At 45.0% G+C, this 110384-nt stretch overlaps 3 protein-coding genes across 3 annotated transcripts; all 3 read left to right on the top strand.

The window, feature by feature from the left end:
* Positions 1-3656: 3656 nt before the first annotated feature.
* Positions 3657-31967, top strand: CHRND (cholinergic receptor nicotinic delta subunit). Its single transcript, XM_030216067.1, is given in 12 exon segments — positions 3657-3760; positions 4773-4860; positions 4863-4930; positions 9994-10103; positions 13597-13797; positions 15649-15698; positions 15700-15761; positions 20615-20729; positions 25288-25498; positions 29609-29727; positions 30349-30571; positions 31716-31967. Coding segments are annotated over 11 exon segments (1242 nt in total). The 5' UTR covers positions 3657-3725; the 3' UTR covers positions 30532-30571; positions 31716-31967.
* Positions 31968-41674: 9707 nt separating this feature from the next.
* CHRNG (cholinergic receptor nicotinic gamma subunit) lies at positions 41675-89670 on the top strand. The gene is made up of 12 exons (XM_030216066.1): positions 41675-41751; positions 55906-56066; positions 56519-56563; positions 60770-60879; positions 62163-62318; positions 62576-62673; positions 66601-66801; positions 72111-72225; positions 76186-76300; positions 79838-80048; positions 81928-82061; positions 88843-89670. The coding sequence occupies exons 1-12, from the start codon at positions 41712-41714 to the stop codon at positions 89005-89007; spliced, it is 1551 nt and encodes a 516-aa protein (XP_030071926.1). The 5' UTR covers positions 41675-41711; the 3' UTR covers positions 89008-89670.
* Positions 89671-97560: 7890 nt separating this feature from the next.
* LOC115478388 (phospholipid scramblase family member 5-like) lies at positions 97561-110094 on the top strand. The gene is made up of 6 exons (XM_030215686.1): positions 97561-98050; positions 99681-99755; positions 102056-102248; positions 105957-106068; positions 107671-107770; positions 109821-110094. The coding sequence occupies exons 1-6, from the start codon at positions 97561-97563 to the stop codon at positions 109916-109918; spliced, it is 1068 nt and encodes a 355-aa protein (XP_030071546.1). The 3' UTR covers positions 109919-110094.
* The last annotated feature ends 290 nt before the right edge of the window (positions 110095-110384 follow it).

The raw sequence follows: 110384 nt of genomic DNA, 5'->3' as shown, positions 1-110384 counted from the left end.
ATCACTGAGGGACCCACCCACAATAACCAGGCCCCCCTGCAACCGGTCGCAGAATCTATGACAAGGCAGAATTGCTCTTTGTGTAGAGCCTGAGCGTTCATTAAAACCTGGTGTCCGTGGGTCAATTTTAGCAGACAATGGAAAAGGTGCCGGTACTCAGTACCCCCAAGTACCGCTCAAAAAAGCCCTGGATACAAGAAATATGTGTTCACTTATACCTGTGTAAACACAAAATTCTGCCTACATGCTGTTCTGTAAATACATGCGATATTTTACCAGTGGGTCTATACAGGGCGGGGTCTGGTGGAACATGGACAGGACTCACACTTAAACATGTAACGTCTAGGCTAGTTTGAGTTACATACAGATTTCTGCCGGATCAGTAAGCACACTTTTACCGTCTCTCTGGCTGGCGTATTCTCATGTCTAACTTAGGGTGTATATTTTGCCTCTTACGGCAGTCCTCTGGCAACCTGCGTCCCTTTATAGAAAAGGATCCTGCTAGTGCCCCCCCTTACAGAAATGCCCCCTAGCAGTCAATAATTCTAGAGATCAGGTCAACACTTACGTGATACGAACCGAAATTGAAAAAGCACAATTAAGTTCTGAAATTAAAGTACATTAAAATCCCAAATTTAAGTGTTTAAGCCCTTAGTGCCCTCGATGAGAAAGTTATTTGGAGATTAATTCAGCCTCTTGGCTCTTTACTGACTTTAGAGACACTCTTGTACCCCAAAGGTAGTCTTAAACGTAGGAGTTTTTACACAATTTTTTCCCTTTTATTTATGCGTTCATTTAAAGAATTTATCATGTGTTTATATCTTCAGCGGTTCCCATAGATATACTAAAAACATAAATAACTTATAAACATATCAATTTTAACATGCACAAATCATCTGCGCCCTTCTACTTCATTCTCCTCTTCCACGTAATGAACAATAATTTCTTAAACTGGGGGACATTCATGCGTCTGCCGCTACTGCTGATCATTTCTATAGTGCTACGAGATGTATGTACACATTATATGCAGGTACTTTTTCTGTCCCAGGTGGAATCACAATCTGCTTGATTGGATTCACACCCCATCATCTGGTTGAGGACTCAGGCCCAGATGCATTAAAGACATTGGTAATTCCCGTTCCCTACCGATTCCATAGCGAATCGGTAGGGAACGGGAATGCATCAACGATAGGGAATGCAAATGAGCTACTCGTTGTAGCTCACTTGCATTCTCTAGTCCTTCGGTACCTGAGTCGGAGAATCGGACGTCCCTTTAGATTAGGCTCCTCTTCCTGGTCTCTTCAGCCAATCAAAGCGGGCTTAGCTGGCTGTTGTCAGCGAAACGCGCTCTGATTGGCTGAAGAGACCAGGAAGAGGAGCCTAATCTAAAGGGACGTCCCGATTCTCCGGCAACCAGGAAAACATAAAAGTTTTGCTGTGGAGGCGGCGAAGACAAAATAGAATGGGGGGAAAAAACACCAGCGCCGGCAGAGCTAAAAAAAAATGCGAAAAAAAGACGTCTCTCAGAAGCACAGGGAGAGTACGTCCTTAAAGGACGCCCCTCACATGCGCTCCCTGCTTTTTTTTTTTTTTTTACCTTTTTTGGGGGCCCTTTTCCTTTCCGATTCCCTCACAGGAGCCCTAACAAGAGGTCAGACATCTCGTTAGGGTTCCTACAGTAAGGGAATCGGAAAAACGGTAGTGCATCTCATTATAATGGGCTGCAACGGTACTGCAGCTCATTATAACTTTTCAAACATTTGCATTCCGTTTTCGTTGCCTGCTACCGTGGCAGGGAAAATGCCCTTAGTGCATGCCCGGGGTGAACTACTTGCGTTTTAAATTGGCTGGAACCAGTTTAAAACGCAAGTTGTGGGCTCGTTAGGTTTTGTGCATCTGGGCCTCAGTTGTATGTGGCTTTCTTAAGATTAATCAGATCTACATATGCATATCACGCATGCATGATAGGTAGTGAGCAGATAGAATAGCGTAAACAGGGTTGGTGTATGCACAAAGCCCACGGGTAAGACAGCAGAGCTGTAGTCGGGTAGGGGGGTATACATGATCTGGTTGTGATTATCGGGGATGCCTTACAAAACATATTTAAGTCACATCTATCAACGGGAATTTCTTATATAAAAATGTTTCAGTTTTTTTCTGAAAGCTTTTGTAGGTGGTGTTGACCCTATGGCTCTGGTAATGCATTCCACCACTTGGCCACATTCTGTGAAAAGCCTGTGGTATGGGCTGATCTGTAGACCACATCGCTTTTTCTACCCGTTTGGCCACCTTAAGGTCATAAGATATAAGAACATAAGAGTAGCCATACTGGGTCAGACCAATGGTCCATCTAGTCCAGTATACTGTTCTCCAACAGTGGCCAATCTAGACCACAAGTACCTGGCAGAATCCCAAATCGTGGCAACACTCCGTACTACAAATCCCGGGGCAAGCAGTTGCTTCACATGTCTGTCGCAATAGCAAAGTATGGACTTTTCCTCAGGAATTTGTCCAAACCTTTTTCAAACCCAGACAGACATGGGGAAGCTACTGCTTGCTCTGGGGTTGGTAGCATGGAATCTTTGGGATTCCGGAATCTTGCTGTCCCTTGGGATTCTGCATGGATTGTTGCTACTATTTGAGTTTCTGGCAGGTACTTGTGAACTGGATTGGCCATTGTTGGGAACAGGATACTGGGCTAGATGGACCATTGTTCTCACACAGTATGTCTACTCTTACGTTCTTATATAATTTATAGAATGCTAACTAGGAGCAGTTACACACATGCCAATTAGCACCAATTATAACCAATAATTGGTTGCTGATTCCAGTTAGCAGCTTATAATTAAGTTATGTGCACAATTTTATAGAATGAGGGCTGATTGTGCATTCTAAATATTTACATGTGTGACACATGCATTAACATTAGTGCCTACGTTTTATTAGTGCCGTTCACAATGTCCCTTGGTGCCAGCTGTCCCTTGTGTGGTATTTCTAAAACACAAGAGTTGCCATACAGGGACAGACCAAAGGTCCATGAAGCCCAGAATTCTGTTTCCAACAATGGCCAACGCAGGTCACAAGTACCTGGCAAGATCCCAGAACATTAAAACACATTTTATGCTGCTTATCCTAGAAATAAGAAGTGGATTTTCCCAAGTCCATCTTAATAATGGCTTATGGACTTTTCTATTAGGAAATTATCCAAACCTTTTTTAAACCCTGCTAATATAACTGCTTTTACCACATTCTCTGGCAGTGAATTCCAGAGTTTAATTATATGCTGAGTGAAGAAATATTTTTTCCTGATCAGATGCATTTCAGAACAGTGACTCTACCCCACAGCAAGGCAGCGGTACCCCCTTTTTTTAAAAATTCCAGACAAGGGAAATTATTACATTGCCATTAACAGGTTTACTCCTCCTGCTTTGACAGTGGTTGTTACATCACCAGTAGGGTTGGGTGGTAGAGAGCTAAACACCACGAACGACCATCCTCGCCTAAGGGTTCCAGCCCTTGGATCCAAGTCAAATGGCCAAAAAGTGACCCTGTGGAATGATCAAAACATAAGAATGAATATTGCACCTGTATAAACATGACATAGCCTGGGATAGGGCTAATGCTTTTCTCTGGGTTATTGCTTTGTTTAGGGTTGGAACGACATCAGACTGGCATGGAATAAATCCGAGTTCGGTAACATTTCCATCGTCCGCCTTCCACCTGACATGGTCTGGCAACCCAAGATCATCCTGGAGAACAAGTAAGATCTCTTTCTCATCCTTGCCACTGGCTTTGCCTTTACCCCTGAGACCTGCCTGTCTGAGATCCCTTGAACCACAAACCTATCATCCCATTGCAGGACGTTCTGGATCCTGGTATCCCACATACCCTAAGTCTAGTTCGATGGTTTTGCTGTTCTATTTCTGCCATAAAAACTCTGGTCAATATTTAGCCAGCAGTGCCCAGTGTTTTGTTTATTTTGTAACGCTGGCTGTGGCTGGCTAAATTAGACCCAGATTTTCAATGCTGGCCTCTATCTGGTTACCAGCACTGAAAACCCGGTTCTGGCAGCCCCTGGGAGTTACCTGAGCCCTGGCAATACTCAGAGGTGGGGCCTGATGGAGAGTTCGGTCCTAAGTTAACCAATTAGTGATCCGGGTATCACCACTGAAGATCGGCAGAGCTTGGATAATTCCTGGTTCTGTCCCGGACTAATCAGATTTTTACCAGCAATTATACAGTTTTGTGCCATTGCAAATCCAGGTTAGACCCGGAGCGGGAGCCATCCAGGTGGGCGCTGGTCCTATCCAGATAACACCTGAATATCGAGGCCTTACTCTTTATAGCCCTCTTTTGCCTTCATGGAATGTCAAAGCAAAACTAGGCCTTGTAATGTCGGGCTGTGCTGATAAAACTGAAAAAAAAATGTCAACATTATTTTGCTGAATCCTTCTGTCTTGGGAAGGTGCTTTTGGACACATTTTTCAGTCCTTAGAATGTCTCAAGTTCCCTCAGAAACAATAGTATGTGGCATTCTTGGTAATTAGAAAAAGGGTCATGGATTTGATATTTGCTTATGCTTTATTAGACTTCATATACTGCCTTTCAAACACAATCAAAGCAAAGTAGTTTACATATATTATGTGCAGATACTTTTTCTGTCTTTAGTGGGCTCACAATCTGTTTGTACCTGGGTAGCGGAGGGTTAAGTGACTTGCTGCATTGGGTTAATAGCATAAGTAAGATTTTCTGTCTCTCTCTCTCCTGCACAGTAACGATAAAACCTTTGTAGCGGCCTATTACAGCAATGTGCTGCTGCACGATAATGGCTATGTGTACTGGCTTCCCCCTGCCATAATTCCGCACTGCCCTGCCCAATCAACGTCAAGTTCTTCCCTTTCGACTGGCAGAACTGCTCCCTGAAGTTCAGGTAAAGGGTCCTGCAGCAAAACGTCAAGCATCGTAGTGCCAACCCATTCAACAGCTGATTCAGGCTTCACAACCTCTGGGGGTGACATTGAGGGGCATAATCGAACGGGGACACCTATCTCCGGGGATGGCCCCGGGAAGGGGCGGAGCCAACCGTATTATCGAACAAGATGGGTGTCCATCTTTTGTTTCGATAATATGGTCGGGGCCGGCCAAATCTCCTCATTTAGGTCAGCCTTATAGATGGTCGACCTAAATGTTGAGATGGCTGGACTTAGAGATGGCTGGCCTCGGTTTTCGCCAATAATGGAAACCGAGGCCGGCCATCTCAAAACCGGCCAAATCCAAGCCATTTGGTCGTGGGAGGAGCCAGCATTTGTAGTGCACTGGTCCCCCTCACATGCCAGGACACCAACTGGGCACCTAGGGGGCACTGCAGTGGACTTCATTAATTGCTCCCAGGTACATAGCTCCCTTTCCTTGGGTGCTGAGCCCCCCAAATCCCCCCCCCAAACCCACTCCCCACAACTGTACACCACTACCATAGCTCTTATGGGTGAAGGGGGGCACCTACATGTGGGTACACTGGGTTTGTGGTGGGCTTTGGAGGCCCATCCACTTTGGGGTCAGGACCACCCGAAATCAGTGCTCCGTAGGTGTGGTTGGCAGGGATCCACAACCCCTGCCAGCTGAGGATCTCCTCCTGGCAGAAAAGAACACGTACACCCCTGTCCGGCCAGCAGTGTACCTTGCACGTACTCAGTTTGCGCCCAGAGGCAGGCCGTTGTCAGTGGTTCCGGAACACTACCGCCAGCTGCGCTGGGTGTAAGGGTTCTTGCTGCCAGGAGATCTTTGGCTGGCGGGACATCTGGATCCCCAGCAGCTCAGGTGTTTCTTTTGGTTTGATTGAGGGTGGGGGGAAGAGCACCAGAGGGGGCCAAGAAGAGCAGGGAAGAGTTGAGTTTTCAGGTCCACCCTCTTGGGCTCAGGTGGGGCAGGGGGGACTGCTGCCCAGGTGGGAGGGGGGAGTCAGCAAAACGCTGATCACTGCCGGCTGAAGATTGAGCTCTTAGTAACATGGTATTTGTCGGCAGATGAAGACCTGCATGGTCAGTGCTTCTTGGAACTGAGGGGCAGATGCATGAAAGTCCCCGGAAACATCCGTCTTAGTTGAAATCTCCAGTAAAAGAACAGAGTTGAAAATAACAAGCGATTCCCAAGGGGAATCACATGCAAATGAGCTGTTTACAAAAACACCGAGCAGCTCGGTGGGGGTGGGGGTGGGGAGCCAATCGGTAAGCTGCGCATATGCAGAACAGCGTGTGCTACCCACGGCTTTCATGCATGCATACAAGCTGTGGGTATAAAAGCCATGGGTAGATTTTTTTTTTTTCAAACTTTTTTGATGCAAAGCCGCCACAGCTGGGGCCAGAGGGAAAGGGGGTGATTTTTAATTTATAAGCATTTATCCAGCACGAAGTTAGTCGAAGGTGGCTCCCAAGACATGCTATCCCACCGCCTACATGAAGCCTGCTACGGCTGCTCCAGTCCAGACCTCCTGTAAAATTTCCCCCACAGGCCGTCCTGTGCACTGCTCGGTAAACAGCTGTGCATCACGTGGAATGCACATTGAATGCTGATCAGCATGCGATTTCATTGGCTGCCACTGCGAACGGCAAAACTCCCGCTGAGCTCCCTTGTGCATTGCCCGCTGAATACCAAGTTCGCTGAACCAGCTGGAACTGGTTTAAAAAAAGCATGTTGCTAGCCCGGTAAGTTTTGTGCATCTCCCCCCATGAGTCCTTTGCTCTTGGAGACCCCCATATGGCCCATGATTCATTTTCCCCTGGAGTCACCATTTTGGAGATTTGAAAACTTTCTGACTTTGGTGACTCAGTGGCTGTGGTGGACTAAAGATATAATTTAGTCCTTGTGATTTTAGGTTTTATGAAATGAACACTAATACAATTAAAAATAGGTGTTTATTTGAGGAACACTGGGAAAACAGCACTTCCCTCAGAGCTCTTTGCTCTTCCCTGGGTTTGTCTAGTAACCTGAACTCAGATTTTGGGTTTCTTCTCTGCTGAAAGTTAAGTGACACAAATTTACATATTTGATTCCACCTGAAAATGAACAAAGCAACAGCACCTGTGGCATAGAAACACTGATAACCACTAAGGAACCCTTTTACTAAGCCATCTAAGCGTCTACATGTGGCCAACGCCACCAAAATGGAGTTACCGCCAAGCTATCGCATGGCTCATGTGATAATTTCATTTTCGGCGTGCATCCAATACGCGCATCTGAAAAATAATTGTTATTTTCTGGTGCACATCCGCTACACGCGCAGGTCATCACCGCCCGGTTACCACGTGAGACTTTACTGCTAGGTCAATGGCTGGTGGTAAGGTCACAGACCCAAAATGGACATGTGCCAATTTTGATTTTGCCGCACATCCACTTTCATCAAAAGTTTTTTAAAAAGCCATTTTTTTTGCAGATGAGCTGAAAAATGGATCTGAACGCGCCCAAAATGAGCACCTACACTATCGCAGGCCATTTTTCAGCACACCTTAGTAAAAGGACCCTTTTCCCAGTATTTGCCAGGTGCCCTTGGCCTGGATTGGCCGCTGTCGTGGACAGGATGCTGGGCTCGATGGACCCTTGGCCTTTTCCCAGTGTGGCATACTTATGTACTTATGTCCTCTACTTGGCTCACTTTTATTACATAGAGCAGTGATTTAACCTATTGTGATGTCATAGTGGCTCATTCCACCAATAAGAGCCAACCTCATTAGTGATGTCACAATGGCTTGATTGTATAGAATGTTTGTACGTTTGGGAAGCTCGCCAGGTGCCCTTGGCCTGGATAGGCCGCTGTCGTGGACAGGATGCTGGGCTCGATGGACCCTTGGTCTTTTCCCAGTGTGGCATTACTTATGTACTTATGTCCTCTACTTGGCTCACTTTTATTACATAGAGCAGTGATTTAACCTATTGTGATGTCATAGTGGCTCATTCCACCAATAAGAGTCAACCTCATTAGTGATGTCACAATGGCTTGATTGTATAGAATGTTTGTACGTTTGGGAAGCTCGCCAGGTGCCCTTGGCCTGGATTGGCCGCTGTCGTGGACAGGATGCTGGGCTCGATGGACCCTTGGTCTTTTCCCAGTATGGCATTACTTATGTACTTATGACCCCTATGACACACTCAGAAATCCTCAAATTAGCTGGAAAATATAGTACCATATTTTTGTGTACATAACCCATGGGTTATATACATGATTTTACATTTAGTACAGGGTAGGCGTGGTGCATACAAAAGGTGTGGGTAATACAAATATTTATATTCCCAGACAATAAACTGTGAGATGCGAATTCAGTAATAAACTGTTTATGATTTTATTTAACCAATAGCAAAAAGACAGCATAAGTAATGCCACTCTGGGAAAAGTCCAAGGGTCCATCGAGCCCAGCATCCTGTCCACGACAGCGGCCTATCCAGGCCAAGGGCACCTGGCGAGCTTCCCAAACGTACAAAATGCCATACATGTCATTCCCGGAATTGTGAATTTTTCCCAAATCCATTCAGTAGCGGTCTATGGACTTGTTCTTTAGGAAACCGTCTAACCCCTTTTTAAACTCTGCCAAGCTAACCGCCTTTACCACGTTCTCCGACAACGAATTCCAGAGTTTAATTATGCGTTGGGTGAAGAAAACTTTTCTCCGATTTGTTTTAAATTTACTACACTGTAGTTTCATCGCATGCCCCCTAGTCCTAGTATTTTTGGAAAGCGTGAACAGACGCTTCACATCCACCTGTTCCACTCCACTCATTATTTTATATACCTCTATCATGTCTCCCCTCAGCCGTCTCTTCTCCAGCTGAAAAGCCCTAGCCTCCTTAGTCTTTCTTCATAGGGAAGTCGTCCATCCCCGCTATCATTTTAGTCGCCCTTCGCTGCACCTTTTCCAATTCTACTATATTTTTCTTGAGATGCGGCAACCAGAATTGAACAAATCAATTTTCACCCAACCGTTTTCACAAGTCCTGCTTCACTGATTCATTTTTTGGGACTAATCTTCCTCCGGCTTCTTTGTTTTCATTTTCTTTTGCATACTCTAACTTAAAGTCAGACGTATATGACCTTCCTTTTCGGCATAGTTAAGGTGGGCCTTATGCAGAACTGAATTGTTGCCTTATAAAGCCAATCCCGCTTCAACTGACATTGCAAGACCTTGCTTTCTGCAAAGCGTTCATACCTACATATATAACCCATGGGCTATATAAGGGTGTGGGGTATACACAAACTTATATACGGACTGGTCAATTTAACCACAGGCTGTCACTGTCCCAAGACCACAGATATTGCGGTGCTTCTCCATAACTATGAGGCAGTACACAGAGCACCAAGCTGCCAACCACATGGTTCAGTCACTAGGTTTCAGTGTAGATAGCAACTGTTAAGAGAGCTGTATGGTTCAGTCATTAGGTTCTACAATAGAATCTACAGCAAAGAAAATGAAAGATACATCTCAATCGCTATAAGAATCATCCCAGAAAGGATAAGGGAGTTGCCTGGTGGGGAAGGCATGTGGACCATAATTCATAGAATGATTTCCAACTTCTCTGCATGTGGATATATATGTGTGTGTGGAGGGAGGGGGGTAGTTTGAAAGGAGCTTTACCTGACTGCTATATTTCACTGGATCGCTTTTTTCTATGCCTGCAGCAACTACAGCCTGCCTCTCCTGTAAAAAATGCATTGGGCCATTTTTTGAGGGTCTTTATTTCTTTGGATTCCCCAGTCCAATCTGGCCCGCTTTTGAATGTGGTGTCTTTTCTCTGGATTTTCCCCCAGCCTAAATTTGATCCAATTCTGGAGAGTTACTTTACGCCCCAGATAGATGGGCAGACATTGTCAAACCCCTAGGTATAATTTGTTTCCAACAATCCACTGAGTTGAAAAAGAAAATAGGAAGTGAGATGGGGGTTTGTGTTTTTTTTATTGTGAAGATAACAAATTTTCTCTTATGGTTTGTGGTTGTTCTGTGAGTCCAGTTGTCTGGATTATAATGCAAAGGAGATCGCAATTCATTTGAAGACGGATGGACCTGAGGGCAAAGAGTACCCTGTGGAATGGATAATCATTGATCCTGCAGGCTTTACTGGTACGTCCTACTTCCTGCTTGATCTGCCTCCCCCCCTTTCTTGCCTGATCTCCTTTCCCTGCTTTTCTGATACATATCTACTCCCTTTTCCTCACTCCTCTCTCTGTCCTTTCTGTTTCTTTTCCTTTCCTCTGGGACTTTCAGCTTATGATGGTCTCCTATTCGGGAAGCTTTATTGGCATGAAAAAATCTGCTTGTGTTGCCAAAGTAATGCATAATGAAAAAGTGGTAAAAATAAGAGACGAGAAATACAGAATGAAATTACAGTCTATATGACGGAAAATAAAAAGCACAATTCCAGGGGTTTGATGCTGGACCAGCTGAAAAAAGGCTTTTTTTTTTTTAACTATGGGGTAAATACAGCTGGGTGCAGTCAGTGTTTTTTGTTTGGCTGCCACTGGCTTTATGATTGGATGTTCAATGTCAGGCCATGTCCAGACACCGGCACTGAATATCCGGTTCTATGAGGCCGCCTATCACTTATCCAGTTAAGAGCAATATTCAGCAGTTAACCCCATAGGACTGTGTTTTATGCTCTCTGATTTGTTTGGTCAGCTCATGTAGTTAGGTGCTGACTCATAAGTACATAAGTAATGCCACACTGGGAAAGACCAAGGGTCCATCGAGCCCAGCATCCTGTCCACGACAGCGGCCAATCCAGGCCAAGGGCACCTGGCGAGCTTCCCAAACGTACAGACATTCTATACATGTTATTCCTGGAATTGTGCATTTTTCCCCAAGTCCATTTAGTAGCGGTTTATGGACTTGTCCTTTAGGAAACCATCCAACCCCTTTTTAAACTCTGCTAAGCTAACCGCCTTCACCACGTTCTCCGGCAACGAATTCCAGAGTTTAATTACGCGTTGGGTGAAGAAAAATTTTCTCCGATTTGTTTTAAATTTACTACACTGTAGTTTCATCGCATGCCCCCTAGTCCTAGTATTTTTGGAAAGCGTGAACAGACGCTTCACATCCACCTGTTCCACTCTACTCATTATTTTATATACCTCTATCTTGTCTCCTCTCAGCCGTCTATTCTCCAAGCTGAAAAGCCCTAGCCTCCTTAGTCTTTCTTCATAGGGAAGTCGTCCCATCCCTGCTATCATTTTAGTCGCCCTTCACTGCACCTTTTCCAATTCCATTATATCTTTCTTGAGATGCGGCGACCAGAATTGAACACAATACTCAAGGTGCGGTCGCACCATGGAGCGATACAACGGCATTATAACATCCTCACACCTGTTTTCCATACGTTTCCTAATAATACCCAACATTCTATTCGCTTTCTTCCGCCCCTGGAACTCATGTAGTTAAGTGATGACTCTGCCCCTGGAACTCTTGTAGTTAAGTGCTGACTCCGCCCCTGGAACTCATGTAGTTAAATGCTGACTCCGCCCCTGGAACTCTTGTAGTTAAGTGCTGACTCCACCCCTGGAACTTTTGTAGTTGTAATGACTCCGCCCCTGAAACTCATGTAGTTAAGTGCTGACTCCGCTCCTGGAACTCATGTAGTTAAGTGCTGACTCCGCCCCTGGAACTCATGTAGTTAAGTGCTGACTCCGCCCCTGGAACTCTTGTAGTTAAGTGCTGACTCCACCCCTGGAACTTTTGTAGTTGTAATGACTCCGCCCCTGAAACTCATGTAGTTAAGTGCTGACTCCGCCTTTGGAACTCATGTAATTATACTCCTCCCCTGGACCGCCCGCAAAATAGTTGGTTTTGGTTTGAGCAGTCCTCGCTGATATTCAGCAGCACTGTCTGGTTCAGCACCACTGAATTTTGGCAAATAGTCCTGCAGAAGCAATTTAGCCAGGCAGTAGCTCTCCTGCTTAATTTGCCCTTATTGACCTTTTCAGAGTGTATAAGGCACAATACAATATAATATTCAATAATATTAAAAAAAAATGCATAATCAAAACAAAAATATAATACAAAATCCAGTCAACATATAGGGACCCTTTTACTAAGCTGCGGTAAAAGGTGGCCTGCGCTAGTGTGGGCGCGTGAAATTGGCGAGCACTGGGCAAATTTTTCACTGCGGTGGATAAAAAGGCCTTTTTAAAAGAAATGGGGCAGGAAATGACCGTGTGCTAATATTAAAGTAGTGCCTGGCTATTTATTGCCTGAGCCCTTTTACCATTTACTTGGTGCTAAGGGCTCTCCCGGAAATCAGGCAGCGCGCGGTAATGTGGACCACACTGCCGGGAACGCCCCGCCCCCACTCCCCATTGTAGAAAATAGAAACAGTGCACGCCAACGTCGGAATTACCACTTAGCGCCCATGCTACCCCAGCAGTAGAATCGATTTGGCATTCGCTACCCACGCAACATACACCCCCAATCCTGTGGATTGCAAGATTTTACCTGTTCTTTGCTCCAGTGGATCATAAGTACATAAGTATTGCCACACTGGGAAAAGACCAAAGGTCCATCGAGCCCAGCATCCTGTTTCCAACAGTGGCCAATCCAGGTCACAAATACCCGGCAAGATCTCAAAAATGTACAAAACATTTTATACTGCTTATTCCAGAAATAGGATAGGATCACACTTTAGGCCTCTGCATTAAGGGAGATATTTATTAATATGTGTTATGGCCCTAACAAGTGTTATTTGCCATTCACCTGTGTTAAAGAACATGCGTTGTATTATCGTAAGGCACGTTAAAATAAGTAATGAGATGCAAGGCAAGTCAATGCATGCAGAACACCTTATTACAATATATGTCCTTATATGACAGCTTGACCCTAGCAGTAGTACCATAAGACCACTGCTAGGGGGCACCAGTGCCATTTTGATTCCAGCATCAGTAAGAGGCAGGAGCAACTGAGAATTACTCCTCCCCCGAAGGTACTAGACACCAGGTATTACTAAATATAGGCTGTCAGGCCTATAGGAGAGTGGGGGTTGCTTCGGTGGATGGAGTGGTGTTTGGGGTGGGGGGGTATAGGGAAGAGGGACTTGTATTCAGGGGGATGTTGGTAAGGGAAGGTCTTCAGGGCAGGGGGGCATCAGGAGAGGGGATATATTCAGAGGGGGTATTGGGAGACAGGTCTTTGGAGAAGACGGCGTTAGGTAGGGATGCTTGCATTGGGGGGGGGGTATAAGGAAGGGATGGTTTTTGGGGTGGGAGAAATGGATTGGGGAGGCATCGAGAGGGGGGGAATAGACTGGGGGGGCATTGGGAGGGGTCATTATGCCCAGAAACTCAATGTCGGGCCATGTCCAGGCTCTGGCATTGAGTTTCTGGTTTTACAGAACCATCCAAACCATAACAGGTTAAGTGCACTATTCAGCATTTAATCAGTTACGGTGAACCGCATAAAGATAGAACTAATTTTCGGTCCTATTTACGTGTTTACCCTGGCCGGTTAAATTAACTTTCACTGCCTTGGGAGCCAGCTGTGTGGGTGCCAATGGCAATATCGAGCAAGCTCTTTCCCTGTGTTTTGAAACATCAGTGCCTCCGTTCACTTCATTTTTATTTCTCTGCAGAAAATGGAGAATGGGAAATTATTCACAAGCCTGCCCGAAAGAATGTTGACAAAAGCGTGTGCCTTGAGAGCACCAAGTACCAGGACATTACATTCTATCTGATCATCAAACGCAAACCTCTCTTCTACATCATCAACATTATCATCCCATGTGTTCTCATCTCTTTTATGGTCAACCTGGTCTTTTATTTGCCAGCGAACAGTAAGTATTGCAAGCAGAGCTCATGAATTAGCCCTGTTGCATGCTACCATGCAAATTTCCCAAGCCTGCCTTTGGTTAGGGTTACCATATGTCCGGATTTACCCGGACATGTCCTCTTTTTGAGGACACGGCCAGGCAACCGGGTGGGTTTTGCCAGCTTGCCCGTTTGTCTGGATTTGCGGACAAACGGGCAGGCTGGTGGGCGGGGGGGGGCCTAGGGGTGTCCTATCCTTCCTTCCCCTTACCATACTGTACTGCCCTGCTGGTCTAGTGACCTCGTCGGGGCAGGAAATAGCCCCGTCTTTCCTGCCCGGAGTGGCTGCAGACTGTCTTTCTGCCTCCGGTCCCAGTACCGATTCAAAATGTCCGACGAGAGTTCAGTCGGCAGCCTCGCGAGACTTCTGCAGAAGTCTTGCAAGGTCACTTTCGGCAGCCATTTTGAAGCGACGCCCAGAGCAAGACTTCCCTGTCCCAAAGACCACCAGGGCAGTACAGTAAGGTAAGGGGAGGGGAGGATAAGACACCCTTAGGGGGTGTGACAGGGGGGGTGGGGTGGGGGTGTGAAAGGGGCGGGATGGTATGTGACAGTGCCGGGGTGGGGTAGGGTAGGGGTGTGGCAGGGTATATGTCCTCTTTTTGGGGGGAGCAAATACGGCAACCCTACTCTAGGGGTGGGAAGGAAGAAGGTGGTATTGATACTGTCGTCCGCAATCTGGTAGAATCATTGGTACTCAGTCATCTGAACTATTGTAACTCACTCTACGCTGGCTGTAAAGAGCAAATACTTAAAAAACTCCAGACAGCCCAAAATACGGCAGCCAGACTAATATTCGGCACACCAAAATACGAAAGCGCGAAACCCCTGAGGGAAAAACTACATTGGCTCCCACTAAAGGAACGTATCACGTTCAAACTTTGCACCCTAGTCCATAGAATCATTCATGGTAACGCCCCAGCCTACATGTCAGACCTGATAGATCTACCACCCAGGAATGCAAAAAGATCCTCTCACACATTCCTTCATCCTCCCAAGTGCAAGGGTCTGAAATACAAATCAATGCGTGCATCTACCTTTTCCTATACGAGCACGCAGCTCTGGAACGCGCTGCCACGTAACCTGAAAACGGTCTATGAATTGACCAATTTCCGCAAACTACTGAAAACCTATCTCTTGGACAAGATATATCACAAAGATCAACATGTGTAACTGTATAATCTTAAAACTTCCAGACTGTCTACTAATGTCTTATAATGTCTTTCTGCTTTAACGCCTTCGTGTATTTCACCACCATGTAACACAAAACCCTCTGTAAACCAAATGTATATTCTCTTCTACTTCCAGTATCCATGACGAAATGTAAGCCACATTGAGCCTGCAAAGAGGTGGGATAATGTGGGATACAAATGCCATAAATAGATACACTTCAGGCCAGAACCTGGAAATTATGTGGGTGCTGGCTGATATCTCATATTCAGTGGCACCTCCTGCATAGCAAAGTGACAAAAATTAGGACCACCGTTTAGGCAGTCCTAAGCTCTTCCTCGACTCCGGCCCAAGCCAATATTCAGTCAAGTACTGCAGAGCGTGAGTTAAGCAGACAGGAGCATCTCCTGGGCTCCTATTCTGGCCGGAGCCCTGGATGCTTCTGATGATTAAAATTTGGGCTTGACGTTCCAGGGCTGCACACAGTTCACAAGGAGACCCCCCGAATCAAAGAGCTCAACCCACCCCACAGGAACAGGACTTTCTTAAGTGGCGCCATTCGAGGGAGAGAAACTGGTGTGTGGCGATCTTCTCAGCTGGCCTTGTGGCGGGACTTTACTGACAATGTTCACGCTTTTCATTCTCAGGCGGAGAGAAGATGACGCTCTCCATATCAGTCTTACTGGCACAGGCTGTTTTTTCTGCTGCTCATTTCTCAGCGTCTGCCGCGAACTGCCCTTGCTGTCTCTCTGATTGGAAGGTAAGCGCTCTGAGCCGGGAAAACCAAGACTTTGCTGGAAAAGTGGAAAGGGACTTTCCAGGCTCTGCTTACATATGTTACCTTTGTCATATCCAATTAGCTGCACTTCTGGGCTATTTTTATGTCATGTCATGTTTGTACACGTGAATTATTTCAGTAAGCCTTCCGAATGTTAGTATTACTCCTTTGGTGATTGTATACTGTCAAATATGGCCTTTCTGATCTAGGCTGGCATATACCCTGTGCCTTGAGAAATGTGCAGAATTAGGAGCTGCTAATGGAGAGCTCGCCTTTCTTCTAACTAATTTGCAAGCTGCAAAATACACATTTATATATTTATTAGGATTTACTTACCACCTTTTTGAAGGAATTCACTCAAGGCGGTGTACAGTAAGAATAATTCAGACATGAGCAATAGACAATTACAGCAACAAAAAATATTCAAATAACAATACAACTACTTACAATGTCAACATAATACAGGGTTAAATTTAAAACTCTATGTCTGATCTTCAAGGCCCTGAAAGGAAATGGCCCCGAGTATCTGAAGAATAGGCTGATCCTCCACACAACGCCAAGGACGCTAAGGTCCTCCCAAGGACTGTCACTAACTACACCCTCTCCAAAAGACAATTCCGCATTTTTAGGTATAACTTGTCTGGAATGTTTTTACGTTTGGGGAGCGTGCCAGGTGCCCTTGACCTGGATTGGCCACTGTCGGTGACAGGATGCTGGGCTGGATGGACCTTTGGTCTTTCCCAGTATGGCACTACTTATGTACTTATGTACTTATATGTACATTACACGATGTGATACCCGCAAACGAGCCTTCTCCGGAGTAGCCCCCACACTCTGGAAAGCATTGCCTGAAAGGCTCCGCTTAACACAAGACTATCTCTACTTCAGGAAGCAGGTGAAAGCTTGGCTCTTCAACCAAGCCTTTAACAGAAGAAGTAACTAACTCCTTAGTCTCACCTGCTTCCTGAAGTACAGATAGCAATGGCCTGCAGTGCAGAAATGTGTTTTCATTTAAAGTGAAGAAGCAAATCTCCACAAAATGTTTTAGGGACCCTTTTTCAAAGACGCGGTAGGATCTATGCACGTGCAGCACACGCCATAACGAGACTACCACCAGGCTAGCACGCTCCCTGGCAATAATTTTGGATTTGGCGTGTGCCCATACCATCATGACAAATTATTTTATTTCCTTACTGTGCGCAGCATTTACGGCGTTAATCAGCAGTTGGTGCGTGCCGACCAGCCACCACGTGTGCAGAGCATGAGCCTTACCGCTAAATCAGTGGGTGGCATTAAGGGCTCAGTCCCAGAAGCGGAACCAGGTTGACAGCGCGGGGGGAGCGAGAGCACACTTCCGCCGAAGCACATTTTCAGCTCGGTCCGTAAATAGGCAAGTACTGGTTTCAGTTTTACCGCAGGCCCTTTTCCCGGCCCATTGACAAAAAAGCCCTCTTTCTCAGACGTAGTAAAAACTGGCCCAGTATGCGCCAAAAACACGCGCCCACACTTCCGCAAAGCAAATACAATTTCGTTCCTCTTTCATTATTTACAGAAAATAATCACCACCAGTAGCAGAGGGCATCTATCTTGTCCTCCTCTACCAGCCCCTGCCGAGATTGGGTGGCAGAGCCGGTGGCGGGAGGCGAGGATAGTGCTGGGCAGACTTATACGATCTGTGCCAGAGCCAGTGGTTGGAGGCGGGGCTGGTGGTTGGGAGGCGAGGATAGAGCTGGGCAGACTTATAAGGTCTGTGCCAGAGCCGGTGGTGGGAGGGGGGAATCGTGGTTGGGAGGCGGGGATAGTGCTGGGCAGACTTACATGGTCTGTGCCCTGAAAAGGACAGGTACAAATCAAGGTAAGGTATACACAAAAAGTAGCACATATGAGTTTATCTTGTTGGGCAGACTGGATGGACCATGCAGGTCTTTTTCTGCCGTCATTTACTATGTTACTATGTTACTTCTGGGCTCTGTGCATTCCAGCCCAGCCCCTGGGCCTCCCCCACCCCTCTATCTTAATCTTTTGCAGTGATAGGCAGGAACTGTCAGTTCTGGGTCATCCTGCTCTGTTAGGGTTATTTTCAAAAGAGCAGCAGCTAACCCAAGGCTGCCATGGCTGGAAAACAGAGCATCAGTGCAATAAGAGAACTTCTATTCCCTTACTTGCCTTTGGGTTTATTGCAGATTACAAAAGATTTTTAAAAGAGAAAAAGCCATCCCCCAATTACAGAGATTAATAAAATCACAATTACCCACTTAAGCCAAACTCAATGTATTTTCTAAAAAGAAAAGATTTCAAAAGTTTCCTAAGATAAGAAGGTTCAGTTCTCGGTACAAAAAGTAGATAATTCCAACATTTAACAGCTTGATAGGAAAAAGAAGCAGCAAAAAAATATATACAGATGGAAAAAGAAGTAAGAAATGATTCTGGGACCGCTGTTAGGTATTCATATTTTAGGAAGATAACATAAGTACATAAGTACATAAGTAATGCCACACTGGGAAAAGACCAAGGGTCCATCGAGCCCAGCATCCTGTCCACGACAGCGGCCAATCCAGGCCAAGGGCACCTGGCGAGCTTCCCAAACGTACAAACATTCTATACATGTTATTCCTGGAATTTTGGATTTTTCCAAGTCTGTTTAGTAGCGGTTTATGGACTTGTCCTTTAGGAAACCATCCAACCCCTTTTTAAACTCTGCTAAGCTAACCGCCTTCACCACTTTCTCCGGCAACGAATTCCAGAGTTTAATTACACGTTGGGTGAAGAAAAATTTTCTCCGATTTGTTTTAAATTTACTACACTGTAGTTTCATTGCATTCCCCCTAGTCCTAGTATTTTTGGAAAGCGTGAACAGACGCTTCACATCCACCTGTTCCACTCCACTCATTATTTTATATACCTCTATCATGTCTCCCCTCAGCCATCTCTTCTCCAAGCTGTATAGCCCTAGCCTCCTTAGTCTTTCTTCATAGGGAAGTCGTCCCATCCCCGCTATCATTTTAGTCGCCCTTCGCTGCACCTTTTCCAATTCTACTATATCTTTCTTGAGATGCGGCGACCAGAATTGAACACAATACTCAAGGTGCGGTCGCACCATGGAGCGATACAACGGCATTATAACATCCTCACACCTGTTTTCCATACCTTTCCTAATAATACCCAGCATTCTATTCGCTTTCTTAGCCGCAGCAGCACACTGAGCAGAAGGTTTCAGTGTGTTATCGACGACGACACCCAGATCCCTTTCTAGGTCCGTAACTCCTAACGTGGAACCTTGCATGACGTAGCTATAATTCGGGTTCTTTTTTCCCACATGCATCACCTTGCACTTGCTCACATTAACATCATCTGCCATTTAGCCGCCCAGTCTCCCAGTCTCGTAAGGTCCTCTTGTAATTTTTCACAACCCTGTCGCGATTTAACGACTTTGAATAACTTTGTGTCATCAGCAAATTTAATTACCTCGCTAGTTACTCCCATCTCTAAATCATTTATAAATATATTAAAAAGCAGCGGTCCTAGCACAGACCCCTGAGGAACCACACTAACTACCCTTCTCCATTGTGAATACTGCCCATTTAACCCCACTCTCTGTTTCCTATCCTTCAACCAGTTTTTAATCCACAATAGGACTTTTCCTCCTATCCCATAGAACCATACCATGAATTATTCACAATTTAAAAGCAGAGCTGCCAAGAGGGGCCGATCCACTCAGCGGGAGCTTTGGGGTCCGCACTCAGACCACCCCAGCTCCGCCCCTCCCCACCATTGCTCCACCCAAATCCACCCACAGCTCCGCCCATTTCTCTGCCCCAGCACAGCTGATTCGAGGACAGCAGCAGGAAATGCCTTCATAAAACATCATCGCCTCCATGAGGCGTGGGATCAGCGGTAGCAGGAGACTACTACTACTATTTAGCATTTCTATAGCGCTACAAGGCGTACGCAGCGCTGCACAAACATAGAAGAAAGACAGTCCCTGCTCAAAGAGCTTACAATCTAATAGACAAAAAATAAATAAAGTAAGCAAATCAAATCAATTAATGTGATCGGGAAGGAAGAGAGGAGGGTAGGTGGAGACGAGTGGTTACGAGTCAAAAGCAATGTTAAAGAGGTGGGCTTTCAGTCTAGATTTATAGGTGGCCAAGGATGGGGCAAGACGTAGGGGCTCAGGAAGTTTATTCCAGGCGTAGGGTGCAGCGAGACAGAAGGCGCGAAGTCTGGAGTTGGCAGTAGTGGAGAAGGAAACAGATAAGAAGGATTTATCCATGGAGCGGAGTGCACGGGAAGGGGTGTAGGGAAGGACGAGTGTGGAGAGATACTGGGGAGCAGCAGAGTGAGTACATTTATAGCTTAGTAGAAGAAGTTTGAACAGGATGCGAAAACGGATAGGGAGCCAGTGAAGGGTCTTGAGGAGAGGGGTAGTATGAGTAAAGCGACCCTGGCGGAAGACGAGACGGGCAGCAGAGTTTTGAACCGATTGGAGAGGGGAGAGGTGACTAAGTGGGAGGCCAGCAAGAAGCAGATTGCAGTAGTCTAAACGAGAGGTGACAAGGGTGTGGATGAGGGTTTTGGTAGAGTGCTCGGAAAGAAAGGGGTGGATTTTACGGATGTTGTAAAGGAAGAAACGACAGGTCTTGGCAATCTGCTGGATATGAGCAGAGAAGGAGAAATCCTGATTTCTTGGCAGGAAATGACCTGCTGGAGTGGGAGACTTAGCAGGGTTTGTAAATGTGCAAAATGCACAGATTGGAAAGAGCTTTGTAGCCCAGACACCAGTTAAGGATGTGTAGAGAGCCTCACGGCTACGCACTGTTCTCTTCCCTTTGCAGGTACTTAATGTTTATCATGGTGCTGGTGACCGTGGTGGTTGTGAGCTGTGTCATCGTGTTGAACATTCACTTCCGGACCCCCAGCACTCACAGGATGCCAAGGTGGCTCAAAGAGGTAGGTTCAAGTAGACATGCTGGAGAAATACTGCTGATGCCTCTGTAACAGAAGACTTCGTTCTGCATCTCTGGCTGGGGGGGGGGTGCAAGCATTGCTTCTCTGTGGCATACCTACCGTAACTGCGACCTGGGCAGGGGCGTAGCTACGTGGGGCCACATGGGCATGGACCCCCTTAGATTTGGCCCTGGCCCCTCCCTGCCGCCAACCCCTTCGACCCCACTCCCTGCCAAAATCCTCTTCTCCGGCACGGCCGCGTGATCTGCAAGGGCAGGCTTCTGTTTCTGTGAGTTTGACGTCCTGCACGTTGGTGGTGGCGGCGGGAAGAGGGGGTCGAAAGGGTTGGCGCTGGGGGGGTGGGTCAAAGGTGGTGGCGGCTGCGGGGAGGTAAAAAAATGGTGAGGGAGGTCAGTGGCACTGGGGGGTGGGGGGGCTAAAATGTGCCCCCTCACCTCGGACTCTGGACCCCCCTCCCGCCGAAGTCTGGCTACGCCCCTGGACCCGGGGCGGAGCGCCCCCTTCCTCCAAGCAAGGGGGTGCACTCAGCAGTCTCATGGCTGTCGGCTCTGCCGGTCCCCGTTCCTAGAACAGGAAGTTGATGTCAGAGGGGGCAGTGGACTGGCAGAGCCGACAGCCATGCGATCCCCCCCACCACCACCACCCTGCCCTTAGTATGCTAGAACTGCTTCTAACTGGCCACTACTGTACTCCGTATGGACTCCTGACCCCAGCCTCAAGCTGGGACTTCTGTAGCTCGGATGCACTGAAGGATCACAAACGTCTGGCTTAGTAGTGAGCAGTGTAACTGTGTCCTGGCAGAAAATGGTTGTTTTCTGTTGTTTCCCTTGTCATTTCTGGGAGTGTTCATTTTCTTCATTTTTTGTGTCATCATGGGAGCAGTATTGTTGAGAGTGGGCACTCTTTGCAAAGGAGGCAGACTCTTTGAAAGTAGTGGGCATTCCTCCCCGATACTGTGTGCATGATGTGAGACGCTTTGCTGGTTTCCAAAACAGTATTCCCTCTTCCCAAAAGTTTCCACCAAAAATTGTTGTGATATGAGGGTCACAATAGAATGTGGAACTGGATGTTATCAGTTAAATAAGTATCGCTGAACATTGACCCCTTGGTGTTAAACATATGGGTGGAGTGGAGGAGTGGCCTAGTGGTTAGGGTGGTGGACTTTGGTCCTGAGGAACTGAGTTGGATTCCCACTTCAGGCACAGGCAGCTCCTTGTGACTCTGTCACTTAACCCTCCATTGCCCCATGTAAGCCGCATTGAGCCTGCCATGAGTGGGAAAGCGCAGGGTACAAATGTAACAAAAATAAAATAGATACTATTGGAGATTCTACATGGAACGTTACTACTACTGGAGATTCTACATGGAATGTTGCTATTCCACTAGCAACATTCCATGTAGAAGGCTGCGCAGGCTTCTGTTTCTGTGAGTCTGACGTCCTGCACGTACGTGCAGGACGTCAGACTCACAGAAGAGGAAGCCTGCGCGGCCACATTGGTGATCTGCAAGGGCCGACTTCTACATGGAATGTTGCTAGTGGAATAGCAACATTCCATGTAGAATCTCAAATAGTAGCAACAGTGGCGGAATGGCCTAGTGGTTAGGGTGGTGGACTTTGGTCCTGAGGAACTGAGTTGGATTCCCACTTCAGGCACAGGCAGCTCCTTGTGACTCTGGGCAAGTCACTTAACCCTCCATTGCCCCATGTAAGCCGCATTGAGCCTGCCATGAGTGGGAAAGCGCAGGGTACAAATGTAACAAAAATAAAATAGATACTATTGGAGATTCTACATGGAACGTTACTACTACTGGAGATTCTACATGGAATGTTGCTATTCCACTAGCAACATTCCATGTAGAAGGCTGCGCAGGCTTCTGTTTCTGTGAGTCTGACGTCCTGCACGTACGTGCAGGACGTCAGACTCACAGAAGAGGAAGCCTGCGCGGCCACATTGGTGATCTGCAAGGGCCGACTTCTACATGGAATGTTGCTAGTGGAATAGCAACATTCCATGTAGAATCTCAAATAGTAGCAACAGTGGCGGAATGGCCTAGTGGTTAGGGTGGTGGACTTTGGTCCTGAGGAACTGAGTTGGATTCCCACTTCAGGCACAGGCAGCTCCTTGTGACTCTGGGCAAGTCACTTAACCCTCCATTGCCCCATGTAAGCCGCATTGAGCCTGCCATGAGTGGGGAAAGCGCAGGGTACAAATGTAACAAAAATAAAATAGATACTATTGGAGATTCTACATGGAACGTTACTACTACTGGAGATTCTACATGGAATGTTGCTATTCCACTAGCAACATTCCATGTAGAAGGCTGCGCAGGCTTCTGCTTCTGTGAGTCTGACATCCTGCATGTACGTGCAGGACGTCAGACTCACAGAATCAGAAGCCTGCGCGGCCACATTGGTGATCTGCAAGGGCCGACATTCCATGTAGAATCTCAAATAGTAGCAACAGTGGAGGAGTGGCCTAGTGGTTAGGGTGGTGGACTTTGGTCCTGAGGAACTGAGTTCGATTCCCACGTCAGGGAGGGACAGGCAGCTCCTTGTGACTCTGGGCAAGTCACTTAACCCTCCATTGCCCCATGTAAGCCGCATTGAGCCTGCCATGAGTGGGAAAGCACAGGGTACAAATGTAACAAAAATAAAATAGATACTATTGGAGATTCTACATGGAATGTTGCTACTATTGGAGATTCTACATGGAATGTTGCTATTCCACTAGCAACATTCCATGTAGAAGGCTGCGCAGGCTTCTGTTTCTGTGAGTGTGACGTATGTGCAGGACGTCAGACTCACAGAAGCAGAAGCCTGCGCGGCCACATTGGTGATCTGCAAGGGCCGACTTCTACATGGAATGTTGCTAGTGGAATAGCAACATTCCATGTAGAATCTGAAATAGTAGCAACAGTGGAGGAGTGGCCTAGTGGTTAGGGTGGTGGACTTTGGTCCTGAGGAACTGAGGAACCGAGTTTGATTCCTGGCACAGGCAGCTCCTTGTGACTCTGGGCAAGTCACTTAACCCTCCATTGCCCCATGTAAGCTGCATTGAGCCTGCCATGAGTGGGAAAGCGCAGGGTACAAATGTAATAAAAATAAAATGTCACACACCCACTTCCAGCATTCTTTGCCATTGCTTCCTCTTTTTTATGCGCATACACAGTAATTTGAGGACATAGAAGCTAAGGATACATTACATTACACTTTGTATTATATCCCGCTAACACCATCAAGTTCAGGGCTGGTCTTATCAATTGCAGGGCCCTGTGCAGACCAGTTCAGTGGGTCCCTTCTGCCGGCACCCATGCCCATGCCCCTCCCCCCATGCCTGCCACCATAAGCCATAATTTATCAGAGTTTAAAAGGAGGTTTAGAGCTCTTGGAACCCTACTTCACCCCGTACCTTGATGTGCATCCACCACGTTTCAATAGAGAACAGCAGACAGCGGCAGCGATTTTCATATCCCATCAGCTGTATCCCACCTTTGCAGAAGCAGGAAGTGACATCAAAAGGGGGCAGGATGCAGCAGTGAGGAGGCTCTGGACTCAGCAGCTGACAGGATATGAAAATCGTTGCCGCTGCTCAGTGGCGTTCCTGGCCGGGATGGCACCCGGGGCGGAGTGCCGATGCGCCCCCCCCCCCCCCCCCCCCGGGTGCAGCACCCCCCCCCCGCTAGATGACACCTCCCCCCCTCCAGTGAAATGACACCCCCCCTGGGTGCACGCCGCTTGGGGGGGGTGCCACAGCGTGTGCCTGCTCCTCCGAGTTCGCTAAACTTCGTTCGTTCGCTGCAGCTCCCTGTGCCCCGGAACAGGAAGTAACCTGTTCCAGGGCAGAGGGAGCTGCAGCAAACGAACAAACTTTAGCAAACTCAGAGGAGCAGGCGCGCACTGCAGCACCCCCCCCCCCCCCCAGCGGCGTGCACCCGGGGTGGACCGCCCCCACCGCTCCCCCCCCCCTTTTGTACACCACTGCCACTGCCTGATGCTGTCTACTGAAATGCAGATGCACATTAAGGTACGGAGCAGGGAGGTGTTCCGAGACAGGAGGACAGACGTGCCAGAGATGCAGGGCCCTGTGCGACCGCCCCTATCGCTCATGCCTAAGACCGGCCCTGATCAAGTTGTAAGCGGGTTACATATGTCAAGAGAACCAGAGCATTTCCCTGGGATATCAAAGTAAACTCAGAAAAGAAACCGTAATTAAGAAACAAATTTTCTGATTAGAACAGTTTTTCTATTTTTCCGAAAAGAGAGGTATGATTGGGAAAATGAAAATTGCTTAGCAGTATCCCTCCACAAACGTGCTGCTTGGACAGTCAAAGGTCTATCAAAACCGAGAGCTGTTCAGTGTCTAAATCATAAGTGCATAGGGCCTTTCATCTGTTCCTGTTGGAAAGAAATGTTTGCTATGCCCTCCAGGTCACTGTTTCCCATAAAGGCTTTTCTCATCACTTTTTGTTTACTCTATTAATTTCGGTCAGTGTCCCTCATAAACAATTTTTTTTTTCTCTCTCATCCCCATGTTCCCAGCTGTTCTTGTGCAAGTTGCCTCGAATTCTACACATGTCGCAGCCCGCGGAGAGTGAGCCGGAGCCCTGGAACAACTTCTTACTACGCCGTAGCAGTTCCGTCGGTTACATTGTCAAGGCTGAGGAATATTTCTCGGTGAAATCACGCAGCGAGCTCATGTTTGAAAAGCAGTCGGAGCGCCATGGGCTGGCCAGCAGAGTCACACCAGCACGTAAGGGAATGAGCCGCAGTCTAAATCACCGAAAACTAAAATGCTGTCTGAATCCATTGAATTTATTCCCTCACTGGATGAAAATTTCCTTCTGGCACAAAATGTTTATTTAGTGTGTTTACCTTAAAATATATATATATATGGGATTGAAATTTAGCCCGTGGCAGTAAGTCATCTGGTTAAGGGATGACTAGTTAGCAGTGATAGTCAGCAGCACTAACCAGTTAAGTACTGCTGAAGATCAGGTTTCTGGCTCGCTCATTGGGGTTTAACCAGGCTGGAGAGAGAGAGGGGGGGACTCTGGACCAAGGAAGAAGGGAGAATAAGAAGAGGCATTGGACCATGGAGGGGGGAAGTCAAGACTGGGGGTTGCAGGAGGAAGGAAAGAGAGAGAAGAGAAAGTGGATATGGAGGAAAGAAGAGATGTTGGGCATGGAGAGAGCATAGATGCAAAGAGGTGATGCTAGATTCATTGGGAAGGGCAACAACAGAAAGGGTGATGCTGAACAGAGTAAGAAAGGAACACAGATAGTGAACCTCACAATCAAGAACACAAAATGGACAATCACACCATGGTCAGATCATTACAAAGCAAACACTTCCCTCCTCTGGAAAACAAAAGAGAAACAACAAAAACAGGAAAAAAGAACCTACAGTACAAGAGGCAAAATAGACCCTTTAACATTCTGGCAACAAATATATACCACCGAATGGACAACAACCACAGAATCACCCCAATTCTTACAAAAATGCAGAACAGTTCTAGACAATATAGCTCCGCTCCAAACCAGAACTTCGCATAGGATTAACTCAATCCCATGGTTCAACGAAGAACTGAAAGAACTAAAAACACAGGTCAGAAGACTAGAAAGAGCATGGAGCAAAAAAAAAGATGAACACACACTTAAAGAGTGGAAACAGTTACAAAGAAAATACAAATACAGCATCAGACATACCAAAAGAACGTACTACAAAACCATAATAGGACCAGACTACAAGGATACACACAAACTCTTTTCACTCGTAAACAATCTCCTAAACACCACACGAGTCACCTCGAACAGCACAGACACCCCATCGGCAGCCAACCTAGTGAAGTATTTCAATGAAAAAATTACAAAGCTCCGACGCATGATACCAAGTAACACCATTGAATATTCAAGTATCCTTGAATTCCTAGACCCAATACCCGGGGAATACCCAGCTGACCGATCATGGACCAACTTTGACCCAATTTCAGTAGATGAACTCACACACTGGCTTAAAAAATACGCCAAATCTCAGTGCAAACTTGACATTTGCCCCACCAGCCTAATAAAAGCTGCACCCAAACAATTTAAAATAGACCTCACGAACCAAGTAAACTATAGACTCCTACATGGTCTCTTCTCCACGGAAAATGGAAACATACTACTCACGCCGCTGCCAAAAGATGCCAAGAAAAGCACAATGGACTTAACCAACTACCAACCAGTCGCCTCTATCCCACTCACTACAAAATTGATGGAAGGCATAGTGACGAAGCAGCTCACGGACTACCTGACCAATCACTCAATTCTACATGAATCACAGTCAGGATTCCAATCAAATCATAGCACCGAAACTGTACTAGTGTCTGCAATGAACTCCTTTAAAAAAAACAATTGCAATTGGCAAGAACATACTCATATTACAATTCGACATGTCCAGTGCCTTCGACATGGTGGATCATGAAATACTATTACACATTCTAGAATACTTCGGAATCGGAGGCCCAGTTCTCAAATGGTTCAAAGGATTCCTCACCACTAGATCCTACCAAGTTATAACGAATACTGCCAGATCACCGCCCTGGACACCGGAATGTGGAGTCCCTCAAGGATCCCCCCTTTCACCTACAATCTTCAACCTAATGATGATACCACTAGCCAAACTCTTGGCCAATCAAAACTTTAACCCTTACATATATGCCGATGATGTCACAATCTACATCCCGTTCAAGAAGGACTTAAACGAAATAACCAACGAGATCAACCAGAGCTTCCAGATCATGCACTCATGGGCAGACTCATTCCGGCTAAAGCTCAATGCTGAAAAAACACAATGCCTAGTTCTCACCTCCCAATACAATGCAAACAATTACTCCACTATAACCACACCTTACTGCACACTGCCTATATCAGAAAACCTGAAAATTCTTGGAGTCGCCATTGATCGAAACCTCACACTCAATACCCACGTGAAGAACACAACGAAAAAATGTTCCAATCGATGTGGAAACTCAAAAGAATTAAACCTTATTTCCCAAGAAATATCTTTCGCACCCTAGTGCAGTCACTAGTAATAAGCCACTTGGACTATTGCAACACCTTGTACGCAGGCTGTAAAGAACAGACCATTAAAAAACTCCAAACAACCCAAAACACGGCAGCCAGGCTCATCTTTGGAAAACCTAAATATGAAAGCGCGAAGCCCCTAAGAGAGAAACTGCATTGGCTTCCGCTCAAGGAACGAATTGAATTCAAGATTTGCACAACCGTGCACAAAATCATTCACGCAGATGCCCCACTCTATATGCTAACCCTAGTGGACCTACCACCCAGAAACGCCAAAAGATCGGCTCGCAAATTCCTAAACCTGAATTTCCCCAGCTGCAAAGGAGTGAAGTACAAACAAGCTTATGCTACGACCTTTGCATACAAAAGCACACAGTTTTGGAATGCGCTACCCAAAACCCTGAAAACCATGAACAATCTAACCAGCTTCCGCAAAGCTCTGAAAACACACCTCTTTAACAAAGCTTACAATAACCACCCTCAATGATACAATTCTTCCCCCAAATCACCCAAACACATCTAAAACATTTCTCACACAACCTACCCAACATCAGCCCATCTATCACCTCTCTTACCTCAGCTTATGATCAACTGTATTTAAATCACGTATTGACTTTATCATAACCTTACTCTGTAAGCCACATTGAGCCTGCAAAAAGGTGGGATAATGTGGGATACAAATGCAATAAATAAAAATAAAATAAAATAAACATGGGGGGATGATAAGGACAGGGACATAGTTGGAAGACACTGGACAGGATGGATAGGGATGCAGAGGAAAGATGGATAATGGACATAGAGAAAGAACAGGAGACCCCGGAAAGAGTTGAGAAAAAAACAGAGAAAAGCAGGAGACAATGGGACCAAACCAATGCTCAGACAACAAAGGTAGAAAAAATATATTTTTTTTCTGTTTCTGAATTTATTAATTGTAACCCGTCAGCTTTGGGAAATTGCATTGCAATTCCCAGTACTGTGATAGGTTTGCTTTTTGCAGGGTTTGTTTACCAGACCTCTTAAAGGGTGTCTTCTTCTCCCTCTCCCCCTCCCCCTCCCCTGCTCTCACTTTGGCAGAGGTAGTGTTATAGGGGGGCCCGTCTCAGTTTTTCTTCCTGGGGACCATTCAGTCCTAGCTACGTCACTGATCTAGGGGGTATTTTTTTTACTTTTTAACAGGGTGCCTAGGTTGAGAGGGCACCAAGGCCCCTCTTTTGGGCACCCACGCGTCTATATAAAATATGATCAAAGCAGCAGGAATCATACCTGATTTAGGTCACAGGTATTTAGACCTGCTCAGGAGCAGGTGTAAATGTTAGCAGGTATCACTGAGGTAGCATAATATGGGAAGGCAGTCCTGACATGACCTCTGGCCTTTAGGGGGCCACAGAGGGACAAGTGGACAGGCCTTCAGCTGGCTGTGGTCAGTTTTCTACTTATCTGTTCAAACGCCGCCCTAGAACAGGCCTAGATATGGGTGGGGGAAAGTGTGCACGTATATGTATTGTGTTCTTTTATGTATGTAGCCCAATGGGGTAACTTTATAAAACCACTTCACACATGGAAAAAGATTAGGAAATTACCTCCCAAATCAGAAAAGTAGGAGGGACCACAAATTTTGTCTGACTAGCAGATGGACAGATATGATGGCAATACGATTTATTCCCTCTTGAACCCAGAGCTTTTTCCTGGAAGTGAGAACTTTCCGACACGAAGACTGTGTTCAAATTACTCCAAGATCCTACTTTTGCCCGACCAATGAAAAAAAACCAAATGCCCCTTTTATTTCCCTCAACAGAAACAAACCCCCAGGACGCTGATGATATCCAGGAACAGCTGTACAATGAGATTAAGCCTGCTATAGACGGAACCAATTTCATCGTTAAGCACATGAGGGACAAAAACGACTACAATGAGGTTGGTATGGGGCTAGAAATTTCTTCCCAGAGGTGTTGGGAAGTGTAGGGAGAAATGGTGCAGACCTGAGCCTTTCCAGTGGCCCCCTATAGCTACGCCACTGGAATGCACTAAGCTTAATAAAAGAATCCCTACGTTTGTGGCTAGTGCTTTCTGATGGAAAGAGTTGGGTTTGGCTACCCTGAAATCCCAATGATCTCGTGAAAGTAACAGATCCAATCAGTGGTGTAGCCACAGGTGGGCCTGGGTGGGCTGGGGGCCCACCCAACAGTAGCACACGTTTAGCGGTAGCTGGTGGGATCCCAAGCTCGGCCAGCTGAAGACTGCGAATGTTCCGTGTTCAGCGCATGCCTGCTGCAGACTGCCAAGGTGGAAAGAAGCGTTTTCCCACCATTTGAGATATTTTTTGGGTGGTGGTTGGGGGGGAGGGGGGGGGAACAACTGGTGCCCACCCACTTCTTCCCTAGGCCCACCCAAAATCTGTCGTCTGGCTACGCCCCTGGATCCAATTCACTGTAGATTACATTTCCACCAGTATAAAGATCATAGTCTCACTCCTGTCTCATTTCCACCCCTTTCTTTAATCGTTTTCTCTTCTCTCTTTCTCTCTCTTGCTCCCAGGAGAAGGATAACTGGAATCGAGTGGCCAGAACGGTTGATCGCCTCTGTTTGTTTTTGGTGACCCCTGTGATGGTTCTGGGAACTATGTGGATCTTCCTCCAGGGCAGCTACAACCACCCACCTCCCTTGCCATTCGCTGGGGACCCTTTCAGCTACAAGGAGGAGGACAAGCGCTACATTTAGGGGCTTCTGTGGATTCTTAGTCTAAGGACTTCCCCCCGGTGTTGCAGGAATTGATGCATGAATTACCCCTATTGTTAGCAGAATCTGTGGTACTTCAGGAGTCAAGCAGCACACACCAGAATGAGGGAGAAATCTTCTTTATTTGCCAGCAAACAGAGTAGGACATCAGTTCTAGCTCTCTTCTCTCTCTCTCAGCTCTCTGGATGTTATGGCTTCTGTCTCAGCTGCTTCTCTTCTTCTGTCTGTTCCTTCTGACGTAAACTGCTTCTACTCCCACTTAAATACAGTGCTATCCCCCTCTCTAGCCCCGTTACTTTCCAGATGGTAAAGAATAGATTGGTTACCTTGCCTCAGCCAATCATTACTTTAAAAATATCAGTTACATAGGTTTGATATTTCTCAAACTGACCTATGACCTGGGGCCCCTCAAGCTAGACAATATGGCACCAGTCTCTTACATTTTATTATGATTAATTTCTCAGCTATAGCTTAAACTGAATTCATTTAGGGACTAAGGGACATTCTCATATTCCTAATCAACTTCATACTAACTACTAACTGAACTCTGGCATTCATTAAGGGGTCAAGGGCCAGTCTTACTTAATGGCATACAGCTATAGTTTGTTATTACTTTCAGGACCATTCCTACATTTACCTATAATTAATCAAGACTTTTCTTGACCCTTTTCACCCACCAGCTCCATACATTAAACCAGCCAGGACTGCAGAAAACTCAAACCATATGCTGACCTTTTCACTGCAGCCCTACTCAGAACGTAAGGCAAAGAGTTGAACAAACATTAGATTTAAAAAGGTATTCTACATATTAACTACCCAGAATAAACATATTCTAAAATAAGACATATTCTAAAATACACAGAATCAGTATTCCTTATAACAAAATCTACATATCAAGAACTTCTAAAATTATTTAACCAGCTTTAAACTACAGTATGTCTGGCTCATGCTTTGTTCATTCATAATAGTATACAGATGTGCCAGCATTTAGCAATCCATCACTCACAAAGGGTGAAAGAAGTTGCTCTCTCTGACCTTTCTAAGTAATTAAATCCAGCTGGCATTCCTTCACTTGCAGGGTGAAAAAGTTGAATTCAAGCACCAAGCTTTTAAACCCTAAACAGAATTAACACTTAATATAATTATGCCCATGCTGTCTCACCGGTTCTTCTCGTTTGATTTCTATGCAAAGCCCTTCCGTGGGTTATTTTAGTAGAATCAGGTCATTAACTTTGGGGTCCTTTTACTAAGCTGCTGTAAAAGGGGGCCTGCGCTGGCGTCAGCCTCTGTTTTTGATGCCCCCCTGAGGCCCCCCCCTTTCACCGCAGCAAGTAAAAGGCTGCCCTTTTTTCTGGAAAAGAAATGGCTGTGCGGTAAGTGAACCAATCGCAGCGCGGCCATTTCAGGGGGAGAGCACGTTACCGCCAAGCCACTGAGGTGGCGGTAAGGACTCCCGGCGGTAACCGATTACCGCCGGGTAAATATTTTTGTAGCGCCAGAAATGGCGCGCACTGGGGGGTGGGAACTAGCACCAAGCTCCTGCGGTAGATCTGGATTGTGATGCGCCAACCGTTTATTTAAAGGGCCCCTCTGTCTTTCCGTAAAGTTGTTCTTACGTTAACTTCTGTTAATCTGCCTAAACAGCAGCAAATGTAGTAGGGTTCTGTTTAAACTGGACTGTTTCTTAGCTTATAATGTTTTGTATTTTTATAACAAGTAAGTTCTGTGACTCAGTGGTAACCTCACGCCTGGAATCGACTTCCCGAGCCTGTACGTCTAGCCCCGTCTTTGGCCATTTTCAAGTCCAGGCTAAAAGCCCACCTCTTTGACACTGCTTTTGACTCCTAACCACTACTTACTTGCCCTGTACCCCACCTCTTTAGTTCCCTTACCTCTTAATTGTTCTGTCTGTTTACCTGTCTTACTTAGATTGTGAGCTCTTTGAGCAGGGGGCTGTCTTTTGTGTATGGTGTACAGCTCTGCGTATGCCTTGTAGCACTATAGAAGTGATAAGTAGTAGTAGTAACCTAACAGGGAAGGGGCTGGAGCAAGGTCGGAGGGGTAGGAACAAAAGAGGTTGAGTGAATTTTAGAGAAAATTCTGAGGAAATGGATTTTAAACTCAAAAATGTCTAGAGAAGGCTGAAAGTATTTTAATCAGAAACTGCTTTTCACAGTCACAGTTTGGTACCTCCTTACAATCCACCTTGCTCTTACTAAACACTGTTTTGGAAAATGAATCTGTCATTGACTGCAACCGTGTTCATTTCTTCCATCCAAGGATGATGGTGATTGTTACAACGGGATTCACACGGACAGGGTAAAGGAATGGAATAAGATAGTGTTTGCATGTGGGACTGAGTGATTACAACAGAGCTTTGCTAAACTCGTCCTGCACCACCTGGGGGGTCACTTGTTTTTTTGTTGCCGTGGCTGCAGAAAGATCGGTGAGCATTGGACTAGAACAAAGAAACAATGCAGCCTTTGTGGACCTTTCATTAGATGTGTATCATGGTTAAGACATCTGTCAAGAACAGGGGTGTAACCATGGGTAGGCCCGGGTGGGCCTGGGACCACCCAGCAGCAGTGCACCCCTGGGACCTGACAGCTCCGGGGTTGGGGTGGCAGACTGAGCCTCCAATGCTAACTCTTCTCTATGGCAGCAGCAGAGATTCCCACATACTGCCTCTTGCTAACTCAGAAACCTCTCCCTGCCACGTCCTGCCCCCCGTCGCAATTTTCTGTTTGTGCCTGGGTGGGACGTGGCAAAGGGGCAGCTTCCAGATTAATGGCAGGCAGCGTGTGGAAATCGCTGCCGCGGACCCATAGAAGAGAGGGAGAGATGCTGCAGGTAGTGGAAGGGGGAGAGGGGCGAGAGATGCTGCATGGGAGGGAGGGGGAGAGAGAGGTGAGAGATGCTGCACGAGGGAGAGGGGTGAGGGAGGGAGAATTGCTGGACATGGGGTGGAAGGGAGGAAGGGTGAGATGCGGCAAAGGGGTAGAGAGGGGTAATATAGGAAGAAATCTTGTATTTGGGGGTGAAAGGGAAGGAGAGATGCTGAATGGAGGGGAAGAGGGGGTGAGAGAGAGGAAAATGTTGCACATAGGGGTGAAGGGAGACTGGGCGTCCAAATGGCAGATGACGTTTAATGTGAACAAGTGCAAAGTGATGCATGTGAGAAAGGGGAACCCGAATTATAGCTACGTCATGCAAGGTTCCACGTTAGGAGTCATGGACCAAGAAAGGGATCTAGGGGTCGTCATCTAGGTGGAAACTCAAACGAGTAAAACCTTTCTTCCCAAGGGAAATATTCCGCAGCCTGGTACAATCAATGGTGTTAAGTCACCTAGACTACTGCAATGCAATCTATGCCGGACACAAAGAACAAATTATTAAGAAACTCCAAACTGCCCAAAACACCGCAGCCAGACTCGTATTTGGAAAAACGAGGTACGAAAGCGCCAAATCCTTACGAGAAAAACTACATTGGCTCCCAATCAAAGAACGAATTGCGTTCAAAATCTGCGCCCTGGTTCATAAAATTATTCACGGCGAGGCCCCGGTCTACATGGCAGACCTCATAGACTTACCAACCAGAAACACAAAAAGGTCAGCACGCACATACCTAAACCTCCACTACCCAAGCCGCAAAGGACTTAAATATAAATTAACATATGCATCCAGCTTCTCCTACATAAGCACGCAACTATGGAATGCACTACCAAACGTCTTGAAAACAAAGCACGACCTAACAAACTTCCGGAAATCATTAAAAACCAATTTGTTCAAAAAGGCATACCATAACGATCCAACCTAAACACCTGAACCCTGCAACACAACGAAACTTATACCAGAACTGGACAAAACCTAATCTCTTTCTCCTTGACCAGCTAATTTACTCTGTCACTTATGAACTTTAACGCAATACCACTCTGTATTTCTCATACCGGAATTGGCGATCACCATCACGGTACTATGTAAGCCACATTGAGCCTGCAAATAGGTGGGAAAATGTGAGATACAAATGCAATAAATAAATAAATAAATGATATGTTGAAACCTTCCACTCAGTGTGCTGCTGCGGCTAAGAAAGCAAATAGAATGTTAGTTATTATTAGGAAAGGAATGGAAAACAAAAATGAGGATGTTATAATGCCTTTGTATCGCTCCATGGTGCGACCGCACCTCGAATATTGTGTTCAATTCTGGTCGCCGCATCTCAAAAAAGATATAGTGGAATTAGAAAAGGTGCAGAGAAGAGCGACGAGAATGATAAAGGGGATGGGATGACTTCCCTATGAGGAAAGGCTAAAGCGGCTAGGGCTCTTCAGCTTGGAGAAAAGGCGGCTGAGGGGAGATATGATAGAGGTCTATAAAATAATGAGTGGAGTTGAACGGGTAGATGTGAAGCGTCTGTTCACACTTTCAAAAAATACTAGGATTAGGGGGCATGCGATGAAGCTACAATGTAGTAAATTTAAAACGAATCGGAGAAAATCTTTCTTCACTCAATGTGTAATTCAACTCTGGAATTCGTTGCCAGAGAATGTGGTAAAGGAGAATGTTTAAAAACGTTTTGACGGCTTCCTAAAGGAAAAGTCCATAGACCATTATTAAATGGACTTGGGGAAAATCCACTATTTCTGGGATAAGCAGTATGTTTGGGAAGCTTGCCAGGTGCCCTTGGCCTGGATTGGCCACTGTCGTGGACAGCATGCTGGGCTCGATGGATCCTTGGTCTTTTCCCAGTGTGGCATTACTTATGTACTTATGTAGAATGTTTTGTACTTTTTTGGGATCTTGCCAGGTATTTGTAACCTGGATTGGCCACTGTTGGAGGAAACAGAATGCTGGGCTTCATGGACCTTTGGTCTTTCCCGGTATGGCAATACGTATGTACTTATGTAAGGGGCGGGAGAGATGGTGCATGGGGGAGAGAGGGAGAAATGCTGGACATGACAGTGGAGGGGAGGAAGGGAGAGATTCTGCATGGGGGTGGGAAGAGAGAATTGGACCTGGAAGGCTAAAGAGAGTGGAGGAGTGGTCTAGTGGTTAGGGTGGTGGACTTTGGTCCTGGGGAACTGAGTTCGATTCCCACTTCAGGCACAGGCAGCTCCTTGTGACTCTGGGCAAGTCACTTAACCCTCCATTGCCCCATGTAAGCTGCATTGAGCCTGCCATGAGTGGGAAAGCGTGGGGTACAAATGTAACAAAAAAAAATGTAACATTTTTGTGTTTTTCTGCCTTAAAATCCAACATCTTCAGTAATTGAAAATACAAGATCACCAATGTGGTTCAAACCCACTAACCCTCTGTTCCCAGGTCAAACCAGACCTACCACCCCTCATAGACTGCCAGACAAACGTTACTATGTGACCAGCTGTGTTTCCACTGGGACGCACCAGTGTTCTTATTGCAGGAGACTGGTCTCCAAATGGCTATGTCTTGCACATGCAGTGACAGGAATGAACCTCATTCATAAACCAGACTATGACGGGTGGAGTCTCAGTCTCTCGAATGTATTGCAAATGCTCCTCTTAACACTTATATAGTACCAGAGTGGGTACAGGCCCACCCATTCTTGGCTCATGCCTACCCTACCTGGTGGTCTATAAGACCCTCAAAAGGCTTCAGTAGCAGCCACCTCGTTTCCGTCTCCCTGTCCTCTGTCCCCGGATCTGGCATCTGCCCCTCCCTGTCCACTACCCAGCAACTGTCTGAGTTGGCTCCTCTCTGGTGGAATGCGTCGGTTCTGAGGTAGAGCGGGGAAGGGGTATTTAGAGAGAGGGAGAGAGATGCAGGGCAAAGGGGGTGGGGGAGTTTTGGAAGGGTCTGGCTACGCCATTGCTTTCTACTCCATTCTCATGGTGTTTGATGACATCACCAAGAACCTGCTCTTCATGTGTTGCATCGAGGGTCGATTGGCCCTGACACTTCTGCAAGCAATGCAGCTCTTGTGTTGGTCTCCTTTTCCACAAGGTACTGGTTCCTTGCATCAAACCTTTTGTTTTTGGGACTGGGAATGTCCCAGACGCTCACAGTGTCTTCATTTCCTTCAGTTCTCTCAGGGTTGCGGATTCCGCCTTCTTTTCTTATGCAACGACCATATGAGGTAAATAATCAGCTGGAAGCAGTCAGTGATATTTAGCCACCGCAGGCTTTATGTCCGGATTATTCAGTGCTGGGCCATGTCTGGACACTGGCATTGAATATCTGGGCGTGTGCAGACGGCTGGCAATAATCAGTCCTTAACCAGATACTCCCCAGACCACCAAGAACTTATGACCTACGCGCGCCAAATGCCACGTGCCCGAAAATAAATATTTTTCAGATGCCCGTATCAGACGCACGCCAAAAATGAAATTAGCACAAGAGCCACGCGGTAGTCGGGCGATAGCTCCATTTTGGCGTTCATTGGGCATGCATAGACGCTTACGCAGCTTAGTAAAGGACCCCTTAGCTTTTAATTCTCATCGTGCCCACAGCACGTCTCATACAGTCATGGTATTGTAACCCTTTCTCATTTCCTTTTTCTATTTTTATAGGATATTTATTGTATCATTTTGACAAGGTTTGTTTTAGTAACTCACGGTACATCCCATCAGCCTTCTCGGACATTTGTACATTTATATATAAGCAAACAAGGTGATGTTCCTTTTTATTATGATGGCACCCTTACACAATTTTTCTACCCCCTGCACGGTTACTTGCATTTTCATATACTGCCCGCTCGGGTCATATAGTCGGGCTTTATACTGCTACATTTACATTTTTTGTGGCACTGGTTTAAATTTCCTAGGTTGGTTTTCTGACCATGTTGATACTCTATTTATATAATGTTATTGCCTTGGACTCATATGAGCACTTGGAGGGGCATAATCGAACGGCGGCAGCCATCTATATGGCCGGCGCCGCAAAGAGTGGTCCCGAATCATATTATCAAAACAAGATGGCCGGCCATCTTTCATTTCAATAATACAGCTGGGGTCGGCCAAATGCCAGAGATGGCCGGGTTTAAGATGGCTGGCATTGGTTTTCGCCGATAATGGTAACCGATGCCGGCCATCTCAAACCCGGCCAAATCATGAGAGGAGCCAGCATTTGTAGTGCACTGGTCTCCCTCACATGCCAGGACACCAACTGGGCACCCTAGGGGGCACTGCAGTGGACTTCACTGCACCCACTAAAAACTGCTCCAGGGTCCTGCATGCTGCTGTCATGGAGCTGGGTATGACATTTCAGGCTGGCATACAGGCTGGCAAAAAAATGATTTTTAAATTTTTTTTGAGTGGGAGGGGGTTGGTGACCACTGGGGGAGTAAGGGGAGGTGATCCCTGATTCCCTCCGGTGGTCATCTGCTCAGTTGGGGCACTTTTTTGAGGCTTGGTCCTAAAAATAAATGGACCAAGTGAAGCCGGCAAAGTGCTCGTCAGAGCCGGCCTTCTTTTTTCCATTATCGGCCGAAGCCGGCCATCTCATAACCACGTCCCCGTCCCGCCTTCCATACCCTGCGAAAACGCCCCCTTTAACTTTGGCCGGCTCTGCGACAGAAAGCAGTTGAAGCCGGCCAAAATCGGCTTTCGATTATACTGATTTGGCCGGGTTCAGGAGATGGCTGGCCATCTCCCGATTTGTGTCGGAAGATGGCCGGCCATCTCCTTCGAAAATAAGCAGGTTGGTGATATATATCTTTAGACCATCTATTTTTGTGTTTTCATTCTTGCCCATTTTCCTCCAGTATTTGTCACCTTATATCTTATATATTTTATCACCTTTCACTCTTTATCTTTTTATTCACAGATTACTGTGTCTTCTCACTTTGGTTACCATTCACCGTTTTTATTTTTCACTGTTATTTTCCCACCAACGCATTTTTTCCATATCACCGTTCACATACTCACATTTTCTTTTGCCAAAAAATAGTCTCCTCTATTCTATATGTTGACATTTATATACGTTTTTATACATTATGTTGTTTTATTTGTGCCTGTATCATTATTATTTTTGTATCAGTATTTATTTATGCTGTGTTTTTATAATTTCTATGTTTTTAGACCACTGAGGAAGGCATTGTGCCGAAACATGGCCTGTGTTGGGTCTTTTGGGTCAGCTTACTTTGGCAAATAAACTTTTGGATGGTCTTACTTTTCGTTTGCCTTAATCATTTGAAACTTTCTTCAATTTCATCCTTGCTTTAACTATTTGGGTTTCTGCCAGGTGACCTGCATTAGCCACTGTTGGAAACAGAATACTGGGCTATATGGACCCAGTATGGCTATTGTTAAATTCCTATGAGATCTGCAGTAATCCAACTTGTTCAATTTTCCCAATAGGGCTTACTACAATATTTACAGAGCTGCCTTTTCCTAGGAAGGTCTTTGCTGCTGCTGTTATGGGATGGTAGAACATACAAAGCAACCTACATATCCAGCTTCTCCTATATAAGCACACAACTATGGAACTCACTGCCAAAAGCTGTGAAAACAACCTACAAACACCTAAAGAGGAAATCACTAGAAACCTACCTATTCAAAGAGGCATACCCCACCGACCCAACATAGATACCTACACTCTGCAAAACAGCAAAACCAAAATTGAAATGGACACTATCCAGCTTATTTTCGAAGGTGATCGCCGGCCATTTCCCGACATAAATCGGGAGATGGCCAGCGATTTCAGAAAAAGCGGCGAAATCGGTATAATGGAAAGCTGCTTTTTTGACAGCATCGCCGCTTTCCCGTCGCTTCGCCGGCGAAAGTTCAAGGGGGCGTGTCGGTACATTAGCGAAGGCGGGACATGGGCGGGCATGGGCGTGGCTACCAGATGGCTGGCTTTCGCCGATAATGGAAAAAAAAAGCGGCGTTAAGCGGTATTTCGCGATGTGGCTCTCGGGTGAGTGTGACACCTTTTCTGTTAGGTGCCCTGCAGAGTCACATTACCAATGCATTGTGTTGGGTGTAGGGTACTGGGCTGTACTCCCATGGTGCTTTTCCCCACTGCCAACCAGGTCAGAGTGTGCCCTGTTTTGTTTCCTGTTGTAGTCCATGCGGTAGTGGCCATTTTTGTAAGCCAGTTTTAGTTCCCTTTCCTGTGTTACCCACGTTAGAGAACGTAGTTCTTACCTTGAATGGTGCTGAAAGAGGGCATTGTGCACCATTGTGCCAGCTCTGACCTACTGCTAATCTTAGTACAAGGGGACTCTTTGCCAGTAGGGCACAACCTCTGATCTGCAGTTAACTGTGAGTAAACGTGCTTATTTCAAGAAAGGACGTTTTCAGAGAGATTAATCTTCAGGTGTGAACTGGTGTGCCAAAGTTATACAGCAGCAATAAGTCCTAGAGGCTGTATGCAGGTCCCTGGAGCAATTTTAGTGGGTGCAGTACATTTGTGGGTAGTGGGTTTGGGGGGCTCAGCTCCCAATGTAAGGGAGCTATGCACTAGGGAGCTTTTCTGAAGTCCACCGCAGTGACCCCTAGGGTGGCTGGTTGGTGTCCTGGCATGTCAGGGGGGCCAGTGCACTAAAAATGCTGGCTCCTCCCACGGCCAAATGCCTTGGATTTGACCAGGGTTTGAGATGGCTGACATAACTTTCCATTATTGCTAAAAAACGAAGCCGGCCATCTCAAAACCCGGCCAAATCCAAGTCATTTGGCTGGCTAGAACCGTATTGTCGAAACAAAAGATGGCCGGCCATCTTTTTTGAAAATACGGGTCTGGCCAGCTGTTTGCAGCGGTGCCAAAATACATCACTGGCCATGTATTTCGCCGGCGCCATTCGATTATGCCCCTCTATATAACCTTTCTTCTCCTCTACCTTCATTGTACCTGACACACGTATACCTTATTCGACCACAATATCACCTTGTATTTGTTTCCCTTCCGGACTTGGCAAATGCCTTTACGGTACTATGTAAGCCACATTGAGCCTGCAAATAGATGGGAAAATGTGGGACACAAATGCAACAAATAAAATAAATAAAAATATATATATAAGTCCTGAGTGACTTTGGTAAAGTTTTGTATTCATTCATAATATATCTGGGGGGCAGACTCAAGAAAAATGTCAGGAAGTATTTTTTTCACGGAGAGAGTAGTGGATGCTTGGAATGCCCTCCCGCGGGAGGTGGTGGAAATGAAAACGGTAACAGAATTCAAACATAAAGGAATCCTATTCAGAAGGAATGGATCCTAAGGAGCTTAGCCGAGATTGGGTGGCAGAGCCAGCCGGTGGTGGGAGGCGAGGATAGTGCTGGGCAGACTTGTACGGTCTGTGCCAGAGCCAGTGGTGGGAGGAGGGGCTGGTGGTTGGGAGGCGGGGATAGTGCTGGGCAGACTTATACGGTCTGTGCCAGAGCCGGTGGTTGGGAGGAGGGGCTGGTGGTTGGGAGGCGGGGATAGTGCTGGGCAGACTTATACGGTCTGTGCCCTGAAGAGCACAGGTACAAATCAAAGTAGGGTATACACAAAAAGTAGCACATATGAGTTTGTCTTGTTGGGCAGACTGGATGGACCATGCAGGTCTTTTTCTGCCGTCATTTACTATGTTACTATGTTATCTGCTACGCAAGAGGGGTTACGTTGCTGTTACTGAAATGACACCAGAATCAGACTTTTTGTACGGTGGATTCTATGGGGAAATGCTGGTGGAGGTATGTAATTGATTAATTTCTCTCCCCTCCTCCACACGCAGCAGTTCTCTTGCTGGGAAGGAGGAGGGGGTGGAGGCATTGTTGACATTAAAGAGGAAGCACAGCAAAGGGGGGGGGCAGCTGTCACCATCAGCTGCAAATAGAACCCAGGACCTGTGGCACTGCATAGTTTGTCTTTCTTCGTAATTCCAGCCCAGGTTGTGTAAAACTCGAAACAAGTTGCTGCAACCAACATACAGAAGGCTGCGAACAAAGAGGAGCAGGTTAGAGAAAAGAGTATGGGCAGTGGGAAATCCCACCCTCTAGCAGTTCCTCTGTGTTTCAGCAGGTCAGGGTTAGTCTTATTATAGTGTAAGTGAGCTCTGTTCTTGTTTGTTCACAAGCAGCTGGCAGAGTCTGAACAGCTTGGACATTAGCCTATCCCAAAATAACAATGTGGCAGGCAGGGAGTGGAAAAAGACACAGGGGCACAGCATTCCGCTGTGGGAGCATTCTCTAATCCGCTTCTCCACCATGGGAACTCAGACTCTGCTGTGCCTTCTCATGATCACAGGTAAAGTGATCACCCACACCCCTCTTCTCCTCTGTAAGGGCAACTGCTGCAGTGATTTCTTAGTTATCCCCAGGTATCTCACAGTGTTCCTTCAAAATATCAGCTCCCTGCTTCTTGGCTCGGGGGGGTCTCTTTTGGTTTTCCTTAGGGGCTGAAACTTGGAAGGCGGCCTCGGAGTTATAAAAATGAATGAGGAAGAGGCCCAGGCCTGGAACAAGGGAGCCATGGAGGTGGTGGGGGTCCGGCACTGTAAAGTGATTAAACATGCTGGGGGAAGCTACAGGATCAGGGCTGAGAGGCAGGGTAAGAGACAGGGGGTGGCGGGGGGGGGGGGGGTTAGTTTAAGTAGAGGAATTTACCAAACTGCTACACTGCTGAGGAGAAAGGCAACTGGGCAATGAGGGAAATATTCAGTGGAAGGGGCAGCGAATAATTTTTTAATAGATGGAATTATCCATTTAAAGTCAGTCGTATGTACATTCAGCAGTGGGAAACGTCAAAGTGCCAGCACTGAAAGCACGTGTATCATTTTAAATAGATAACTTTCTCTTTAGAGTTTTACGTCTTACTGATATGCTCACACCTGAGGGTATAAGATATTTACCTAGTTGGTGAATATCACCACACAATTAATTAGTTATCAAGAACATTCCCTCTTAAAAGAATGACCGTTTCTTAGTCCCCCTTTCCAGCTGTTTGTGCTGTATTCATCCTCTATTTATCTCACCCTTGCATGAAGATCTGCTGTTCACATTTTCATATTGTGCTATTCGTGCTTTCCATATATCAGTGTGCTGCCTGATTGCGGCTCTGATGAAGATCTGGGCTTCAGTTTTCCGTGCTGTATTCATGCCTCTTATTCCTGGATGAGGTTCTGATGAAGTTCTGCTCTTCAGCTGTCTGTGCTGTATTCATTTATTTATTTTATTTATTAGGATTTATATCCGGTCAAACATCAAAATCCAGCAGTAACCAAGCAGTCCAAGACTTGCCCTAAGTCTTTGTATTTGTTCACACCGGAGCTTGCAAAGGCCTCTCCGGTACTATGTAAGCCACATTGAGCCTACAAGTAGGTGGGAAAATGTGGGATACAAATGTTACAAATAAATAAGAAGAATTATCAAACGCTGTCTGGAACAAAACAGTTTTTAAAGCCTTTTTAAATCTGTCCATTTTTCGTAAGGCTCAAAGCTGAGTAGACAAAGAATTCCACAGTCTTGGACCTGCAATATAAAAAATCAAGTTCCTATACTTATCAAGAAAAACAATCTTAAAAGAAGGAACATTGAGCATATTAGAAGAAACATTGCAAGGACTGAGAAGGCTGATGGAAATTCAAACTTGCTGAAATCAATGGAGAAAATGTATTACTTATCACTTTGAAATCCTCTGTTCAGTGTTCTGCTGTTGCAGCTAAGAAAGCAAATAGAATGTTAGGTATTATTAGGAAAGGAATGGAAAACAAAAATGAGGATGTTATAATGCCTTTGTATCGCTCCATGGTGTACCCGCATCTCGAATACTGTGTGCAATTCTGGTCACCACATCTCAAAAAAGATATAGTGGAATTAGAAAAGGTGCAGAGAAGGATGACGAAAATGATAAAGTGTACGGGGCGACTTCCCTATGAGGAAAGGCTAAAGCGACTAGGGCTCTTCAGCTTGGAGAAAAGGCGACTGAGGGGAGATATGATAGAGGTCTATAAAATAATGAGTGGAGTTGAACGGGTAGATGGGAAGCGTCTGTTTACACTTTCCAAAAATACTAGGACTAGGGGGCATGCGATGAAGCTACAATGTAGTAAATTTAAAATGAATTGGAGAAAACTTTTCTTCACTCAACGGAGTATCTCAAGAATCACCATTATCCCCAATACTCTTCAACATAATAATGATCCCACTGGCTAAGTCCTTATCCAATCAAGGCCTTAACCCGTTCATCTATGCAGACGATGTCACAATTTACATCCCCTTCAAACACAATCTGACAGAAATCACCAATGAAATCAAGCTCGGTCTGAACACCACGGACTCATGGGCAAATTCATTTCAACTGAACACTGAAAAAACACACTGCCTCATCCTCTCATCCCAACATAATAAGTACAAACCCACAACCATAAACACCCCAGACCACATCCTCCCTATCTCAGATAGCCTAAAAATACTCAGCGTTACAATCGACCGCAATCTTACACTTGAGAGCCAAGTAAACTCCACTACAAAGAAAATGTTCCACTCAATGTGGAAACTTAAACGCGTAAAACCTTTCTTCCCAAGGGAAATATTTTGTAACCTAATACAATCAATGGTACTAAGCCATGCAGACTACTTTAACAGAATTTATGTGGGATGTAAAGAACAACTCACAAAGAAACTCCAGACTGCCTAAAACACAGCAGCCAGGCTGATATTCGGTAAAGCATGATTTGAAAGTGCCAAACCCCCATCCAGCTTCTCCTATATAAGCACACAACTATGGAACGCACTGCCAAAAGCTGTGAAAACAATCTACGACCATCTAAACTTCAGGAAATCACTAAAAACCAACCTGTTAAAAAAAGGCATACCCTACCGACCCAACACAAATGCCTAAACTCTGCAACACAGCAAAACCAAAGATCGTATTGGACACCACATAACCTTCCCTATCTTCGACACCTATTGTGCCTGAAAAACACGTACCTTATTCGACCACAACATCACCTTGTATTTGTTCCTCTACCGGACCTGGCGAATGCCTTTACGGTACTATGTAAGCCACATTGAGCCTGCAAATAGGTGGAAAAATGTAGGATACAAATGTAATAAATAAAATAAAATAATTCAACTCTGGAATTCGTTGCCAGAGAATGTGGTAAAGGTGGTTAGCTTAGCGAAGTTCAAAAAAGGTTTGGACGGATTCCTAAAGGAAAAGTCCATAGACCATTATTAAATGGACTTGGGGAAAATCCACTATTTCTGGGATTCCCACTGCAGCTCCTTGTGACTCTGGGCAAGTCACTTAACCCTCCATTGCCCCTGGTACAAAATAAGTACCTGAATATATGTAAACATACTCCATTAGTAACTCTGCTGTTTAGTCATCCTAATTGTTGTTAGCGTTGTATCCTTATTCTTCTGTAAAATTCATGTATTGTACTTCTCTCCTTTTATAATTCATGTAAGCCACATTGTGCCTGCATTTGTGGGAAAATGTGGGGTAGAAAAGAACCATAAATAAATAAACCACTTTGAATGTAGTTGCAAAAACCTCAGAAAGGCGGTATATCAAGTCCCATTTCCCTTTCCCTTTGTACTTTTTTGAGATCTTGCCAGGTATTTGTGACCTGGATTGGCCACTGTTGGAAACAGGATGCTGGGCTTGATGGACCTTTGGTCTGTCCCAGTAAGGCAACACTTAGGTACTTATGTACTTGGGATTCTGCATGGAATCTTGTTATTCTTTGGGGTTCTACATGGAATGTTGCTACACTTTGAAATTCTGCATGGAATCTTGTTATTCTTTAGAATTCTAGAATCTTGCTACTCCTTTGGGTTCTACATGGAATGTTGCTACTCTTTGGGTTTCTGCCAGGTACTTGTGACTTGGATTGGCCACTGTTGGAAACAGGATTCTGGGCTCGATGGACCTTTGGTCTGTCCCAGTATGGCAACACTTATGTACTTATGTACCTGGGATTCTGCATGGAATCTTGTTATTCTTTAGAATTCTAGAATCTTGCTATTCCTTTGGGGTTCCACATGGAATGTTGCTACTATCTGGATTTCTGCCAGGTATTTGTGACCCAGATTGACCACTGTTGGAAACAGGATGCTGGGCTTGATGGACCTTTGGTCTGTCCCATTAAGGCAACACTTAGGTACTTATGTACTTGGGATTCTGCATGGAATCTTGTTATTCTTTGGGGTTCTACATGGAATGTTGCTACACTTTGAAATTCTGCATGGAATCTTGTTATTCTTTAGAATTCTAGAATCTTGCTACTCCTTGGGGTTCTACATGGAATGTTGCTACTATTTGGGTTTCTGCCAGGTATTTGTGACCCAGATTGGCCACTGTTGGAAACAGGATTCTGGGCTCGATGGACCTTTGGTCTGTCCCAGTATGGCAACACTTATGTACTTATGTACCTGGGATTCTGCATGGAATCTTGTTATTCTTTAGAATTCTAGAATCTTGCTATTCCTTTGGGGTTCCACATGGAATGTTGCTACTATCTGGATTTCTGCCAGGTATTTGTGACCCAGATTGACCACTGTTGGAAACAGGATGCTGGGCTTGATGGACCTTTGGTCTGTCCCATTAAGGCAACACTTAGGTACTTATGTACTTGGGATTCTGCATGGAATCTTGTTATTCTTTGGGGTTCTACATGGAATGTTGCTACACTTTGAAATTCTGCATGGAATCTTGTTATTCTTTAGAATTCTAGAATCTTGCTACTCCTTGGGGTTCTACATGGAATGTTGCTACTATTTGGGTTTCTGCCAGGTATTTGTGACCCAGATTGGCCACTGTTGGAAACAGGATTCTGGGCTTGATGAACCTTTGGTCTGTCCCAGTGTGGCAATACTTATGTACTAGTAGTAAGATCTTACATTGTACTCTATACACAATAAGCAGCCAAGGTAAAAAAAAACAACAACAAAAAAAACCGAAGGGCAGGAGTGACATGTTCAAAATGGCTCATTCCTAAAAGCATTTTGTGCAATCTGAAACGATTGTAGAGCATATTTTGGTTACCCTAGAAACAGAGCATTACAGTAATCAAAGTGAGGCATTACTATGCTTTGAACCACTAAATGAAAGTTCTCAATGGATAAATAATCCTTCAGCCTTCTCAGAAGTCTTAATTTAAATACATTACTAACCACATGAAAAGCGGTCTTGTCTTTAAGAGTTTCAGCTTCTGTGGTTAAAGCTGAAAAAGGTTTTAGTGACTTGGCTCAGCATTGAAAATCTGACAATTCAGCCAGCAGCAGATATAAAAACACTGACCACCAGGACACCACCAGCGGAATATCAGCCAGTATGTTGGTGATGGGAACCTGCCAAACCACTTCTTGCAAACATTCTCTCTCTCTCTCTCTCTCTCTCTCTCTCTCTCTCTCTCTCTCTCTCCCTCCCTCCCTCTCTCTCTCTCTCTTTTTCACTCTCCATGTCTCTCTTCTGTCTCCTTGTATCTCTCTTTCTTTCTCTCTCTCTCTCTCTCTCTCTCTCTCTTTTTCACTCTCCATGTCTCTCTTCTGTCTCCTTGTATCTCTCTTTCTTTCTCTCTCTCTCTCTCTCTCTCTCTTTCTCTCTCTATGCTATCTCTCTTCTGTCTCTCTGTGTGTGTGTGTCTGTCTGTCTGTCTATCTCTGTCTCTCTCGTCCCTGGTACCTTTCAGATATTTCAGATTTGCCAATAGGTTCTCAGTTCCGGGTAAGGGTTCGCAGCACAGTTTACATTTCCTGCAGTTACACTTGTGTTTCTTCTCCAGTTAATCCTCACATTTCTGATACAGTATCTTAGATAAACATTCCACTTCTTTTCTCAGTGCCACCTGTGCGTCTCTGTCTAAACAGTCTGTAAACGACAACGGGGTCTAAATTTAGGACATCTCTGTTGTACACAAGCATTATTCACACATGTTGCTGTCAAACAAAGTCAACACCATAATGCACAATTAGGAACATAAGAGTATGCTTTTTGGCAAAAACGACAGATGATACACTTGCCGAAAAACAGTTATACACAGAAATAATCATAGTGTAGCAAGAATGAAACACTTTTAGGGTACATAAGTACATAAGTAATGCCACACTGGGAAAAGACCAAGGGTCCATCGAGCCCAGCATCCTGTCCACGACAGCGGCCAATCCAGGCCAAGGGCACCTGGCGAGCTTCCCAAACGTACAAACATTCTATACATGTTATTCCTGGAATTGTGGATGTTTCCCAAGTCCATTTAGTAGCGGTTTATGGACTTGTCCTTTAGGAAACCGTTCAACCCCTTTTAAAACTCTGCTAAGCTAACCGCCTTCACCACTTTCTCCGGCAACGAATTCCAGAGTTTAATTATGCGTTGGGTAAAGAAAAAGTTTCTCCGATTTGTTTTAAATTTACTACACTGTAGTTTCATCGCATGCCCCCTAGTCCTAGTATTTTTGGAAAGCGTGAACAGACGCTTCACATCCACCTGTTCCACTCCACTCATTATTTTATATACCTCTATCATGTCTCCCCTCAGCCGTCTCTTCTCCAAGCTGTATAGCCCTAGCCTCCTTAGTCTTTCTTCATAGGGAAGTCGTCCCATCCCCGCTATCATTTTAGTCGCCCTTCGCTGCACCTTTTCCAATTCTACTATATCTTTCTTGAGATGCGGCGACCAGAATTGAACACTACTCAAGGTGCGGTCGCACCATGGAGCGATACAACGGCATTATAACATCCTCACACCTGTTTTCCATACCTTTCCTAATAATACCCAACATTCTATTCGCTTTCTTAGCCGCAGCAGCACACTGAGCAGAAGGTTTCAGTGTGTTATCGACGACGACACCCAGATCCCTTTCTTGGTCCGTAACTCCTAACGTGGAACCTTGCATGACGTAGCTATAATTCGGGTTCTTTTTTCCCACATGCATCACCTTGCACTTGCTCACATTAAACATCATCTGCCATTTAGCCGCCCAGTCTCCCAGTCTCGTAAGGTCCTCTTGTAATTTTTCACAATCCTGTCGCGAGTTAACGACTTTGAATAACTTTGTGTCATCAGCAAATTTAATTACCTCGCTAGTTACTCCCATCTCTAAATCATTTATAAATATATTGAAAAGCAGCGGTCCTAGCACAGACCCCTGAGGAACCCCACTAACTACCCTTCTCCATTGTGAATACTGCCCATTTAACCCCACTCTCTGTTTCCTATCCTTCAACCAGTTTTTAATCCACAATAGGACATTTCCTCCTATCCCATGACCCTCCAATTTCCTCTGTAGCCTTTCATGAGGTACCTTGTCAAACGCCTTTTGAAAATCCAGATACACGATATCAACCGGCTCCCCTTTGTCCACATGTTTGTTCACTCCTTCAAAGAATTGAAGTAAATTGGTCAGGCAAGATTTCCCCACACAACAGACCAGTCTATTACTTTAAAGCATGGCCCTGTCTAAATGTTATTCAGGTCAAGCACTCAAGCAGGCTTACTGCCAGTGGGAGCTGACCAAAGGGCCATGCCAAAGGCCCCTTTGTGTGGCTCTTAGTATGAATTCTAGGCAAGTGTGGAACTATTTATTTCATTGGGATTGTAATTATTTGAAGTCAAAGCTATGGTTGTACTGCTATGCAAATGGGTTTATGAATTTCTTTATTTTCTAGTATTTGTGGTCATTTATTCCGATTGTTTGTGCTATGACTCTTTTTCCCCTCGGGCGGCTCATATACCAGTTGTTTCTGAATGCATTAGGTACACATTTTGTAACTCTATGTACAAGTTTAAAGACAGAGGACCCTCTATATCACATCATGAACGGCTCATGCCCTCATGGGGTCCAAAGGCAGGAATCAGGCACATCATCATTGCATACATTTATGTTAGTAAAAGTACAATCTGTACGAAACAAGGTTCTTGTAATAGATAATATGATTAATGATTATGCTCCTGACATTCATTGCTAACTGTATTGGTTAAACAGTTATGTAGGCATGATAGTGACTGACAGAAAATGATAATTGTATTAATCAGTTGCGTAGATGTGATTATGATATTTTGTTATCATTCTTGGGTGGGGAAAGGGGAGTGGGATTTTTATATTTACAAGAAAACCCCTTGGATTTACTACAATACAATTTGGATGTTTAGATAATTCTAATTAATTAGGAATAAATTTTTCTCTGTTTGCTTGGCGTATATGCTCCCATCAGCAGGGTATATTGATTTATCTTCTCTTTGAAACTATTTATTTATTTATTTATTTATTTGCTGGATTTGTATCCCACATTTTCCCACCTATTTGCAGGCTCAATGTGGCTTACATTGTTCCGTCATGGCGATCGCCATTCCAGAGTGAGAGATACAAGTGGTATTACATAAAGATCATAAGTGACGATAGTAGATTAATCAAACAAGTATAAAGAGATCACAATTCGGGATAAGAGAAAGTAGTATTGCGTTAAAGTTCATATGATGGGTCGTTGCGGTATGCCTTGTTGAAGAGGCAGGTCTTCAGTGATTTCCGAAAGTTGGTTAGGTCGCCCATTCTTTTCACGGCGAGTGATAATGCATTCCATAGCTGCGTGCTTATGTAGGAGAAGCTGGATGCATGTGTTAATTTGTATTTTAATCCTTTGCAGCTGGGGAAATGGAGATTCAGGAATGTGCGTGCTGATCTTTTAGTGTTCCTGGGTGGTAAGTCTATGAGGTCTGACATGTAGACTGGGGCATCTCCGCAAATGATTTTATGAACCAGGGTGCAGACTTTGAACGTAATACGTTCTTTAAGTGGAATCAATTATGATTGATAAGCTGGAAATAACCAGAATGATTGTACTGGGCGATTTTAACTCGCCTTTCTCTCAGCAGGGCAGAGGCAGGGTTGCTGCATATTTCCTAGTAGCCATGCCGATCCTAGGATTTGAACAAGTACTGAGTGAAAAGGGCAATTGTGCTAAATGTAGTTTTTGTTCCAAATGGTTGGAATGGTCGCTAGCACCTGATCCATGGTCAGATCACTACTTGCTAGCTTTTCCATGCCTGGTGTGGTGAGACAATTGAAAATCCGCCATGGAGGAACGCAAAATGATGCTATTTTGGACAGGAATCTCTTTGCCTCGATCTATTGCCAGATGATAATCTGGATGCCCTGGTTGAGGGATGGAATAGAGCTGTGGAAGAAGCTGCACGGAAACCTTTAGGCATGGGGAAATACAGTTCCATGGTATAATCCTGAGATTAGACAGGAAAAGAGGGCACTGCAGAATTTAGAGAGGAAGGAAGATAACCGGTATCGATATCCTGGTTGAACTGTAACTGATTATTGGATGTTGGTTGATAGAAGAGGAAAAAACTGTATATCACACAGACTTAAATTTACATAAACCCTCCAAGAGAATTAGTTGATACAGTAAAGCTCTGGTTCAAGAGTCTAGAGAATGTTCTATGGCCCTGAAGTATGTAATCCCCCAGGGGTACTCCTATGTGCTGAGGACCCTCTGGTGGCTCCTATCAAGCATCACAGGCCCACAGCCAGAGATCACTGGTGCTTTACCTCTGAGAAAGGCCTTTAATCCTAGTCTCAATGTTTGGGCTCCTCTTTCGACTCAGGGTGACTGTTCCTCATTTATCATTTCTTAGAATCCTTCTCTGATGTATCCTTGGGTCACCTTTCTGGTACACTTGATACGCACCCTAACACCATCCTTGGGAATATAACCCTGGTTTCTCAGCTTTGCCAGATATGTAAATTAGATACACCAGATGCAAATCCACTTTATTAGCACCCTGCTCCAGTCTTTTGGGGAACAACTTCTTTCCAGCAACAGTTCCTTCGGCTTTCCTCAACTGAGCCCACTTATTTGGGAGACTTGGGTCTCAGTTTAAAACAGCCTCCTCCCCTGGACAAGACTTTCATCACTCACTGTAACTTTACAGTCCTGTCCTCCACCCCACGGCTGTTAGTCAACTTCAAATAATACTCAGTTCCATTACTACCATATCCATAGCCAGGTAAGTACCTTCTTGGTTTTTAGAAGGATCTTTCTTTCTCAGCTTCCAGGGAATCTCCTTCAGTAGGACTCTCCCTTCTGGCTTCAGGCTTCTCTCCAGGGCCGTGCCTAGGGTCTCCGGCGCCCCCCCTGCAGTTGGCCTCTCCGGCGCCCCCCCCCCCCGAAAACGAGCGCTACACTACCCGCGCTCTTCTCCCCAGATCCTTTTTTTTTGTTTGTTTAAATTTATCTCTCCGGCGCGTGGCAGCGTAGGCAGCGTTAGTGAGAAGGAGGCAGCGCTCCCCCGCCCCGATGTGTCTTCCCTTCGCTGTGTCCCGCCTTCTTCTGACGTCAGAAATGATGTCAGAAGAAGGCGGAACCGAGCGAAGGGAAGACACGTCGGGGCGGCTGGGGGAGCGCCGCCTCCTTCTCACTAACGCTGCCTACGCTGCCGCGCGCCGGAGAGGTAAATTTAAACAAAAAAAAAAAGGATCTGGGGAGAAGAGGGCGAGGTAAGCATGGTGCGGCGGGGCGCCCCCCAGAGGATGGCGCCCTCCTGCCATGCTTACCGCGTCGGCACGGCCCTGCCTCTCTCCCCTAGCTCCTCTGGAGGTGCTATTTATGTAGGGCTGCTAATAGCCCACCACACCCTTTCTGGGCCCCTCCTCCTCATTCTGGAAGAGTCCAGAGCCTTCTGTGTGCCTTTTCTCTTAAAGGGGAATCCTCTGCTACGGGTCCTCACTGGTACCCATGTTCAGGCCTTGGCTGGAGCTCCCTCTAGTGGAGAGTAGCATTTTCGTTACCATCAGGGAGAAGTCTTCAGCTGGCAGAGCTTGGGATCCCCACCAGCTGCCACTAAACACATGCTACTGTTGGGTGGGCCTGAACCCAGGGCCCACTCAGGCTCACCTGTGGCTACGCCACTGCATTACAGTAGAGTCTCGATTATCCGATGTAAACGGGACCATTGTGGGATAATGCAGAAAACAATGTTTACTTTAAAAATGTTTACTAATGTAACCCTGTAGGGATAGAATATGTTTTAAACTAAAAATGCCTGGTCAACAGGATCAAGTCCGGTTAGTCTGGGTCAGGACGCAGGACCGGCAGTGACATTGCCGTGGCTGAAAGTAGCAAGAAGGTTCAGTGGTCCTTCCTGTTACCACGGCAACTTTCAGCAGGGGAGCGTCACTGCCGGTTCTGCCTCCTGAAGGAGAACATTGTAGAGCAGGCAATTTCAGCGCAAGCAGTGATGTGGGTCTGTTGGATATGCCGGATGGTCGGATTACCGAAGGTCAGATAATCGAGACTATACTGTATTCCACCTTTATTTGTAGATAGGAGTCAATCGGTGCGAGTCAATGTGTTTTCAAATGTCCATTGGAGCAGTAATGGATAGGGTTACCATATGGCTCCAGAAAAGGAGGACAGATTGAGCCAGTCTGGGTTTTACTTCCATTGTTTTCAATGGAAGCAAAACCTGGACTGGATCAATGTGTCCTCCTTTTTCTAGAGCCATATGGTAACCCTAGTAATGGACATTTTCTCTTTGAGGAAGAGTCTCAAGATATATCTGCTTGCACAGGCTTATAGGTAATATATGTATTACTACATATTCCTTCCTCTCCTTGACCCCAGTGAACCTGAATATACCAACCTTACCCACCCTATTATCAAATTATATTTGTTTCCCCTACCGGACTTGGCGATCGCCTTTACGGTACTATGTAAGCCACATTGAGCCTACAAATAGGTGGGAAAATGTGGGAATCGGTGCTGGGACCGATTCTGTTCAATATATTTGTGAGTGACATTGCCGAAGGGTTAGAAGGTAAAGTTTGCCTTTTTGCGGACGATACTAAGATTTGTAACAGCGTGGACACCGGGGAGGGAGTGGAAAACATGAAAAAGGATCTGCGGAAACTAGAAGAATGGTCTAAGGTTTGGCAATTAAAATTCAATGCGAAGAAATGCAAAGTGATGCACTTAGGGAATAGAAATCCACGGGAGAAGTATGTGTTAGGCGGGGAGAGTCTGATAGTTACGGATGGGGAGAGGGATCTTGGGGTGATAGTATCTGAGGATCTGAAGGCGACGAAACAGTGTGACAAGGCGGTGGCCGTAGCTAGAAGGTTGCTAGGCTGTATAGAGAGAGGTGTGACCAGCAGAAGAAAAGAGGTGTTGATGCCCCTGTATAAGTCGTTGGTGAGGCCCCACCTGGAGTATTGTGTTCAGTTTTGGAGGCCATATCTTGTTAAGGATGTAAAAAGAATTGAAGCGGTGCAAAGAAAAGCTACGAGAATGGTATGGGATTTGCGTTCCAAGACGAATGAGGAGAGACTTGCGGACCTGAACATGTATACCCTGGAGGAAAGGAGAAACAGGGGTGATATGATACAGACGTTCAAATATTTGAAAGGTATTAATCCGCAAACGAACCTTTTCTGGAGATGGGAGGGCAGTAGAACGAGAGGACATGATATGAGAGTGAAGGGGGGCAGACTCAAGAAAAATGTCAGGAAGTATTTTTTCACAGAGAGAGTGATAGATACTTGGAATGCCCTCCCGCAGGAGGTGGTGGAGATGAAAACGGTAGCGGAATTCAAGCATGCGTGGGATAAACATAAAGGAATCCTGTGCAGAAGGAATGGATCCTCAGAAGCTTAGCTGAGATTGGGAGGCGGGGTTGGTGTTTGGGTGGTGGGGCTAGTTCTGGGCAAGACTTCTATGGTCTGTGTCCTGAAAATGGCAGATACAAATCAAGGTAAGGTATACACAAGAAGTAGCACATATGAGTTTATCTTGTTGGGCAGACTAGATGGACCATGCAGGTCTTTTTCTGCTGTCATCTACTATGTTACTATAAATAAATAATGGGCTGGAAACTGATAATTATGGCTAGAAAACTCTGCTGTAGAACTGGTCAAAGGTTTACACTTACCTCTGTCATATTTACGTAGGTGTTTCTGTGATGACAACAGACCGTAGCTATTATGAGCTCTTCAAATTAATAAAATGTTTATGTGTTGTACAATAAACATACATGAGAGGGAGGATTTTGGTGTGTCTTAGCTTAGGTCTCTTGTTCTTTATTGATGGGGAATGGAGGTGGGGGGGGGGGGGGGGGGGTGGAAATTTAAGGTTTGGATCTTGTTTATGTTTTACAGACAGATTGAGAGACCTTTAATCCTCTGCTCTGGAATAGCAAGGTGAAGTTAATTGTTAAAAAAACAAAAACAAAAATACAGATGAATACTTCTTAATGTACATTATGGTTGTATAATGTTAAGTTGTTGATTTGGCTTGGTGACATTTGTATACTACCTATTTTGTCAACAATAAAGACAATTTTCACTAAACATACATGAGACAAACAGTATAAGGGAGCTCACTTTGGCCTGCAATGACCAGGCAAGTCGTGAGTTCACTAGATAAAAGTTGCCCATGCACTGAACTCCTTATATGAGGAAAGGCTAAAGAGGTTCGGGCTCATCAGCCTGGAGAAGAGACGGCTGAGGGATATGATTGAGGTCTACAAAAATCCTGAGTGGAGTGGAATCGGTAAACGTTAACTCACTATTTACTCTTTCAGAAAGTACAAAGACTCCGCCCCTAAGTCTGTACCTGAGACAATGGAAGATTAAGTGACTTTTCTCTTATTATTATTTAGTAAGATTTGTTATACCACCTTTCAACAGGTATCAAGGCGGTGTCCAAATAGGATTTGCATTTATTACTTGGGTTATTAAATGCCATACATGAGTAAAGTTGCAAGAATTTTGCCTTCTAAACATTCTATATAAGGAAAAGCAGGATGAGGAGTGGGTGCCCGAGAGGCAGAAAGTGCTTGGTCTTAGGGAAATGTGAGCTTGTAAAAGGCAGAATGACTCTGTACATGAAATGTGCTACATTCCACTCACTAACCACCAAACAAAGAACTTAGGGCCCTTCTACAAAGCAACAGTAGGGTTACTGTGCACGTAAAACACGCCAAATCTGCACTAACGCCCGGTTAGCGTGTTCACCCGGCAGGAATGTCGGTCGGAACGCGCTGTTTCCTGCGATAGAAAATATTTTTCTATTTTATACTGCGGGGGGTGTTCCCAGCGGTAATCGGCAGGGTAACCACATTGGCTCATGATGCATGAGTACCACATAAGGCCCTTACTGCTAGGTCAGTGGGTGACAGTAAGGGTTCAGGCAGTAAAGAGCCACGTCCTACTTTTAATTCTAGCTCACGGCCGTTTACTGCCCCCATTGAAAAAATGGCGCCAAAAATGCACCCGCATTACTGCAGGTCATTTTATTTTACCGCGGCTTAGTAAAAGGACCCCTTAGAGTGTATTCTACGCAGTAAATTACAGAAAAGCCTGAGCTGACGTCCCACTCCTCCATTTGGGTTAAAGAATAAACTTTCCGATACTCTGGCCCTAAACAAATTCTCCTTTCCACTATGTTTGACAGGTACCTGTCTCCGCTGTACACTTGCCCTGGCTCAGAATCAGGAAGCGAAGCTGCTGAGTCATCTGATGGAGAATTACAATAGAGAACTGAGGCCTGCGGAAAAAGAGGGGGATATTATTGACGTCAGAATAAAACTGATTCTTACCAACCTCATTTATCTGGTAGGTAAATTAGAACTGATCCGCCAACTCCCCGTGAAGCTCTGAATGTAAGGACGGAACCTGTATGTGTCAGCACTGGCACTTAACTTAGGGTCTCAGTTACTAAGCCAACGCTAGCGATTCCTGGCACGGCAAGTGAGAGGAAGTCCATTCAGTTCCTATGAGCATGAAATATAATTGCGTCCGATAGAGACAGTACATACAGATAGATCTCATCCTAAAAATCCAACCAGGTTGCAGACCTCGATGGTTGAATTTTGGGACACTGACCTGTGGCTTTCTCAAACAATAATGCCGTCCATCACTGCCTTCAGGGAGGGTCCATCAACCTCATCCGACAGTACGATGTCAAACTAGAAAGCTGGATTAGTAACACTCAAAGCAAAACATGCATTACGAATACTTCTGTGTAATGATTTTCTATATCTCTTTTTTAACCTGTATCTGCCCAGAACGAGAGAGATGAAGCCCTGAAAACGAATGTTTGGATAGATATGGTAAGGAGATTGCGTTCTATGCTTGGGGGAAGGGAGGAGGGAGGGATGGTGCTGAAGGTTACAGAGATTTATGATTTTTCTTGGGGTAATATCTCCAAATGGGTTAATTTTGTGCATGACGAAGAAAAGGACATCAATAATTCTAAAGAAAATTTCATTCCAGCAAAAGGAAAGTTCATAAAAATATTAAACGAGGTGAATAAATAAATTAAACACTACAAAAAAGTAGAAAAAAAGGTACATTTATAAAAATTACAGAATCAATGCTCTACCAACAAAGGATAACTATAATCCTCATAGACCAGGGGTTCTCAACCCAGTCAGTCAGGTTATTTGTATTTGTTCTCACCGGAGTCTGCAAATGCCTCTCTGGTACTATGTAAGCCACATTGAGCCTATAAATAGGTGGGGAAATGTGGGATACAAATGTAATAAATAAAAATAAATAAATAAATAAAAGGATATCCACAATGTATATGCATGAGATACATTTGAAAGCACTACCTCCATTGTATGGAAATCTATCTTATGCATATTCATTGTGGATCTCCTGAAAATCTGACTGGCTGGGTGTGTCCCCAGGACTGGATTGAGAATCCCTGTCGTAGACCAATAAAACACTTCTACAAGGATAATCCTTCCAAACAGGAGACAAAACTGTGAGATTCTGAAGTACGTCATCATAGCAAACATTGATGCCCAAGGGAAAATCAACGCCTGGACTGCCAACCCCAAAAGTTACAATCCAGACTCAGAAGGAAGACATATACTGACAGTAATCTTCAACACCTTCCACCACTGAGAGAATTGTCCATTAACCTTTTTTTTTTTTTTCTTTTAAGCAGTTCTCACTCCACAATAGAACATTGTCTCCTATCTCATGGCTCTCATGAGGGAGGAAAGACAGTACCAGAGAGGGAAAGAGAGAGGAAGAGACTTTGCACATGAAAGTAAGGGAGGGGGGGGGGGGGGAAGAAATGCTGTCCATGAAGGGAAGGGAAGAGAGGGGGGAAACCTGCATATGAAGGGAAGGAAGGGACATGGAAAACTAGATAGCTTTGAGGCAGAGAAATTAAAGAAACCTGAGTGTGAAAGATCAGTGCCAAACACAGAAGTAGGGCAAGAAGTGAAGAAGAAAAGAGGTGAAAAAAGGGGGCTCTGGAAACAGAGTTACGAGCACAGACAGAGGGAAACAGAGCCAGAGACTGGGAACAAGATGATTAGAATAATAAAATCACCAGACATCAAACATAGGAAAAATGATTTTATTTTCAGTTTAGTGATTGAATTATGTCAGTGATGAGAATTCTTATCTGTCAGCTTTATTTTGCACTGTATAGGAGGACATGCATTCAGTGGCGTAGCAAGGGCGGGGCGGTGGGGGCGGTCCACCCCGGGTGTCAACGGGTGGGGGGGTGCATCCGTCCACCCCCCCTGGTGCAGCGCCTCCCCCCCGACACGGTCCCCACCTGCCTACGAGCTCCATCTATCTGCAGCGCTGCTGTAAAGAAGAAATCGCTTCGTCGGCCCTTCCCTCACTCACTGTGTCCCGCCCCCTGGTGTAACTTCCTATTTCCTCAAGGGCGGGACACAGTGAGTGAGGGAAGGGCCGACGAAGCGATTTCTTCTTTACAGCAGCGCTGCGGATGGATGGAGCTCGTAGGCAGGTGGGGACCGTGTCGGGGCGGCGCTATGCCGGGGGGGGGGGGGAGGTGTCGTGTTCGTCTGCACCCGGGGGGGGGTGTCTTGTTCGTCTACACCCGGGGGGGGTTGCAGCGGCGATCCGCCCCGGGTGGCAGCCGCCCCCGCTACTGCCACTGCATGCATTAATTTCTGTTTCTGTGGTGTTGCACGACGTGCAGAGTCTGGTATCTCTGGGTTTGGTTTTTGTCTGCATTATTTTGTGGTCCCCTATTTTGTATCAGGTGAGAGTCATGTTTTGAATCTGCAACTGAGGTGAAGGATTCTGCTGGCATGTGGTGTCTGTAGGAATCTGTAACAGTTTTCCAGTAGCAGGTGTATTGATGCTCTAGGTGTCAGTGTAAAATATATAGCAGGGCTGTCTTTTCATAGGTGGGCTAGGGGTATTATGGTTTGTTAAGTTTCGTATATAAATTTTGGCTGTCTTTTGTAGGGTTTTGTATTATTTTGCAAAATGGCCTGTTTGAAATTTTAAATTGCTAAGGTCTCTGTCTCCACATCTGGTAGAATCACCGCAAAAACAAAAACCTGTCTGCTTTAAACAAAGAATCTGGCAGTGGAAGGAGTGTTTGCTTTTCCTGAGGTGATAATCACAATTTGAATATTTTTTTTATGTGGCAAGTTGTATAAGCTTCATTGTTTGGGAAAATGGAGTTTGTGATACAGAACTGGAGCTTCATAGTAACATAGTAGATGACGGCAGAAAAAGACCTGCACGGTCCATCCAGTCTGCCCAACAAGATAACTCAAATGTGCTACTTTTTGTGTATACCTTACCTTGATTTGTACCTGTGCTCTTCAGGGCACAGACCGTATAAGTCTGCCCAGCACTATCCTCGCCTCCCAACCACCAGCCCACCTCCCAACCACCGGCTCTGGCACAGACTGTATAAGTCTGCCCAGCACTATCCCCGCCTCCCAACCACCAGCCCCGCCTCCCGATCTTGTCTAAGGTCCTGAGGATCCATTCCTTCAGCACCGGATTCCTTTATGCTTATCCCACGCATGGAGCTTCAGGGTTTATATTGAAATTCTGACCAATCCTGTAGAGGATCCAAACTCAACGGCCACACAGGCAAATTTAGCAAATGATGTTATGAATTATAATGGCAGTTAGTTGACACGGGCTAGAGGGGGGAGGGCTTCTTTTATGCATAGAAGACTGTAGTCTTTTATTGCTAATTTAAAAGTGGGAGAAAGAGAGTTATGCTGTGCAGAAATGTTGCTTTGATTTGTCCTACTACATACCTAACTCCCCCCCCCCCCCCGAAGCCACCCCAAATAGTTTTGTCTAGAGACAACACTGGTTGAATGTGAGGGAGGTTTGTGGAAGGACAGAGCGGAATGCAAGGTTTGTGGTTCTGTGTGAGAGCGAGGGACAGGGCTGAATGTGAGGGAGGTTTGTGGAAGGACAGAGCGGAATGCAAGGTTTGTGGTTCTGTGTGAGAGCGAGGGACAGGGCTGAATGTGAGGGAGGTCGGAGGTTCTGTGTGAGGACAACAGTACTGTACATCCTTCTTCAGTAGTGGTGAGAGACAAAACAAATCTGTTTGAGGGTCTTGTGTGTTTTCTATTATGTGCAATTTTAACATTTTGTGCTAAGTAACCTTTGGGAAACCATTAGTTTAGGTGGGTTATACATTTGTAAATTTTAAGGGGCTTCGACATTAGCTTCAGAACCTTTAGTACAAGAACAGTGCAGGGTAGACTTCTACAGTCTGTGCCCTGAGAATGGCAAGGACAAATCAAACTCAGGTATAAAGTATCACATACCATGTAAAATGAGTATCTTGTAGGGCAGACTAGATGGACCGTTCAGGTCTTTATCTGCCGTCATTTACTATGTTACTCTTTGGGGTTCTACATGGAATGTTGCTACTAACTGGGATTCCGGAATCTTGTAACTCTTTAGGATTCCAGAATCTTCAAAACTTTTAGTACAAGAACAGTGCTGGGCAGACTTTTACGGTCTGTGCCCTGAGAATGGCAAGGACAAATCAAACTCTGGGCAGACTGGATGGACCATAAGGTCTTTATCTGCCGTCATTTACTATGTTACTCTTTGGGGTTCTACATGGAATGTTGCTACTAACTGGGATTCCGGAATCTTGTAACTCTTTAGGATTCCAGAATCTTCAGAACGTTTAGTACAGGAACAGTGCTGGGCAGACTTTTACATTCTGTGCCCTGAGAAAAGCAGGGACAAAACAAACTCGGGTATAAAGTATCACATACCATGTAAAATGAGTTTATGTTGTTGGGCAGACTGGATGGACCGTAAGGTCTTTATCTGCCATCATTTACTATGTTGTCAGAACCTAGAACAATGTGTGAGACTTTTACTGTTGTTGTACAAAAGAGGACAAGGCTGAATGTGACAGAAGTTTCATTTGTAGTTGGGGTCAATTTCTTTGGCTGCTGTGGAGCGGTAGGAAGGTCAGACAGTGCATATATATCTAATGTCTGATGTAACTCTTCTTTTCTCTCCCCCTGGCTTTCTGAAAGAAATGGACTGATTACCGACTTGCGTGGAAGCCGGAGGACTTCGATGGACTCAAAGTCCTTAGGGTCCCCTCCAAAATGGTGTGGCTTCCAGACATAGTGCTGGAAAACAAGTAAGCAAGGATTTATACCCCCTGCTGTTCGGACTGGTACATCCATCCCTGAGCCGGCTTTATTTCGAGCTCAGCAGAAAACAGAATCTACGGGTGGCTTATGAAACAGGAATTTTAAGAGGACTTTCCCTATCCGTTTTTTCCCCATGTATGGATACTTCTCCAGAGTACCTTGCTGTTACTTTTAGGTTACTTGGATGATCAGACTGTCTTCTTTCTTCTTCATATGTGACCAGCAATAAAAATTCTGGTATGTGACGGTGTGAGGTGAAAGAACACAGCTTGATGGTCTCCGTGTGGCACTGCACCAGCAACAACAGCTGATCGCCTCTTCGGACTTCCCTCCTTTCATCCTGGGCCCGCCCTCGTCTGACGTAAGTAACCTACGTAAGTTACTTACGTCAGACGAGGGCGGGCCCAGGAGGAAAGGAGGGAAGTCCAAAGAGGCGATCATCTGTTGTTGCCGGTGCAGCGCCACACGGAGGTGACAGGTGCTGTGAGGGCCTGGTGGCAGACGAGGGGAGCGGGTGGAGGGGGGGAGCGGCGGCGGCGATGACCTCAGGGGGGGCGGCAGGGTGGGGCCATGGGGGACGGAGGATGGCAGGAGCTGTCCTCATTTCAAAGAAGGGAGGAGGGAGGGGGCCGGGGCTGCCTTATGATTACAATGCAGGGGGGAGCGGGGAGTGGCGACCTCGGGCGGGGGGGGGGGGGGGAGCAAGGCTGTCAATAAAGGACCTCGGGCGGGGGGGGGGGGCAAGGCAGCTCATTTGCATTCCCTTTCCTTCGTGCATACCCGTTCCGTACCGATTCGCTATGGAATTCGGTACAGAAAGGCTCTAACGACGACTTTAATGCATCCCCCAGTCAGTCAGGTACTTGACTCTAGAGTCTGGAGAATTGTAAAAAGATACACAGCGGTCTGTTTTAGCATCGAGCACCCTTGGTGGAGTATTTTGGTAGGGCAATGATGTTGAAATGCAAAATTAACATTATTTCAGTGTATCTGGCCTCTTTACATCACCCTTTTCTGAGGGAAGTCTGTGCCTGGGGCCAGCAAGAGTCTCGGTCGATGCACTCTATGGATGTACCATTCACCCACATTCAGAAAATAAGAACCATAGACTGTCACGAGCTCATCATTACAAGTTGACTTATTTTCAGCAGAAGGACACTACGAAGTCACGTGCCCGGGTGCTGAACCGAAACTTGTTTTGGATAATAGTGGGATACAAGAATGCATAAATAAAATAAGAGGACACTTCCCTTTTCTTCTTTTACTGCAGTATCGATGGAAAATTTGAGGTCACTCTTTATGTCAATCTGCTGATTCATTCCAATGGCTTCATCCATTGGCTGCCCCCAGCTATCTATCGTAGCACCTGTTCTGTTATCGTTGCTTACTTTCCTTTCGACTGGCAGAACTGCACCATGGTTTTCCGGTAGGTCCATGACCCCCTTTTCTTCTCTACCTTGGGTCTCACAGAGGAGCTAGGAAGGCCCCAACATTCAGTTTACTAGGGAAAACAGTTTTGCTCAATTGTTCTGAGTGGTCATAATCTTTCAGTGAATACTCATGTAGACAAGGGGCTGTTCCTTAACTCTTCAGTAGATAGGTAGAATTCCTGGGAAATTTATATATTTGCCAAACATGATCTTGATTGCGAATGGCCTTGTATTTCTCCTTCTTGCCACCCAGATCCCAGACCTACAGTGCCCATGAGGTCCAGCTCCTTCTGGCTGTGGAGGAAGGCCGGACCATTGAATGGATTGTCATTGAGAAAGCAGATTTCACAGGTATTTCAGGAAATTGCTTTGAACATCTGCAGTTGGCTTATGGAAGGAAGGTGGAAAAATAACTCCAAAGGAAAGCTTGTGAGCAGTTTTGATATTCATAAGTATGAGAGTTGGTGAGAGAAAGAAAAGTGCAATGATGTGAGGACATTTAAAGAAAGGAAGATAATGACCAATGGAAACATTTTAACCGTACTATTTTACAGGGATAATGAGTAACAGGTAGAGGGGTATGGGCCTGGGTCCGCCTGTCTGAAGTGCACTGCAGTACCCACTAAAACTGCTCCAGGGTCCTGCACGCGCTGTCATGGACCTGAGTATGACATGTGAGGCTGGTATAGAGGCTGGCACAAAATATTTTTAAAGATGTTTTTTGAGGGTGGGAAGGGGTTAGTGACCACTGGGAGACTAACGGGAGGTCATCCTCGATTCTATCCGGTGGTCATCTGGTCATTTCGGGCACTTTTTATAAGAAAAACACGTCCATGTGAAAACGTCCAAGTGTTAAGCACGCCCAAGTCCTGCCTTCGCTACGCCTCCGACATGCCCCCTTGAACTTTGGACATCCTTGCAACGGACTGCAGTTGGAGACGTCCAAAATCGGGTTTCGATTTGGACAACTCTGGGAGAAGGACATCCATCTTCCATTTTATGTCGAAAGGTGGACATCCTTCTCTTTTGAAAATAAGCCAAATAGGTCACTATCCAACTTATTTTCAAAAGTGGGCGTCTTTCTCCCGTGGGCACCCAAATCGGTATAATTGAAAGCCGATTTTGGGCGTCTCCAACTGCAATCTGTCGCGGAAATGGACAAAGTTGACGGGGGTGTGTTGGAGGTGTGGTGAAGGCGGGACTGGGGCGTGTTTATCGGCCGAGGAGAGATGGGCGCGCTCGGCCGATAATGGAAAAAAGAAAGGCGTTTTTAGCGAGAATTTAGGTCACTTTTTCTGGACCCTTTTTTTTCACGAACAAGTCCCAAAAATGTGCCCTAAATGACCAGATGACCACCGGAGGGAATTGGGGATGACCTCCCCTGATTCCCCTAGTGGTCACTAACTCCCTCCCACCAAAAAAAAAAAAAAACCTTTAAAAACTTTTTTTTCCAGCCTGTATGCCAGCCTCAAATGTCATACCCACCTCCCTGGCAGCAGTATGCAGGTCCCTGGAGCAGTTGTTAGTGGGTGCAGTGGACTTCAGGCAGGTGGACCCAGGCCCATCCCCCCCCCCCCACCTGTTACACTTGTGCTGGTATATGGGAGCCCTCCAAACCACCCCCAAAACCCACTGTACCCACATCTAGGTGCCCCCCTTCAGCCATAAGGGCTATGGTAATGGTGTAGAGTTGTGGGCAGTGGGTTTTGGGGGGGGGGGATTTGAGGGGCTCAGCACCCAAAGGAAGGGAGCTATGGACTTGGGAGGTATTTTACTTTTTTTTTTTACTTGTTACAAGTGCCCCCTAGGGTGCCCGGTTGGTGTCCTGGCATGTGAGGGGGACCAGTGCACTACGAATCCTGGCCCCTCCCATGACCAAATGCCTTGGATTTGTTCGTTTTTGAGGTTTCCATTATCGCTGAAAAACGATATCGCACAGCTCAAATCCGCACAAATCCGATGCATTTGCCCGGCACAAACCGTATTATAAAAAAAAAAAGATGGATGCCTATCTTTTTCGAAAATACAGTCTGTCCCGCCCCTTCACGTACCCGTTCTCGGAGATAGACGTCCATGGAGATGGGCGTTCGCGTTCGATTATGCCCCTCTATGTATTGTATTATTTGAGCTCAGTATTCAGACTGCGGTGATCAACAATTTTAAAGGCACTTTGGCTGATATTCAAAACAAAGTCAACCAGCTGGGAATGGCTGGCGATCGGTTAACTCGCTTGTATGTGGAGGGTTATGTGACTTTGCCCAGGGTCACAAAGAGCTGGAGTAGGAATTGAACCCATTTCCTCAGGTTTGAAGCCCACTGCACTAACCATTAGGCTACTCCTCTATACATATCAAAGTTTCTGGTGCCACTTCAAAGAAGTTGTTCATTTCTTTATTTACGCACCAGGCAGCTAGTTTGTGGAATTTGTTTCCACCTATATTTAGGCACATATTTGGCTATGCTAGGGGCCCTTTTACTAAGCCACATAAACATCTACACACGCCCAATGCGCGCCAAAATGGAGTGGTCTTGCAGTAATTTCATATTTGTTATCTTCGGGCGTGCATAACAGACGCGCACCAATTGGCATTTGGAGCATGTAGGTCTTTACCGCCCAGTTACCGCTGTGATATTCCCCTTCTCACTCAGGGTGACCTGGTTCTCCATATGCAGATCATATGCAAATTAGTGTGCTACCCCTTCTTGCTCAGGGTGACCTCGTTCCCACTAAGCAAATTAAACAGGTCTCACTAACTGCATATTTCTCAGGCAACTCTTTATTCCAGCCCCTGGGCACACTTCTTCTAGCTTAATACCTTATGCTTTCATAGGTCTTCACACTGAGCCTCCCCACACAGATACATGGGCTCAGTACTAGCTTCAATACTTTGGGGACTCCTAACCCCAGGCTTTGCAGCCTGCTTCTCTCAGTACTGGGACACACAGCACCCCTTCTTTGGACACACAGTCCTGGACACACAGTCCTTCCTTCTTTGGAAACACAGTCCTTTCACTGAACACACAGTCCCTATAAGTACTGAGGACACACAGTCAAACACTAATGCTTTAGGGACTTCTTACCCCAGGATTTCCAGCCTGCTGATCTCCTTTGGACACACAGTCCACCACAAGTCCATAAGGTTAGCCAGTATCTTCCAGGGGGATCTCTCTTCTTCTGCTGCCAGCTCACTTCTCTTCCTTTCCATTCAGGTGGGGTATAAAGTGGTTAATTAGCTACAAAGGGCCCAGCCCATAACCTCCTACACCTGTGGACATCCCAGGGCTCTCCCCGGTCCTAGCGACCTCCACCTATCCTCCTACTAGCGCCCTCTAGTGGCCTACCCCAGATAGGACAGCCTCTTCCTTATCACACCGCGTGAGTCTGTACCACTAGGTCAGACCCAAAGTGGACAAGCGGCAATTTTAATTTTGCCGCACGTCCATTTTCGGCAAAAAAAAAGGCCTTTTGTACAGGCACGCTAATGAATGGATCGGCGAGCGCCCGAAACCCGCACCTATACTACCACAAGCCATTTTTCAGACCACTTTTGTAAAAGGACCCCTTAGTTTTAAAAACAGATTAAAAACATGACTGTTTCATTAGTACGTATAAAGGAAGAGAGATATAGTTGGTACAGTTATGATGTCATCTTTTGATTGTTTATGTTAGTTGCAAAATTGTGGTTTAGTGATTGATATTTCAATTGTTTGTATCTAGTATCTTAGTTTTAACCTGTTATGAACTCAGTTAATGGTATTAGCAGTGGCCTAGCAAGGGCGGGGCGGTGGGGGTGGTCCGCCCCGGGTGCACGCCGCTGGGGGGGGGGGGGTGTCGGCTCCGCTGGTTCCCTGCTCCCTCTGCCCCGGAACAGGTTACTTCCTGTTCTGGGGCACAGGGAGCAGGGAACCAGCGGAACCGACACCCCCCCCCCCCCCAGCGGCGTGCACAAGGCAGACAAGAATGCATTCGGGGGGTAGGCTTGTTTGATGCGCCGAGAGGGGGGGGTTGATGCACCAAGGCGAGGGGCTTGGGTGATGCGCCAAGGGGGGGTGTCATGCTGCACCTGGGAGGGGTGCGCAGCGGCAAACCGCCCCGGGAAGCAGCTGCCCTTGCTATGCCACTGGGTATTAGCAGGCTATATAACTGTAACCCCCCAGAATTGCGGGAGTCTAGGCCATCACCTAGGTGTTCCTAATGGAAGATCCGGCTCTGCGTAAATTCAAACATTCTTCCCACGACAAATTTCTACCTCCTTTTTCCCTTTTGGGTGCTGACAGAAAATGGAGAATGGGCAATCAAGCACAGGCCTGCCAAGAAAGTGCTGAATCGACACTTGACCCCGGATGATGTCAATTACCAAGAGATCGTCTTTTACCTGATCATTCAACGGAAGCCACTTTTCTACATCATCAACATAATTGTACCCTGCGTGCTAATCTCCTTCATCGGAGTGCTCACCTACTTCTTACCTGCCAAAGGTAGAGATTGCTCTGTAATTCATCTTCCCTGTTCTTCTAGCCTTGCCTATCAGTGCCAGATAGTTAGGGTCTGTATTTTTCTCTAGGAATAATTTCCCACCAACCTAAAGCTGATTTCAGCAAATTTTAGATGCTTGGATCTTGTAAACCAGTGTTTCTCAAGCTAGTCCTGTAGTATACCCTAGCCAGCCTGGTTTGCAAGCAAAGAATAATGAAATGAATGCACTGGCTCCATTGCATGCAAATCTATCTCATGCATATTCATTATGGCTATCCTGAAAGCTAGAGGGCACTCCAGGACCGGTTTGAGAAACTCTGATGTAGCAGAGATACCAAGGTCTATCTATTATGTGTGTGACACACTCGATTGGAAGAGATCTCACGCACATACACAAAGACATCTTGTTGACTGGAAGAGATCTCACGCACATACACAAAGACATCTTGTTGATTGGAAGAGATCTCACGCACATACACAAAGACATCTTGTTGATTGGAAGAGATCTCACGCACATACACAAAGACATCTTGTTCTCACATGTTCTCGAGGCTGGCAGTAGACTAGTAGCACTGAGCAGCTGAGGGTTCACCAAATACTGTGGCCAAAATATTGCAGTAGGAGAGTGGCAGAATGCAAGAGGAAGTCACAGACCTGTGGCACTGAAAGCAGACTGTGGAGGTCCCCAGGCCCTGCACACCAAGACATGGAAAGCAGGCCTGGATGTGCAGCAGAAACCTGGTAGGGATGGGTGATAGCCATGATAGAGGGAGTGGATGTGGCCAGAGGGATATATTTGTAGAGGGGGGGGGGGGGCATTTGTAGGGGTGGTTAGTGATTGAATGCAGGGTGGAATATTGCAGGGGAGGAGGTGGTTGAAGGGACATTAGAGGTCAAAGGAGGTTTGCTGAGGAAGTGAACAAGGGTAACTGAAGTCAAGGGAAGGGGGATGCTGGAGGATGGAAAGTGAATGATTGAGGCCAAAGGGAAGGGATTGCTTGTAGGGTAGGGCATGTGCATATAGTTATACTTCTGACACTGTACTGGAAAAATCTCACTCTTTAGCCATAAATCTCTCTTACTGAGGCAGTAAATCTCACTCTTTAGGATAGCCCACCCTTGGCATCTCTGGATGTAAACTAAGAGGCGTAGCCAGACCTAAGATTTTGGGTGGGCCACTGGGGAAACTGGGTGGGCACATATAATCTCCACATCCCATCTCTTCCAGCTTAAAACTTTAAATACCTGAGCTGGCGGGGATCCCCAAGTTCCCACCAGCTGGAAACCTCCTTGAATGTGACCAAGACGTTCTTCAACAGTTTCACAGTTGGCAGCAGCGTGAAAACCAAGCATGAACTGGATGCCAGTGTTGAGCAGCAAAGGAGAGCCGTCACCATTCCAGCCTTAAAAAAAAAAAACCCGGTGTGAAACGCCTCGCGTCTGCTGTGCTCTGCGCTGCCGTGAAGGCAGCAAATCCCCTTGTCGCATCAGTCCGCCCTTCCTTCACTGTGTCCCGCCCTCTGATGTAACTTCCTATGTCCGCAAGGGCGGGACACAGTGAAGGAAGGGCCGACCGACGCGACTAGGGGATTTGCTGCCTTCACAGCAGCGCAGAGCACAGAAGATGCGAGGTGTTTCACACCAGGTTTTTTTTTAAAGGCTGGATGCCAGGTGGCAGAAGAGGGTCGTGATCGTCGGCTCGTCAATGGAGCTGCCTGGTAGGCAGGTGGGGACTGTGGCGCCAGCGGAGCGCACCCCCCCCCCCCCCACCTGCTGACACTCGGGGCGGGGTGGACGTTGGCTGGGCGGGCCTGGAGGGAAAGTGGCTGGGCCTGGGCCCGTCCAGGCCCGCCCGTGGCTACGCCCTTGCTAAGGAGGGAATTATTGTCTGCTCTTCTTAATTATACAAAAAGCCCGATGAAAATGTGCAAATCTCCCATTATGGACCACAAGAAAGATGCCTCACAGCTCCAAACTACAGCATGAGTCAAGAGAAATCCTGGGACTTATGAATTCTAAGCCCAGCTCTGCCATAGAGGCCTCGATGCAGAAACTGTGCAGTAGAATACAACTCCACAAAGGTCACTGATGGCCCTCCCCCTTTGATCCGCCATCCCTGGACCCCACAACTGACAAATCGCTGAGCACCCTCATGCACGTCTCGGTTGGGAGGCAGGAGTGATCCCCACTTGCCCCTGCCTCCATGCACCCATTTTGAAACACAGCAGCAGCCGACCTTGTGCGTTGCATCAAGCGTGGTCAGTGTACAGTTACTTTATTTGGCACACTATCCTGCTGTTCTGTGCAGGGTCAGGATGGTGGAACAGAGGCAGAAAGAGTAGGTATCCCTCCTGCCTCCCAATTTAGGCGTGTAGTTATCCGTCTGGGCTACAGTTAAGCATATGTGGACAGACAAAGACCTCAATATGTATACTTTGGAAGAAAAGTCCAAAGAGAATCCACGTGTGTGGAGAACTCAAAAGGTCCCACGAAGTAACTCAGCGAAAGTGGGAACAAAGAACCACGGATTCCAGAGACTGGAGCACACAATATCTTAGTAAAAACAAAGTTTAACGAGAAGTCAAAAGCGACTCAACACAACGCTGTGTTTCGGCCAGAAGGCCTGCATCAGGAGTCTGTGTGCAAGTACGGATTAGAAAACATCACAGGAGAAAGTCATAAGGGCCAAAATAGGATCTGAGATGGTCTTTAAAAAGACCATTTGATGTTTATGCTGTTAGAAAGTAAGGCAAAAAAATCTGGTTGAAGTTGGGTGGCTGTCGGAAGGCCAGCACTGGTGGGGATGGGAATACCTCTTTCAGTAATTCATGCTCCTGGAGTAGAGGCTGTAGATCTTTTATGATTTTTCTTAATTTTTCTAGCTCTAGGTTGTATGTCACAGCCACCCAACTTAAAACCAGGGGCGTAGCTAGGTGGGGCCACAGGGGCATAGGCCCCCACATATTAAGCCCTGGCCCCCTCTACTTTGGACCCACCGCTGACTCCCCCCCCCCCCCCGCCGCCGACCCTCCCCTGTCGCCGCCACTGCCAGGTACCTTTGCTGGCGGGGGTCCCCATCCCCCGCCAGCCGGTCTTCTTTAGTGCTGGTCGACTCCGGCGCCTTCACTGATGACCTGTTTCTTACCCCTGACGTCCTGCGTGCACGTCCTGCACGGGGCTACATACAGGACGTGCACGCAGGATGTCAGGAGTCAGAAACAGATCATCAGCGAAGGCACCGGAGTTGACCATTGCTGAAGAAGACTTTGGCTGGCAGGTGTTGGGGACCCCCGCCAGCTGGGGGAGATGGGCTAAACTGTGTCCCCCCACCTTGGGCTCTGGACCCCATCCTGTCGAGGTCTGGCTATGCCCCTGCTTAAAACACAAGTTAATTAGAAGTAAGCTCCCAACACAGACTCAAAAAGAAGAGAAGGGCACACATCCTTACAATATATCCAGCTGCAGACTATGCCAAAACATTTCACAGGACCCCTCGATCATTCACAAAGGAAAAATATTCAACCTTAAGGAATCTTTTACGTGCTCATCTTCCAATGTGGTATATATCATTCAGTGTAAAAAATGCGATGAAGGAGAAACAAGTCAGATGCTAAAGAAGAGATTTAATTTACATAGACACCATATGAAAAATACTAGTACCAATAAGGAAGTCACGTCTGTGGGGCAACACTTTACAAAACCAGAACACTGTACCAGTGATTTCATGGTAAGAATCCTGAAAGGGAACTTTAAAACAATACAGGAACGTAAGACCTTTGAAGTCAGAATGATTAAATATTTTGACACCCACCAGACAGGACTTAACAAAGATCTGGGTTTTCTAGCCCATTATAAACCATAAAATTGTACTGCTTTGTCACCCTCCTGTCTCCATGCAGATCTCCCTGTCCCTCATCCACCCGACTCTTCCTGTCTCTCACCTATCCACCCTCATCCTGTTAGACTGCCACTGAAATGCTTTCATGTTTCACTTACATATACCGTCATCTACCAACATTTGCTTATTTCCGATCTGAGGAAGAAGGGCAACCTTCGAAAGCTAATCAAGAAATGTATTAAGTTATGTCCAATAAAAAAGGTATCATCTTATTTTCTTTTCCATGTTTTATTTTGTTTGATTTCTATAGATTCTACATGGAATGTTGCTATTCCACTAGCAACATTCCATGTAGAAGTCGGCCCTTGTAGATCACCAATGTGGCCGCGCAGGCTTCTGCTTCTGTGAGTCTGACGTCCTGCACGTACGTGCAGGACGTCAGACTCACAGAAACAGAAGCCTGCGCAGCCTTCTACATGGAATGTTGCTAGTGGAATAGCAACATTCCATGTAGAATCTCCAATAGTAGCAACATTCCATGTAGAATCTCCAATGGTATCTATTTTACTGTCATAGTAATGCTTGAATGTTTTCACTTATATACACTGTCAGCTAGCACATTTGCTTATTTCCGATCTGAGGAAGAATGGCAACCTTCGAAAGCTAATCAAGAAATGTATTAAGTTATGTCCAATAAAAAAGGTATCATCTTATTTTCTTTTCCACGTTTTATTTTGTTTGATTTCTATAGATTCTACATGGAATGTTGCTATTCCACTAGCAACATTCCATGTAGAAGTCGGCCCTTGTAGATCAGCAATGTGGCCGCGCAGGCTTCTGCTTCTGTGAGTCTGACGTCCTGCACGTACGTGCAGGACGTCAGACTCACAGAAACAGAAGCCTGCGCAGCCTTCTACATGGAATGTTGCTAGTGGAATAGCAACATTCCATGTAGAATCTCCAATAGTAGCAACATTCCATGTAGAATCTCCAACGGTATCTATTTTACTGTCATAGTAATGCTTGAATGTTTTCACTTATATACACTGTCAGCTAGCACATTTGCTTATTTCCGATCTGAGGAAGAAGGGCAACCTTCGAAAGCTAATCAAGAAATGTATTAAGTTATGTCCAATAAAAAAGGTATCATCTTATTTTCTTTGCCATGTTTTATTTTGTTTGATTTCTATTGATTACAAAATGATAAACAGAAATAAAACAAGGTAAAGAAATAAAGAAAATAAGCACAAAATGGCTGGTTAACTCTGCCCAGAGGCTGATTCTATGAATGTATCACCCAGTGCATGAAATGTCCCTCTGCAGTGATGGATGCAGAAAACGTGTATCATCTGGGAAGCTTTTGGATTTTAGTCCTAGAGATGATCTTGTTGTTAACCACAAGGACATCTTTCTCTTCCATCCACTAAGATCAGAGTGCAAGAAGTAATAATTGCTTTTAAATCCTCTCATCAGCTGGTGGTCAGAAGTGCACCTTCTCTATCAACATTCTCCTGGCCCAGACTGTCTTCCTCATCCTCATTGCAAAGAAAGTTCCAGAAACATCCCAAGCAGTGCCTCTCATCTCAAAGTAAGTGCAAAAGAGACAGTGTCACTCTTCTTAGAGTACAGAAGTCCAGTTTTGGGAACAGAACAGCCAATTTCTAACAAGAATCAATCTTCTGGGTAGCGCAGTTAGAAATAGGGTTGCCGACTAGATCCAGATTCGCCTGGTAGGGTTGATCCAGTCCAGGGCTTACCCCAATGCATGCTGGGACTTAGTTATAGCCTCGATTTTCTTAGGGTATTCAATGGCGAAATCAGAACCACAAGTCCCTGAATGCAATGGGGTAAGCCCAGGACTGGATCAACCCTACCAGGCGAATCTGGATCTAGTCGGCAGCCCTAATTGGAAACAGTTTTTGAATGAACACCTACCAGGCTAATTTCAGCCTATTGTTAGATCTCCTCTGTCCTCTGATTGTAATGAAAAATTGCTACACAGATATTAAGACATTACTGGGTAAATACAGAAGCTGGAAATTTCCATATCAGCAAACAGTAAGGGGTTGTATTGCAAATGGTGCCCTCCTCTAGCTGCTTTCACCTGGTCAAGACACACCTCTTTGGTTGGGATTGGGGGGGGGGGGCCTTCAATGGATGTTCTATCTTGGAGTGTGGGGAGCCACTTAGAGCTCAGTATTCAAAGGCAGTTATCTGTGTGCTGCTGCAGCTAGGAAAGCGAATAGAATGTTGGGTATTATTAGGAAAGGTATAGAAAACAGGTGTGAGGATGTTATAACGCCGTTATATCACTCCATGGTGCGACCGCACCTTGAGTATTGTGTTCCAATTCTAGTCTGAAGAAAGATATAGTGGAATTGGAAAAGGTGCAGCGAAGGGCAACGAAAATGATAGCGGGGATGGGACAACTTCCCTATGAAGAAAGACTAAGGAGGCTAGGGCTTTTCAGCTTGGAGAAGAGACAGCTGAGGGGAGATATGATAGAGGTATATAAAATAATGAGTGGAGTGGAACAGGTGGATGTGAAGCGTCTGTTCATGCTTTCCAAAAATAGTAGGACTAGGGTGTAAGCGATGAAACTACAGTGTAGTAAATTTAAAACAAATCGGAGAAAATGTTTCTTCACCCAACGCATAATTAAACTCTGGAATTCATTTCCGGAGAATGTGGAGAAGGCGGTTAGCTTGGCAGAGTTTAAAAAGGGTTTGGACAGTTTCCTAAAGGACAAGTCCATAGACCGCTACTAAATGGACTTGGAAAAATCCACAATTTCAGGAATAACATGTATAGAATGTTTGTACGTTTGGGAAGCTGCCAGGTGCCCTTGACCTGGATTGGCCGCTGTTGGGGACAGGATGCTGGGCTTGATGGGCCTTTGGTCTTTTCCCAGTATGGCATTACTTATGTACTTATGACTCCCGCTGACCTGGCCAAGCTTTGATATTCAGTGGCACATACCTTGACCAGATACTGCCACTAAATATCCGGACAGACTGCTGCGGCACTCTGGGTAGTGCTAGGACGGCTGGGGGCCAAAGCCGGGAGTTACCCTGGTACGGCTGATGGTGGTATCCAATTACCTACCTCTCCAGTTCAAATAGGAAAGAATGGCTGTTTTAAGAGAGCCCATCGGTGTCCTGCCGCCGAATGTCAGTGACATGCCCGGGTAACTCCCGCCGGATGCCATGTGTTGGGATATTTCATGCCACTACCTGATAGTGCTGGCACTGAATATCTGGGATTAATTGAGTGGGCAGTGTTTAAAGAAATACTGACCTCCACTGACCGAATATTGCTGTTTAGTTCATTAGAGAGCCTTGTCGTTAGGCTGTGGCCTGTGCAGGGATGTTGTACGATTATCTGCCTAAGATTGTAGCGAGTGGAAAACAAACAAGCAGATCAATAAAACATCAAAAGATTTTATTAGTGATACTATACACCAGAAAAATGCCCGTCACAGGCCGTGCTTCGCCCAAAGGGGCTGCGTCGGGGGCTAAAATAGACAAACACATAAAATTACAAATATGAAATAATATAAAAAGATTGTACAAACATAATATGTCATGCTAAATTAAAATAATGTAATATAAACATAGATAATATCGTAATATAAATGGTATTGATAATAAATAATTGCAATAATAAATATTACAAATATATCATTAGTCATAAAGAATCTATTATCAAGAGAACCATTCACCACGTCGTTATACCCATGTGAAAAACTGGTGCATACGATTGTAATAATAAGACATGAAATAATAAAACATTAAAATATAAAGCCTGAAATTGTAAAACTTGAAATTATAAAGCCTCCTGCTTTGGCAAGTCATCTCCCGCACTACCTGCAAAAGCAGGAGATTCTCCCAATGAGCAGCAATGGCAGCAAAACAAAAAAAAAAAAAAGCAGGTGCAAGGCCACAGTCTTCAGTCATGCGCTGTCGGCTCTGCTGGTCCCCTGCCCCCTCTGACGTCAGCTTCCTGTTCCGGAGCAGGGGACGGCACAGCCAACAGCACATGCCTAAAGACTGCGGCCCCGCGTTTACTTCTTATTGCTTGACTTCTGTTGCTCGTTGGAAGAAGTAGCACTAGCCTGCAGGAAACGGAAGACTCTGTATGGTAGGAGGGAGGGAGAGGTGGGAGATGATGAATAGAAGAGGGGGAGAAAAGATGGATAGAAGAGGGGGGGGAGAAGAAAAGATGGATAGAAGAGGGGAGACACTGGATGGAAGAGGGGTAGAGGCAGAGAAGATGAGTGGAAAAGGGGGATATGCTGGAAGGAAGGGCTGGAGAAAGAGAAGATGCTGATGGAGAGAGAAAGAGGGGAGACACTGAAAGGATGGGCACAGAAAGAGGGAAAGCACCAGATGGAAGGAAGGAGAGAAAGAGGGTAGAGACTGGATAGAAGGAAGGAGAGAAAGGGGAGATGCTGGAAGAATGGGGACAGAAAGAAGAGAGATGTTGGATGGAAAGGTAGGGAGACAAAGAGGGAAGATGCTAGATAGAGGGATAAGGAGAGAAAGTGGAGACGCTAAATGAAAGAATGAAGAGAAAGAAGATGATGGATGGAAGGATGGGCAGACAGAGGACAAGTTGAATGGGAAAAGTTAGAGAGAGAGAAGATGCTGGGAGAAGGATGGGGAGAGACAGTAGACACTGGATGGAAAGATGGGGAAAGAAAAGGGAGATACTGGCTGGAAGGGTAGGGAGAGAAAGAGGAGAGGTGCTGGGTGGAAAGGGGGGAAGGATAGAGTTAGTGAAAAACTGGAGAATAAGAGGGACAGGGGAGAACAAGGGTGAGGGAAGGATTAAAGCCTGTAGGTAGACAAAGTAAAAAGAGGATAGTAAGAATGAATTAAATCTGGACATATAGGCAGAAAAATAAATTGAAGAAAACTGAAAGAAAAGGGAGGAGAGAAAAATGACAAATGGACAGGAAACCCTGGCAAGAGAATTAAGAGAAGATGAAACAAAGCAGAAGCCAGCAACTGGGACCAACACAATTAGAAAAAGAAAATGAGAAACGTCAAAGATAGAAAAAGAATTATTTTTAATTTAAGATAATGTGGTAGCTGTGTTAATAAAGGATGAAAAACATAAATAAAACACAAAATGTAAATAAAGTGATACCCGTATATTGGACTAATTTTAATACATTTTAAACTAGCTTTCAGAGACCAACACATCCTTCCTCTCTGGTCAGGAGAGGATACCATAACAGCAATATATTGTCCTGACCTAACCTGAAATATGAGGTTTTGGCTTCTGAAAACTAATTTTAAAATGTATTAGGCTAGTCCAATAAAAAAAATATCATCATATTCCATTTTCAAGTGCCTGAACTGAGCATGTACAAGAGTGACATCATCGCAAATTCCCAGTGCTCAAACAGCTTGGTATGGGCGGAGCCATGAGGTAGAGTGGGTGGGGCTGGGCTGTGTACTAAAATCTCTCTCTCCCCCTTGGCAGCTCTGTGCACTACATCACCATCATAATTCTGATACTATGAACTCTTTTCTTCATTCAGGTACATAACATTTCTCATCGTGGTGACAATAGTCATAGTTGGAAGTGCTGTTGTTGTTTTAAATATATCCCTGCGCACTCCGAACACGCACTCCATGTCAAATATGGTCAAAGAGGTGGGTGAATAAAAAGAACCTCCTGCAATGTTACTCTGCTCATAAATGTAATGTTACTCTGCTCATAAATGTAATGTATGTCTAACAATTCTACAGTATCAATACCACAGCTGCATTTAAGTCCTGGTCACTATGCACAGAGAAATGTGTTGGGGGGGAGGGGGGTTCCTTGTGGATCTTGAAGAGAGGAGATACAGGGATCAGTACCATGAGACTACCACTAGAGGTCACTGTGGCTGTTTTTACAATGGAACCGACTATGGAAGGTTGGGGTCACCTGTTCTAACTTTGGGGGGGGAGGAAGGGGTTCCAATATTCTGCTGGGGGTGGGATAGGCAATTGGAGTGTGGGTGATCGGAGCTTGCCAGATTGGGTGGCAGAACACTGCAGGCTGGGACCTGGAATTGATATTCTGTGCAAAGTTAGGACTGCTTGCCATGTGATCCTACATGTCCGGTTAGCTATGTGGGCACCAGCACCCGCATAACTCTGGCTCCTCCCCAGCTCTGTCCCCTGTACTGCCCCTCACCTACCCACTTTCAACATGGCTGGTAAGTGGCACGAGGGATTTAAACAGGCAGGAGGCTTTTCTACCCATTTCAACTGCTTTGAATATCGACCCCTCAGTCTTTAAAGAAAAATGGTTTCTAATGAGTCAGAAAGAGAGATTTGGAGAGGGGGCGGAGGGCCTTTGAAAAAGTGATCTAAGATCCATCCAGCCAGTCCAGTTTTTCTGAAGCACAGCAGGATAGCTGGGAAGTGTGCAGGGCAGGGTCTTCATGTATCACTAAACCTGAGGTTTTATGAACCTTATTCCAATGTCCCAGAGTAGTTAATATTGCCAGTGATCAGGGCTGGTGTAAGACATTCAAGGGCCCAGGGCAGAAACTGGGGAGAGGACCCAAATTCTGGCCTTCAGCCTGTTCCTCCTTTAGCTTGAGGCAGGTTTGGGGCCCCCTATGGCATGGGGGCCCAGGTAGGGTTACCATATGGCTCCAGAAAAAGGAGGACGGATTGAGCCAGCCGGGTTTTACTTCCATTGGTAACCCTAGGCCCAGGGCAACTGCCCTGTTTGCCACCCCCTACCGCTGGCCCTGCCAGTGATGCCAGACTTTGGCTGTTTCACTCAGGAAGCAGCCAGAGTTATGGATCCTAAAAAGGCACCTGGATGGGGCAAGGATGATGATGAAAGTTAGACATTCAGCAGCAAAATTCACACTGGGGGCTTCTGATTCTAGGTTTTAACCGATAAACACCAATAAAACACTGCTGTAAAAAAAAAAAAGGTATGAAGTGTTTATTGGATATAACAAAAGAGAGGGAACGAAGTACAAACTAAAGTCCAAACGAAAAAAACAGCACCACGGGCCTTTAAAAATGGAACACAGAAAGTGAAAGTGCCTTGGTGCTTTGTAGCTTTTACTATATGAGACGTGGGGACCCCTGACGCAGGTGCTAGTCACCGAAACACGGCCCGTGTCGGGTCTTTTTGTCAAGGCTCATTCATTAAAGAACTGTGTTCCATTTTTAAAGGCCTGTGGTGCTGTTTTTTTTTTGTGTTTATTGGATAAACACAGGAAACAAAACCCTTCCCTTGAACATTTTCACCCCTTCCCTTTTTTTTTTACTTTGCATCCGTCACTCTGTTTTTGTCTTATTCCTGCACTGAGAAGTTCTCAACTGCATAAATGTATCACCTGCCCCACAAAAAATCGCTGAATCCTTGACAATCAGCCTGCAGGGGTCAGTGACTGCCACAGGCTGATTTAAACCTGGGTCTTCAACATTGGCCATGAAATCTCCTAAGACTTATCCAGATACCAGCTGATACTCAGACCTGTAGCCAGGGGAGTGCTGGTACATTTTTAACAACAGGCTCTCTCTGCAGGCGTAGCCAGCCCTGAAATTTAGGGGGGCCAGGGGTGGACTGGGGGGCAATGCATGCCTCTCCCTCCCCCTTGCTAGGCATACCTTTGCTGGCAGGGATGCTGAGCCCCACCAGCCAACAAATGGACTGCCACCATTCCCCGCTGCTGCTTTCTGGCTCTGAGCAACATGCTGGGACTTCTCACATGCTGCTCGGAGCTGGAAACAAGGAGCGGGGAGCTGCAGCAGTCTACTTACGTGGCTGGCGGGGCTCAGCACACCAGCAGCAAACTAAAAGAGAATTCAAGAGGGGGCCTGAGCCCATATTTTGGGAGCAGGTTGTTAAAGTAGCCATGGGGGAGGGGGGCCTGCTTTAACAACCGGCTCCCAAAATTCTTAACAAATGGCCACGAGCTGGTCAGAGCCCGCTCCAGCACACCACTGCTTACAGCCAGCCTTTTTTTACTGTCCTCACTTTATGTGGGCCCTTTGCAGGCTGAATATCTCCACTAACCAGGTAAATTGTTTGTTTTATGATGTGCTGCCTCTCTGAGGCAGTGGCGTAGCTACGTGGGGCCAGGGGGGCCTGGGCCCCCGTAGATCTGGCCTTGGACCCCCCTGCCGACGATCCCCCCTCCCGCCGCCAACCCGCCGTTGCCTGCCTTTGCTGGCGGGGGACCCCAACCCCCGCCAGCCGAGGTCCTCTTCTTCTCGCAAAAGGCTTCCTGCATGTGCAGGACGTCAGAAACAGAAGGAAGCCTTTTGCGAGAAGAAGAGGACCTCAGCTGGTGGGGGTTGGGGTCCCCCGCCAGCAAAGGCAGGCGACGGCGGGTTGGCGACGGGAGGGGGGTCGAGAGGGTTGGCGGCGGGGGGGGGGGCAAAGTCGGCAATGGCGGGGGTGTCGGCAATGGCGGGGGGGGGGGGGGGGTCAGTGGCACCAGGGGGGGGCGAAAATGTGCCCCCTCACCTCGGGCTCTGGACCCCCTTCCCGCCGAACTCTGGCTACGCCTCTGCTCTGTGGTACAACCAAAGCCGTTTACAGTTATTATATGCAGGTACTTTCTCTGTCCCTAGTAGACTCACAATCTTAAGTTTTGTTCCCGGGGCAATGGAGGGTTGAGCGATTTGCCCAGGGTCACCACATCCAGTTCCCCAGATTCTCAGCCCACCGCACCAACCATTAGACAACTCCAGCACTGCCCTTACTCTGCTCCCAGACCAGCATTACTGTCTGGTTCAGTCCTTTCAAACATCTCATTTCTTATTCCCTTTAAAGGACCCCTAATTAGCTGGAAAATAGTTTTCTTTGTAGAAATGCGTGTATAATTTATCTCTCTATGTGCAAATGGGTAAATAAAATGTAGAATCTGAATGTATAATTGGCCATTTTAAATTATACATGCATTTTCAGTGCCAGGATTTATATGGATAGTCGGTCCCACTACTGTGTTATACAATTATCCCCAAATCACAATATATCAATGTAAACACACTTGAAATTTCTACTCCCAATTCTCTTCTCTGGTTCCTCTGCACTTGATTGTCAGACTACTCAATTTTGCTTCTTTCCTTAAACCAATGTGATTCTAAGAACTAAAGAAAACAGAAAGTTTATCTAAAAAAAGAGTCTCAGCTCTGTGACAGTCTTGTCACTTTCTGCTGGTCCTGCAGGTGTTCCTGAACCTGATCCCTCGAGCTCTGGGCATGCACCTGCGCCATGATATGATGCCCACGTGGCCGGAGCCCATCATCCGTCGCAGGAGCTCACTGGATCTGATGGTGAAAGCTGAGGAATACATCTTGCGTCAGGCACGCACAGAACTCATGTTCCAGAAGCAGAAGGAGCGGGATGGACTGATCAAAGACATCCTGCAAATCATAGGTGAGATATTTCCACAGGTGGCATCTTGGGGACAGTGTTACTGGAGATCCCAGACTAGAGGATATTGTCGTAGAACAGGCGTCATTGCTCTTTGAACTCTAGCACGCATATACTGTAGATTCGTTCTGTTTTCCATGACTCCCAGAAAATTTCCCACGGACCCAGCTTTCCCAGAAGTGAATTCTTTCCTGCTGCCATCTATCTATCTCAGGAATCCTGATACCACAGGTGGGATTGTTACACAGAGAACATAAAAACATAAGAGTAGCCATACTGGGGTCAGACCAATGGTCCATCTAGCCCAGTATCCTGTTTTCCAAACAGTGGCCAAGCCAGGTCACAAGTACCTGGCAGAAACCCAAATTGTGGCAACATTCCATGTAGAACCCCAAAGAGTGACAGGATTCCATGCAGAATCTCAAAGAGTAGCAACATTCCATGTAGAACCCCCAAGAACAGCAAGGTTCTGGAATCCTAAAGAGTGATAAGATTCCATGCAGAATCTCAAAGAGTAGCAACATTCCATGTAGAACCCCCCAAAATAGCATGGTTCTGGAATCCTAAAGAGTAACAAGATTCCATGCAGAATCTCAAAGAGTAGCAACATTCCACGTAGAACCCCAAAGAATAGCAAGGTTCTGGAATCCTAAAGAGTGACAAGATTCCATGCAGAATCTCAGAGTAGCAACATTCCATGCTACCAATCCCAGGGCAAGCAGTTGCTTCCCATGTCTGTCTCAATAGAAGACTATGGACTTTTCCTCCAGGAATTTGTCCAAACCTTTTTTAAACCCAGATACTCTAACTGTCATTACCACCTCCTCCGGCAAAGAGTTCCAGATCTTAACTATTTGTTGAGAGAAAAAACATTTCTTCCTATTTGTTTTAAAAGTATTTCCATGTAACTTCCTTGAGTTTCCCCTTGTCTTTCTACTTTTGGAATGAGTAAAAAAAAATTGATTTACTTCTTTCTACATGAATGGGACTCAGCATTTTGCTGACTGCCACTGGCTCCAAACCCAAATTCAGTGCCAGGGCATGTCCAGGCTTCGGCAATGAATTTCTGAGTTCACAGAGGCGGCTAACACATAGCTGGTTAAGTGTGATATTCAGCTATGGTTTACCACACAAAGATAGAGCTGACTTAACCAACGAAGTGCTGACTCTGCCCCAGAATGCCCTCAACCCAACCGGTTTTGAGTTTGGCACTAATCGGTTATTTGCAGAAGTGCTAACTGGTTAAGTGTCACTGAAAATGACCGGTTAGCCCCGAATAGGTGATTTAATTGTTCCACAAACTCCCTGCCCATCATTCAGTAATCTGTGTATGCAATAATGTGGAGCATCCAAAGGTTAACCGTGTGAAAGCTGACTCTATTCTCCTGTAGGTTGAATTTATTAAGAAATGAAAGGCAGTTGCATAACAGGGCATGTGTTATTTACATGCATAATTGACATTTTACATTAAGTGCGCTACCCCCTGTTCTAAAAAACCACACGTAACTTCTATAGCTTGTAAGTGTCAGAGTAACATAGTAGATGACGGCAGATAAAGACCTGAATGGTTCATCCAGTCTGCCCAACAAGATATAGCATAAGGTATGTGATACTTTATATGTAATCCTGATCTTGATTTGTCCTTGCCATTTTCAAGGCACAGACCATTGGTCTGACCCAGTATGGCGACTCTTATGTTCTTATGCAGGTTGGGTTTGAGTTACTCCTACTAGTCACATGTTCTACCCCTGAGGTAACTGTGTGCATGTTTTGGAAGTAGATGAAACACTTTGGGATCCTGTCTGGATGAAAGGTGCTATGCAAATCCAGCTGCTATATCCAATTTTTTTTAAACTTCTCATCACCCTGTCACCTTGCATAGGGTCAAGTCTAGAGAACGGCCGGAGCCAGGATCTATACTACAGCCTCATGCATGCAGCTCCAGAGATCCGTGCCTGCGTGGAAGCCTGCAACTACATCGCCAAGGCCAAGCAAGAGCAAAGCGAATTTGACAAGGTGAGTTTTCTTGCACATAATAATGGGCAAGGGGGAAGGGGTGAAGTGACAACTGGCCACTGCAAGGCTAGGACTACAGGGCAGGTACATGGGGCAGCTGCCCCTGGTGTCCTGTGCCAAGAGGCATCAGACGACATTTTTCTGCTAACTCCCTTCACCCTTCTCTTGGTTCTCCATGCTTCTAGGCTGAACGGGCTGCAGCAGGATAGTGAGACTCAATATCCCTCCTACTGTGCAGTCCTGCAGACCAGCAGCAGGAGACATGTTTAATCCGATGTCATCTCCTGCTGCCTCAGGGCCAAACCTCACAGTAAGAGCTGCATGATTTGGTATCATGGATATATGAGATGACATCAGATTAAATGCCATCTCCTGCTCCCAGCCAGTAGCGAAGCACAATAGGAGTGGAATTCAGTGTAGGTAATCTCATGTGGCCTGTTCATCCAGAGATGGGGAGGGTGGAGAGCCGAGGGGTTAGTGAAGGGAAATCTTGCCTCACCAATCTACTATATTTCTTTAAAGGAATGAATAAACGTGGATAAAGGTGAGCTGGTCAATATTGGGTATCTGGATTCTCAAAAGGCATTTGACAAAATACCTCATGAAAGACTCCTGAGGAAATTAGACAGTCATGGGATAGGAGGTAGTGTCCTGTTGTGGATTAAAAACTGGTTAAAAGATAGAAAATGGAGAGTAGGGTTAAATGGTCAGTATTCTCAATAGAGAAGGGTAGATAGTAGGGTTTCCCTTTGAACATATTTATAAATGATCCAGAGATGGGAGTAACTAGTGAGATAATTAAATATGCTGGCGATACAAAGTTATTCAAAGTTGTTAAATCGCAAGAGAATTGTGAAAAATTATGAGACTGGGCATCTAAATGGCAGATGGCGTTTAATGTGAGCAAGTGCAAAGTGATGCATGTGGGAAAGAGGAACCCGAACTATAGCTACGTGATGCAAGGTTCCACATTAGGAGTCACCAGTGGTGTAGCCACGGAGGGGAGGGGCTTGAGTGGCCTAGGACCCCTCACGTTTGGCTGAAGACCCCTCTGCTTTCTTGGTGTGCTTTGCCATAATGCCGGATCTCTTATGCATACTCAGTTCAGCATGTGAACTCTACAGTCCAGCAAATGTTCTACTCTCTCTGGAGACTTAAGCGTATCAAGCCATACTTCCCTCGGGGCGTTTTCCGCAATCTAGTCCAGTCCCTGGTGATTAGCCGTCTTGACTACTGCAATAGTATCTACGGAGGATGTGCAGGTATGCTCCTAAAAAAATTGCAAACGGCCCAGAATACAGCTGCCCGGCTCGTCTTTGGGAAATCCAGATTTGAAAGCTTGAGACCATTGCATGAGCGGCTGCAATGGCTGCCTGTGAAGGACCGCATCGCGTTCAAGACCTGTGCATTGGTGCATAAAATTATCTATGGAGATGCCCCTTCCTACATGGACCCTCTTGTTAACCTACCGCCCAGGAATTCCCGAAGCTCGGCCCGCTCGTACCTTACTCTCCATTACCCTGCTCCCCGTGGCCTCAAATATAAGGCCATCTATGGCTCCTCTTTTCCTTATCTCAGCACTCAACTGTGGAACGGGCTGCCTCGTGAGATCAAATTCACTTCAGATCACCCGACCTTTAAGAAGCGTCTCAAGACCTTCCTTTTTGGCAGAGCGTTTACCAAGAGTCCTGTAGGAGCCAGTGGCGTAGCCAGACCTGACTTTTTGGGTGGGCCCAGAGCTAATATGGGTGGGCACTATGTATATAGGTATGAGTAGTGTTTCTTGGGATACTACAAAATAATGCCTTAGAATGCTGCCCTGCATCAATATAAACCACATACATACTTAAAAAAACAGTATTTGTAAATATAGCTACATTATGCCATATCAAACTTGACCAGACATAAGTCTACTATAATGGCAAACATCTCAACACATATGACAGGATCCTGCATTATAATTACAGCAATGACATATAACCATGTATTCAAATTCTGGTAGCACCTCAATAATAGCAACAAAATCCCGTCACTGCCAGGTACTTTGTGAAGTAACACTAAATCCTTCAAAGAGGCTTCTTAGAGCTTAACCAACCTTAGGCTTCACCTTTAGGTTTAAAAAGCAAAACCATGTGCATGTAAGGACTGGATAAACAAATTAAAACTAAGTTTAAAGCAAATGCCCTTAATATATAATACTTGATAGCAGTAATGAAACAGTGATGGAATATTCACATAGCAAGCAGCTTGAGCCAACAGATTTATTTTCCATTGAACATAATTAACTTTGAATGAACTTGGCAGCTAATAGTGTGCTAAACTGAACAATGTTGGCACATTTAGACTGACTTGACAGACGTTACGCATGACGGAAGCCCTTCCCTCATTATTCAATACCTCTTTGTGAAACAGTAGTAATAAAAAAGGCAAGTGAATTTTTATAATATACCACTGCAATCTACAAAACAAAAAAATCCACAAAACAAAAGGAGCAGGTTCCCAAATGCCATCTTTTTCTTTTAATGTAGGCTCCTTCAACCTAGTTAATATTTTTTAAAATTATACTCAAATAGCCTGATTGTTAAGCATCTGATTCTCATAACATGATATCTGTTTCGGAGGCCTTTTATTGAGTGAAAACATCTCTGCATAAATACAGGGAGTCCCTATAGCCAGCAGCACCTCCAAATGACACAATGAATTAAAATTTAGAACAAATTGCGTACTCTACAGATAAAACCAATACTTCCTCATGCTACACAAGCTGGCTGGCACGTTTAAAAATATAAGTGGGATGCTACCAGTCCCACTCCTTGCTCCTTCCTCCCTCCTTGGCTCCAATCTCTCCCTCTGTCCCGCTCCTCCCCAACCCCTCCCCCAAAGAAGCAATCGGACTCGCCGGATACTTACTTCGCTTCGTTTCTACGATGTAGATTAGTCTGCAGCATAAAGTGCTGCTGGTAGCGGTCTCCATCTTACTGATTACAGCAGGCCTACCTCGGGGATTCAGACGTCATCTTCCTGTGACACGGCGTCCCACCCTCACGGAACGGAAGCAAGCAGTCAAGAGGAGGAGGCGCCGCGGGTTGCGTCATAGGGGGAAGGCCGAGTAGCCCAACCGGGCGCCTACGGTAGGCAGAACAGCGTAGCATGTGCCGTGCAGCTAAACTTGCTTACTTTTTAACAAATTAGAGTGGCGCAGACGCAATGGACGAGACGACGCGGGATGGCAATTGAAGTCCACACTAAGAAGAGATGCCAGTGCCGCCCGAGACTAAAACGCAGGTGGGAGGCGGCTAAGTGGGCTGGCGCCGCCCCGAGACAGAAAGACAGTGGCTGCTGCTTTTTAACTGGGTGGGCCTGAGCTGAGATTGGGCGGGCCTGGGCCCACCCAGGCCCACCCGTAGCTACGCCCCTGGTAGGAGCCGCAGCCTTTTAGCCCACAGCTCACTCCGTGATACCCTATCACACACCCCCTTTCCCTCATCAGTCATCTCTTTCTCCTTCCTGTGGCCCTTGTCCACTGTACTTTATGTTATTGTATTACTATTGTACGCCACATTGAGCCTGCCCATGGGCGGGAATATTGTGGGATATAAATGTTATAAATAAATAAATAAATAAATAAATAAATTAGTGGTGAAGGTCGTCTGCTGAATAAGTGCTATTGCAGGCATGACTTAGGCAGGAGAAGTCTTCGGCTAGCGGGGCTTGGCATACCCACTATTTCAGGTATTTATATTTTGAGCAGTCGAGGGCGGAGACCGGGGAGTGGGAAGAGCCCACCCACCTTGGGCTAAGGCCCACCCAGTATTGGCTGTCTGGCTATGCCACTGGGAGTCACCACCCAGGAAAAGGATCTAGGTGTCATCTAGACCCAAAACCCGAGGAATGCCCAGCAGACCGATCATGGACCAATTTTGACACAATCTCATCAAATGAACTCTCACACTGGCTCGGAAAATATGCCAAATCACAATGCAAACTAGACATCTGCCCTAATAATCTAATAAGATCAGCACCCAAACACTTCAAAACAGAACTCACGAACCACGTAAACCACAGGCTTCAAAATGGGCTCTTCCCCACGGACAAAGGAAACATCCTACTTACGCCGCTACCAAAAGATGCTAAGAAAAGCTCAATGGACCTAATCAACTACCGCCCAGTAGCATCTATTCCACTTACAACTAAACTCATGGAAGGTATAGTGACAAAACAACTTACTGAATACCTAAATAACCATTCAATCTTGCACGACTCTCAATCAGGATTTCGATCAAATCACAGCACCGAAACAGTTCTAGTGTCCGCAATGAACTCATTTAAACAAACAATCGCAACTGGTAACAACATACTCCTTCTACAATTCGACATGTCCAGTGCCTTTGACATGGTTAATCATGAAATATTGCTACATATACTAGAATACTTCGGAATAGGAGGTACAGTCCTCAAATGGTTCAAAGGATTCCTGACCACAAGATCTTACCAAGTAACAACGAACGCGGAAAGATCACCCCCATGGACACCCGAGTGTGGAGTTCCCCAGGGATCCCCCCTCTCACCAACCTTATTCAACCTGATGATGATACCTTTAGCCAAACTGCTGGCTAATCAAAACCTCAACCCCTATATATATACAGATGACGTCACGATCTACATCCCATTCAAACACGATCTAAACGAAATCACCAACGAGATCAACCGAAGCCTCCAAATAATGCACACCTGGGCAGATGCATTCCAACTAAAACTCAATGCAGAAAAAACACAATGTCTTGTACTCACCTCACAACATAACACAAAACACTTCTCTACCAGAACCACATCATACTGTTCTCTCCCTGTCTCAAAGAACTTGAAAATTCTTGGAGTCACCATTGATCGAAACCTCACCCTTGATGACCATGTGAAGAACACAACGAAAAAGATGTTCTACTCCATGTGGAAGCTTAAAAGAGTGAAACCTTTCTTCCCGAGGTATGTATTCCGCACCCTGGTACAGTCAATGGTAATAAGTCATCTGGACTACTGCAACGCACTATACGCTGGATGCAAAGAACAAACTATCAAAAAACTACAAACTGCCCAGAATACTGCCGCCAGAATCATACTTGGAAAAACTAAATATGAAAATGCAAAAGCCTTAAGAGAGAAGCTCCACTGGCTCCCACTTAGGGAACGCATTACGTTCAAGATCTGCACGATTGTACACAAAATTATTCACGCAGACGCCCCAATATACATGCTAAACCTCGTAGACCTACCTCCAAGAAACGCCACAAGAGCATCCCGCAAATTCCTCGACCTGCACTTTCCCAATTGTAAAGGACTAAAGTACAAGCAGATGCACGATACTACATTCTCGTACTTGGGCACGAAACTGTGGAATGCACTGCCTACAGACCTGAGAACAATCAACGAAACAACTACTTTTCGCAGATCCCTGAAAACATATCTCTTCAACAAGACACACAATGAGAACTAACGGCCACACTAATCCACCCGACAACCCACTCAGTCAAGATAGCTCAACTACTATAACTACCTTAATCACCCCTCTCCTTCTTCCTTCTACCCTTACTTAACCTTACTTACTTAACCTTACTTACTTACTTAAGCCACATTGAACCTGCAATGGCTATGTTAACAAAACTATGTAAGCCACATTGAGCCTGCAAATAGGTGGGATAATGTGGGATACAAATGCAATAAATAATAATAATAAATAAATAAATAATAATGATACATTGAAACCTTCTGCTCAGTGTGCTGCTGCGGCTAAGAAAGTAAATAGAATGTTAGATACTATTAGGAAAGGAATGGAAAACAAAAATGAGGATGTTATAATGCCCTTGTATCGCTCCATGGTGCGACCACACCTTGAATACTGTGTTCAATTCTGGTCGCCGCATCTCAAAAAAGATATAGTGGAATTAGAAAAGGTGCAGAGAATTGCGACGAAAACGATAAAGGGGATGGGACGACTTCCCTATGAGGAAAGGCTAAAGCGGCTAGGGCTCTTCAGCTTGGAGAAGAGACAAGCCCAGACCTGTGAAACCTCTCCTGCAGGAGGATTGTGCCTGGGCTTGCTCTTGAGCACATGCCCAGGCACAATCTTCCTCTTAACTCTCCAAAAACTTCAACATGATCAATGCTGTGATGCGCATAAATTTGCATGTCATTAGCATTGATCATTAGGGAGTTCATTCCCTGCGCTGTTCCGACGGTATTTTTACCGCACTGCTCGGAACAGCATGGGGGTTATGATCATCAGGACTTCTGTCTCTCTCTCTTCCATCTCTCTGGTTTCTTCCTGCATCCCTCAGCCTAACTCAAGTGACTTCATTGTTTAAAGCTTTTTGGACCACACAGTGCACCGTAGAAATCTGACATACTGTGTGTGGACTAAATAACTGGTCTGAGCTGTGAACCACATAAGCAGACGAGGCACTGGGGTAGGAAGAGTGGATTACAGAAGAGTTCGGCCCATTTTCATACCAGCTGCGCTCTCTAGTTATCAGAATTGGTCACCTCTAGGGGCGGGGTGGGGGGGTGGGGAGAGAGGGATGCACAGAGGTCAGGTGGGTGTGTGATAGACATTGAATTACTCCACTGCTGTAAGTTGCAGGGAAAACCTTCATAGAGACAGTTTATCCCATGCTCTATCATTTCGTCTCTGAGATCTGTTAATGCCTCTTGTGTTTACAGAAGATTGTGAGCAGTCCCTAACTGAATCTGTCTTTCTGACTTGTCTCTGTATCACTGGGTTTTGCAGGAAAATGAGGAGTGGATCCTGGTGGGCCGAGTTATCGACCGGGTCTGCTTCGTGGTCATATCCTGTGTCTTAATCTTTGTGACCACTGGTATCTTTGTGGCAGCACACTTCAACCAGGCACCACTGCACCCCTTCCCAGGAGACCCCAAGAAGTACCTGCCATAGACCGTGACTGCTCCGGGACCACACAGAGCCACAAAGAGACTGCAGCAGAGCAAGCCCGGCATTCAGGGAACAGAGCACGGCAGTCTCTCGTAGCCTAAAAGTTAGAGAGCCAGCAATGAGATTTATTTCATTCAACTTGCTTTTCACCTGTTCAGGAAGACTCAAGACACAGTACAGATAATCAACATTAACATGCAAAGTTTAGTGAAATCACAGTAAGTAACAATCAGACGGGACAGTAAGATTACATCAATGTCAAAAGTCACAAAGAAAAGCTAAACAGCTTTAATATTACATAGTAGACATAAAAGAGGTAAAAAATTGATACTGTCTCAAACTCTTTTCTACATATGTAGCTTCAGAATGGACTCCGCATTTAACACCATTTCCTCCCAATCTAGTTCATCTTTCCCATGGTTGGTTTAATCTCCACAATCCATTGCCTTCTGAATGAGCCCCCAAGGTAAATGGGGATAGATTCCTCACCCCAGAGTCAAGGCCTAGACAGAAGCAATGAGATCATTTGAAAAGGGGACAACAGATCCTATGAGTAACTCTTCAGGTACTGGATACAAGTGCTGTTGCTTTGGGGTTTATACTCGAGGGTCCCTGAAAGCACAGATTAGACAGAACATTTTTTCTCCCCCTCCGTCTGAACATGGGCTACCGTTAAAAGAGGTTATGTGAGTTTTAATCCCAGTTATTAGTAACTAGATCTCATTGCATAAAATGGGACTTGTTCTAAAATAGCATGAGATAGTGTTAAAATAAAACATCTTAACGGTAGCCCACGTTGGTAACTTCCCCCCTTAGTGTGAAGAGTTTCAGACTGGTCACCAGAACTGATATTGTGATGTCATAATGCCTCATTCCACCAATAACAGCCAACCTCATCAGTGATGTCATAATAGCTTGATTGTCCTGTACTTGGCTCACTTTTATTACATATAGCAGTGATTTTGATTTCTAGAGACATTTCTTTTCTCTTTAATTAAGGGGGAGGGTGTTATCAAGATGAGCTACCGTTAAGACAGGTTATTTGACTATTAACCCCAGTTATTAGTAACTAGGTTTCATTGCATAAAATGGGACCTGTGCATGGTTTGAAGATATAATCGATCCTCTCGGGGTTTTTTTTGACTGCATAGGTTTTTTCTCCATTGGAGTTGTTTTCCTTGCAGTTGGTTTTGGAGGATTTGTTTTTGAAACTATTGATAGTTGCCATTTAGGGGAGGGGGGGGGGGGTTAGCCATTGCCATAGGCACCCCAGGCAGTTGAGGTTTAATTTTGTTAAGTATTTTTGATTTAGTTTTTATATATATTTTGCTCTCCAGCTTATTGCAATTTTTGAGTATATTTGTGTAAAATAGCATGAGATAGTGGTAAACCAACACATCTTAACAGTAGCCAATGTTGGTAACTTCCCCCCTTAGTGTGAAGAGTTTGTCTCTGGTCACCAGAGCTGATATTGTGATGTCATAATGCCTCATTCCACCAATAACAGCCAACCTCATCAGTGATGTCATAATAGCTTGATTGTCCTGTACTTGGCTCACTTTTATTACATATAGCAGTGATTTTGATTTCTAGAGACATTTCTTTTCTCTTTAACTAAGGGGGGAAGTTATCAATGTGGGGTATTGTTAAGATGTGCTATTTTACTGTTAACCCCAGTTAATAATAACTAGGCCTCACTGCAGAAAATGGAACCTGTGCTAAAATAACATGAGTTAGTGCTAAAATAACACCTCACAATTGGAACCAACATTTGTAGGGCTACAACGCTATCAGACTTCTTTTTCTACCATCCAGAGGTTCTCCCCCCCCCCCCCCCCCCCACACACTTATTTTTATATCCCCTTCCCAATTTAGGTCAACCCCTTCTGCAAAAGTCCTTGACCAGGGGCTTCAAATCTCAGCGCCCTCTGGAATATGGGAACATGGACCCTGAGTCTAACCAGAAGGTGTCACTAGAACTCCCTTCCTCCCTCCCCCTCAGCCCCTTGAATGCTGCCTCTGGAAAAACACTGGCTGTCTTGGGGAGCAGAGTCCTAGCCTATAAATCAGTTGTAGCCTCCCTCTCCCCACCCCAGAAGGCAGTGTAATTGAATCACGGAGCTGCCTCCAAAACTGCTCATTTAAATCAGAGGAAATTCTTAAAAGAGCAGCTTAAACATTGAGTCCTTGGGTTTCATCCATTCCCCTGTGCTCTGGTCTCATCGTGTCTACACAGCGTCTGAGTTCAGGCAGGCGTTGCTTTTCTCTTCAGGGCCCTCCTTTTCCACTTGCTTTGATCCCACGGGGTGATCCTAATCCTTCATGCCATCGCACTGACACCACACCATGACAACAGACGCAATTCAGGACAAAGGAGAAACGGGGGTAAAACTCGCCAGTGGAAAAGTATAGAAGATTCCTTGTATGGAAAATATGCAAGTGACACAAATTGAAGCTGTAAGGCATTTTAATGAATTGTTATACAAGATGAAAAATATTTTCTAAGAATGGTTGGAATATAAAAAGAAGTTTGGATCTAAGTGATGTTATAAATAGACTTAAAGATGAACAGCTGGGTTGATGATTATTGATATACAGAGATACCTTTGCTGATTTGGTAGACCAACTAAGGAGATTTAGCCAGGCCCTGGGTCCTCTTCTTTCTTTACATTTGTTCTCTATACAAGGGACTTGCAGAGTTGTCTCTCTGCATCAGAACTTTCACCCAAAATCCAGGCTTAGCTCTTGTCTTGTTTACTGACGTAACAACTTGGACGTCTCACTGCCACTTTAAACATATCATGGTCAAGACAGAAATTCTTCTATTTCCTCCCAAACTCACTTCACCTTTCCTTATTTTTTGTCTCAGTGGATACTACTATCATCCTGACTCTTGGTGTTAGGAGAGATGAATGCCATTTGCATGTTTTCATGTGTAAATAAACAAGTATGTATCAATAGCAAATTTAGAACAGGCACTACCTGTCCATTCATGTGGCAGTAAGCACAGATTTAAGAGGCGTGTTCTGGGCTTTGTTGGATGGTCCTTCAGAGAAGTCATGTATTCTGAATTTTAGAATGGCATTACCTGCATATCCTGGAAAATTTAAGCTCAAATCTCAGAATACTACATTTGTACCTGGCGTTTGGAGAAAAGCTTGGCGGGATGGGGAGGAGGAGAGTTGTGCTTACCTCTCTGGCATTCAAAACCACCTACACTTACTACTCACATGCAGAAACCACCTAGCAATGTAGCTCTTAAGAACATAAGTATTGCCATACTGGGACAGGCCAAAGGTCCATCAAGCCCAGCATCATAACAGTAGCCATACTGGGACAGACCAAAGGTCCATCAAGCCCAGCATCCTGTTTTCCAACAGCGACCAATCCAGGTCACAAATACCTGGCAAGATCCCCCAAAAGTACAAAACATTTTATACTGCTTATCCCAGAAATAGTGGATTTTCCCCAAGTCCATTTAATAATGGTTTATGGACTTTTCCTTTAGGAAGCCGTCCAAACATTTTTTTAAACTCTGCTAAGCTAACTGCCTTTACCACATTTTCTGGCAACGAATTCCAGAGTTTAATTACACATTGAGTGAAGACAAATTTTCTCCCAGACCCCTGGGGAACCCCACTAACTACCCTTCTCCACTGAGAATACTGACCATTTAATCCTACTCTCTGTTTTCTATCTTTTAACCAGTTTTTAATCCACAATAGAACACTACCTCCTATCCCATGACTCGCCAATTTCCTCCAGAGTCTTTCATGAGGTACTTTTTCAAACGCCTTCTGAAAATCCAGATACACAATATCAACCGGCTCACCTTTATCCAAGTTTGTTCACCCCTTCAAAGAAAAGTAGTAGATTGGTGAGGCAAGATTTCCCTTCACTAAATCCATGTTGGCTTTGTCTCATTAATCCATGCTTTTCAATATGCTCTGTAATTGTGTTCTTTATAATAGTCTCTACCATTTTGCCCAGCACTGACATCACACTCACCTGTATATAATTTTGCAGATTACCTCTGGAACCTTTTTTAAAAATTGGTGTTACATTGGCCACCCTCCAATCTTCCGGTACCATGCTTGATTTTAAAGATACGTTACATATTACTAACAATAGTTCTGCAAGTTTATTTTTCAATTTTATCAGTACACTGAGATGAATACCATCTAGTCCAGGTGATTTGCTATTCTTTCTGAACATAGGTTTTCTAAACTGGCTTCTGCCACTCTGCATGGCACCACATACATGTGTTTCTTTCATGTTTTACAAAAGGGTTCATGTCTGCTGCACCTTTCCCAAAATACTAGCGGTTGTTTTGAATGCACAGACTGAAAGTCCATTTTCTGATCTAGACAAAGTTATCGGTCTATTGTCCAAAGATATGGAATGCTCTGTGGCCATGATTAATCAATGTTTAAATTTCAGGGTACATTTGGACTAATAAGTTAAAATCGTCCCCTCTATCCCCAGAAAACATTCAGATAAAGTTGGAAGGAGTGGTCCTTCCATTTAAATCCAAGGTAAAAAGTTTAGGAGTTCTCCAGTGTTGCTACAACTTCTTAAAAGACTGTTTTTAAACGTTGTATGATGTGGTTACATAACCCGTTTCTTTTCACAAAGATTGTTTTATATGGTCTAGTAGTGACACATACAGACCGTTGTAACTCTTTGCTGGTAGGGGTACCTGCTAGAAGTCTTCACGGGCTACAAATAACACAACACTGCTGAACGTCTTTTTGTCGCTGTGGACTCAGAGAGCATGTCATTGTCAACCTACATCTCTGTGATCTACAAAGGATTCTAATATGGGTATACATGGAAGCTGAAAATTTGTACCTTACATTTAAAGCAGTTTATGACATATCCCATTTATCAAAGAATTACATGAGATTGCAAACAAAATCAAAGTAGGTATCGATTTAATGGAATCCTGAGCTCTTAATTTTAAATTGAAAATAGTGATAAAACGAAATTTATGATAGTAACTAGCCCTTAAAACTCAATAACTATCTCAAATTTTAAGACTGATAATGTTACTTATTCTTTGCATTCAACAATGAAAATCTTGGGGATCTTATTTGATCAGTTTCTTTCTTTTGATTGCCAAATTTCCAAAGTAATCTCAAGTAGAGAGGTGTGGTAGCCGTGTTAGTCCACTCTTAAAGGTTATCAATAGAAATCAAACAAAATAAAACATGGAAAAGAAAATAAGATGATACCTTTTTTATTGGACATAACTTAATACATTTCTTGATTAGCTTTCAAAGGTTGCCCTTCATACCTCCTACCCACCTCCACCCTCACACCCTGTCAAAGTAATGCTTGAATGTTTTCACTTATATACACTGTCATCTACCACATTTGCTTATTTCCGATCTGAGGAAGAAGGGCAACCTTTGAAAGCTAATCAAGAAATGTATTAAGTTATGTCCAATAAAAAAGGTATCATCTTATTTTCTTTTCCATGTTTTATTTTGTTTGATTTCTATTGATAACCAAAGTAATCTCGAATGTCTTTAATTCATTGTGGAAACTTAAAAGATTAAGACTGTTCTTTTCAAGATCAGTTTTTCGCACTTTAGTTCAGTTGTTAGTCTTAACCAAATTTGACTACTGCAATTTAATTTATGCAAGTATTAAACGGAGTCTCCTAAGAAAATTACAAACTGCACAAAACATAGCTGCCCGCCTTATATATAGATTGCTGCGTTACGTTAAAGCATCTCCTCTTCTTAAGGTTACCTATCAATGAAAGAATTTCATTTAAGCTCTGTGTTCTTGTTCATCAGATTCTTCATGGCATTTTACCATCTTATATGATAGATCTCATTAAAAGTTATCACCACAAAATGCCACCTCAACATCTACAGAACATCTCATATTACATTTCCCAAGTTGTAAAAACTTAACCTACAAAACTATCCATAATGCTAATTTTTCTTACCAAAGCATCAAACTCTGGAACTTATTACTCAAGTATATCAGACACTCAGTTGATTATATGTCGTTTAGAAGTTTACTTAAAGCCCACTTCTTTAGATCTGTGTTCAGCTAATATGAAAAGAATTTTTTTAATAGTTGTATTCTTGCATTTATATTAATTGTCTTCTAATGCTTCTTCTTAATTTGTTATGTAAGCCGCATTGAACCTGAACTTTTTTTTGGAAAATGTGGGTTAGAAATGTCATAATAAATAAATAACTCTCCTGTTTGTTTATCAGAACTATATTGAACAGCATCTACTAAGTTCCAATACTGGCCACCCCCTTTTTATCCCATTAATATAAAAGTGTGGGTTGGCTAGACCCAGATCCAAAGGCTTTTCTTGTATCAGAATTATTTGCTGAGAAAAATTGCAAATAGAGAAAACCTTTCTCAAATGTAGAAAGTGTCAACCAACCTGTTTGAAAAGGCATTTAGTAGTACTGTTTGTTTTTATGAACTGGTCTTATGATGATGTTTTTGATTTAAATTTGTTATCTGGTTTAGTACCCTTTCTACTATGGAAATTCCAGTTTATTTTTATCTAAGAGGTATATATGGTACCTTTTGGAAGAGGATTAAATTAGTTTGAGTGAATAAAACTAGGTTAAAATTGTGAATTTAAAGATGTTTTATTATTTGATCCTGTGTGTATTTGTTTTTGGGTTATTTGCTGTAACGTGTATATACATTTGTGTGATTCTATTTGCTGTTTTGTATTTATAATACAATTTGAAGTTTTTATTGTTTTATGCATTTTATTGTGTACATTGCAATGAGCCTGGAAATGGAAATTAAAATATGCATATAAATAAATAAAATAAACACACCACCCTTAAGAGCTCTTTCCACTCTTTTGTCCTGTAACCCCCTCCTTACACATTTGCTGCTGTCTATCCAAAATTCATCAGGATGACTTTTCTTTCTCCTGCATCATAATGACTGTGTTACCTCTCTTCTCACTTTCAGCTCAGAATACAAGCAAGGGATTATTTTTGAATTATTATGCTTGGTTTTTAAGATATTGCATTGTGTAGCATCAGACAATATGCTGCTTTGACTAACTTTTTTCAGCTCATAATAGATCTTTGCATTCAATTGTTTAGCTTTCCTTCTGTTACAACTGTGCATTCTGCAAGGATAAATGTAAAACCTTTTTTGTATAAGTACATAAATATTGCCACACTGGGACAGACTGAAGGTCCATCAAGCCCAGCATCCTGTTTCCAAAAGTGGCCAATCCAGGTCACAAGTACCTGGCAGAAACCTTAAAGAATAACAAGATTCTGGAATCCCAGAGTTGCAACATTCCATGTAGAACCCCAGAGAGTAGCAAGATTCCATTCAGAATCCCAAGCACATAAGTACATAAGTGTTGCCATACTGGGACAGACCGAAGGTCCATCAAGTCCAACATCCTGTTTCCAACAGTGGCCAATCCAGGTCACAAGTACCTGGCAAGATCCCAAAACAGTACTATACATTTTATGCTGCTTATCCCAGAAATAAGCAGTGGATTTTCCCCAAGTCCATTTTAATAATGGTCTGTACAGGGCGCTCTGCAAAAAGCGTAGAGTGGATCTTAACGGAACCCAACTTTGCACACCATGTACTGAATCTGGCCTATAGCTTACATGTCAAACAGAAAAAAAGCCCTGAAATTGGGAAAAATTCACTGCAACAAACACAGTTTGAAATTTTTTCGCCACATACACCCATAGTGGCGGTCATGTTTTCCCCTTTGTTTATCAACTTTTAAGTTTGTCTCTTACTTGTCCTGTTTGCCTGTCCTAATTAGATTGTAAGCTCTGTCGAGCAGGGACTGTCTCTTCATGTTCAAGTGTACAGCGCTGCGTACATCTAGTAGCAATATAGAAATGATAAGTAGTAGTAGTATGTTTGTGCAAATGGATTGATGAAATTGCATTGACTTATGAAAATTTAGTCATTAGGTGGTTTCTCACTGTCTCTCTCTTGGCGTCTTTCACTCTCTCTTACTTACAGAGACCAGTGCTCTGTTGCTGGGCACAAGGAATGTCCTTCATATTTCAATGTCTTCAGAAAAAAAGCTTTCTAATCCATTGCAGCATCTGGCTGACATTTCTCTTCACCCCTTGCTGACCTCTACCCTCTTGCAGAGCAACAGTCTTCTCCTTCCATGATGCTATTGTTCCTGGACAATAGTGGGGGGCATCCGGGTGGTTGGGATGGAAACACCAGCAGGAGGGGAGTAGGCGGAGAGGGAACAAGAGGAGTACAGAAATGTATTAATACAGTAGTGAGAGCCTGCAGAAGTAGGATAGTGAAAATCCTGGTCAGCAGATGCCTTGAGGAATGTCTTCATGTACTATATTCTCTAAATTCTTTCTTGTTGATGGTAGCTTGCAAAAGTATATGAAATGAGTGGGAGATATATTTTTATTTGCAAATTGATGACCCTAATTTCAAGAGGGATAATCCCATTCAGTGTCTCTGGAAAAATTACTCACACTGAGGTCCAAGAGGTTTAATCTTGCATCTAAGACCTCTTTCCACCGTATTGCTTGCTGGCTCCTCAGGATGTCTGTGCTTTCTTCCCAACCTTCTCCATTTGGACACCTGAGTCGAGAGAAGCATATCGAGGCCCTTTTTAAGACATGTAAGGAGAAAGGCAAACAGTCCGAGTCTCTAGAAGCCCTGCAGAGAGGATGTCTTCACCATGCTGATGCCACATGCTTAGCTCAATCTAAGCAGGTTGCTGAACTGAAAGGATCTCAGAGGATCATAAAGTTAATTCAGCCTGAGGTACCCACACACCTTCATGAGAGAGAAGAAGAGACATGTTCACCCAAACGATGGATTCACTATGATACAAAGTGCAAAGGGATGAGAGTACATGAGCCTCTTTCTACCACCACTTCAGCACTGGGATGTGCAGGGCCGATGAGCAGGAAATGCGACTCAACAAAACAAGTAAACCTGCTCCATGAGTTGGAGGATGTTTCCCAGGGTCTTCAGCTGCTGGCTAGCGTTGACAGACTCTGCATCACCTCCAATGCATTGCAACAAGGTACAGTCCATTGTCTTGGTTCTCATTTTCTATGTAGTTATTTTCCAGGTGGTCAGTGCTCGGTTTGTCAATATTTAACCAGGCTCCTCTACTTTTATTTATGTAAAATATTTATAGCCCACTCCATCCCACAGTTCTAACAGGATAACGAAAGTGCACATTTCAGAGGCAATACAACAGACTATAAATATTATATAAAATTGTATGAACTCAAAAACTTTATTGGTGGAAAATAATTACAGCAAGACGGTCTGTTCTTCTCACATGCTCACTTTCTCCTTGGCAACAATCACCATTACTCCTTTCTCTCAACACTTCAAGCTGCTTCAATATAGTTCCGGCTACTCATAAATGCAGGCTTGGTTCTAACTAGGACACTCAGGACCTGGGTCTTCACAGCAAATAAAGGCACTCCTACCTTTTGAAGTCTTTAATTCATCTTCCACGTACTCCCTGGGCTTCTAAAGAATGCAAACCTCTCAGCTAGAGCCACTCTCCACTTCCCTGGGACTCTCCCTCACAGGTACTGCAGCCCAGCCACAGTTTAGGGAGGGTTTCTTCTCTTGAAGCCTCTCTTCTCTCAGGATCTCTCTCTCTGTTTTTTGAAGACCTCTGTATTGGGGCCTCGCTCCTGGAGACCTCTTGCCTTGGGGCCTCTCTTTCTACAAGGTATTTAACCACCTTCCAGCCTGAGCCTCACCCATCTGACTCAGTCTCTGACATGGCAGGTTTAGCGCCACCTGCTGTAGGGTGGCTAATCTGCATCCTCAGTGAGGGAGTGTTCTTAGGGACACCTGCTCCTATACCACTCACTCACTCCCTCGCATGGTACAAAAGGTATATCAATTATGTACAAGAAAATTAAAATGACTTCACAAATTTAAAAAAAAGCCTTTAACTGTCTCCTGAATTGTAAAATTGAAGTCATTTCTCGTAATGCCAAAGAAGGAATATTCCAAAAACATGCACCCTCTATTTGCACCGTGGCTGAACGAAAGACATCAAGTCTAACTTGTTTAAAAGAAGGAACATCTAATAACAATTTGTCCACTGAACATAGAGTGCGAGAAGGCCGATAGATTCTCAAGGAAGATGCCAGTGCCAAAGGGGCTTCGTTGGTCAACATTTTAAAAATCAACGTGGCAACTTTGAATCGCCACCACCAATAAATTGGTAGCCAGTGTAGTTGTCTTAGTACTGGAGTAATATAACAAACACTTTGATGATCCCATCAACAGTCTAGCAGTCGCATTTTGAACAATTTGTAAAGACTGAGTTACAGATTGAGTTAATCCTAAATAAAGATAATTACAATAGTCTAAGGTTGACAGGACTAAGCCTGCAGCACAGCTCAAAAATTAGATTCGCAGAGTAAACTCTTCAAACATCTTAACAATTTAAGATACTTACATTCTGTTGTGCTTGGCATCCATCCTTGAGCAGCCCTGCTTAGGTTTCTTTATACTAAAAAGCAGCAATCAGACTCATAAAAAAGAAGCACTTATTTAACTGTAATTGATCCTGGACCTCAGGTTATCTAAGGGAAGGGATGGTCATGTTATTCCACACTGGGATAGAGGGGGGAAAGCAGGACCATCGGAAGTAACACTTGCCAATCTTTGTTTTGTAGCCTTTACCTGTGACCCCAGACGTTCTTACACCATCAGTACTCGAAAGGGAAAGCGACTCTTCGTGGCAGTAGAAGGTAACTGTTTTGATTTTGTTAAGTTTCCTAAACATCTGCTCCCACCAAAGGGGTCCTCGACCTGTCCCAGGTTAGGCAACACCTGAAATGGAAGTTGTCAAGCAAAATCCCTCAGCAGTACATCAAGAACTGAAAGATAATGATGGGGTACTGCACCCGAGGAACTGAAGGGAACTTAGAGCCATATGTAGACTTTGTCTATGTGTCACATTCATACCAGCACCTGAGAGCTCTTGATAGAAAACTGGTAGAGCCAAGGGGGAGATCTGCTACTGAGGAACACTGACGTTAGGGAACTTCAGTGTATCAATACAGAGATAGCAAAAACCAAGATTTCTGGAAAAATAAGAGGCAACATTGTCAGCTGACCCAGATCAACCTGAGAAGGCTAAACCAGTCCAGGTTTTAACTCGTTGCATACGGGGGGATTTAGTTCTAATTTCCATATGAAAAGCAGGATTGCAATGGGCAAACCCAGATCAGCGTCTTTGGTTTGTCTGGGTCAGTCGGTAACCGGGCAAGGAGACAACTCCGATGTCACTGGTAAGATGGCAGTGATAGAACAGGTATGGAAACCCAAAATGATTGACTGTATTCCCAGCTTTGTTTCAGAAGTTGGATAAAATGAATATGCCACCATTTATTTATTCATCCCAAAGGCGGCTGTACATCTTTACATGCTATAAGCAAAACTCACATTGGTGATTAACATCTGTGAAGTGGGGGAGTAGCCTGAGAACCATTGGATTCAATTCCCATTGCAGTTCTCTGTGACCCTGGGCAAGTCACTTAACCCACCACCATCCCAGGTACAAAGTTTAGACTGTGAGCCCACTAAGGACAGAGAAAGTACCTGAATATAATAAATATTAGACTGCTTTCTTTGTACCACAGAAAGGTGGTATTTCAAATTCATAAACCAGTAAGTGCAGCAGTCAAGGGATCAGGCACCTGGGGAATGGAGGAGTGGTTAGAGAAGTGGGAAGAACAAGGGACAACAGAATTGGGGTAGAGGAGTGGCCTAGTGGTTAGAGCACCGGTCTTGCAATCCAGAGGTGGCAGGTTCAAATCCCACTGCTGCTCCTTGTGATCTTGGGCAAGTCACTTAACCCTTCATTGCCTCAGGTACAAACTTGGATTGTGAGCCCACCTGGGACAGAGAAATTTCAAGAGTACCTGAATGTAACTCATCTTGAGCTACTACTGAAAAAGGTGCGAGCAAATCTAAATAATAATAACATTCCATATAGAACCCCAAAGAATAGCAACATTCTGGAATCCTAAAGAGTGACAAGATTCCATGCAGAATCTCAGAGTAGCAACCGGAGTAGAGGAGTGGCCTAGTGGTTAGAGCACTGGTCTTGCAATCCCGCTGCTGCTCCTCATGATCTTGGGCAAGTCACTTAACTCTCCATTGCCTCAGGTACAGACTTAGATTGTGAGCCCTCCTGGGACAGAGAAATATCCAAAGTACCTGAATGTGACTCACCTTGAGCTACTACTGAAAAAGGTGTGAGCAAATATATGGAATGTTGCTACTATTGAAGATTCTACATGGAATGTTGGTACCATTTGAGATTCTAGATAGAATGTTCCTAGTATAGGAGTGGCCTAGTGGTCAGAGCACCGGTCTTGCAATCCAGAGGTGGCCAGTTCAAATCCCACTGCTGCTCCTTGTGATCTTAGGCAAGTCACTTAACCCTCCATTGCCTCAGGTACAAACTTAGATTGTGAGCCCTCCTGGGACAGAGAAATATCCAAAGTACCTGAATGTAACTCACCTTGAGCTACTACTGAAAAAGGTGTGAGCAAATATATGGAATGTTGCTACTATTGAAGATTCTACATGGAATGTTGGTACCATTTGAGATTCTAGATAGAATGTTCCTAGTATAGGAGTGGCCTAGTGGTCAGAGCACCGGTCTTGCAATCCAGAGGTGGCCAGTTCAAATCCCACTGCTGCTCCTTGTGATCTTAGGCAAGTCACTTAACCCTCCATTGCCTCAGGTACAAACTTAGATTGTGAGCCCTCCTGGGACAGAGAAATATCCAAAGTACCTGAATGTAACTCACCTTGAGCTACTACTGAAAAAGGTGTGAGCAAAATCTAAATAAATAAATGCTCTTGGTGACCTTGAGTAAGTCACTTCATCTTCAGTGCCTCATGTAAGATGTAGATAATTAACCCTTTTGGGTAGTACCTAGATTTAACTTGCTTTGAGATGAGAATTGGAAAAAGCAAATGATTAAATGCAAATCCTACGTATCACAGCATCGCCTTCTCTCACTTCCTTCTCCAGACACCAGCTGTTTGTGCCTGCACCTGTGTGGTCCTGCTCGCTCCTGCTGCATCCATCTCCATGACCAGAGCGGGCAGGAGGTGCTCCAGCTCCACAGACCTTACAGGATGGATGTGTGCTGGATGGGCTGCTATCTAATGGAGATGAGGGTCTTCACTGCCAGCCGGCAGCTCATCGGTACTGTGAGGCAGAGGTGGGCACATGACCTTCACATACAAGGCATTCCAAAAACAAGCATGCATGCAGCTGTTAAGATTCACCTAGTCCAGGGGAGGGCAACCATGATTCTCGAGGGCCACAACCCAGTCAGGTTTTCAAGATTTCCACAATGAAAATGCATGAGATTGATTTGCATGCACTGCTTCCATGGTATGCAAATTTGATTTATTAGTAGGATTTATTTACCGCCGTTTTGAAGGAATTCAAGGCATATAGATCTCATGCATATTCATTGTGGAAATCCTGAAAACCTGACTGGGTTGGAGTCCTCGAGGACCGTGGTTGCCCACTGCTACGCTAGTCAGGAAGTAACTTTGAGGTGAGGAAATATGGATCAAGAAATCTCAGTGCTCTTTCTTAATGTCTCTTGGCCAGTTACAAAGAGGAGGTAATGAATTCTCCATCTTCATTAGGGACAGGACAAGTAAAAATGAACTTAAATGACAGCAGGAAGATTTAGGTAAGACATTAAAAGGGACAGTGCAAAACTGGAACACGTTCCCCAAGGAGGTGATGAAATCTTTTTATAAGCTGGTAAAATCTATCTGCAATGGTTTAGATGCAGGGGATCCTGCCTGGAGGATAACTAGACTAACTAGATGATCTCTTGAAAGTGGAGGAGTGGCCTAGTGGTTAGAGTGGTGGACTTTGGTCCTGGGGAACTGGGCTCAATTCCCACTTCAGGCACAGGCAGCTCCTTGTGACTCTGGGCAAGTCACTTAACCCTCCATTGCCCCATGTAAGCCGCATTGAGCCTGCCATGAGTGGGAAAGCGCGGGGTACAAATGTAACAAAAATAAAATAGATACTATTGGAGATTCTACATGGAATGTTGCTACTACTGGAGATTCTAGATGGAATGTTGCTACTATTGGAGATTCTACATGGAATGTTGCTACTATTGGAAATTATACATGGAATGTTGCCACTATTGGAGATTCTACATGGAATGTTGCTACTATTGGAGATTCCACATGGAATGTTGCTATTCCACTAGCAACATTCCATGTAGAAGGCTGCGCAGGCTTCTGTTTCTGTGAGTCTGACGTCCTGCACGTACGTGCAGGACGTCAGACTCAAAGAAGCAGAAGCCAGCGTGGCCACATTGGTGATCTGCAAGGGCCGACTTCTTGTTGCTAGTGGAATAGCAACATTCCATATAGAATCTCAAATAGTAGCAACAGTGGAGGAGTGGCCTAGTGATTAGGGTGGTGGACTTTGGTCCTGGGGGACTGGGTTTGATTCCCACTTCAGGCACAGGCAGCTCCTTGTGACTCCGGGCAAGTCACTTAACCCTTCATTGCCCCAGGTACAAATAAGTACCTGTATATAATATGTAAGCCACATTGAACCAGCTATGAGTGGGAAAGCGTGGGGTACAAATGTAAGAAAAAAAAGTCTCTCCACAGTTCTGTCTTTCTAACACCAAAATAAAAGCTACTATTCAGTAATAAAACCCTTGGATTACTTCTGCGTGACAGCTCTGTGATTTCTAGTTCATATCTGCTCAGTTTGTTGGTTAAAATCCTTTTTCAATCACTCATTCACTGCAAAGTGATAATGGAGTTCAAAGCTCAGTCTGTGTTCTTTCTGGAACTATTATTATTCATATTAGTCAGTGACTATCATATTGTCGATTCATAGTATCGGCTACACTGGAAGCAAAAGGAACCTGAATTCTAGTTTCATTAAATACATTTTTAAATATTAAAATGAGCAGATATCAGAAAGACATCATGAAGCCAACACATACACACACAAAGGCAATGTGAAAGGCTCACTTTAACCAGTCATAAACCCTGCAACTTTTAGGTGTAGAGGCTTTTAGTAGCCAGAATATTCATTTGTAAGTTCATCCTCTGCCAGGTTATCACCCAAAGCTCTTCTAGTTCAAACTGGTTCTTATCCAAATACTCAGTCCCCTGCCCTTGAGAAGACAAACTGCCTCAGAACTGGCTGCAGTGGTCACAGAGAAACTTCATACTTCAGTTTGATATCTTCTATTAAACAGTAACAAATGTATGAAATAGGGAAGTGAATTGGCCTCCCTCTGCTCCACTAGATACTGTAACCTCTAAGGCCAGGGACACTAGGATGTGACTAACTGCAGGGTGAGATGAGTAGCATCTGAGGCTGAAAAGTGTCTAAAATGCAAGCATGGGTCAGCGGCAGCTGAAAAGCCAGGAGAAATGGCCCTCTTCTCTTTGCATCTGGGTTAGGAGAGAGGGAGAAATAGGAAGAGATCAGACCAGGAGATGAGGTGAGGTGCTAGTCAAAAGCAGGCAGCAATGCTTGCCAGTCCTGGGCACTTGGATTTGGTCGTTTTTGAGATGGGCATCCTCGGTTTCCATTATCGCCGAAAACAGAGGTCACCCATCTCTAAGGTCGACCATCTCAACATTTAGGTCGACCATCTCTTAGGTCGACCTAAATGTTGAGATTTGGGCATTCCCGACCGTATTATCGAAACGAAAGGTGGACGCCCATATTGTTTTGATAATACGGGATGCCCCGCCCCTTCAAGGGGACATCCTCAGAGATGGGTGCCCTTAGAGATGGTCGTCCCCGTTCGATTATCCCCCTCCTAATGTCCCAGCAGAGAGAGCGGTAAGGTACTATGCATGAAAAAGAGTTACATGCACTCTGCCTTCTTGGTCTTGACACATAAAATCTTACATACAGGAATTCCATCATATCTGTCATCAGCTATTATCCCATATAGTAACATAGTAGATGGTGGCAGAAAAAGACCTACATGGTCCATCCAGTCTGCCCAACAAGATAAACTCATATGTGCTACTTTTTGTGTATACCCTACTTTGATTTGTACCTGTCCTCTTCAGGGCACAGACCGTATAAGTCTGCCCAGCACTATCCCCGCCTCCCAACCACCAGCCCCGCCTCCCACCACCGGCTCTGGCACAGACCATATAAGTCTGCCCAGCACTATCCCTGCCTGCCCCACAGAGGTTGCTGTGGTCTATTAACGATTGGTATCTGCATATTCCATCTGTATTTATGGTTAGATTGGATTCCACTAGACATCACGCTTTTTATTGCATTGTCCTTGCCCTTTGGAATGCGTTACCTGCTCCTTTACGTTTAGAGCAGTCATTCCCAAAATTTAGGTCAGTTTTGCTCCTTATGACCCTGGGCAAGTCACTTAACCCTCCATTGGCCCAGGTACAAAAAAACCCCAGATTGTGTAAACCATTTTGGTTGTACCACAGAAAGACAGTATGACCCTATTACTCTCTCTTAAGCCTAGAGATGCCAGCGGGCAGTGTGCCCTCTTTGTTAAAATAAGTAAGGACTGATTCATTGATTATTGAGGATTGCATGATTTGACTGTTGAAGAATGTATGATTTCCGTGGGTCTGGGTTTAGGTTGTTTGCATATTTGTTTTTAAATTTTTCTTTCCTATTGTGAATGGAGTTCCTTTTTCTAAGTTTCTTTTTTTAATGATTTTTATTGTAAACTGCCTTGCTTTGCGTGAAATAGCAGTACATCAAATAAATAAACCATATGCAAATCTAGCTTATGCAAATTCATTGTGGATAGCCTGAAACCCAGCTGGCTTGGCTGTGCCCTGAGGACTGGGGTGCCACATTTCTTTGCTCTGTACTAGTAAGTTCCCTTCCAGGCTGATGTGACATCCTTCTGCCTGCTCTTTGACTTTAGATGGAGTATGCTCTCTCCACTCTTGGAGGTTTGCAATTCGGAAGGGCTTTGGATCATGAAAATCTCAGGCTCCTGCAGTGCCACCCGCTGTTACTCCGATCAAGAATTCCAGGTACAGTGTTCAAACCCTGCACATTTATACTGGAGGAAGGAGGAGATTTAAACAAAGGCACTGGTACAAAATGCATGTGCTGAAGAGGAAGCTGCTCGAATGGATCTCCAGGGAGCCCACTCATCCTCCGGTCCCAAGAGCTCCAAATTAACCTGTATCGTTTCCAGGAATGTTCACTTTATTTGCTTTTGTCATGGGAGCAAAGTTGTTGAGTGCACGCTCTTGTGAAAGAATGGGCATGGACTGCATACCACCAGGGCTGTGCCTACGGTCTCTGCGCCCCCCTGCAGACTATCAGTTGGCGCACTTGCGTGCGTCCCCCCCCCCCCTCCAGACCTGCCTGGCTCCAAGGCACATGAAGAGCTGGGCGGTGCCAAAGAGCCGAGCGCTACTCCCCCAAGCTGCCATCTGGGGCGCTTTGGAGGAAATGGCTGGGTTTGGCCTGAGCCTCCTCCGCTCCATCCCCGATTTCCCGGCGCTTTAAATTTACTTCTCTGCGCCTCTGGCTCCAACGTCTGCGCAGCGTCAGTGAAAGCGCTGCCTGTCTGACATCTCTCCACCAGTCTTCCCTTCGCTCGTTCGTTCCCTGTGTCCCGCCTTCTTCTGATGTCATTTCCTTGAGGGCGGGACACAGAGGAACAAATGAGCAAAGGGAAGGCTGGTGGAGAGACGTCAGACAGGCAGCGCTTTCACTGACTCTGCGCAGGCGTCAGAGGCGGAACGAGGTAAATTTAAAGCGCCGGGGAATCGGGGATGGAGCGGAGGAGTAAGGTTTTTTTTTTTTAAATACAGCTCGACGGCACGGCACCCTTGAAGGCAGGCGCCCCCCTGCGGCGCTTACCGCGCTTACTGTGTTGGCATGGCCCTGCATACTACATTGAGCTGTAGTTACCATTCACTTTTACAGTTAGAGCAAGTCCACTTCATGTCTCCTCAATAGGGGGCGCTAAATGTTTCCGCACTAATTGAAACCAGTTTACACATGCTAGTGCAGTTTTCAGTAAGGCAATTGCTGAGGACATGCTGAGCGTGCTCTCAACATTACCACGCAGTCTTTCACTTGGCACATTTTAATTTTTGCTGTTAACCATAGTGCACTTTAGTGAGTGCCCCACCCACCCATGTAATAATGCCACTAAAGGCTTAAGATACAGGGCCTGATTTACTAAGAATTTTTGTTCATCCTGTGTCTATGGAAAAACAAAAAAACCAAAGCTTTGTATCAATCGGGCCTTTACTCAGCAGTCTACATGCTGGACGTTTGTAAAATTTCATAAAAATAAAACAAAACACATAAACAAACCCTGTGGCTCACCTCACCGTCACAGATTCCTTACCACAACACCACCAAATTCAACTAGCTTAAAGTAATCAAGGGACTCTATAGTCCTGGTTGAGAACTACATTGTCTGACACATGCTCGGTTAATGAGAAGAAACGAACCAGCAACTCTTGCACCGAATGGTACATTCATGTCTAACTCCATCCTTAGAAAATGAGCCCAGCAGTAAAGTCGCCTCACTAGAGGGGAGGGATTTAGAAGGCACATGGCACTTACGTCACCAGTAGCAGCTGCTTGATTTTTGTTTCTTGAATACCTAGGTCACCTCTCAAATTGGGCAACTTTTGGCAGTGATCTGGAAAAGATGGCCTGGTTTTAATATAGACTGCAACATGGACCATGAATTCTTTGGCCTGGACAGTAAGTAGCTTTTCCAGTGTTCTCTAATGGTGCTTCCTGTTTGGCTTCACTGTGTTCCTTTACAAGATTGTGGCTACAACGAAGCTTCAAAGTGCCCCCTTTAAAGCGGACACCTCTACTGTAGTTTATAACTTCCAATTACAGACCACTCGGTCCACGAAAAACAGAATATTCACTGTCCGACATATAAACATTATCCCCGGGATTCTATATAGCGTGACCTAAGTTGCACGCACAAATCCAGTCATATAATTACTTAACATGACAATCAGCAATGATAATTGCCACTTAACAAGCAATTATTGAACACTAATTGGCATTAATTAGAATTTATACACAGAACAGTCTAAGTGTATTCTGTAACATGATGCGTGTAAATTCTAAGTTGCATAGTTGAAAAGGGGGCGTGGCCAGGCAGGTAGTGGGCGTTTCTAAAATCTATGTGCGTTGTTATATAATACACCCACTTCGGCCATAATGTAGGTGTCGGCATTTACACCAAGTTTTACTTGGCGTTACTGCCCTTGACTAAATCTAGTCATGTGGATGGGAGCTCAGTCTATTTGATAAACCGTGTGGAAATTTCGGTTTATTCTATAAAGTACACCTAAATTTGGGTGCACTTTATAGAATACGCCTAGGCATATTTGATTGTGGTGCCAGTTTTTTAGGCGCAATATATCGAATCTAGTCCTATAGGGGGAAGTTATCAACATAGGCTACTGTTAGGACGGGTTATTTTAGCACAGGGTCTCATTGCAATAAAATAACCTGTGCTAACGTTGTAAGAGTTGGGGTAAAATAACCCATATTTAACGGAAGCCCACATTATATCTTCCCTCCAAAATACTAAGAGCCAGTAGAGGTAGGAGATACTGTTGAAGCACCACTTCTAGACCCCAAGGTGCGACCTCACCTTGAGTACTGTATGCAATTCTGGTCACTATATCTCAAAGAAGATATAGTGGAATTAGAAAAGGTTCAAAGAAGAGCGACCAAAAGGATAAGGAAAGGCTAAAGAGGTTAGGGCTCTTCAGCTTGGAAAAGAGACAGATGAGGGGAGATATGAGTGGTGTAGAATGAGTAGAAGTAAATCGATTTTTCACTCGTTCCAAAAGTACAAAGACTAGGGGACAATCGAGGAAGTTACACGGAAATACTTTTAAAATAGGATGAAATGTTTTTTCACTCAACGAATAGTTAAGCTCTGGAACTCTATGACGGAGGATGTGGTAACAGCGGTTAGCGTATCTGGGTTTAAAAAAGGTTTGGACAAGTTCCTGGAGGAAAAGTCCATAGTCTGCTATTGAGACAGACTTGGGGAAGCAACTGCTTGCCCTGGGATTGGTAGCATGGAATGTTGCTACTATTTGGGTTTCTTCCAGGTACTTGTGACCTGGCTTGGCCCCTGCTGGAAACAGGATACTGGGCTAGATGAACCATTGGTCTGACCCAGTATGGCTACTCTTATGTTCTCATAGGACTCAGAGATTCTGCACTTCACTTGCTACCCTAATGGAAATCCTGGCCACTAGGACAGTGGAAGGAAAACTAGGGGCCATATCCGAGGACACAAATAGTACCTCTGTTTTGCTCACATTTAACAGTTTTGGGTCATCCATGATTGAATTCTCTTAAACACCTCCTGTAACCTCCCTACTGTGTCTACTATTGATGACTCTATTGGGATAATAAATTGGATGTCATCTGCATCAATCCAGTAAGACACCCCAAATGATTTCAACAATTTACATAAGGCACCTCAATATAGGTTAAACAGCATAGCTGAAAGTGCAGATCCCTGCGGAACTCCAGTTTCCAACAAAAAGACTGTGACAACCAGTCCCCAATTTGAACCCGATATGTTCTATGCATCAAAAATTCCGACTGTTCCCGCAAGGTCACATTCATAGAAATGTTGCAGCAAAATTTGATGATCAACCCTGTCAAAAACAGCGGAAATATCAAGAAAAGTGAAAAAAATATGCTAAACTGACTTGCCTAGAAATTCATTCCTTAATAATTCTTTACTGTTTCCTTTTTATGCCAGTTTCAGCCAGTCTGAGTCCCAGCGACAGGGCGCTTCTCTTGGCGGCTGCATTTCTGTTGGTAAGTAGCACAGACAGCCGACATACAGAAACGCATTAGATCTTCCACATTATGGGTTGTAACAGGCTATGGTGCAGAATTTCAAGATTCCCTGGTTTTTGCTCCCATCACTGGCTCATGGTTGGGTTGAGCATGGAAAAGGAATCCACCAATTAACCAATTGGTCATCCAGCTTTGTAATGAAGAAAGAATGTTACTGAAAGATGATGCCATAACATCCCACACTTATCAATAGCCCTTCAGATTACCTATTTTCTTTTAAAAACAGGATTCTGTGTGTTTAGCATTTTCAAGCTGCATCATTTCCTGATGTTTCAACCAAAGTCATATGACTCAACAGAAGCCGCCTCATTTCTCAAAGTGGCACGATAATAGCCTCTTGGGAGGAACTGACCTCTAAGGGCAGTGTTTTTTTTTTTGTTGTTGTTGTTGCCTTTAAGCAATATCATTTTTATCACTCACCATTTCTTCCCTTCAACTACTGACCTTCTTAGGAGGCCATATT

Source organism: Microcaecilia unicolor, chromosome 10 (assembly GCF_901765095.1).
Source record: "Microcaecilia unicolor chromosome 10, aMicUni1.1, whole genome shotgun sequence".
Taxonomy (NCBI): Eukaryota; Metazoa; Chordata; class Amphibia; order Gymnophiona; family Siphonopidae; genus Microcaecilia; species Microcaecilia unicolor.
Note: the sequence above shows the minus strand (reverse complement) of the source record. Positions and strands in the feature narration are given on the sequence as shown.

Excerpts from the sequence above, each read along its gene's own strand:
- CHRNG (XM_030216066.1), top strand. The coding sequence starts at position 41,712 with ATGGGAACTCAGACTCTGCTGTGCCTTCTCATGATCACAG. Across the intron at positions 56,564-60,769 it reads CGAATGTTTGGATAGATATG|AAATGGACTGATTACCGACT; the intron begins GTAAGGAGATTG and ends GCTTTCTGAAAG. Across the intron at positions 60,880-62,162 it reads GACATAGTGCTGGAAAACAA|TATCGATGGAAAATTTGAGG; the intron begins GTAAGCAAGGAT and ends CTTTTACTGCAG.
- LOC115478388 (XM_030215686.1), top strand. The coding sequence starts at position 97,561 with ATGTCTGTGCTTTCTTCCCAACCTTCTCCATTTGGACACCTGAGTCGA. Across the intron at positions 99,756-102,055 it reads ACTCTTCGTGGCAGTAGAAG|ACACCAGCTGTTTGTGCCTG; the intron begins GTAACTGTTTTG and ends TTCCTTCTCCAG. Across the intron at positions 107,771-109,820 it reads TGAATTCTTTGGCCTGGACA|TTTCAGCCAGTCTGAGTCCC; the intron begins GTAAGTAGCTTT and ends TTTTTATGCCAG.